This window comes from Diadema antillarum, unplaced genomic scaffold, assembly GCF_040938485.1.
Source record: "Diadema antillarum isolate AM-2024a unplaced genomic scaffold, OU_Dant_1.0 seq00002003_RagTag, whole genome shotgun sequence".
Taxonomy (NCBI): domain Eukaryota; kingdom Metazoa; phylum Echinodermata; class Echinoidea; order Diadematoida; family Diadematidae; genus Diadema; species Diadema antillarum.
The window spans coordinates 76,189-219,218 of NW_027272659.1; the positions used below are offsets into that span (position 1 = coordinate 76,189).

The window sequence follows — 143,030 nt, forward strand, 5'->3', positions numbered from 1 at the left end:
AGGACAGTACCACAGGAAAGTACCACAGGATAGTACCACAGGACAGTACCACATGACTCGTCCTGTGGTATTTTGGGACGTACCACAGGACAGTACCACAGGGCAGTACCACAGGAAAGTACCACAGGGCAGTACCACAGGAAAGTACCACAGGACAGTACCACACGACTTGTCCTGTGGTATTTTGGGACATACCACAGGACAGTACCACAGGACAGTACCACAGGATATTACCACAGGACAGTACCTCACGACTTGTCCTGTGGTATTTTGGGACGTACCACAGGACAGTACCACAGGGCAGTACCACAGGACAATACCACAGGGCAGTACCACAGGACAGTACCACAGGAAAGTACCACAGGATAGTACCACAGGACAGTAGCACACGACTTGTCCTGTGGTATTTTGGGACGTACCACAGGGCAGTACCACAGGACAGTACCACAGGATAGTACCACAGGACAGTACCACACGACTTGTCCTGTGGTATTTTGGGACGTACCACAGGACAGTACCACAGGATAGTACCACAGGACAGTACCACACGACTTGTCCTGTGGTATTTTGGGACGTACCACAGGACAGTACCACAGGGCAGTACCACAGGGCAGTACCACAGGACAATACCACAGGAAAGTACCACAGGACAGTACCACATGACTTGTCCTGTGGTATTTTGGTACGTACCACAGGACAGTACCACACGAATTGTCCTGTGGAATTTTGGGACGTACCACAGGACAGTACGACAGGAATTCCTGTGGTAATTTTCGATGTATACCACAGGAGAGTACCACAGGAACTGTCCAAAATCCCACATGAAAATCATAATATGGTGCTATTCCACACAGAAGTACCACACAGCAAATTAAATTCGTAAGTACCACAGAAAAATGCTACAGGATATTCTTTTTTTTTTCTTAACATTTTATACCAGAGGACTATCACATCAGGAGAATATCAAACAGCAGTACCACACAGGAGTACCACACAGGAAAATTGTAAGGCAGAATCAACTGAAATTTATAACAAAAATACAAACAAAAAAGCACATATTAATATTCCTCAATTAATTGATAGATGAGTTATGCTGTGAATTATAACGATTGATTTGCCATTACTTATCCTGTCCTATACTCCTACAGTATTACCTATTTAGTGAAAGTGCTGATGTAAAGCATGAGAAATTTCATAAGGACTTCTGTGGTACTCCTGTGGTACTCCTGTGGTACTCCTGTGGTACAAATTTTTACATAGCTCATGAATATTCATAAAAAGCACTCTAGATTTTAGAAAATACATATATGACTTAAAAAGTCAAAGTATTAATGATGGAACTTACTTTGAACTTTATGAAAGATTGTCTAATTATGTTATGTTATTCCCAATATCATAGATATTGTTATGAAAGTGTAATTTCATATCTTGATAATAAAGTATAATCGAGTTAGTAACCATGCCTTAATGCTTTACGGATAGACGGCCATATATATATGTACTGATAGGGTCGATGGCTACCTAGGAATAGAATATGACTATATAGATCTATTATAGGACTAGATTGGCACTTGGCCATTAGACTCTCGTTTGAGGTTATATGTTAGGAGTAGGACAGGTTATTAAGTAGGGCCATGTTTGTCCTAAAATCCATCACTCACCTATCAGGAATATTCCTTGAAATGTGGCTAAAAGTCTCCCAGATTTTTTTTTTCGATATATCCTGTGTGGTACTCTCCTGTGGTACCATGGAAATGCTGTGTGGTACTGCCCTGTGGTAATGCTGTGTGGTAATGATCGACCTGTGGTACTGTCCTGTGGTACTGTCCCAAAATACCACAGGACAGTTCCTGTGGTACTGTTCTGTGGTACTAGTCCTGTGGTACTGCCCTGTGGTACGTCCCAAAATACCACAGGAATTCCTGTGGTACTGTCCTGTGGTACTGTTCTGTGGTACCGGTCCTGTGGTACTTTCCTGTGGTACTGCCCTGTGGTACGTCCCAAAATACCACAGGAATTCCTGTGGTACTGTCCTGTGGTATGTCCCAAAATACCACAGGACAATTCCTGTGGTACTGTCCTGTGGTACTGTCCTGTGGTACTTTCCTGTGGTACTGTCCTGTGGTACTGTTCTGTGGTACCGGTCCTGTGGTACTTTCCTGTGGTACTGCCCTGTGGTACGTCCCAAAATACCACAGGAATTCCTGTGGTACTGTCCTGTGGTATGTCCCAAAATACCACAGGACAATTCCTGTGGTACTGTCCTGTGGTACTGTCCTGTGGTACTTTCCTGTGGTACTGTCCTGTGGTACCGTCCTGTGGTAATTACCACAGGAGTACCACAGGACTTTTTCGTAAGGGCAGTCCTTATATCATAAGTAATTTTTGTCTGCAAATGAATTCCTTACAGATAACTACATCGGAATGGAATTTCAAAATACGTCCCACTGCCTCGTTTGTGCGTTACTGCTCGTCTCTTTAGGTAACACCATTAATGTTAATAAAATTGAATCATTTTCTTTTATTGTTTGCATAGGATGTAAGTAACAAGTAGAGGGAATTGATAATTTTCATAAGAATATCAAATATAAATCCATTTTCAAATCCATTTTTATAAAAATTCAATTTGTGGAATGCTGTTTACATTTTTTTTTTCATAATTGTCCATAAGTGTTGTCATGAACTGTAGTACTCTAATAATGCAGGGATGGAGACGCGGATTTTATCATTTTTTATTCATCTTTTCTCTTTTTTGTCAATGGCTTGTCAGGTTTTCCTCAAACTTTGTTGATGTGTTCTCCTAAAATTTGAAGCATTCGGTCTTTCAAAACGTATATTTGCGTTTTACATCACTTTAAACTTTACTCACCCCCAATAGATGCGACACCAATGGACACTGACTGTTGACAATGACATTGAAGTACACTAATGATTGCATTTTTTATGATAATAAAGAGAAAAGCATTCAAAAATATAGAATCGGAGCCTGCATTTCTATCGCAAAATATTCAGGGACCTACTTTTGCATTTACAGCTCATAAGTAAGAAAACCAATGATGATCTCTTTTTTTTTTCAGAGCTGTTAATACACAATATCAGTGACAAATATCAACTTGGAAGATAATCTATACTTTGAAATAATAATAACAAACCCTAACTGGTTCTTGAGCAGCTTGGCTTGTGTGTTAGTTGTAGTGATGTGTAGGGAGATTATCGAACATACAGTTGTGTAGATCAAATCGGGTATATCGCCTAGTCGGGACAGTTCTGGAAAAGTCCCAAAGGGGAAATTTCCATTAATAATTTTAATGTCGAGTTACAGAGTTACAAACCTAAACAACATTTATATAGATTATTTTCTATCAAATCTTATACGTACTTAATTGTACACTTCTTATACAAACAAATACACGCATATACGAACGCACACAAATACACACACACACACACACACACATACACACACATATATATATATATATATATATATATATATATATATATATACATACATATGCCCTTACATGCATTGCTCAACGCGAATAAGGTTCACTGGCGGCTGCGGTGTCCACAAGAGCTTATGAAGGACCTGGATCGACGTGTTCTGATGGCTACAGCTTAAATTACACCCTTCCGATGGTCAGAAGGTGCAAGACGGGAACCATCCCGAAGGTGATACCATATTCCTTAGTGAAAGCCACACGCTGTAATCAGAGGATTAGCAGACTAGGCATTCCAGAGGGTCGTCGTGTCTGTAGAATACCTGGTAAGATGCGTGCCCACTAAAGGGCTTATAAAATTTTCTTTTCAAGATAATTCTTCGGTCATGACTCTTCCATGCATTTAAGCCCTAACCAGAAATATGTTTTAACCCGTTCCATACTGAATTCTTAAATGTCCATAGAATTGATACACAGGCCACCAGGTTCCCGTATGGAACGGGTTAACATTCTAGGATTTTTGCTGTTTAATTTTGGAAGTAGATATCAGTACACATTGGAATGTGGATGATATTGACGGAATGATGTCTTTCTAAGGTCTTAAGGGCTGATTTCACTGAGCACTTGATAGATTTGCGAAGGACGCGAATGGCAAAATCCAACATTCGGAAAAGTTTTTCTTCGAATCTGTGCCGACAATGAAGCCGAAAAATATTCTTGCGCAGTTTGTGCGAAGTTCTCACGACGTACAACACATGTGCGAATGCCGTACATACCATTGCTTAATTACATCCAGTTACGTACACGAAGAACACGCGACGGATATGCGAACAAAGCAAATTTTTCAATAATCATCCATGGGAGTTAATGTTTCCAAGGAGAGTTGATAGCAGCAGCTGTCTTGAGTTGAAGCTTTTCACTTTCCTGTATTTCTTCTTTCTCTTCATTTCATTCCTTTGTTGTTTGTGTGTGCCTACAGTTTTTGCTTTTTTTGTTATTAGTCAAGGCGCTAATTCCTGTAAGAGGCTTAATTAAGGAGTTCGTTCAACCCACCCCGCAGAAAAGGTTTGACCAGACAAGGTGGTAGATGGGACCTCTATGAACATCCCCAGGTAGTATGTGGTTCCAAATTGTGGTGTCAGTAGAATTTTACTGGCACTTTTCATCATGATTTGTTGGAACAAACGTAAAAGAGTCTGCGCACGCCAAGACTATTACACGCACCACTAGCACTGCTACAGGCGCCAGTGCTGCGTGTAGTAGTCTTAGCGCGCATATACTTTTTCTTCGATAAACAAGGGTTTTGCCTGCAAACTAACTTTTCACGCCAAGCTGGGTTCGGTGTAGTGTAGTTTCTAGCCGTTTTTATTTCGTCTTTATTTCAAGAGTTCAAGCAAGCCGAGTGAGAGCGCATACCCGGTGATTGTGACGACCGAATTGCAATCACTGGGTGTGTGCTCTCACTCCACTTAGCGCAGTATATACAGCGGGCTTCTGCATAATACACAAGCTGCATCTCAGAGAAATAAAGACGAAAAAACGGCTAGAAATTAAGACTAGGGTCGGTAAACGCTTGTCGCTATTTGGGGCACTGAAAACGACAAACTCACACAGTTTTTCCATTTATTTCATGAAGAATTCATCGAAACTGTATAAAACTATATATGTATATGTTGCTAGAGATGTCATCCATACAGTGGGATTCATTGTAAGTTATAATATTGTGCATGGTTACCATGGTAACCGGATGCCTAAAGGTGACTGGTAACCCCAAAAATGCCTCCTGCTGCTGCAAACATTGTTTTTTTTTTTTTAAATCTTATAGATGCAATACAAAAGAAACACACATTTTTTTTATTGATTTTCGTCAAAAAAGTTTTCCCTGTTGCCATGGCAACCAGTATTATCCAATCAGAATTTAGTTGTCAATAACTCGAAAACTAAAGCCCATAATTTCAAAAAGCTCAATAAGCATGTCCTTCCTTCTGCATAAAGTGTACGACATCAGGTATATGCGAAGAATATTTTGAAGCATTCTCAAGTTACAGCAAAATTTGTAAGCAAAGGCATAATAAACGGCCATTGAAAGAAAGATTTGTATCATTTTCGAATAGTAAAATGCATGAAAAAGTTGCATCCGTCGTACTTTCAACACAAATTTGACTTCAAAGCACAGGCAAATGTATATAGTTTTTAATAATGTATGGAAACAAATTTCCCTTAAAAATAAGATGAATACAGAAAGCAAAGCCAATATTCTATAGTAGCTCTTTCGAGTATTTACAGAGCGATGGTTATTCAAAACAATCCTGGAAAAGAGCACAGGAAAGCAATTGATTGTTCATGTTCTTAAAGGAAGTTTATTCAAGAATACCGATAAAATCTTTCTAAAGAAGGAATAAACACGTGCGCTGGATTATCCATCAAAGAATTAAGCGTACTTTTGTGTTCGTTAACTATTGTAAAAAAAAAAATATATATATATATATATATGTATATATATATATATATAGAATAAAATGAAATATCATATGTAAATTTTATTCAAAACGTGCAGTTATGAATTAATGCTGAGGAGAAAATGAGGGAAAAATCTTGGGCGTCTTTTCCCTTTTTATCCAGACTAATTTTACAGCGTAGAGCTCATCTACAATGAGTGATGTGCACGAAAGGCAAAAGAAACAAACCTGTCTAAATTCCAGATATTTTTGGGAGTTACCAATCACATGTAGGCATCCGGTTACCATGGATACCATGTACAATATTATACCTTACAATGCATGCCATTGTATTGCTGACATCTATAGCAACATGCATATATATAGTTTTAAGGCGTTTCGATGAATCCTTCGTGAAATAAATGCAAAAACTGTGATAATTTTGTCATTTTCAGTGCCGCAATAGCGACAAGCGTTACCGACCCTAGTCTTTATTTCTAGCTGTTTTTATTTCGCCTTTATTTCTCTGAGTTACAGCTTGTGTATTGTGCAGAAGCCCGCTGTATTGCGCTAAGCCGAGTGAGGGTGCATTCTCAATGATTGCCACAAAAAACGGTTCGGGCGTCACAATCGCTGGGTATGCACTCTCACTTGGCTTGCTTCAACTCGGAGAAATAAAGACGAAATAAAAACGTCTGGAAACTACACTACACCGACCCCAGCTTAGCGTGAAAAGTTAGTTTGCAGGCAAAAACCGATGTTTGTCGCGGAAAAAGTCTTTGTACGCTAAGACTATAACACGCACCACTGGCATTGGCGCCTGTAGCAGTGCTAGTGGTACGTGTAGTAGTCTTAGTGTGCGCAGACGCTTCCTCGAAGAATAATATGGTCATGTCGCAACTAAAATGGCCTGTAAAATTTCATTGATACCACCATTTGATATCACATACTACCTAGGGGTGTTCCAGAGGGTCCAACCGACCACCCTATGCAGTCAAACCTTTTCTGCGTGGTGGGTTGAACGAAGTCATTTTTTCTGGGTCGCTGCGCCGGGACTATATTTCAGGAGTCAACCTCACAAGCATTCGATTTATTCAAGGTTCCCCCACACATTATCTTAAAGTATTTATCACGCGAAAAATAGCTTGATATTCATAAATAAAGTGAATTATACATTTCTTGAAAGCTTAAGTCTCTGGAAATATCACTAATTAAGTTTCAGAACGTGAAAACATCTCTAGAACGATGGAGAGATGATTTTTTAGAAACTTTTCTTACCGCTAGAATCCGATCTGACGGCGACATTTTGGGGACCGAAATTATGACGTCACGCAAAGAACGAAGCAGCCCTGCGCTGATGCGCTGCATGTTGCTATACACAGCGCCGTGGTTCAAAGCGTGAATTCCGCACGGTCTGCCTAGGAGGCGAAGTCTCATCTTCACAGAATCAGGTACAAGTTTGTTATAATTTTTTGCAAATTTCTACCTAGGAAACCCATGTTCCTTAGAATTACTATAAGTATGCAGATGATATCTTTTCAGGCTTCTACTTTGCGCTTTTGCGCCTCAGTCTCGCCTCTCAAATGGTGTATGGGCCTAGGCGCTCTACTTGAACTAGAATCAGAAGCTAACTCTGCAGAATCCTAGCTACTCATAATCACGTAGGCCTACATGATCTAGATGTATATCGCCAACGGTTAAACGTGCTAGGTCAATATTCCATTGAGGTTTTACTTTATACCGTAATATACGAACTTAATCTGGTACATAATCATATTATGGACTCTTACACCTGCGTGTGCACGCCACTAATACAGGAGCTATTTAGCTGGAGTGAAGTAATTCGGTACAAAATCATTCAAAATGTTACTCTCCTGTCAAAATCAGGGGTAACAGCATCGTTAGTTGATTTTTTTCCCCACAAAACTATTTGCGGGGAAGTGATATTGTATAGCAGAATCAGACCTGGTTCCTTTTGGCGCACCGTAGCAAAACACATCAACACGGACGGCAATACTAACAGTCAGACAGTGGGCTCCGTCGCCCCACCCTAGTTTCTCCTACCACCCCGACTTTGCCACTGTCACTATCGGTGTCATTGTCACTGTTGATATCAAAATGAAAGTCTTATCTTACAATATGAAATAAAAACTGGATGTTTTAATTGCTCTGCCGAGAAAGTCGATGCGACGAAAGACAGGCCAGATATTACGTCCGCTCGCCCGAGAATTCTCGCCGAGGCAAAAACGACATCCGACATTTGACATTTGACGACGCTTCAGAACCCCCGCGTTCGTCTGGCAATCTTTTGCAGACTAAAATACGAATGTTGGATTTTGCATTTGCGTATTTTGGAAATCGTTCTCGTGCTCCGTGAAATCAGCCCTTTATTTTGTCATCTGAATGCTGTTCATGTAATGTAGTATTTGTAGAAGTATGTAGACAAAAGAAATATCCCGATATGGACAATAAACGACTGAAATAGAATTGAATGGAATTCAATCTAATAACTTTCAGGAGTGGAACAACGGTACTTATCTTTAAAAAAATGAAATAAATTCGGAGTTTCATCTATCCATTGTCGTAATCAGTTGATTAAGGTTTCTATCAACAGTATTTTGATGGAATGTAATTGGTTGAGACATTATACACTTTTTTATGCAGGCCTCAAAATGCTAATTCTCTTTTTCGGGAATAAAGGCATTCTGCTTTCGGTACATCTTCCTACGAGCTCTGGTGTCCATGATATAAGCACATTTTGTGACAAAATGTTATGTGTCATCGCATTATACCCTAACGTCAGGGATCATAAACACGAGAACGTGTAAAGCCGATTTCGCAATGAAACTTTTATACAGTTTTCAAACTTTTTTTCTTTTTGTTTGTCTTTTGTTTGTTTTTTATTGTTCCATATTCCACATTCCAACAAATACATAAAACATTAACATCACAATATAAAAGCATGGATGAATTGTCAAGTACAGCTTATAAGACAATAAAACATGTAAAATATGAGGAATCTACATAGAAGCAATGCTCGCTTGTAGAGTGTAGATTCCCAGACGCGGATGTGAGATTTAATTTCTTACTTGGTATAATTATGTAATTAAAGGAATGACAATTTGTAAATTGGAGAAATGTAAACACCGAAAAGTTAAAAAAGAAAAAGAAAAAACAAAGAAAACAATGTCCGCGGCACAAGACTTCTAGAGAGTTGCGTGATCAAACGAGCGAGCCGAGGTACTAGTTAGTCAGATGCAGTGTACAATAGCAGAGATACCAAATGTGTACAAAGGAAGTTCAGGAGATAATACAGAAATCACGAGCGCGGCACATGACGTATTGTTACATAATCGATAATGTCAGTGATGTGAAGTATGAACAGAGAATGTCGAGGAGGATTGAAGAATAGTTATAGATATGAATTAAAAAAAAAAACTAGTTTAAGTTTATGCTTAAATGAATAAAGAGACTTTCTATTCAACTTGTAATAAAGTATGGTCCAGTTATGAACACATTTCAGGATCAGGCCAGAATCAGGGTAATCATCTGTCAAAAACCGAAAAAAAAAAAATCATATCATTCTCCGATATTACACCGATGTCGATTTCGTATCTCTCCCTCCCTCACTTTCACTCTTTCTCTGTTCTCAAGATTGCAGCATAAACCCGTGTGAGAATGGATGGTGCGAAGAGACAATGACCAACTACACCTGTCACTGCCCTGATGGAACAGAGGGGATTAATTGCACAGGTACTATGTTTCTTGGTGCTTTATAATTTATGCAGAGAGAAAGTTGCGCCCCCAGAGCTGCTCGTCCATCCCAGACTGATATTCCTAAAATTTTCAGAATACCCCCCCCCCCCCGGCCCTTACTACTATAAGATTTTAGAAATCAAAGATTTGTATTTTTTTCAACTTGGTCAGTTTATGTTTAATTTCAACACAAGTGCACTTCCCTGTATATTCAATTCAATGTTTACACGAAATCAGTTTTTCCATAATGATCCCACTAGGCAATCTCATAAGTTTCATTTACCCCTTCTGAGAACTTTATTGGCTCAGAACACATTTACATACACAGGCCCTAGATTCTGGAATTCACTAAGTTGCGACATGAACAATTCTCAAACATTGTATTCTTTTAACCGGAAGTTAAAATCCTTTCTGTTAAACCCTCTCTGATGTTTCGTTTTCATTAGCCAAGTCTCACCAACCACAGGGTTCATCATCCAACCAGCAATCCATTAATCTCTGAATTCATTATAATGAAATAACCATCATAATCTCTGCACGGCTGTGTGCAGCCACCAGCTGTTTGAAGCACTTCTTCAATTCCCCCTTTCGTTTCTTTGATCAGCGTGTAGGCATTCTCTTTTTTCCTTTTTTCTTCCATTTTCCATCCCTTCTGTCTAGTCGTGTCATGTTGCTGTGTGTCTCCTGTTTTGTTCCGTCTTGTCTTAAAATATATTTGTGCTAAGCATATGCAAATAAGTATTTTCATTAGATTTTTCTTTGAGTGGTTCACAATCTACAAGCTTGCTTTTCAGTGGACCTCTCAATTCTTTTTTTTTTCTCAACTGAAACATAACCTTGTATTATTTTTGCAAGTATACATGCATATTATATGTAACTTTATCTCTATTATTTGATTTCATTTGCAAAGTTGTGTGTATACGTTTGTGATCTATTATAACTCCTAATTTATACTGTGTTATGTTCTGTTGGAAAAAACAGAAGAATGAGAATAATGAATTGAATTGAATTGAACTAAATTGAATTGAGTTTTTCGTCAAAGTGGGTCAGCCAGGAATGAGTGCCTCCTTTCGTACGAGGCAACATCGTCCGATGTCGTCCAACATCGTTCGATGAGAACCACGCTCAATATTATTGTCTAACACTGACTCGATAGTCGACCAACACAAATCGGTTCATCAGACTGCGATCCTGTACACTTCGCTTGGTGGCCGGAGGCAACAAACTTTGCTTCCGATGGGTAACCGATGAGAAAAAAAAAATCTCAGTGGAATGGGGGCATTACTGCTTGCCCTAGCCTCGTGTTTACGGTCCGGGTTCACGCTTGTCAATGAAATGCCGTGTAAACTGCACCCTAGTTTGCATAGTGTTTTTCCATAGCAGCTCCATGGGAAACATTTCATGGAAGAAAACATGCCAAGTAATAACCAGCATGCACAGTCGATGCACTGCACTGATTAACAGTTACGATAAATACAGCATGAAACGAAAGGTAATGCTAACAGTGAATACGAAAATCTTTCTTTGTTACAGACGAATTCTCTTCCGGTGCACTGAAATAGGCAAATTTACTAGTCTTTTATGTAATCTTTTGTGCAATATGACTGAGTTTCAATAGCTTTGTTATTCGGGGAGCAATATTATTGTACTATATTTTCTTTTGCACATTGGAACAGTGTTCATGATTTTTTGGTTCGTATTGAAGTCATACATGAACAATCTGAATAAAAAAAGAAAGTGTTTACTTCCTTTTTCTTCACTAGTACTTTTTATTTCTAAATTCCCCTAGTTATTATTTTTTTTACTGCTTCTCTGTTTTTAGCTGTTAATGGTGCAGGTATCGACGAGTGTGGCAGTAATCCGTGTCAGAACGAAGGAACGTGTCAGGACGCAGTCAACATGTATTCCTGCCTGTGTTCCCCTGGTTATAACGGGTCAAACTGCCAGATGGGTAGGTAGGCCCTAATTGTAATTCTATCTTGGAATCATTATACACTATCCATACTAAAGATCCGAGTTCTGAAGCCTCCTCGAGCAGTCCCGTACATGCTTTTTGGTAAAGTACACGTATATATACGAATCCGATCGGATGAAAGGCTCAGGCTCGCCAAATACCACCTTGATTTAAAAAAAAAAAGGGGGGGGGGATGAGAAAAGTGTTCACGGGGCATGGTATAGAAGTGAGATAGATCTGAGTCATTTGATTATATTATCATCACTTTTCCTTATATATTTTCGCCTTTCATTTGATGGATCTTTTCAGCAAGGGTATCCAATATGTAAGAGAAAGAAATTAAAGAGGCACTATAAGTATGAACCTACCGCTAACAAAATAATAAAAGATTCAAATCTTATAGTTTTTAATTCTAAGTTGGAAATTTGTTTTTGCACGCGTGTTTGTAGATGCATTATGTCATGTTTATGTATTTTTTCACAAATTGTTAATTCTCATAACTTTTCAAAAACAAAAAAAAACCCCAAAACCCAAGATGTTGGTAAAGGAAATCCCTGGAGTGCTAGTGTCGTGGAAAGGTGGTTAGGGGGCTGTGATGATGTGGTGATAGACCCCATGACTCAAATGAATGAGTGGACGCAGGATTGTAGTTCACTTGACTTTATTGGTGTCAGTAAATCGACACATACAAAAAAAAATGCAAGAAACAGGAAAACAATCATAAGTTTGTATTCAACATCTCATTTCTTAATAAGTTGATCCCCCCCTTTTTTTTTGCCATGCAAGAGCACTTCCCAAAATGTGAAACTATATGAATACAGGGTGTATATATTTTGCTAAATCCCAAAAATGTAATTACTTTCGATGCAGATCAAGATAGAAGCTATGATGCAAATTGCAATAACTTGTCTTCAAAACTCGTGATTACCAAGCACGTTCAACAAAGAGCGAGTTGTAAACAACTCCTGTTTCACAACAACTGTCTAATGAGCTGTAATAAACTCACAATAAAGCTAGTAGTCTTCAATAAGATATTTTCATCACTTTCTCAATTTCCATTTTCCGTCACTAGCGCGATGATGTACAGCGCATAGACAATTATATTTGGTTTAGTGATTAGTTCGCGTAATTTTATGCACCTACTGATGAAGCATTTCACATAGCAGCTAATAACTAAGTACATTATGTGGATCATAGGAGAAACTGCACAGGCAGGAGCATATCTAGCAAACCTGGTATTACTCCTGGGTCAAAGTGCGGTAGAGCATAATACGCATGGGCTTCGGATTGGATCACCATGCTGGACACAGGATTTGACATCTTTTGGAACAAAACAAAATTCTTGCAGCAACATTTTGGAACAAAACTCAGTCTTCGTTGCCTGATTTCTTCATATTCTCCCAAGAATTTCACTTTTTCTTGAAGACGGAATTTACTGCATGAAAGTACTAAAATGAATACGTTTCGGTCAAAGAGCGAAATCCGATATAAATGGATGTGGTATCTTATGAAAATGGAACTCTTCATATAAACGTATATGAAGGTAACTGATAGATAACTCGTAATGTAAACATAGATAACTCGTAATGTTTTTGAAGTTTGCATTGCGATTTAAATGAAGAGGGGTTTGAGGTAACATGTGAATGAAGTCCTTGAGTCGACTGTTGTTTGGGGGTATAGAAGACTCAAGAAAGAGGAAAGGGAAGACGGGAAGTGACATATAGAGAGTGTGTATGTCACTAATGAAGACGAGAGGATATCAAGAAGATATATCCATAGATGGAGAATTATTTAAGCGTTTGGGAGATGAACTATAGAAAGGTGAAAAGAAGGGGAGGACATAGTTTAAAATCATGGAGATAAAAAGACAAGTAATGTCTCCATACTAATGTTTGTAAAATTTAGCTGTGTACATTAAATCTGAGATCAGGCTTTCAAATCCGAATTTGAGCGTTCAATAGATATTAATGTACATTATTTTGTACAAGTTTACAGTATTTTCCTTTTTGTATATGATTTCCGTTTCACTTCCACGCCATTATTTTTTTTTCTCAAATTTGTCTTATTTCTTTGTACTTTTCAAAGATATCGATGAATGTGACAGCAATCCGTGTCTGAACGGAGGAACTTGTACGGACGAAGTCAACATGTACTCATGCCAGTGTCTGCCGGGTTATAACGGGTCAAACTGTCAGACAGGTTTAGTCAAGATTCGAAAAGTAATAAATAAACTATATAGTCTGTTAACAAGATTATGATACAAATATTACCTTCGAACTGTCCTTTAATCTCAAATCTAGGATCAGTGGGATATATACATTTAACACATATGTATGTAAAAAAAAAAAAAAAAAAAAAAAAAAATATATATATATATATATATATGTAAATGAATTATATACAGCAAATATGAACATAAATCTAAATTTCATTTAATATGCCTTGTCCGCCTTGTACTACTTAACATAACAATGTCGGAATTTCGGAGCTTGGGTATTTGTTCCATGTTCATCGTGTCACTGCCGGCAACCACGGACAGCCTGGTGTTAGTGTCGCTACCCGGAAAGCAGTAGATGACAGGTTCGAGGCCCACTGGTTCCTTTTTTACGACATGTTTGTTAATTTACAGATCAGCAGTTGCGATCTTATATGCAATTTGTAGAGGGAGACAAAGTGAAGAAACTCGCACCTAAAACCCATTTTCTTTGCTCAAAGTTTTCACTATTTATCACTTGTTTCTGGTCAGTTTCTCCCTTTCTTTGTTTCATATATATATATATATATATATATATATATATATATATATATATATATATATAGAGAGAGAGAGAGAGAGAGAGAGAGAGAGGGAGAGAGACGTACTCGGAGGGAAAATCCAGGTTGACAGGGTATTCATCGTTCTTTGAGATTCACTCCTCTCGGAGTAAGTTCACTTTAAATATCAGAGTTCAGTCTTCTTTCGGGTCCATTTGCATCCTGTTTCTTATTCTTATTCAACTTTTATTTCGACTCACTTCATTTTATTATCGCTGTACAGATATCAATGAGTGTGGCAGCGATCCATGTCAGAACGGAGGAACGTGTCTGGATGAAGTCAGCATGTTCTCATGTACGTGTTTACCTGGATACAACGGGACGAACTGCCAGGCTGGTGAGTAAAGATTCGTAAATCAGTTCAATCGACTTTCAATATTCATATATATATATATATATATATATATATATATATATACATATCTATATATATATATATATATATATATATATATATATATACATATCTATATATCTATATATATATATATATATATATATATATATATATATATATATATATATATATATATATATATATATACATATACGTGACATACAGTGAGAGAGATAGATTGATTGAATCAACCGGGCAGTCAAAGTGTGAATGGAATAATCAATCATCATAGATATTGAATTAAAAGGGAAAAATAGAAAAGAACCAATTCGTAGCAAATCGCAGACTGGAAGGAAAAATATCCTATACAATTAATGACAACCTCTTAAGTAAACGCAACAACCCAATGTGTAAATCATGGATCTCTGATCCTAAAAACCGAAATGGGTACATGCGGATTGCCAAAAAGCTACAACAAAACTTTTTTTTTTAAAGCAGGGTGATTTTGGAGCAAATCCTGTCTATTTAACCTGTGCAAGGGTTTTTAGTTGTTGTTGCTCCGGGCAACGCAATTAAGACGAGGTGAAGAGGTATCCTCGATCCTCGTGATTATCAACCGATGGAGCGTGTGTCTATTCTGCACTTCTAGATTCCGAGAATGTGGCGGGCCCTGACTGGTTGGGAATTCACCCTAAAGGCTGCAAAATTGTGCACAAAAAAGTCATAATGCAGGGCTCCGCACTAACCTTTTTTTTTTTTTTTTTTTTTGGGGGGGGGGGGGGGGTGGCCCGATGGGGCCACCAAAATCATCAATTTCAAATTGTTGGTGGCCCGAGAGAAAAATTTGGTGGCCCGAAAAAAAAATACAAAACATTAACTCACTGCATGCATTTATGCATTTCCGGCGCAAAAAGTTATGAATTTTATTGACATACTTAAAAAAAAAAATATGCCCTTTTTTAAAATTTGGTGGCCCGACTTTCATTTTTGGTGGCCCCGGGCCACCGGGCCACCGTTAGTGTCGAGCCCTGGCATAATGCCTCTATGCGCTTAAAAAAAATGAAAAGAATATACAAAAACATACAATTCCAATTACAGTGATGGTACCGAGTTTCATGTTTGCTTACAGTTGGTTTTTTTTTTTTTTTTTTCGTTATCTATTTACTTCAAAGTAACATCAGCCTTTAACTACAGCGAGGTTCTGCATAAGTCGATCCTTTTCTATGAAGCCCAGCGATCAGGGAAACTCCCCAATGACAACCGAATCCCCTATCGAGGCGATTCGGCTTTGGATGACATGGGGAATGACGGCGAGGATTTGACTGGAGGCTGGTATACCGGTACGAACCGTCTCAGCTTCATTTGGATTTCAAATCGATCTCATATGATTTCGTTTTGTTTTAGATTAATCGTATATCAGTTTTAACATAATGTTCATTTCAATCGTATATCACTGCCATTGCCATTCTCTTCGACTCTAGTCTGTTTTGATATATCACTTCAATTAGAACTTTATGTAATTTCCGTTTTCCTCTGTATAACCTCTTCTTTAGCGAATCTGACTGTCAGATTGAGAGGTAAAGTGATAGTTTGGACATGATATCCGTCGTTTTATTTGTTGTCTTTATCAGACCATATACATATACGTGTTATGTGTTTGTAAATCAATCAAAATTATCATACTATAGTATTAATAAATACTTATATCTGCGTCTCAAGTGTTTATGTTTACAGGTTACAACTCCCTTACCTCTGAATATAAATAAACGTATCGTATAGTATACAGTTTGTATGAATGTTTATATATATATATATATATATATATATAGAGAGAGAGAGAGAGAGAGAGAGAGAGAGAGATGTATGTTTATTATATTTGTAGCCCGCGTGTTGGTACCAGTATAGAAAAAAAGATGACGAATTATGGTAGTGATGCATTTTAGTCCAGCAGTGCTATTTATTAAGACCAAATTTTTGATGAATACATACGTCTTCCTCAAGGTCGACAGGACAATTATGAAAACAGACGAGATGACTCTATTCTCTAGGTAGTCATCGGAATGTTTATGGCAACGCGCGTGTGGTATCTAAGTAGAGGCATTGTGACGCTAACAAGACGCGCACAATGCCTTAGATACCACTTAGATACCACACGCGCGTTGCCATAAGCATCCCTATGACTACCACTTGTGTATTATTATAATAGAGAATAATTATAGAGTCATCTCGTTTATTTTCATAATTGTCAATTTGTCAACCCTGAGGAAGAAGTGTGTATTCGTCGATAATTTGGTCTAAATAAATAGCACTGTTGGACTGAAATGTCGTCATCTTTTCTATAATATATATATATATATATATATACACACCGCTATATGCCTATGTGTAGGTATATGAATGTATGTACACACACAACCTAAATGGGTCAATTCCTGGCCTGACTAGCATTAAACTAGTCGAGCACGGTTAGTAAAAATTGCTATACGAACATGATGATAGTAAAATGCGGCAATGCAGCTAGTAATGCTCTGCTGGATTAAATCAGGCCATGGTTTACTAATCCAAAGCTAGTCAATCAAGTCTGACTAGCATAAAATTGTATGCTGTACTAGTTTGCAGTGTATACGCCAAGAATTAGTCAAAGTGGAGGAACTAGTGTAAAGCTAGTCGAAGTGGAGAAACTATCATAAACTCGTTGATCTTACGAAAACAGCGCATGTTAGTAAAACTGAAGGAACTACCGTGAACTAGTAAGTCAAGCTGGCAGAACTAGGGTGAATTACAGTGAATACATATTTGAATGCATTTGGTTAGGCCAATAGAAATTGAGAATTCCCCTGTCATGTGTTTACTTTAAGCCAATCACCAGCCGCAATTTCCCCTGGTTTGGGCGCGGGAAGGTTTACCTGAGCGACGCGTCTGTCGCCTGTGCGTGGACGTACTGTGTGCATGTGTATACGATGTGCTGTGCGTGTATTATATGCATAGGATTTACGTGCGTGTGCAATCGTGAGAATCAGAGCCTGGATGTAATGGACGTGAGAAAATTTCTGTCTTCAAATGGAGTGGGGCGGAGATATTATTCACATTTTTGAAGGTAAGCAAACCATAGATCGATCTAATTATAACTTGTTGAGTTTTTCCAGTATTATGGGCTACTACCTCTCCGTAAACGACCATCTAAGTTACCTTACGAATAACCCCGGGCCCGGGACGCTCCTTGTAACGTTAGTGTAACAGTTACACAGTTAGCTATGGGGCTGGTCGCAGTTACCTTACCATAAACAACTAACAGCTAGAATCCGAGGCCGAAACTCAACTGTTAGGTGTTAGGATCTAATACTACAGTAATACTTTGAGTCTTTGTGCATGTTGGGATGGGGCTCGGCCTATTCGCGGACTATTTCATAAGTCTTTAACTTTTTAACGTTAGAAACGCATTTTTCAAACAAAATAGAGTCTAGACCAGGTTATGATTTCCAAAATTAACAAAAATGAGTGACGAATGTAACCGTCATTGACATTGTACATCTGACATTGTAACTGTGTGAGGGGGCTATTTGTACTTTTGTAGGCACCTATAGAGCGAAGTTGAAAAAAATGCCTCTCATGATACATCGATCATCAGGAGCTATCTTCTAATAGAGTTCTAAAAGTTCTAACGTTAACATTATGCGTTTCAGAAAATATTGGGACACACTAAACTCTGAGTCTACATTCTCCAGAACATTAGTCGTAGGCCTAACGTTAACTACTAACAGTGTAATGTTAGATCTTAGAGACTAATAGAACTAGACACGGTCTAGTCTACATGTACTTAAGTTGGGGTTCTACCGAGGTAGGGCTTACTCTAAGTCTAACTGTAAAAGTCTAACCGTTAGTCTAAACAAGTCTCACAACCGTTGGCGTTAATTGTAGGCCCTACTCATTTATTCTATTCCAACTAGAACAGCATTAACGCGAAATAGGCCTACTATTACTAACGGGTTAGGCCCAACTAGTATTAGTAGGTAGTCTAGAACTCCGGTTAGGTCCCCACTCACCCTTCACCGCTATAGCTGGGGACTTCTTTCAACCTCCATAGACTTTGCGCATTAGTGGAGACACACACGCAGAATGAGAGGGGACCGATATCACGATTTAGCCCTAGAACGTAGTAGAAGCAGAACCTAGACCACTGTTAAACATCTAGGGCCTACATTGAACGGTTTTCCAGGATAAGCTATATCCTAGGGCCTAGGTCCGGTTCTCATTGCGGTATTATAGACCTAACGTTAGGCCTACAGTGCAGTGGTATGAACTCTACATGGACTACAAGCATAGCATCATGCACACAGAGATGATCACTGTAAAGTATGTAGAGGGAGACGTCTGGTCGAGTTTAGACCACGGTTAGAGATCGACGTATATAAAGCTGTGCTATAATTAACCCTATTTTAACTGGGGGGTCAAATTGACCCCCTTCTCGACATTTCACGCCATGATTCCGCAACGCGCAAAGATTTTGCCGCGTCATTTCATGACTTTTTTTCATTGAAGTCTCCCGCATATTTTGAGACCAAATTTGCGACGTCCAGGTACACCGTTTTGAAGTTACGCAATGTTTTGCATATGCATGTCAACCTGAAAACAGCTCAAATTCATGATTTCTGTGCAAATCCTATGCAAATTGTGGTTTGTTTGGTTTTTTTTTTTTTTGGTTAATTGATATAAATTAGATTATTTCAACTTTTAACCATTGAAATTAATCAATTCTAATGTAGATAAGCTTGAAAAAGTGCCTGCAACAAATTTTGGAAAAAAAACAAACAAACAATGGAAAACAAAAGATCGAAAAAACAGTAAAATACATGAAAAATTAACAAAACAATAAAAAAACAACTGATTTTGACTGCGCTATTTTTTTAAAAGAAAATTGTTTGATGTGTCTTGAGGAACTCTGACACAAAAATTTAGCAATCCTTCAGTCTTTTTGTTGGAGTTATATGTAAAAATATAATGCCATGCATAAATTTGCATAATTAATTTATTCAAAAATATAAAATCAAGATTTTTTCTATTGTATGACCGTGTAATCTTGTAGTTGACATCCGGCTCTATTTTCAGGCAAAATTTTGCGGCGATCGCGCGATCGGCGGCCGAGATCTGAAGGGGGGGGGGGGGGGGGTCAAATTGACCCCCCCCCCCCGTAAAAACTTGGTCTCCAATAGCCCAGTTGAAATAGGGTTAATGCAATAGACTAGAAGCGTCTAGGAACTCTACATTGCTATTGAGTCGACAGCCGAATCACTGACACTGTGTTGCCAGAAGGTGATCTCGATTGATACGGTAATAATTAAAAAAAAAATGGTGAAATTAGGTGATTTATATGATTGTGATGACCTATGTAGTAAAAAGGACTTTTATTTGCCACCACATTCGAGCATCCACACAGCTGGGAGAATACCATAGTGCTATTGCACTCCCACGTCATGTGTGGCAATCATCTAAGTATTAAGAAATACGATGCATGCACTGTTAAGTGTTAGTCCACTGTGACATCACACTTCTAGCTGAAGATCAACGTGCTCACACATCATGGAGATCGATCCCCCTTTTTAGCAGACGACAACGGGTACTATATTTGAACATTGTTTTTTATGAAAGTTACAGGTGACCTTAGGCATTGAAATTTGGCAGAGATCATCTTTGCGTCTTTCTAAATATGCTGATCGATGTAGCTAAAAAGTAATTTCTAGCTTTTCTATTGATGCACACTTAGTATTTGTGTGAACAAAACGGAACTGCATATTGTCTTGTGGAGATGAGTTCTAAATCCATTTCTGAACATTGTGTTTTCATGCTTTCCTCCAGATAAAAAGACGTAACATGACAGTTCTTCGGGAGTGATGGTGATTTAAAGGAACTCGGTATAGGGGTCATCATTTTGAGAACGAAGACAGATTGATAGCTGTACAGTCTCTGTCACACCACGAGGGTGCAGATCACCAGATTGAAGAAGTACATGTAACAGATGTGGCCAACGACTAGCCATTGAATGCAGGGTTGACGAATGCTGGAAACACCGGGCCAACATCAGCGAAGGAGCCTCTGAGATATGGACTTCCATTGCACTAACCCTGCTGTAAGCTATTCTGTTGTTTTCCACGATGATTAATGAAGGGAGACTAGTTTGAAATTGATTCACATTTATTTTACATTCTAGAGTCTCAGTAATTACATAAGAGGCTACATTAAGAGACTGAAAGCTTTGTTGGTTTTGTTTTGTTTGAAGAAATGATTTTCAAGTATTAATTATTCTTCATGGAGCAGTTTTGGAGCTGTCCTTCTCTCTGAAAATGAAAGCCTTGAGAGGTTAGTACTCGTATTTAAGAAAAATGTGTACTTGCTGTATCGACAGAAGTGAAAACCATGTTATGGTCAGTCTTGAGTTGTGTAAGTAGAGCTGAACGTTGCTTATGGCAAATATGTATATTAAATGATTTTGCACTTCAAGTTTATAATGTAAACTGGAGGGACCTATTATCCTCATGCCATAATTTGTATGATTTGTAAAACCTTTAAATTTTACTTATTTGCCCAGGAATTCAACACACACATCACTCCAAGGGGGAGGAGATACTTCAATAGCTGATGGAAGGAGTTCTGACTGCTCCAAGGAGACACCTGCTTATCCAGATCATCGTAGCATATTTCTTGTTGATAATGGAAGCAGAAAACTGTACAGCGTAAGTTCAATTGTTTGAATACTGGTCTGGAAAACCAGTTTCCCATTGTCATGTCTTGTACTATACATTTCCATGCAATATAGCACCATCTAATTTGCCTGTTCACTTTTGTTTTTGTCTTCTCAAATATAGAGAATAACAGTCTAAAATGTGCCCCCCCCCCAAAAAAAAAAAAAAAAAATGAAGGGACCGGTAAGTATAACGTTGTAAATGAAGTGATGGTTATAGATTTAAAAATAAAGACTGATATACTTGTATGAAACATGTAAACAGAGTGTACCTACAAGACTCCGCGCTGACTTATTTTCTTGGTAGCCCCATTGGGCCACATGTAAATGATAATAGTCCTGATACTTATGATATAATTATAATAATGATGAATAAAAAAAATGGAAATTGATTTGCCATAAAGTTCGATGGATAATCACATCTTGTATTTTTCTACTAACTGTGCACATCCACACTTAACCCATCTGCATGAAATTTTCATTTGTATTAACTGATATTTGGTGTAAGAAGCACATGAATAAATGTACTTGAAACAGCGGTACTGAATAGCAATAGAAATTAATGCCAAGAAAAAAAAACCATGAAAATAGTTCAGCCCTTAAAAGATTGAAATGAGGGTCAATTTTTTGATGTTATATATTTGCTTCGTAGAATATGATTAACATTCTTCTTGCTTCCTTTTTAAATTCAGATACCCAAGTAGTGAGCAAAAGACGCGTTGAAGCCAAGGCAGTTGCGATGCAGTACCCCACTTTGTGAGACACCACACAAGGTGCACAAGGATATGTAAGTTTATACTCATAAGTTTATGTGATCTACAACTTTTTAGCCCTCTTTAGCAGAAAGCTTAAGTGACATACATGGTATCTTATTCATCTAGCTTTTAAAAACTTGAACATTTTCAACTTTTCTCCAGAGATAGTGGACAGAATTCAACCATACTAGGAGTTGATCATCCTTGTTTAGTTAGGGGGCAAGGACCCAAAGTTGTTCAGGATATGGTCATGAGCCCCCCCCCCCCCAAAAAAAAAATGGCCTTTACAGGGAAATTAATTGCATCTATGTCTTAATTAAATCATTGGGCAAATATACAGGCAATGTGGGGGCTTTTGATAATCTTTGATGTACATGTTCATAGATGTCTAATAAATTTTGTGTGCAGATTGGTCTGATTCCATGACTTAGGTTGGATGTACGTAAACTCCAACGTAACGTAATGTAACGTAAGCTCCAACATGCCAGTTGCGCCGTTCATTTATTATAAACCTATTCTCGTTTTCTTCCATAAGAATGCCACTACATGTATTTCTACTGCTATCAGATCTTCATCAGTTATAGTCAACTCTGTGCCAAAGTGAAATTTGTTGAGACTCGAGAAAAAGCTTTGACCTACAATGCATTCTTATATTTCAGGAGTACCTGTATGACAAGGATCTCGGGATTCATTGAGTATCGTTTGGAGACCTTGAGGAGCTATGACACCACTCATCAACTCAGGCAGAGTGAGAGTAGTTGCAGCTCCCACCAAGCCCCTGACTGAACACAATTCCAACGTTAGATTAGAAGCCAACGAGAAGAGACAGCTACCATCGGTGTATAGGCCTACGTACATATCCTTGCTTTTTCCTCTTTTGAGATACATTAAATGCTCCTCTGAAGTTGGAACTTACATTCTTGTTGAAGAGTCAGCCTCATCAGGCTCATCTGTAGTTGAACATGAAGCTGTTACCAGGACGTACTGCAGCACTTCAACACTAAAAGTAGAACAGGGCTCGTCGATGAAAAGAGTTTATTTTGAAACTTCAAGCTGCCCTGAAAACAACCTTATTATAGGGAAGATTTTATTTTCCCAAACAACTGGCAGTATTCACCAAATATTGTGATGACACAAAACGATCCAAATTCTGTATGTTCATCCATGCTTCCTTCCATGTGTCCATCTGTTACAGTTTCAGTAACTTTTTGAACTTCAATCGTAACCAAACTTGGATAATAGGTGCACTATGGTAACTTTCCCCTTATGACACACTTTGAAGTCACATGACATTGTCAAAGCCTCAAAAGTAAAAAAACAAGGTCATTTGAGGTATAATTGTTAGTTTATTTTGCTTAACTGTTTCAAATTTTGTCAATTAGTGCTAGTTGATATTTGATTTGAATATTAGATGATCAAATATCAGTAACACAATAAACTGCCTTTAGTCAGAAACTGGCTTTCTGGTGAAAAAAAAAATGATCTATTTTTAGGACAGTATGGTCGATCCATGTACTGTTTTCAAAATGTGGTCTTAACAACTGCTAGTGAAGTGGGTAATGTTCATTGTGTCTATTCTAAACTCAACTGAGCCAAAGGCTTGAGTGAGCTATTGCGATCGATCGCTTTTTGTTCGTCATGCGTCGTGCATAGACTTTTACATTTTCATCTTCTTCTCAAGAACTGGTGGGCGGATATCAACCAAACTTGGTGGGGATCATTCTTAGGGGGTAGGGACCAAAAGTTGTTCATGTGGAGCATGTGGCCCAGGGGGACAGCCCCAAGGGGAAAAAGGGGGTAATCTTTAAAAATCTTCTTCTCCAGACCCCAAAACAATGCAGTTAATATGTTATTTGTAGATCTATACATTTACCTATAAAGAATATAGTTTGTTCATGGAAAGACCCAAGTTTCGGTGGTGGGGGCCAAGGGGAAAAAACACATGTCCATCTTCTTCAAACCGGAGTCCAGATTTCAGTCAAACTTGGTTGGGATCATCCTTAGTGGGTAGGGTCCCAAGGTTGTTCATGTTGAGCATGTGGTCGAGGGGGGGGGGCAAGGGAAGATGGGAGAAACTTTTGTGCTCCAGATCCAAAAGCATTATAGGCAAGATATGGTGTATGTGGATATCTTTATAGGTGAAGAATATACGTTCATGACAATGCCTCAATACCTATGATAACCTCCTTGGAGCTCGGGGGGGGGGGGGGTGGCAGAGGCTAGGGCCCCCAAGAGAGGAAAAAAAAAATCTTGCTCTCCAGACCCGAAAGCATTACAGTCAAGATACGTTTTAAGTAGATACCTTAAAGATAAAGAATATTCATGAAATGTTGTTCATGACAATACCTCGGAAAACCCCTTTGGATAGACTGTTTTGTGTACCAACATCGGTCTTGTACTAGTCTGATTTCATACCTTGATACCACCTTCAGAAATGCATCCTTTCTGTACAAAATGGCATGATATAAAAAGAAAGTCAAAATCTGAAATTTTTAGAGAATTTTTTCCGTTTGTTGTATTTTTAGATCAGATTAATACATTACATGTACCTACATTTGTATTGGATGTTACATCACTGCAAGCCTCATTACATCTTATTCTTATGGACAGTAATGTGTTTGTGTGTGAAAGTTTATGAAATATACTCTGTAATAACGAAATTGTATAGGAACCACACACATTATCTCAATGAGTTATTACTATATGCCTATGTTATAATCATTTGTAAGAAAGCAACCAGAGTCAGATTTCTCTAATTAAATTCCAAAATACATGTACTGTACATTTAGTACACAATCCTTGGGAATGAATTTCTGCTTTAGTTTCAGACTTTGCCTTGCGGCTACTCCTTGACACAGATTTCGAGTTGTATAGCCACATATATTTATAGTTCTTAATACACTGTACAATAAAACATGCGTTATGAAGCTGAAATAATGAGAAGGATGAGAAAGACTCAAATCAAGTTTGTAGCCCATATTATACCAAAATTATGAATTATAATAAATTTGCTCTCATAGTGTTAAGTTGACTTGATCATATGATTAAAGCTTTTGTGACTTGATTTGAGATAATTATCATTGAGAAATTTATAATGCATTTGGAGTTGGATTATTATACCTGTCCTAGCTGTAAGAAAAAACCAAAATCAACTGCCTAGTTCCTAGTATAGCAAAGTTATTCACATAATTAAAAAAATCGCTCCCATAGACTTCATGTGTACCGTTTCTCTCCCCTCTCCCCCTCACCTCCCCCGCACCTTCATCGTTTTTTTTTTATTCTATCACTTGCCGTGTCACAAGTTCATGTGCTTAATGAGCTCATATAACAATGAATCATAACATAATTTTTTTTTTTTTTGGTCCACCCTTTTGGGTTGCAAGTTCACAACACATGGCCATTTACGGGTTCAATTTTATATAAATGTTGTATATAAGGAGATATGCAGTTGTAGAGCTCGACTCTTGATTTATTTCATGCTTCCCATTGTGCATTGAGTGTTTTTATGTAACCCTGTATATTCATATGTTTATTCAATGCTGCAATTCAATTTCTTTTCAATTATGTAAGATTCATTTGTGATATTCATGATGCCTACATTAATTTGCTTTATTCGTTGGATGAATAAAATTTGAGATTTTTAACCTGATATTATTGCTTTTGTTTTAATGTATTTTCGTCACAGTTACATTATCTGCATACATGTAATTTCATTTCAGATTCATCTCCGAGACCTTGACTAGCTTTCGCTTGTCACGCATGCTGCACTAGGTTTGGTGAAAGCTAGTCAAAAGGGCCAGACCAGCAATAAGCTAGTCTAGCTATTTGTACTAGCTCTATGTTAGTGTAACTTGACACCATCTACACTAGTTTAAAGCTAGTCGTTTTCTAGTCAAGCAGCAATGACTAGCCTTACTCAGCATAGTCCAGCATCCATTACAAGTCTCATGCTAGTCCAGCAGTCATGACTAGCATGGAAATCCAAAGCTAGTAACTTAGTTCAGCAGACATGACTAGCTTTGTGCTAGTCCAGCACTCTTTGACTATCTTTTGCCTAACTAGTCCAGCAATCACTACTAACATGATGAGTAGTTTTATGCTCATTACTAGCTTGATTTCCCTAGTCCAGCAGTGTTAACTAACATCATGACTAGCATTATGCAAGTCCAGAAGTCATTACTTGCCTTGGCTTACCAAGTCCAGTAGTCATTACTAACTTCACGGTAGTCCAATAAGCAAGTCAAGCTAGCATTACTAGAATAACACTAGTCCAGGGTGACACCATCTGGACTAGCTTCTTATTAGTCCTGCCTACCAATTTAGGTTGTGTGTGTATGTCCATGACAGATGGGGGTACCGTCAAATTCGGCTTTCCCATGGCATCGTCTGTCACGATATTGCCTGGGGCATCATTGACTTTGAGACGGCGTACAGACAGGCCGGGGAGTACTACAATGCACTGGACAGTATCAAGTGGGCCACTGACTATTTCATCAAATGCCACGTCGGCCACAACGAGTTCTACGGGCAGGTGGGAGACATTGATGCGGACCACGCGTGGTGGGGCAGGCCCGAGGAACTCACGATGGCAAGACCCGCGTGGAAGATCACCACGTCAAACCCTGGCTCTGACCTCGCAGGAGAAACAGCGGCGGCTTTGGCGGCAGCATCGATTGTCTTCAGAGACAGCGGTGTGTGGGCGCAGGCTTGGTGTAGTTGTTAATTTTTATTATTTCACGAGCTACCATTTATCATTGAAGGGGATAGCTAGTAACTGATCAGTGGGAATCAGTGGGAATGCTGGGGATGATTGTTCCAATCCTTGTGGGATTCATGTAAGAGTACATTATATAAATTATCTATTGTTGTGTGAAAATTATTTGCGTCAGAATGGTCTGTTAGTAGCCATCCCCTTTGAAAAGAAAAAAAAAAAAACTTTTCTTGATCTATCTCTCCGATGTTATGTTCCAGATGAATAAGAGGTTTATCTCGTCCCACGAATGCAGAGAGAGAGGGAGAAAAAAAAATCACCTTCAAAATGATTTTAAAAAAGTACGCTGGAATATCGACCAACAAAAAATGTTACACACTATATGACGACGTCGATGTCAAGTGCCGATGTCCACACACCTCTGCACGACTGTATCTATATTTATCTTAATAAATGTTATTTGTGTTGATAATATAGATTGATATTGTAAGGTTTGCCTTTTTAAATCATTAACACAACATTGTTTCCTTGTAATCTTTTCGTTGTTTGCAAACGTATTAAATGGTTGCAGTAAGAAATGCGTTCTTCTCAAAAACATGAAAGTGATTATGATCAAAGAATATATCTAAAAGAGTGACAAAATCTTTACTGTTCATCAGTTTATGCCTGAAGAGCATCAGTAATGTGTGATATATGAGTATTGACCGATTCGGGTTCGTTGAGGGCGGCAGACAATTTGTGGCAGAGCGGGTTGATAGATAGAGTTGCAACACTGGGGTACAAAGGTCATGTCAAATAGTTCCCCCTGGTCGTCGATATCGACTAATTATTTCTACAGGGTTTTTACATAGGCGCGCAGTACCATACGGACCCAACGGCAGTGTGAGAGACATTGTTGCTTGCGACGGGAGTGTGACTTGTTGAGAAAAATGTTGTGTTTTTACGGCAATCATGTAAATTTGATGAAGTAGAGAAAGGGGTACTTACTGTCGAAGTCAAGGTAACGGATGCAAACAACCAGAAAGGATGAAATATTTTCAGAGTTGTTTTAACGCTCCTGGCTGATGTTGATGGGAGCACATCAAATTGTAAGGACGGAGTTATCATGTAGTCCCACTCCTTTACAATTGTTGTTGTAATTCAAAATCCCGGGCTGTGGGTCTTTATTGTTGTTATGACGACGAGGGGAAGCTATTAATTTTGCACTCTCGCGCAAAACCCATGCGGGGAGCGCGTAACCCTACTTTGCGCGAGCCACGGAGCAAATAACAATAAATGCATTGTTTGCGTCATAATAGGATACGCGGTTTTCTAAAGTCTTATCGACATCATACGACCAGGGGGAACTATTTTTAGGGATTGACCAATCAGAACGAACTTCCGGTGTCGCAACTCTATCTATCAACCCGCTCTGATTTGTGGCACCGGGCGCAAATTGCGGTGTCCCAGCCTACCCCCCCCCCCCCCCTCCTCTCCCCCACCCCACGGGCAACATGTTTATCGTGCACTTGTAACAAAGGTTCGCGCACTAAGCAAGCATTCGCGCACTCAGTACGAGACGCCTATTGGTTAAAGCAACCATGCATCAGTTTTTCATTCCGTGCGCGTGCTAATGTAGGGAGAGGGGTGGGGGAGGGGGGGGGGGGGGTCGGCTGGGACACCGCAGTAATGGCACTGCCCATGCCGATAATACACAAAGCGCGTCACAGAATCGGTCAATACGAGAGAGAACATACCAGTATGCAGTCATCACATTTAGCTTAACTTACCTGACTGAACAGATTTCAATGTCGTTCCAGATCATGACTGTCGACTTGTTTTATTTTACATAATTACTATTCCCAGATTTAAGCTACTCCAATACCCTGTTGTGGCATGCAAGGGAACTGTACAACTTCGCTTACAACTACAGAGGAATCTATTCAGAATCTATGTCAAATCAAACAACTTCTTACAGGTATCTTATTATCATTATGATGTATGGTTAACTTTTACGGAAACTAACGTGTCATTCTTATTTGCTGTAATTTTTTTTTTCTGGAGGCGCACACAGTTATCAATTATTGTACCATTGTATCACATGTATTTTTCTTTTCTTTTTTTTTCTTTCTTCTTCTTTTGTTACTGTTAACGTTAATTTTGTTAATGTTATTGTGTTTTCTAGTCTATTTGTATGAGTAGCAAAGTGCGCTTAGAAACGTCAGTATGAAGCGCCATATAAATGCAATTATTATTATTATTATTATTATTATTATTTGATTGATTTGATTTGATTGATTTGATTGATTTGATTGATTTGAGTTATTGATTCTTGTATTATTATTTTATGTAGCCGTTCTTATGTTTCGCTTTAATTATTCTAAGTATCAAAAATGTGTAAAATTAAAAGGATATACAAGGATAACATTAGTGCGCAGCGGTTTTTTTTTTGGGGGGGGGGGGAGGGGGGTTGTAGGCCGCACTGACTGCGAAACGTGTTTATCTGAATTTAATACTAAATCATCTAAAATGAAGAATTTAATGTATTAGAATAAAACGTCGTATGTGAAAATGAAACTTCAACATAGTTTTAATTTTCCTGAATAAGCTTCAAATATTTTGCAGATTACGTGTCCGTATAAAACGTGTTAATGTTATTGAAATTTAGAGCCACTTTATACTTTTAGAAATGGACTCTCACGTCGTGTTGTAGTTGTGATATCAAGTTCCCATATTATCATCATCGGATGCTAGGACGCTATAGGCGCCTAGGCTCCCAAACAAGCACAATAAAACAAACAGACGAAAAACAAATAAACGATCAAAAGCAAGCAATTCAACATCCAGCCACAGTCCATCATACATCCAGTGAGCCCTTTTTTTTTTGTGGAAGATTTCGCTGCATAAACTTGCTCTCACGACTTCCTAAACATATTTTCCTATTCATTATTCAAAAGCATTATAGAGGAATGGTACAGTATTGGTGGAGGTTAAAATTGGGCTTTAACTTTTCTTCTTTTTTTTGCGAGATACCAAGAAAACCCTTATGAATAGTACAGAGCATACCATTTTAAGAGGAATTCAAAGTTCATATATATGATGAAAAACGGGTCTGGAATAGCTGAAACATCCAAAAACAAAGTTAAACAAAATGATCGTAATAAAATGTGGATCCCACACTTTATTAGGATCACTCTGGCTGTTTTGGATATCTCAGCCATTTAAAAATCAATTTTCATCAAACAAACGTTGATATCCTCATGGAATTCATGCCATTTCATATTTAATGAGAGGTTTCTCACTATCTCATCCCCGGCGCCCCCCCCCCCCCCCCAAAAAAAAAAAAATAGATAAATAAAATAAATAAATAAAAAATAAAAAGTCTCAACCAAAACTATACGATCCCTGAAATTATACCTACCCCACAACTCAGGTCCTCGGGCTACTGGGATGAGCTTGCCTTCGCCGCTGCCTGGCTGTACCGCGCTACCGGAGAAGAGAACTACTACAGCCAGGCTGAGGATTTCTACTACACACACCTGCCTTCATACCTGTCATGGGCATTCACGTGGGATGACAAGAAGGCCGGAGTTAAGGTACGTATAAACTACCACAGGATATATTCTTGTACAAACTGCATTTTAGGTATTGTATAGTTTTGGTTGAGACCTAATTTCAGGTTTCTAACTTCTTTTTTTGTGAGATAATGAGAAACCTCATATGAAGTATGAAAGAGCGTGTAATTTCATGAAGAACTCAACGTTAATTTGATGAAAATTGGTTTTGAAATGGCTGAGATATCCAAAACAGAGCGATTCTAATAAAGTTTGGGACCCACCTTTTTTTAACGATCGCTTCGTTCTATTTTGGGTTCGGATGTTTCAGTCATTCCAAACCATATTTTCATCAAAGAAAACTTTGAATTCCTCTTACAATGGTATGCTCTATACATAAAAGTGTTTTCTTGGTATCTCGCAAAAAGTTACAAGCCCATTTCTCATCTCCACCAATGCTGTACCATCCCTTATCCCGCGGCGATCTCACTCAGTTTTATAATATTATGGCGTACAAGGCTCGTACACTTCCTCTGAAAGTAACTTCGAAGAGCCAAAGTTTATGAAATCCATAATCACTCTTCTGGACTTTTCGCATGCTTTTCCTGCATTCGAGCACCTCTCCTAAATCGGGAACAGTGTTCAATGTTCATAGCACCCCCCCCCCTCCTCTCCTTTACTTTCGGGTAAGTATTCAATTCAACCCCATTCTGAAGCTGTCATTACAATGAATGGAGAGGCTTTAGTATGTGTATGTTTGTGTGTGTGTGTGTGTGTGTGCGTGCGTGTGCGTGTGTTTGTTCAAGTGGGATCTCGAAAATCATAAAGAGCCAAAAAGGGGCATTGATTCTTAATTGTTCATTTTTTCTCAGACTTTCAAGATAGCCTATGACCCCCTACTTACATTTTCACGAGTCCGAAGAAAAATGGAGAAAAAAATACTCCAAACAGTTAAAAGAAAAAAAGATTTGTATACGTAACATACTGTTTTCAGACGGGAACTGTGCATTTTATGATGTTACGACATTCGAACGATAGAAAGAAATAATAATTATGGAAATGTTTTGTACGAATTCCTTAACAAGAAATTAAACACTCAACAACATGATATAGAATTAGGAAACATGCCAAAATGTTTCCTAGCTAAGTCTTCGTGTCAACTGCCTGTTTCACTTTAGATGGGAAGAATATCCGTGCTCTTCTGTGGAAAGAGTTGCATTGCATGGATAACGAAAGTTGGTTTATCTGTACAGAGACATGATCAGCACATAATAGTCATAGGTATTCCTTATACTTCGGGGATTTCAAAACATTATTTTTTTTTCTTTTTGCTTATCCTGCTTGTCTCAAACGTGGGCGACATCTTTGCCGTGTCAGATGCTAATGTACCGGATGAGAAGTGAGGTGAACGACGGTGAGCCGTACAAATCGGCGATCAAGGCCTACCTCGACAACTGGTTGCCGGGTGGAGGAATCTCTTACACACCCAAGGGTTTGGCCTGGCGCTGGGAGTGGGGACCGCTACGATACGCCGGTGCGTCCATATAAACGTCTCTTTCTCATACCGCTTTGTCGTCCTGCATGCCAATATTTATGTATAAATATATTAATAATCAGCTCCCTGAATTGTTTAAAGATATGTATATTTTATATAATCATAGTATTCATTCATAGGCCCCTATCCTACACGTCATGCAACAGATTATCATTTGGAAAATTATAAACTCATTATAGCTCAAAATTCCATAAGATATCATGGTCCAGATGTATGGAACTCATTAAATGATGACCTTAAACGCAGTTCTTCTTTACAATGTTTGAAATCATCCTATAAAAACGTTCTTCTCGCAATGTACTACTCGAATTAGAAATTACGCTTTTGTTATAGTTCCCAACTCCTAAACCGTGTATCACATCGCTCTTCTTCTCTTCTCTCTTTCCTCTACTCTTCTTATTCGGGTACCTTATTCTCTGATTTTGGTTTGTTTCGTTTTAATTCTTTTCTCGTCCTTATACAATCCACCTTGTGTTGTCCTTTTCGGTCAAATGACATATAAAATACTTAAAGATTTACATTATTTGTTCTACGTGTGTATAATTGTTCCGTTCCTTCCTTTAGTTAAATAAAAACATTGTTACAAGGCATATTATATTCAGAGACCGTTGTCCAAGTCAAGCTTTTTGCTTATTGATAACCGTCTCCTCCACCTGTACACTTAAAGATCTGAAATTATGTTTATGTATTATTTCACATGATTATATATTTGTAATGCGAAATTTTGTTTATTGTTATTTTCATGACTTGTGAATAATATGTTCGATATTCCTATACTTATTTTCTGTTATGTACAAGTGGAAAAATAAAACTTACTGAAACTGGAATCATGATATTATGGTGTTGATGATTATAACAGTAAGCGTATAGTGATAATAATAATAATAGTTATAATAATAATAATAATAATAGTAATGATGATGATAATAATAATAGTAATGATAATAATAATGATAATAATAATGATAATAATAATAACAAAATCATAACAATAAAAATAATAACACTGAAAATAATCATAATGGTAATAAAATTAATTAGTGGAATCAGCAATACTCGTACTCGTGATAAACATTGTTTTTTTTTTTTCATGTAATGGTGACTTCAGCGAACACTGCATTCCTCGCTGGACTGGCATGCAAATACAATTTTGAAGCCAAGTACTGCAACTTCGCCCGCGACCAGATCCAGTACATGCTCGGCTCTAGTGGAAGAAGCTTCGTGGTGGGATTCGGCAACAACCCGCCAACTCAACCGACTCACCGTTCAAGGTAACTGATAGTGATAAATAAGATGCAGATTGGATAAGTTGTATAGATGCTGTTTCAGTAATGGCAGTGATATTAAGATATTGATCATATCATTTAATAGTACTTCTACTTACAGATAATTATGATATTGCACTATACATAAGTAAATGTATAAAGTTACATTATGTCTTAGATTGTAAACGTTATTCATGAATATGCATGTATCCTCGACTAATTGTGACCCTGCACCTCAAAACAAACAAAAAGTCGCTGGACAGGATTTTTTAGTGAAACCATATTCTCAAAGAACAGACTTTAAGCTTTAAAATGATGTATAACTCAAATCAAATGGACTCTCCTAACCTATCTAAATATTATTGGAAAGAAAGCACAAACTCAGGAAAAGTGTGAACTGAGAAAAGAGGCTCTGAAGTACAGTGTCTATTCAAGCGCTTAATCTTTACCAAACCGTGCTGGCTGTGCGATGAATGGGACAAAAAACAGGAAGTAAACCACCAGAGTAACAACAATGAAGGGATTATCAGCTTAAACTGAAATTTAGCATGCCTCATTAACTCATTCTGTCCATAATTAATGCAAACTTTCAAAGCAGTAGCACTATCCTTTCAAAAGTTATTAGAGTTGAAAGTGAAGAGTGTGGACAAGGTTTTTCAGAAATGAAAAAGGGATTCTAAAGACACACCTAATCACACTATTCTACCAAAAATGTTCGAGATAAACTGCTAAAAAAACACACTTTCCTGCCCGTTTTGTGATACCAAATTTTAGCATAATGTAAAAGAAGACTCGCTCTTTCAGAAAATATGAAAAAGTCAAGTTCGGCTAGGTTGACCCATTTCACTTATTTTCAGTCCTCACGCAAAATCAGTGTGTGCGACTTTATGTTCATTTTGAGGTGCACGGTCACAATTGTGAAATATCTCTGTATCATTAGAACATTGTATATGAATATGTTTTCGCACGTGAAAATCTTCTATCTACCTGATTATTCAAGTAACATCCTTCATTTGTATGGGTAAATTAGGTAGGCCTATATACATGCATATTGTAGGTCTACTTAATGTTTCATGTATTTCGTATGCTGGTAAAAGACGTAGTATACAGTAGTAAATAGCATTGGAGTACTTTCATTCTCGTTCAATGTTAACATTCAGCATTTCATTCTACGTAAAAAAAAATGTAGCACCTGCTTACCTTACCGACAAGGGACTACATCGTACCACTTTAATTGGAAGAAGATAACAAGAAATATGAAATACAGCGTGATAAATTTAGCAAAATTATTAAAAAGAATATTGAAAACTAGTTTCACTTGCAAGCAAGGTTATATCTAGGTTGATTACTTCAAAGCATGGTATATTATGAAACACTCTACGAAAGAAATGGTCTTGAGAGAAAAGAAAAATCATACAGCTTTAATAGCCTAGTGCGCATAAACAACTGCACACATCAAAAAACGAAGTTCCACACACATAGACATACCCGAAAAAGGGAAAAGATCACAAAAGAAAAAAGAAGAGTAAAGGAAGGTGAAGACGGGGGGGGGGGGGGAGGGGGGGAGGGGGGAGGGGGGGAGAGGGGGAGAAGCCCTCCAGGGAGATTTAGGCAGGTCCGAATCAACCCTTCTGTCTACTTATTTGGCAGCATTCATGATATACTGCTATATAGAGATAGAGGTGACGTGTAAACGGCGAATGATTCAATAAATCCTTTAAAAATAAAAAAGTGTCTGTCGATATGGGTCTAATGTTTGATTCAGTGTATCAGGGTACTCCCGCAGATTCAAGGCAAGGATTACTTACCATGGTTCTAATCCTGATACTGGCAGGGCTTTAGGTGTAAGAATATATTGACCTCGCCATATTGACTTTGTAATAAAATGATAACGGATATTCAGCTAGGAAGCATATAGAATATTGCAAACATCGAACATTGTGGTCAACCTATGAAAGTTAGAATCTGAGAATGAATACTAAAGAGATATGATGAAAAATACGTAAAACAAGGATGTTTGACGGTAGGTCCCAATATCAAAATCGAGTGTAAAGTTTAAGATGAGGGACACGGGTACAAGAAATGACCAGAATATAAAAAAAAAAAAAAATACTCGAGGATGTAGAAAATTCTTCTCAATTGCAGATTTTGAGATCGGATAGTAGACCACATGCTGTAAGCGGATAAACAGTTGAAATTATTGTATTGCTGACAGTATAACATGATTACACAACTTAGACATATTTGTGTCCCCAGAAGAGACTGGGGAAATATTGGAAGACAAAGCATACACCAACGATTTAAGAATGATCTAACAGCCAGTTGCAACGAAGTGAGCGTAAGAATATCAGTTTTTACCGAGCCCCGATGTCTTTAGAGAGGGAAGAATAACAGTCGGCTGGTAGGGAAATTTGCACGCGCAAAGAGCTACTAGGCTCAAGTGCGATTACCATGACAACACCGTACCGCGGGATGGAAAAATGTTCTGAAAAGTTATAAAAGAATGTCAGTGATCTTTCGTGAAGTAATAATGTAGCAAATAATTTCTTATAATTTGAATTCAAAGGATGATAACGATAACAAAACAAACTGCAAGTAATGCGGGGTGATCATTCCAGTATTTTCATTGATACACATACGCACACAATTTTCATATCGAGACACTCACGCAATAATTAACGCATGCATGCGTAATTGAAAGTCCGTTACCCAATTATTATGTCTCTAATAGTTCCCGCTCTATGATTGATTGTACCAGTTCATGCCCGGACCTCCCGGCTTCATGCGGTTGGGGGGGGGGGGGGGGGGGGGGGGGGGGGGGGGGGGTTCTATGCCGATGGTCCAAACCCGCAGACCCTGTATGGCGCCCTCGTCGGCGGTCCGGATCAGTGGGACAACTACGTCGATGATCGAGCTGCCTACGAACACAACAACGTCGCCTGCGATTACAATGCCGGTTTCCAGTCTGCGTTAGCGGCATTGAAGGAACTCGGCCTTTTAAGCGCTGGTAGCGCCATGTTGACTCTAAAAATAGTTCGAATCAATTGTGTTCAATGTTTGGTGTTCCACAAAGTAACTTTATGTTGAATTTTTGACGCAGATTTACATACACAACACACAAACACACACACACACATTCAATATAGAGAAGCACAGGTCAGTGCAGGTAGTTACAGAGGTTTATTCAAGTCATACAGTAGCAGGGACTGCGGAGCATCTTTTTTTTTTTTTTTTTTGTACAAGTGCGTGAGTGGGGAGGGGGTCAAGGTTTTTCGATTTTTCCCTTTTTTGACGAGTCAAAAGCCCAAAGCCAAAGTTGGTCAGACACTTCACGCATTGCCAAAGCGACAATGCATAACCTTATCTGACGTAAAGATTTAGGCAAAAATGTTGTGAGGTTTTTAAATATAAAGGCTTTTGTTGTTAATGTGTTTCTCCTCATTTGGATTAACGAACCTTATTTCATGTTCCAATTAACAAATATTTCGATTAACCTTCGGAGATTCTTGTCATTTACCGAATTGAAAAGCTTCATAATAACAAACCTTTATTAATTATCCGATCGAAATACCATATGTGACCCTGCACCTCAAAACAAACAAAAAGTCGCCAGACATGAATTTTTAGTTAAGACCATATTCTGAAAAAGCAGACTTTAAGCTTTAAAATGATGTATAACTCAAATCAAATGGACTCTCCTAACCTATATCAATATTGGAAAGAAAGCACAAACTCAGGAAAAGTGTGAAGTGAGAAAAGAGGCTCTGAAGTAGAGTGTCTATTCAAGCGTTTAATCTTTACCAAGCTGTGCTGGCTGTGCGATGAATGGGACAAAAACAGGAAGTAAACCATCAGAGTAACAACAATGAAGAGATTATCAGATTAAACTGAAATTAAGCATGCCTCATTAACACATTCTTTCCATTATCAATGCCAACTTTCAAAGCAGTAGCACTATCCTTTCAAAAGTTTTTAGAGTTGAAAGTGAAGAGTGTGGACAAGGTTTTTCAGAAATGAAAAAGGGATTCTAAAGACACACCTAATCACACTATTCTACCAAAAATGTTCGAGATGAACCGCTAAAAAACACACTTTCCTGCCCGTTTTATGATACCAAATTTTAGCATAATGTAAAAGAAGACCCGCTCTTTCAAAAAATGTGAAAAAGTCAAGTTCGACTAGGTTGACCCATTTCACTTATTTTCTGTCCTCACGCAAAATCAGTGTGTGCGACTTTATGTTCGTTTTGAGGTGCACGGTCACATATGCGTATACCAACGAGCCTTCGAAATAACGCGTTATAAAGTGTTTGTTTTACTGAACCGTATTCTATGATATTGGATTAAGTCACAAACACCAATTTAAGTTATCTGGACTTTGTGTCTGTCGTTAGTACTAAACCTCGGAGTAAAATACCTTGTATCATGTCTGATCAATATAATGGCACAAGTTCTCCTCGGTAATAGTGTGTAACACAAGGATCAAACGCAGATGAATTTCTGCTTAAAGGGACTGAAATGTGAAGCGTTTGCCCTCCGCAGCTTAACTTCATCGATAACAGAAGACAATTCTTTTGATTTTTTCTTAGTCAATTCTTTGTCATATTCAGCTGTGACTGTCTTTGCTGTTAGCAAATATTGCATTGTATACTTTAGATAACAAATTTGGGATCTTAATTTTTACTTCGTGATTACGTTTTTGGTATTAAACTAGATGTACATTCATTGTCAAGGACGTGCACTATATTGCGAATACATGTCAGCGTTACATTTTTGAAATCAGTCAACTCTCAATGCGATCTTGCTTCATGTGTCTTTTAATACGGACTTGGGTTAATAGCTGATCTCCAGTGAAGACATCTAGACTTATAATAGAACATGTTGTGAAAACATCGTCCAATTCATTTGTGTGATGGTACTGAAACCAATGTGTGTGGAAAATAGCTTTTTTCCCCATTTTCGGAGGTTACCGATGGCCTGCTTACAACCGACACGACATGACATTTCATTTGATTCTTTTAACGTGATGTGAAAATTTACAAAATGGTAGTCGTTATTGCCGAGTTACTGTAACTGATGTGCTTGATGGAACGTACTAGCGACGTGGCGTTATGTTTTATCAGATGGACGTCCTTCTATACGAGAGACGGAAAAAGTGTTTTCTTTAATTCCTCAGCATGAAAAGAGAAACAAGCTTTTACAATTTATTGAGAATTGGTAATAGTTATTAAAGATTTTGCAGAGGAGTTTTTTTCTCGACATGAAATCACTGTTTGTTGTGAATAGAATGTGTTTCCAACTTCACAGAACTGCATTGTTCAATATCTTGTTTGTTCCGAACGTCCGTGAGCTATATGCGAACCTCCGTGATGAAAACTATGCTATGTTTGTTTGGTTATAGAGACTGCATAGATCAGATACATCTTTAAAAAAAAACATCTTATTACTTGGGAGTAACGATTAAAGTGTGGGATAGTGAAATAAGGGGTCGAAATATTGAGTTTCTGAAAAATGCGCGTAATTTGGAGAAAGTGTTTAGCGAAAGAGTAATATTTCAACAGAAATAACACATTTGGTCAAATCTTCAGTCGTCTACCATTACGTATAGGTTGAGAGGACAAGCTCAATGTTCTACCAACACATACTTAACACATATCCCTTAAGATATTTCATTACCATTCTGAACTGAGTCAGATCGTTACAAACTATGTTAAATGGTCAGACCGGGTATTCAAATGTATGTGCAGTATAGTATTCCTCACGGACGTTCACTGCACTGTACATGCTAAGCTTCCGCGGTGAATAAAAACTTGTTCCTCTGGGAAGGTGCTGGTATAATTGGGTTTATGCTAAAGCTTGATTTATACTCTTTCAGGTAAGATAAACGATTTTGAGTAATTTCTACTTTTTAAATTTGGTGCTGTTTTGACTCAATTGTACATCCTTCAAAATTTTGACCTATATATATATATATATATATATATATATATACTATATATATATATATATATATATATATATATATATATATATGAATAACAGCAATAAATAGTTTCTGCTCGGAGTCCTAAGAAAGTATAGATTCACAACAGTAGGTCAATATAAACTCCGTTGGAGACGTAAATTTGACGAATTTTCGCCCATAGGGCTTTGTCAAGTCAATACATTTGACACTTTATTTTGAAGCAGATCAAAATAAAAGATGCGTCGTCACTGTGATGGTAGCGCGTCCATAACAAGATGCGCACAAACACAAAAAGGCAACAAGGGCGCACATAGACAAATAGCGCACAAGGTAGGACGTCACAAAGAAAACTAGGAAGGTAAGGAAAATACAAGAAGCGTACAAAATAGGACGTCACAAAGAACAAAGAGAAAGCACGTCACAAAGCAAGGAGGTAGAAAATTGCAGATGAGAGAGAGAGAAAGAGAGAGAGAGGGAGAAGGAAACGAAGATAAAAAAGAAGGATTATTCCCTAACGGAGAAAGAACGGAAAGAAACATTCAGTCCATTGGGGTGAAGGCAGCCGAGGCGATAGATTAGTTGCTCTTCTCGTAGTTTGCGGATTTCGTCTGGGCCATTATGACAGGTCGTCATTACACCGATCTTCAGGTGGTTAATGGTGTGCCCGGGCCGGTTGAAGTGCTGGGCCACTGGAAGTCCCGGTGTATTGAGCCTTACTGATCGGAGGTGTTCGGTTGCGCGGTCTGCTAGTCTCCGTTTCGTCTCACCTATGTAGATCTTGTGGCAGGCTGTACAAGTGATCGCGTAGACCACATTCTCAACGGTACAGGTGAACCGATCGCGAACAACCCAGGTGTATTTAGGACCTTTGATGTGTGCTGGCCTATCCACATGGCTACAAATGTAACAAATCGGTATTCTGAACACCGTTTTATCTCTGTTGTAACTTCTGTTGTAACTTCTGTTTTATCTTGCGCACTCTTTGCCTGCGCATACCATTGTCTTAGGGTATGCGCACGCGCGTAACAGTGGGCGCAAAACTGAACACCCATTAGATTACACGGTATTCTGAAAACTGTTTTATCTTCTGTTGTAAGTCACGCCCCGTGCAAATTTATGCTTCTGAGATAAAACAGGGTGGAAGGTGTTTTAACTCCGTTGTAACTTTCGTTTTAACTTATGTTAGATAGTGAGATAATTCATCAAGTCAATATTGAGGTATGAGAGTTCAAAATAAAAAGATATACAAAAAATAAAAGCAATGTATGTACAGAAAGGCAAAAGATATAGCAGTTTGACAAAATGTAAACTCATTCCACAATACAAAATTTGGTAACAGTAACACTGCAAGTATACATACGCGTTGCATAAATAATGCACATAGATAAAAACACAAACACATGAACAGAAAGGTTACCGGCACCGTCGGCAATTTGTTTTAAGCACTATTCATTTCAAAAATGTGTTTCAAAATATTAAACATTTTTTAAATATGATTTCACTATCTTCACCAATAAGAATTCATTATCAGTACCTTTGGGTGTTTCAAAAATATTTATTGCTGGGGATGGCGCGAATCCTGAGAAAAGTATTAGAAGTCCAAGGTTCCATGATGGAACTAGACGTGATATTGATCTCCAAGAGATATCTTGTGAAGATAGTGACAACAACAACAACAACAACAACGATGATAATGATAATAATAACATGGCATTGCAAGGGCTTAACTTAATTTAGAAGCGTCTAGTTCCCCATAAACCATGAAATTTGGGTTCCTCTTATGAACGCCAGATATCTTCTTATTTTTTTAGACAAAATTTCAAAGAAAAAGACTCAATCTGAGATAGCTTTGCGAATCCCCTACCGCACCAACTATACGTCAAAACCGGTAAGAAGGCATAATGATCAAGCTTCTGTTGTAACTTTATTCTATCTCTGGCTCTCTTTACCTGCGCATACCATTGTCCTATTTCTTCGCACGCCAGAGAATGAGCGCTTGTTAAAACGCGCAGAGTTAAGCAAGGCGCATTTGCCCAAGGGAGCAATCTTATTGGTTGAAATGTCTTAGATGCTACTTCTAACAATATTTCCTATTGGATATGATTATTGCGATGGGCGTGGTTATCATGACTTACAACACCGTTAAAACAGTTTTCAGAATACCGATTTACAACTGTTTTAGCGGTGTTGTAACTCACAGACTTACAACATAAGTTACAACACAAGTTACAACAGAGATAAAACGGTGTTCAGAATACCACCCCTGGGGTGGTATTCTGAACACCGTTTTATCTCTGTTGTAACTTGTGTTGTAACTTATGTTGTAAGTCTGTGAGTTACAACACCGCTAAAACAGTTGTAAATCGGTATTCTGAAAACTGTTTTAACGGTGTTGTAAGTCATGATAACCACGCCCATCGCAATAATCATATCCAATAGGAAATATTGTTAGAAGTAGCATCTAAGACATCTCAACCAATAAGATTGCTCTCTTGGGCAAATGCGCCTTGCTTAACTCTGCGCGTTTTAACAAGCGCTCATTCTCTGGCGTGCGCACAAATAGGACAATGGTATGCGCAGGTAAAGAGAGCCAGAGATAAAATAAAGTTACAACAGAAGCTTGATCATTATGCCTTCTTACCGGTTTTGACGTATACTCATTAGTTGGTGCAGTAGGGGATTCGCAAAGCTATCTCAGATTGAGTCTTTTTATTTGAAATTTTGTTTCAAAATAAGAAGATATCTGGCGTTCATAAGAGGAACCCAAATTTCATGGTTTATGGGGAACTAGACGCTTCTAGATTAAGTTAAGCCCTTGCAATGCCATGTTATTATTATCATTATTATTATTGTTGTTGTTGTTGTCACTATCTTCACAAGATATCTCTTGGAGATCATTATCACGTCAAGTTCCATCATGGAACCTTATAGACCTCTAATACTTTTCTCAGAATTCGCGCCACCCCCAGCAATAAATATTTTTGAAACACCCAAAGGTACTGATAATGAATTCTTATTGGTGAAGATAGTGAAATTATATTAAAAAATATTTAATGTTTTGAAAGATATTTTTGAAATGAATAGTGCTTAAAACAAGTTACTGCCGACAGTGCCGGTAACCTTTCTGTTCATGTGTTTGTGTTTTTATCTATGTGCATAATTATGCTACGCGTATGTACTTGCAATGTTACTGTTACCAAATTTTGTATTGTGGAATGAGTTTACATTTTGTCAAACTGCTATATCATTTGCCTTTCTGTACATACATTGTTTTTATTTTTTGTGTATCTTTTTTATTTCGAACTCGCATACCACAATATTGAGTTGATGAATAATCTCACCATCTAACATAAGTTAAAACGAAAGTTACAACGGAGTTATAACACCTTCCACCCTGTTTTATCTCAGAAGCATAAACTTGCACGGGGCATGACTTACAACAGAAGATAAAACAGTTTTCAGAATACCGTGTAATCCAATGGGTGTTCAGGTTTGCGCCCACTGTTACGCGCGTGCGCATACCCTAAGACAATGGTATGCGCAGGCAAAGAGTGCGCAAGATAAAACACAAGTTACAACAGAAGTTACAACAGAAGTTACAACAGAGATAAAACGGTGTTCAGAATACCGATTTGTTACAACAGACTTACAACAGAGATAAAACAGTCTCAGAATACCACCCCTGGTTTACACGAATAGCGCCCCCATGAGGTGACCTTGAGAAATTTCAACCATAGCAAATAATAAGATCCTAGTTGCTTATCATTAGTGACAAATATGAAAATGATTGGTCTATAATAAGACATATGTAATGGGGATAAAGAAATTATGCAGAAAAATCATGTTTTTAGCATATTTCCTATGTATTTCTTTATATTTTGGAAAATAGTGCCCTCCATAGGCAACCTTGAGAAAATTCAAATGTACGGTCGTGTAGAGTATGAGTTCTTCTACCCATGTGCTAAATATGACGATGATACATCATATAATTTAAAAAAAATTATAAAGGGGGGGGGGGCACAATGTGCCCTCCTTGGGCCTGCGAGGGGTCAAAATAGCTTGGGCTTAATAGGGTTAAGATGCTTGAAATCTTATTTTCTTCGTAAATAGAACTGGAGCACTTGCCTTGGTATTTTTCCTGCTTTGCATGTCTGCCACAGAAAATAAAGCAATGAAATTTGATGCTGTTTTCAAATTAAACAGAAAGCGAATTTGAATTCTGACAGCATTAGCGGACAAGGAATTTGAAAGTATTTAAATCTCGAATTGCACGCGCTTTCCAGAGACATGGGAAACGATGGCTTTGTTACAAATTGCACTCGTAAGTCGGATGATCAGACATCGTCACTGGGAGAGTTTCCAGATTGCTCTTTTTCACACAATTTCCGCCTTTCGTTTCCTTGTATGTTAGCTTTTTATATAAAGTCAGGTAGAGGAATAGATATTACAGGATGTTTGTTGCAGCGACCGGCATTTTTACCATAAAAGTGTGTGATGAAACGAAGCTAACCGTGCTATGATCATGCTTACATGCAAACTTTAATAGACGAGGAATTAGTGAAGGTTACTGTTATTGATATCGTTGTTTTGCTGAAACGCGAGACGTTTGTACTTTCATGACTTGTCTTATTCATTCGTTCATTCAGTCAGTCAGTCACTCAGCCAGTCAGTCAGTCAGTCAGTCATCCATAAGATACGAAATAAACTACAACAATAACATTTCGTAGATTAAGTTTGGCGGCCACCTTGAATATCTGAGAAACTTCAAGGATGCAAGAGTTGCATCGTCCAGATTCGGAATCAGCACCCTTGAAATACGGTAAAACTATCACTAACTTGTTTCTAATTTCTCACCATCTAGAAGAAAATATACGTGGGAATTTCAAGTTTTAATTGGCAGCCATTAATTAGGCTATATGATTCCCTCACCCAAGCTATGCCTCTAATATCATTAGTTTATCATATTTTCAATTTGCAATCTTGAAATTCCACTGTTATGCAAATATGAAATGTCATAACTGTACATGTACCCATCCCAAACATTTTATCTCAGGTCTCATAATGTATTATTATGTTTACACGAATAGCGCCCCCATGAGGTGACTTTGAGAAATTTCAACCATAGCAAATGATAAGATCCTAGTTGCTTATCATTAGTGACAAATATGAAAATGATTGGTCTATAATAAGACATATGTAATGGGGATAAAGAAATTATGCAGAAAAATCATGTTTTTAGCATATTTCCTATGTATTTCTTTATATTTTGGAAAATAGTGCCCTCCATAGGCAACCTTGAGAAAATTCAAATGTACGGTCGTGTAGAGTATGAGTTCTTCTACCCATGTGCTAAATATGACGATGATACATCATATAATTAAAAAAAAATATATAAAGGGGGGGGGGCACAATGTGCCCTCCTTGGGCCTGCGAGGGGTCAAAATAGCTTGGGCTTAATAGGGTTAAGATGCTTGAAATCTTATTTTCTTCGTAAATAGAACTGGAGCACTTGCCTTGGTATTTTTCCTGCATTGCATGTCTACCACAGAAAATAAAGCAATGAAATTTGATGCTGTTTTCAAATTAAACAGAAAGCGAATTTGAATTCTGACAGCATTAGCGGACAAGGAATTTGAAAGTACTTAAATATCGAATTGCACGCGCTTTCCAGAGACATGGTAAACGATGGCTTTGTCACAAATTGCACGCGCAAGTCGGATGATCAGAATATCGTCACTGGGAGAGTTTCCAGAATGCTCTTTTTCACACAACTTCCGTCTTTCGTTTCCTTGTATGTTATCACTTTATAGGAAGTCAAGTAGAGGAATGGATATTACAGGATATTTGTTGCAGCGACCGGCATTTCTACCATTAAAGTGTGTGATGATATGAAGCTAACCCTGCTATGATCATGCTTACATGCAACCTTAGACGAGGAATTAGTGAGGGTTGCTGTTATTGATATCGTTGTTTTGCTGAAACGCGAAACGGTTGTACTTTCATGACTTGTCTTATTCATTCGTTCATTCATTCATTCAGTCAGTCAGTCATCCATAAGATACAAAATAAACTACAACAATAACATTTCGTAGGTTAAATTTAGCGGCCACCTTGAATATCTCAGAAACTTCAAGGGTGCAAGAGTTGCATCATCCAGATTCGGAATCACCACCCTTGAAATACAATAAAACTATCACTTGTTTCTAATTTCTCACCATCTAGAAGGAAATACGTGGGAATTTCAAGTTTTAATTGGCAGCCATTTAGGCCGCCATCTAGAATATCTCAAAACTCTCAAGGATGCAAGAGTTGCATCATCCAGGTTAGGATTCAACACCCTCGAAATAGGGCAAAAAAATCACTTGTTTTTAATATCTCACCATTCAGACTATTGCGTACATTAACGTGACTGTTTACGCTTTGGCCGGATGCAGCAGCTGTCAGCTGCTGTTTCGTGTTTAACAATAGTCGTAACATTCAGACTTTGCAAAATGCAAAGGCAGTTTCGAGCACTATCTATCATAGAATAGTACGTAATAATACTTCCGAGATACCATTAGCTATAGGACTGTGTCATAAGTCTAATAAAAGATCTAGCACTGTTGGACGGTATGTCTATGAGAGGTTATTTTTGTGTGAACCTGTAAGAATATCATAATCGGATAGTCTATCAAATCAGTCATAATCAAAATACACTCAACAACAACAACAAAAAAAAAGAACGTAAACACTTTTTCAAGTTCATATTATTTCTCATAGAAATTTTCGCTGAATATTAATGTTTTATATACCATGTTAAAGGTAATTTAATTGGCTATCAACCTGGTAGGTCAGGAAAAAAAAAATTACACATGAGTGAACACATTAGTTTTTCTCTTTGAAAGCAGCAGCAGCACAATTGTAAAAATTGCAAAAATGGAAAAGTTGACATTCATGCGTATGTGCTCTTCTATGTAGCAATAACAACAAAAGACAACCCAAAACATAAAAAAAATACAAATTAAGTTTCGAAAATCATCATATGATCTGTACGATGACTTTGTAACCCGCAAAGATAAAGAAATGCCAAATATAAGAAAGAAAATGAATCTTCTGTCAAATCCAAATTCAAATGGCATGAAATAGGATAATATACTTTAAAAAATGGAAGAAATTTCAAATGTTATTTCAAATTCAGAAGTCTAAAAATTATATTTGCTTCTTGGAATTGTCTCATGAATCCTTAAATTCCTTCATCAAAAGAGTGAAATAAAGAAATACTGTCCATTTATCATTCATTTGCGGCTTACTCCCTGCGTATTTTCAACATAGATTTGACAGAAAACTCTTAATTTTCCCCTTTAGTTTCCCACTTTGTTCGTGTTTGAGGATATAGAGATACAAGGGACGAAAACTTATTTTTGCTATTTCATTTATGTCTCTCATTGTGTTAAATTGGTCTTTTGTCAATGTTTATCATTGCTATCTTGAAGGGCATTTGTAAATGAATGACAAAATGTCATTTTTTTGCAATTTTTACTTTTGTGTCTTGAAAGACAAAAATATATGTGTTCACTCATGCATGAAATCTCCCTTTCTATTACGTACCAGGGCCCTGTTTCATAAAGCTGTTCGTAAAGTTACGAACAACTTACGAGCGACTGGTGATCAGTTCTGATGTGCTATACTTTTTTTTTTTTTTTTTTTTTTTGCTGAGTGTTTAACACATTTTCCAAAGAACGATAATGTTAAAAGTAATTCTTTACAAAATGCACGGTGCCTGATTGAAACTTATTATATATAATTTTAAAGATATCCCCCTCTAATATGAATGGAACAATCTCTTACCTTTCCCTGCTGTTTTGGCGTTTTCATTGTTCGATGTGAATAATGCAAATAGCATAATATATCAATCATGCATGGGGCTCATTGTCAGTGTCGTGATATGTTGCTTTTGAAAAGGCGCTCGCTACCCCAATGTATTAACTCTCGCAGCTCGCCGGTCTGTGTGTGCGAGTCCAATGCTCTCTGCATGCAAGCGAGCTGCCTTTGCAAAAGGTAAAGTGTAATATAAAGTGCTAAAGGCCAAAGGCCGCGTCACACCTCTCCGGGCAAGTCTTGCTTGTGACTTGCGAAGAACAATTTTTGCTACCCGGAGGTTCCCGCAGATGGCCCGCACATGGCAGTACCTACCACGTATCTCACCCGGTAGTTGCCAGGAGTTGCGCACGCAATACATAATTCCCTTTACCCGCAGCCAAGTTTTGGCCCTGTCACATCTTTCCGGGCAAGATACGCGGGTTTGATGCGTGTGGGGATTTTCGAGCACGCAGGACAAATTTTGCAGGCGGACAAGGATTTGGACGAGTTTCGCATGCGTCTTACCTGCTGGACCCGAGCTACTTACGTTCTACTTACTTCCATTCCGTTTGACCTGCGTATAGGCGCATAGGTGAAGGAATTCTTCTGAAGGAATTTGATATGGCAGATGTCCCACAGAATGTCATGCAGATGACACGTGTTTCTGGCGCAAAAGCATAGATCCACGGGCAACTTACGGACTTCAAGCTTGTTAACTACCTGCGACCTGCAGCAGCTACGGGCCTCCTACCGGTGTTAGGCGTGAACCTCTGCGGGCAATCCCCTCGACTCACCCGGAAAAGTTTTGATCATGCTCAAAACTTGGCTGCAGGTAAATTGAACTTGCGTGCGCACCTCCAGGCAACTGCGGGCGAGATACACGCTGTGTACTGTCAGATGCGGGCGAACTGCTGGGAGGTCTGGGTAGCAATTTTTTTTCCCCTGTATATCAACCCGCAATGCTTTCCCAGACATGGTGTGAAAAGGCCTTGAGCATGTGCATGCTCAAAACTCGTTCCGGGTGAGTCGCGGGGGTTTGCTCGCATAGGTACACATAGAACGCCAGTAGGAGGCCCTTAGTGGCAGCACCTCGCAGGTAACTCATACGAGGGTACTTCGCAAATGTAACACAGGTACTTCGCAGACCCGTATGTCACTCGTAACTGAAAACGGATCGGTTTCGAAGCTCTCACGCAGATTACACGGAATACACGCAAGTAGCAGGTAACTAGCACGCGTCTAGCAGGTATAAAGACCAAAGACGCAATTACGGAACTCGCCAACATCCTTGTTCGCCCGCAGAACATTTTCCTGCGTGCTGGAAAACCCCTACTCGCAACAAGCCCGAACAAGCTTACACGGAAAGGTGTGCCAGGCCTTGACGGTTGCCGAATTATTATTATTATTATTATTATTTATTCGGCAGTTCAATATACAATGTACAATACAAGCTGATATAAAATACAAACAGAAAATCGTAAATACATGATATAAAAATTGTGGTGGTTCCAGGTGCATGCTGCTGGTTGCCAGGGGAGGAAAAGGCAAACTTAATCACCGAGGCTCGAGACCTGTTCGGTCTTCGAACATTCGAAATTCGATTCAATGGTACGAAATAAACGTTGCAACAATGACATGTTTAATGCGTCGACTTGTATTACAGTAAATGTTGTATATTTCCGTTGTTTGGCTATGTAGATGGATCGCACTGACGGATCGCAGAATGTGAAGATCAAATTCGTTTTTGTTTACACAATTTCATGAATTTTTTATGCGAATTAGCCAGATGTTGTCGATTCTTTATTTTGAGGGTGAACCAACTTTAGGCCTACATATTTTCACTTTCTCTCGTAAATTGTATCGTTAACATTGTTCCCTAACCATTTGCTTAGACAATACACACTTTGACATTAAACAGGCTACAATTATTCTACACTTGAAATTTTGTCTTTAATCGATATTATTTGTAATTCGTTGATTTTGTAACCTTTGTATGTGATGCAGGGCTCCCTTGCAAAGCAGGCCATTGAGGCTCTGAACGGGACAACCCTGCTTTTAAAGAAAACATGAATAAATAAAAAATAAAAAAATCATGTTTGCCTAGAAATCGTTTGTCAGTGTTTTCTTATGCGAGACGGTACGTCTGTTTGTATCAGTGTGTACTCGGATTGCTTGTGTGTGTGTCTGTATCTGTGGTTCTGTGTGTGTGTGGGGGGGGGGGGCACTTGTGTTGTGTGTATGTTAAAGCTCCTGAATGTAAAATGTGGACGGCTACAGAAAATAAATACATGAATGACTGGGAAATCACTCCAGATAGAGATATGAGACGAATATGAATGAAAATTTAACGAAAATGATTGACAAAAGACGAAATCGATCCTGTTGCTTTGAGTGCTGCGAGTGAGACTGACGAATTTGAACTGTAAATGACGAAAATGTATACCAAATGACTAAATTAAATGGACTTTATTTGAAAATGAACGACGAAAGACGAATTTGAAAGTAAGATTGGCCTATTCCCGACATCCAACGACGAAATTGAAATAAAAATTTGTGAAATTGAATGAAAAATGAAAAAATGAATGGGAAAACCTATATTAAGTGATGTTATGTAGGCATCAAGTTGCATGGTTATGATAATACGGTAATTGTTTACATAAAGACAATCATATGATAGAAATAAGATTAGTAATGATAGTATAAATTATAATGATTAATGATAATGGGAAATTATGATAATTGGATGTGAGAATACAGTAGTTTTAATTAACACGATAGAGTAGATTGTAACAGTATTATGTCAAGAAGGAATTCCAAGAAGCCAGCTAGGGAGTAATGTCGTGATTTTGAATGAATATGAGTGCATAATGTTCGAAGTAAAGATGATTATATACGCATGTGCCTCATTTTTATGCTGACAACGATGATGATTATGGTTTGAGAATTCAAAGGTTTAGGGTTGGGGGTCGGATGGGAATCCAGGAATCTGCTAGATTTATGTTGAATTTGTATTTTTTCCAATTTTTGATATTAGTTAATGTATGAATATATTTATAAATGAAGTCAATGGTTGGATGATTATACTGGAATTTTATTGTGTTTTTCATGTTTTGAGGTTTGATGTATAAGCCATGGCGTTAAGGGGTTGGGATCAGGGGTTTAGTGATATAAATATATATATATATATATATATATATATATATATATATATATATCTATATATATAATATATATATATATATATATATATATATATATATATATATATATATTGAAACAAGGAAGGAAAAACTTACCAGAAACAATTGTAATAATAAATAGCGAAAACTTTGAACAAAGAAAATGGGTTTTCATCGAGATTCGAACCCGAGACCTCCGGATTACTAGACCGGTGCTCTACCGACTGAGCTATTGAAAGCCCTAGATCGGTCTTCGTCCCAAACCCTTAGGGCTTTCAATAGCTCAGTCGGTAGAGCACCGGTCTAGAAATCCGGAGGTCTCGGGTTCGAATCCCGATGAAAACCCATTATCTTTGCTCAAAGTTTTCCCTATTTATTATTACAATAAGCCAGTTCGGAGATAGCTCATGTGCACATGGGTACAAATGACCTTTCATTTTTCTCAGTTGGTTAGGCACTTTACTCAATTCAAATCGACATAATGCAGCAGCTTGTCCAACATAGCAATTTATGGAACTCGTATTCTAACAAAGAATGAACCTGTGTAGATGAAGTCACCGGAATGGTTCGTCAATCAACACTTTGGGAAGCATCTATTTCATTATGCTGTTTTGAATACATTAACAAACTTTTTCTGTTAACAATGCCAAATACCAGGCTTGCTGTCAGGCGGATGTGCTGGCAGGCACCATTTATAAGGATTCCATGAATAATCAAAGCATTACAGATGCTTATCTCAGTGAAATCAAAATCCAACCTGTCTCTCGGTACAAATGACCTTTTTCTGCTCATGCTCAAACTGGAACCCCGAACTGGCTTATTGGGCCGGATGCATAAACGCTAGCAATTGCTTGTGCTAGCCTTTTACTCGAATCCGTATGCATAAAAACAAGCAATTGCTTGCGAGCAGAAGCTCTTGCTAGCAAGTACAAGCAATTGCTTGCTGTCCGCAAGCAATTGCTTAGAGACCTGGGGTGGTATTCTGAGACCGTTTTATCTCTGTTGTAAGTCTGTTATAGCAAATCGGTATTCTGAACACCGTTTTGTCTCTGTTGTAACTTTAACTTCTGTTGTAACTAGTGTTTTATCTTGCGCACTCTTTGCCTGCGCATACCATTGTCTTATAGGGTATGCGCACGCGCGTAACAGTGGGCGCAAACATGAACACCCATTAGATTACACGGTATTCTGAAAACTGTTTTATCTTCTGTTGTAAGTCACGCCCCGTGCAAATTTATGCTTCTGAGATAAAACAGGGTGGAAGGTGTTATAACTCCGTTGTAACTTTCGTTTTAACTTATGTTAGATGGTGAGATTATTCATCAACTCAATATTGTGGTATGCGAGTTAGAAATAAAAAAGATACACAAAAAATAAAAACAATGTATGTACAGAAAGGCAAATGATATAGTAGTCTGACAAAATGTAAACTCATTCCACAATACAAAATTTGGTAACAGGAACATTGCAAGTACATAGGGCCTACGCGTAGCATAATTATGCACATAGATAAAAACACAAACACATGAATAGAAAGGTTACCGGCACTGTCGGCAGTAACTTGTTTTAAGCACTATTCATTTCAAAAATATCTTTCAAAATATTGAATATTTTTTAATATGATTTCACTATCTTCACCAATAAGAATTCATTATCAGTACCTTTTGGGTGTTTCAAAAGTATTATTGCTGGGGATGGCGCGAATCCTGAGAAAAGTATTAGAAGTCTAAGGTTCCATGATGGAACTTGACGTATTGATCTCCACTGGATTTGAGATATCTTGTGAAGATAGTGACAACAACAACAACAACAATAATAATGATAATAACATGGCATTGCAAGGGCTTAACTTAATTTAGAAGCGTCTAGTTCCCATAAACCATGAAATTTGGGTTCCTCTTATGAATGCCAGATATCTTATTTTTTCAACAAAATTTCAAATAAAAAGACTCAATCTGAGAAAGCTTTGCGAATCCCCTACTGCACCAACTATACGTCAAAATCGGTAAGAAGGCATAATGATCAAGCTTCTGTTGTGACTTTATTCTATCTCTGGCTCTCTTTACCTGCGCATACCATTGTCCTATTTGTGCGCACGCCAGAGAATGAGCGCTTGTTAAAACGCGCAGAGTTAAGCAAGGCGCATTTGTCCAAGGGAGCAATCTTATTGGTTGAAATGTCTTAGATGCTACTTCTAACAATATTTCCTTTTGGATATGATTATTGCGATGGGCGTGGTTATCATGACTTACAATACCGTTAAAACAGTTTTCAGAATACCGATTTACAACTGTTTTAGCGGTGTTGTAACTCACAGACTTACAACACAAGTTACAACACAGGTTACAACAGAGATAAAACGGTGTTCAGAATACCACCCCAGGCATTTGCTTAAAAACGTATGCATAAAACATACCTTTTGCTAGTTCTTGCTAGCAATTGCTTACGATTTTCCAAGCTCTGTAAAATAAGCTTGAGCTTTTGCTTATCTGGGACGTTCCCTTTTAAGTATCATTTTCATATTCATGGAAGAAAGACAACAATTGTGAAGGAGTGGTATAAATCTACAAGAAATTACTCTTAAGTAGAGTAAGAAATTTTTCATTTCAACAACGGGAATGTCCAGTGGTTAGCACGCAAAATTTGATGAAAAACAGGTAGGATGTCTCACTTCGGTGGAGAGCAAGGAGACGTCTCTCCACGTGCGATCTGGCAGATGCGGGCTATTGTAAGCAGTGGTGGGAATCAGTCAGTAATACGAGTGTGTGTATAGTTGTGTGTGTGTGCGTCTGTGTGTGCATTTATGAGTGTCATTTCATAGCTCTTCTGCTATGTCAGGAAATGTTTCCGCACACACATGCCCTTTCAAATGCATGCTGCCACACTCGCCTTTGTTCTTGTGTTCGCACAGGCGTGACGCTATTGTTCGAACCCTAAGCAATTGCTTGCTGAATGCAAGCAAAAGGTATGTGCACAAGCAAAAGATTATGCATATGTATTTAAGCAATTGCTTGAGCTAGACCTTTTACTAGACGAGCTTGTGCTTTTGCTTGAAGCAATTGCTTACAAGCAATTGCTTGTTTTATGCATTCGGCCCATTGTTTCTGGTCTGATTTTCCTTCCTTGTTTCAAAATATATTACAAAAAGCTGCATCGCTTCGGCGATCCCTCACATTATTCCAAAGTTGATTGACATCATTTGGGTTTATGTCAGGTTAATGTGTGTGTGTGTGTGTGGCACACATACACACACTATAGCTTGTGACCACATGCACGAGCAAAGAGAGTTAAGGGTTTGGGACGAACACCGATCTTGGGCTTTCAATAGCTCAGTTGGTAGAGCACCGGTCTAGTAATCCGGAGGTCTCGGGTTCGAATTCCGATGAAAACCCATTTTCTTTGCTCAAAGTTTTCGCTATATATAATATATACTATATATATTTTTTTTTTTCAAGTTTTGAATGAGTGTTAAATGTTTCTTAGGGGCAACATGTGTGAGTTCATATGCCTACGGGCAATAGTAAATGTCTTCACTTTTGTGTGCCCTGACCCTCACTTAGTCTCCATTCATTTCATTTTCATTTTGTGTAACGTGTATAGTACAGTGTATCCTTTGTAATGTTCATTGTTCATGTTTGTAATGTTTATGATATGAATCCTATATTCTTTACCTAGTCGAATGAATAATAACATAGCTTTCCCCGGTCATATTCATACTTTTTTCATTCAAGTTGATATTCCGAGCATTCAATTTCAAGTATTCGGCGCTTGCAGCACTGATTCAGCAATCTAATTCAAAATATTCACTATTGGAGCATTCAAATTCACTGTCGGAGCATTCAAATTGTCCGTCGGAGCATTCAAATTCACTATCGGAGCATTTCACATTATTTCACGTATTTCACAAATGAGCATTCAAATTCATGTCAATCTGGCAACGGAATCTTGTCAGTCATTCAAATTCTTGAATAGGCAACCACGTTCCAAATAAGTGCATTCAATTTAAGCAGTCCTGGCTTTAGTTAGTTTGGGGCCGTGTATGTGTGTCTTTTTCATTTAGCGTTGAATATATTGGGATCTATGTTGAAGGTTATTAAACGAGTATAGAAGTCCACCCGATCACTGGAAAAAAAAATGAACTCGGGCTTCACGAAAAGGAATACACAGGCACACGTTCCTCGGATAGGACATAATATGGAGGCCCCATGTGTGAGAGCGTCACAACTCATGTACGTAAAAGATCCCACTTCATTTATTTATCCCCAAAAGCAGAGTGTTTAACCCGGTGAAGTGGCCCTACCTAATATCCAGCTGGACCCCATAGAAGACCAGGGGGGTGTTTCATAAAGCTGTTCGTAAGTGACCAACTTGATCGTAAATGCACCCAGTTGTTCGTAAGTGCACCCACTTGTTCGTAAAGTTCTTCGTAGAGTTGTTCGTAAAGTTACGATCAACTAGGGCCGTTTCATAAAAATTTGAGTTGTTCGTAAGTTCCACAAGTTGCTCGTAACTTTACGACAGGTTTGGGCTGCTCTTAAAAATCAAAGGTTGTTCACAAGTCAATCGTAAGTGCTTCATAGCAACAAAATGGCTGCTAGAGGCAGGAGGGTCTTCCTCCCTAGAGAAAATCCTTTCCTGGGAATGGATGACACCAAGATCAAGAAAGCATATAGATTCACACGCCAAGGAATTCACTTTCTGGTGAACCTACTTAGAGGCGACATTCAGCCTAGAACAAACAGGAACAAGTCGTTGGCAGTCATTGTGCAAGTGTGCATAGCACTGATGTACTTTGCAGGAGGCAGTCTGCTCAGTCAAGTGGCTAGAGCACACCGAGTAAGCATTGCCACCGTGTCACGATGCATCCGGAGAGTGACACTGGCATTGGTTCGACGGAGAAGTCAGGTAGGCGATTTCTCTTGCATCTTCTTTAATTTTGAGAACATTCTGTATAGAAGTGTAGAACTCTATTTCTCTTTAAAATAATATGTATGAAATTGTAGTTAACCTTAATGGGATACAGTAATTCACTGAATTGCACAAAATGTAATATGCACTCTAGTAACGCCTAACGGTTAATACTAGTAGAACTACAATGTATAATCATTCAGTCTTACTGAGTCACCAATTCTTTCTCTGAGTCTATTCTAACCACTAGCACTAGATGTGTATATAATATTAGTAATAACCTACTACTAGATTTTCTAGTCTGTTGACGTCCGTCCAAGGCAATAGGAGCACACATATGTGACTCTGCTGTGTCTAAATCACTAAAACTTAGGGGGGGGGGGGGTAGACCTCTAGTGCCATAGTAGTAGTGGATGTGGGCAGCCGATAAGAAAAAGGCACATTTTGTACAATAAAAATCGATGCCAAGTGCAGGAGCTGTCACTGGTTTAACACGTAGATGCATCATTTCCTCACGATTTAACCTCCCCCCCCCCCCCCCCCATGCCTACAACGCAACGATCACCTACCTACCCCTAGCCCTACGCCGCCGGCTATCACCGGCTCGCCGCTAGGCCTCGCTCGGGTTCTAGCTACAGTGGGTGGACCGGTACTACACTGTCCCACTCGTAAGAATTGAAGTTAGCAGTATAAGTTCATATAGCACATTGAGTCGAATGAAGATTGAAAAAAGCCCAAACTAAAGATAAACTTAACTTCAAATTATATTTCCAATGCAGTTCATCAAATTCCCAACTGGTGCCGATGCAGACAGAGTGAAGAACGAGTTCTTCGCAATCGCAGGATTCCCGAGTGTCTTGGGAGCTGTGGATTGCACTCATGTCGGTCTAAACTCGTCAGTCCTCGGTGTGAATGAACATGTGTACGTCAACCGAAAGTTTCGTCACACCATAAACGTCCAAATGGTGTGTGACGCAAAATACGTCATCACCAACGTCGTGGCCAGGTACAACTCGTAGAACACGTACAAAACTTGTAGGCTATTTTTCCCTTAATATTAGTGTCTCCATAGAGGGGGGAGGGGGGTGGGGTGTAATTTGCGAGAGGGAGCACTGGCATGCTCATTTGGAGGAGCCGGAAGCCGGGAGCCCCCACCCCCCCCCCCCCCAAAAAAAAAAAAAAACAACAACAACAACAACAAACAAACAAACAAACAAACAAACAAACAAACAAAAAATGTATTTTACATGTATATAATATAATCATATCATAAGGACACAACCAATTAAATGCGAGAAATAAAGTAATTTAAGAAAGTAATAAGAAATCAAGTTAAGATAATTTGGGGGGGGGGCGGGACGGTGGAGGGTGTACATCATCAACATGTCAAATATGACATAATGAGGAATTGTGAAATTTATATTTAATTGGAATTATTTTGATTCAATCCTTAATTTCTTTAGAATTGTTTGAGTTTGGATTGGATGCAAATGCAGCCTGTAAACCCCTATAATTTCCAAAATTTTCAAACCTTGTCTGTGCCTCTGCTTAGCTATGATCTACTTCATGTATGCAGACATTTTCATTTTTATTTTCTGCCTGCCTTTTCATCGTTTAATAATTCTTAACGAGAAGGGGTGTGGTGGGCCGATTTGGAATTTCACATTTCTATATAACAATGAAGTTGATTTGAATAATAACTTAAAATGAATCTTTGTGTATTTTGGATTTTTGTTTTATAATTTAGATGTAATTATCTAACATAGGCCAACTTATGCTTCAATTTTGTGGTTTGATTTGTTATGAAGCAATGTATATAATTATTCCCCCTTTTGAAACACACCATTCATTTGGAATAAATACTTTTACAAAGACAGAAAGGAATGTCTATACAAGATAGAGAAAAGAAAATGCATGCGAAAGTCTGACAGTCTGAAATTAACCAGGGTTTATCAAATGATTTAATTTTCAATGAAATACATCATCTTTAGGGTATATTTAAACAATTTGGATATTTAGAGAAAAATAATTGCTTGAAGTGTACCACTTTTCTTCTCAAAAGAATGCATATTTTGAAGAGGTCCTATAAATGTATAAGCAAAAAGGGAGTAGGGGAATAATTGAAAAAAAAAAGATATTACAGAGAATGTGTAGTTAATCAAATGCAACAATGCCTTTAGATTATCCTGAAATCCAAATTTCCTTTCTAATTCCTACAAACTTTTGATAAGGTTTACCAAAATATTTATAACTTCAACATCATTAACTAATTCTGACAATGCTATGTTGTAAGTATTTACATCTCAGTGAGAATATATAGATATATCCCACATAAAAATATCATTCTATCACATTACAATTCTGCTCGAAGCTGAAACTTTTAAATCTAACCTTCAAACCATTGCTTTCCTGAAACTTTGTACATTTATCTATTTTGAAACTTTTTAAAAACTGCATACTGTCAGGGTCACATTAAACAGATAATACAAGTTACCGATACATGTACTATGACCTTGCAGATGGCCCGGCTCTGTGCATGATGCACGCATCCTGCAAATGAGTCATCTGGGAAGATTCCTACAAAACAGAGGGGATAGTGGTTTCCTGTTAGGAGACAGCGGCTATCCCCTCAGACGATGGGTCCAAACTCCCTTTGGTGAAAACAAAGATGACACACCACCGAAAAGAGCATACAACAGGTATGTGCAATGTATCAAAAAACCCCAAGATATCCGCTACAACTTTCATAGTACATGTATGTATATATGAATGAATTTTTAAAGTCCTAAAAATGCATGTATGAGCTGGAACAAAGAAGGGCATCCACCCCCCCCTTTCATTTGTATTTGTAAATAATTGGCATTTCACTATTTCATTAAAAGTGTAAAATTATAAAACTGTCTCCCATCCAATTGATTTTTAATCAGTGGCATTTCTGAGCATATTGCTTTCTGTGCTCTATTTCAACAATAGACACATTAAACTCCCCAATGAGTAACTACATCATTGACACTTCCCACCTGACAACTCTTTGACTGACAACTACATGAGGATGTTCCCTTCCAAGAGAGCTCTCCCTTCATAGAACAACTCCCTTGATACCACAGGGTCATTGATCGTTTTCTTCCATGGTGGATTAAAATCATCCTCAGAGATGGAGGAGCTATCCTGTACGAGAGAAGAAATACAGTGTATTTAGCAATTTACATTTGACTGTCTTGTTTTCTAAGTGCTGGTGAAATTTCATTCCAGTGGTCTACATGTCTGATGAAAATGGGGAAGGACAGTCAACATCTTCTTTCTCTAAAAGCTTTACCTAAATCCACAATTAACATGCATTTTGTGACATATCATTTTAAATTTTTTCCAACTTATTTTAAATTCCTTTAAATGCAGAGCTCATGCAAGAACTCGATGTTTGATTGAGATGACCTTTGGACAGCTGAAGAACAAATTCCGTTGTTTGAAGGGTCAAGGCATGCAGATGGCTCCAAGAAGGGTCTGCGATGTTGTTGTCGCATGTGCTGTGCTACACAACATTTCTAAATTCCTCAACGAACCAGATGATGAAGTAGACGAGGAGGAGGTAGTCGCAGAAGACGATGAACAGGAAGTGGGCAATGTCGAAGAGGACAATGATGACCACGAGTACCAAGTTGGACAGATGGTCCAAATGGACATTGTCAATGACTTCTTCTCTTAATCTCACCTTATTCGTCAGGAGTGTTGTGAGATGTATGTGCTATGGTAATTAACGGAAATCTAAGTTGCATTCGGGGGGGGGGGGGTTGTTGTGGAAAAGTACACGTCTTCCAAACACATGTAGAAATAAACAATTTCATTATGCTCTCTCTTATCTTTTAGCAATACATGTACTGTACGGATGTGATTCTCAACATCACTAATTCTCCTGATTTACAAACATGTGTGATATTTCAAATGATTGCTGAAGTACTTTCAAGAGTCGTACATGATTAATGACATGACCAGAACCGCCACCTTAAATATTCACATTTAAGGGAGAATTTACAAAGACATCGTAATGGAGATCTTTCTCAAGCTTGCACGATCCATTTTGGGAAATCAATGTACGAATCAGGCGTATGTTGAAAATCTGTAATTTTTCCCTATCAAAATAAGTCTGTTTTCGGGAATTCTCCACGAGAAGCTTGGAGACTTGGCAGCTATTTCTTAACAAAGATCATCAATGTATATAACAATGTGAAGAACTTTATATACTTGCAGAATGATTTGAATGTAATTGAGAATCATCAAAGCTGTATATTTGAAATAATTATTTCTCAATCAAATGTATTGAATACATAGGAAACAATGCTAGTTAAATGTATTGTTTCTATCATAATGAAAAGTCATTTAGCTGCAATTTTGGAAGAAACTTATGAGCAATGTATTTTCACAATTGTTTATGAGCTTATCTTGTTGATAAGTCTGACGTGGAACTATTCAAATAAGGTAAAATATACATTCTACCATTCTAGAGGTACAAAATTGATATTTGTGGAAGAAGTATCTATTCATGATGCATAGCAAAAGTAAATGGCAACTCTTATGTTCTTGCTTCTCTTCAGAAACCTTGCTTGGTTATTTAAGTTCAACTGCCAAAAATGAAATAGAAGAGAATGTGATGTTTATGTTCAAGTGTCAAAGTTTTATTTCAATATTTCAGAAAATATTATAATTATATAAAATATAATAACATTCTGTCAAGTAATTACATATTTACATGCAATTCGAAAGCTGATTATATAAAATATAATAACATTCTGTCAAATACATATGTACATACAGGAATCAATATTTGAAATTCCAAAGTTGGCCCACGAATTAATGGCAATAAATATCAGATGAATTCAATTAATATTTAATAATAATGGTAAGAATTATCAATACTAAGAATAACTTACACATATTGCATATATTGGAATACGACTTTTTAAGCAGCATTTCATCTGAATGATACAAGTATCTAATATTGTTAAAATGGTAATCACATGTACATTTTGAGAAAAAAAAATAGTTTGTATATATACAAATACCATTAAATTAGATAAATATGTTAATGACAATTCATTCAAAGGTTTTCACTAGTTTCATTACAGATGTACTTAAGCAAGTAGTGTTTATGAATATTACCTCCAGGGAAATGTTAAGGTATGATAGTGCCTCTATTTCTACAATATTTCAATGCAGGTGTTTGTTTCACAAAAATATATGAAAGAAAAGAATACATGTATAATACAGTGGACTCACATTACAACAAAGTCCTGGGGACCAGCAGTTTTCTATCATTGTATAGAAATTTCGTTACAACTGCACAAATAAACAATGAAAGTACATTGAGCCGATGTTGCGGCCTGAAATTTTCATTCGTTTTAACCGGAATTTTGTAATAACTGTGTTCTTTATAAAGAGAGTGCACCGTAAATACTTCTTATTCTCTCATAAAGTACACTCTACATGACCCGTAACCTCGATGTCACCAAAATGTCAAACACATCAGAACTTATAAGACTAACATTAAAAGTTAATTTGAGTCTGAATTTTCCCAGTAATTCAGGTAAAGTATATCATGAACTATACTCAACTGGACTTACTTGCATTTTTTGTAACAGTGATGTTTCATGTCCTCTCTGAGACGCTTCATCAGGCCGACTGATTTTGGGCGTTAACACGTTGAAGAAGGACTGATTTTGCCATAACATGCATTTCCCACAGACACCTGCTCAAGTATACTTGGGACTCGTCCTCAACAGGTTATTTTGTTGTTGACCCGTAACAGGGTCAGGGTGTTTAAGATGATGGAACATCACGGAGAGTGCTTCAAATGTCACTACTCCAAAAGAAAAATTAATACAAGTACAAATGTATTAAAGTCCAGTAGAGTAGGTTTATAATATTGTTCATGATGTTACTACGGAAATGATATTATGTTGAAGGGGTTAAAATGACTACTCAATTTCTATTCATACAAGTTAAAAACCTTGAGAAATATCAAAGTGCTTCTACTAAGCCCTGTTATATCAGAGAAAATTCATGACGGAAATAATCAGACTTTTTTTAAGAAAATGAAAAGTAGGTCTTAATCCGAATATCCACCTAACTTCAGGCACTGATAATACCTTCATAGCATTTTTCCAAGAACTACTGGATACTCTCCCTTCGCTTCCTAACAAACAGAGCACAATGCTCCTGCACACTATTTGCTGTTCAGAACTGCTAGAGCACATGCAAAAAATGTGACATGATATCCAAGTTGAAACACTGAAGGGGCTGTAATCCCAATTTTCAGTGTGCTTCTTGAAGAATGACCACCCATACACTTTGTACACCTCCTTAGCATGTTAGAAAAATATATGTTTATTAAAGATAAAGTCTGATTAAAGAGATAAGCCAAGCATTTTGGCAAATTTTAACCTGAGAGCGACGTTTGACCCTATGAAAGGTGGAACAGTGGTTGCTACATTACCAATAGATATAGGCATCTAGATTTGTCTGAGACACATTTACATACCAAATTTAAAAATGAAAAATCGAGAAAAAAACATGGCAAGTTTTGCATACACACGAAAACACCGACAATCTTTTTTTTTCTGTGACAGTGTTTGTGAAGATGGAAGAAGGGCGCCATCTCCAAAATCTGTAGGTTTCCCGTTTTACGGTAATACACCTTCATTACAAATTTAAAGATTATTTGAAAAGAACTAAAGCCTGTAGAGAGCTCTCAAGAAAATCTCTGTGACTGACGCAGGGGTGCTGGCAGCTGCGTTATGAGACCATATTATCCATATTATCGCTCACACTTTTTGAGGAATATAATGAGTTGTAAAAAAAAAAAAAAAAGGATGTTAGCAACTTATTGGTTGTTAAGTGTTAGGAAGGCACATGTCAATTTCATGCATATGAAGTCTTGGCGATATGAAATATTGTACAGCCAAGCTATCTTATTTGTTTGAATAGCTTCAGTCTTTTTTTGTAAAACTAGTAAATATATAATTCAATTGATTAAAAAATCTCACTGAATGTCTTCAGATTTTAAACTAAAATAAATGTGAACACAAAGAAAATTCACTCCTCATATGTAAACGAATGGGTCAATCCATGTCAAATCATCCAATGCTTGCCATGCGACCTCCTCCGATTTTCTTTAAAATCGCACAAAATGTTCCCCAGTTTGTCTGACGGAAAATCTCAAAACATTTTTCCCAAGGTCAATTGGTTGCTAAGAAATAGCCTCACACAGCAACCAATGCGCATTCAACATAGTTAAAAGAAAATTAGGCATTTTTGATTGACTATTGTAGCCTGTAGTTTTAAGCAAAAGTGTTCATTATCTGGAAATTGAGAGAAATTTATAATCTTTGCAAGAAAAACTGACTGTGACGCAAAATTGACCTAAAGGTCAAGGGTATAACAATCATGATGTAATTGACACTACATCTGAAAGAAGAGCATAAACAGCTTAGAACCTGAATATGATAGGCTGTCAGTTTTCATAATTCTTGAAATATTGCTCTGTGAAAAGTATTTCAAACCATGTGTTTACATGCATTGCAATGAGGTAAATATACACTTTAGCAATTTATTGTTCTGGTCAAATTTTGGATCAAATCAAAAGGTCATCATTAGGTAACAAAAGTGTTTTGAAATGAAATACAGTGCACTCCCGTTATAACGAAATGCTCGGGACCGGCAGTTTTCTTTCGTTATAACGAAATTTCGTTAGAACCGAACAAATACAATCTATAATGAAAACAAGAAAACCACGTATATATATCATATTCTGTTTGCTGAATACTCATTATAAACTGGAAAGCTATGTGAAATGTGATGGGATCAATGTATCACAATAATAAACGCAAGTTCCCCTCAGAAACTGTGCTTGACACAAAGAGCGAACACACAGTGGTGTAAAGCGTTCACCCATGCAGAGAAGCTATACATGCTTTTTCCGCTACGAATTTTGGAAAGCAATTCGCATTTCGTCATAACGGAGCACATTTCTTTTGTTTTTCTTTGTCTGTGGTGCTTGGAAAAGACTTCGTTCTAACAGAAATTTCGCTATAACCGTGTTCGTTGTAAGTGAATTTTTTACCATAGACTATAAAGGACAAGTCCACCTTCGTAGACATGTGGGTTGAGTGAATGCAGCAATATTAGTAGAACACATCAGTGAGAGTTTGAGCAAAATCGGACAATCCGTTAAAAAGTTACGAATTTTTGAAGTTTCTGCTCAGTCACGGCTGGATGAAAAGACTACTGTAGCTTATGATGTCACATGACTACAACGATAAAAAAAAAGAATAAAGATAATTCAACATATTTCCATTTTTTCTCGCATAACAAAAGAGCACTCGACTTCTCTCTTTCAGAAGGCAGGGGGAATAATATTACCTTTAGCATACGTCAGTAGCAAGTCGAAAAAATGTGCACTTTATTAAAAAATGTAAAGTTTGGTGAAATTCTCTTTTTATATTCCTTATATAGTTGTACGCATGTGACATCATACACTGTAGTAGTCTTCTCTTCCAGCAGTGACTGCACAGATACTTAAAATATTCGTAACTTTTGAACGGATTGTCCAATTTTCCTCAAACTTTCACTGATGTGTTCTATTATATTGCTGCATTCTCTCAATTATTATGCATATGAAGGTGGACTTGTCCTTCAATGGTGATAATTTTGGGACCAGAAGATTTACTTCGTTACAACAAAAATTTCGTTATAACCGTGTTCGTTATAACGGGAGTGCACTGTATGTATAACAGACTATCCCTACTGCAAATATCTCAGGGCTAGGTCTTTTTATCTTGAAAGTGTGGACATTTAAAATTTAAAAATTGATGCCATTCCTAGGTGGGACGAAGGGTGATCCCTGACCTTGCATTGGATGATTTGATGTGGATTGACATATTAAGAATTTAGATGGTGAAAGCTGTATCACCCCTAAATGTAATATCAACGCTAAACGCTATCTGTCACACATTGACATGGCAGCAAATCACTGTCCGAAGTATTAGCCTCATGACATTGTTCACTACTCCTGGTAATCACTACTATACTTATAGTGACACAAAACTGGGACAAGTGGTCGTTGGGAGGGTGCACGAAATAAATTCAAAAATGCCAGTAAAGCAAAAAGAAGTAGATGTCTTTTTATCATCTTTGAGTCACCATTAATATATTGACTTTCCTATGATATGTGAATGTATGAGTAAGGCAAACTACCTTAACTTTTGCCCATTTTTTTTTCTTTTTCAACAAAACTCTAAGCAATAAAAAACACTGAATAAAGATTGGAATACAAAATGTTTATGTGATTGTATGATAAAGGTAATAGATTTAAGAACTATGTCACATGGACCTAATTAACTTTGCAGCAAACAATGGATGTAATAAGACTGTGTGATTTTTACATGGGTAAACAACAAAAACAGGTCTAAGCAACTGCTGTCGTTCTTTCAAGAGTGTGAGAGAAAGTTGCGTCATATCTCCTTTGTATACCCCCTGACCTTTTGCCCGATATTCTGCGTTGCTTACCCTCTATAATCAGGTGTATTACATTTAAGGTCGTGATTACATTAAGCGTTGAATATATTATATTTGATAGGCTTGACATGAATTACATTTAGGATTGTTATTACATTCAGCGTTAAAATGTATTACATTTAGGGTTGTTATTACATTTAGTGTTAAGATGTATTACATTTAGGGTCGATATTACATTTAGCGTTAAGATGTATTACATTTAGGGTCGATATTACATTTAGGGTTGAAATGTATTAAATTTTGGGTTTTATTACATTTAGGGTTGAGGTGTATTACATTTAGGGTCGATATTACATTTAGGGTTAAGATGTATTACATTCAGGGTCGATATTACATTTAGGGTTAAAAAGTACTACATTTAGGGTCGATATTACATTTAGGGTTGACATGTATTACATTTAGGGTTCTCTCCGGTTATTACATTTAGGGTTGACTCGATTATTACATTTAGCGTTAAAATGTATTACATTTAGGGTTGTTATTACATTTTGGGTTAAGGTGTATTACATTTAGGGTCAATATTACATTTAGCGTTGATATTACATTTAGGGGTGATACAAAAGATGCTACTCTTATTCTTCCTTGTGTCTTTTCAGGAGCTCAATGATTGTGCTGAGCTGCCCACTGATTTTGATTAAGTCATCGTGGATAAGGTGGGGTGAGCAGGAAACAATTTCTGTAATTGCATTTAGATTCTCAACAACCACTTCGTCTGGATTACCGGTATTCACATCCATTTCTTCATCGCCGAGGGTCATCATCTGCGGATCATCCTCTGAATTCTGGGAATTAGTGCACTCCTGAAGAGATGAGAAATTTTTGGAAAAAGAAATGAAAGACCCTTTAGCCAATGTAAGAAAGTAATTCCTCTTGAGAAATGTAACATTATGTCTATAGTAACTCCATGAAACCTACACCACAATGTGGTCAAAATTTATGCCTCTGCCAACAACCAAACAGTAACATTTACCATGTTCATGCTCATTTATATTCCATGCCCTTTTCTGAAAATAAAGTCATTTCTGTTTATTGTAGGCAACTGATGAGAAAAGCTTTGCATGAGGATGACCTTTCATAATAAAATGATTGTGGCATGTCCATTCATGCAGGTCAGCAACTATTACATTCTACAAATGAGATAAGAAATGCCATTCATGAAACATTTCTGATCTGCAATGTTGGTAAAAACAAGGTAAATGAAAAAAAGAAGAGTATATTTTCAGAAATGGGCATGGAATTGAAATTACTTCAACAAATTTAATGATATGGGTATCCTTTTCTTTGTTGGAAGATATATTTTACCTATTGAAGCATTCTGAGTCTGATCAAAATTTCAACCTAATAAGAACCAGATATGTTGATGTCTCCAACAGAAAACCAAATACCATTGTTATGTTGGATAAGGTTATTCATTGAAAATGCCAAAATAAGAAGGAAAAAAAAAAAAGATAAAGAGCTCTATCAACTAAGAACAGAATTTATATAAACATAACCAACCCCTAGTCCAGCTTCATTTTGTGAGCTGGAAAGCCCTTCCGTGACCTCTGGGGGCAATGTCTCGAGGATTTTCTCGCTCACAAAGTCGATGGGCGTGGGCGGTCCTCCTCCTACATTTGGAAGTAAGAAAACAGAATTAATACATATGGTTGTCAATACTGAAAGAAAGAAAAATAAACGTGAAGTAATACAGGCAATAGCACTGCAACTGATAACATTACATGTTCCTATCAATTAGTGCATTTGCAAACATGACTACTGTAAAACATGATATTTTTGCAAATTGTAGCCGACGGCCTTCTGCGCAGCATCACATTTTCGCGAATTGCCACTGGCACTGAATGCAATCAGTGTAGGCGAGATTTTTCGCGTGCATTTTAATTTCACGAATCTTGGCTTTCGCGAAATTTGTGAAATTAAAATGCACACAAGCATTCCTCAGTTTACAGTATGATTTTGAATGAAGCAGCACAGTACTGTAATCAACATGTATGGCAACATCATTGTGCTTCGTATAAAAAGGTAATACAGGTAAGCACATACCATGTTAGAAGTTCACATCATCAAAAAGTTTAAGACATGTTGATAATCACATCATATTACATCACTGACCTTTGACCCTACACCTATTACCTGAGAACATTGCAAACTTAAACGAGGGGGGTGGGGGGGGGGTGGGCCAGCTTTGAGGGCTTCACTGTGGACATAGTGTCCATGGCATATTCCATCACACTGGGTATTAATACCTGGAAAATATACTGTAGTTGAAATTTAGAACTTCAAAGTGCACTCAATATCTTATTTACTAGAGTACCGATTTCCACTTTTAAACAAACTTTTCTCTTTTGTGTAATTTTTGACATAGGGAGTTCTGTGGTCCTTAAAAAAACAAAAGAAATTGCCATCCTTGCCATAATGCATGCATAATATGCATTAATAATTCAAGATTATGGAAGCATGCCCACCTGTAAGATGTGCTTTCGCTTGCAATTTGACGGCCCTGCTCTTCATGTCTTGCCACTTCTTCTTAAGATCACGCCATTCCCTCACTTCTTTACCTCCACTGCTCCTCAGTTTCACGGACAACTCCTCCCACGCCTTCCTTTTTCTGTCCTCAACCTGACAATAGAATTTTAGTCCAAAATTACTTTAATATCATTACATGGATCTGGGACAACTATGAATCCCAACTGTCTGTCCTGAGAACTCCCCCTGGGGCACAACTTCTCTTGAGGACTACTCTCCTTCGGACAAGTCTCCATGGAGAACACCTTTCCCGACAGCTCCAAAGATTTCCTGAGGGCAGTTCTCCTGATATGCATTTTAGGACCTGATCTCCTGACAACTTCTCTAATGAAAATTTTTTATATCAAACACAGCACAAATCACATTGAGAATGAAATCATCATTTTGAACTGTAAACGACATCACATCCCGAAACTTAATTTTCAAAAAAAAAAAAATTAAGATTATGACAGATGCAATTATCATAGGAGTGAATGTCATGTTACCTAGAGAAATTAATATAGAAATTAATTTTTCATAAAAAAGTAAGGTCACAGATGCCACTGCAATACATCTTTGTTTAATTTACATTAAAACTATTCAAATATTATACTTTCTTAATGTATAATCAATATCTTCATTTAAAAATTCACGACCTGAGGCTTTCATCAATATATTTTTTCATGTGTTTTTTTTTTCCTTTCTGAGATAAAGATGATAAGAATTCATTTGCAAATTACTTCTAATGCCAGAAGTGCTTTGAACAACATCTAAAAATGTCTGATACACATACTCATTGGCAGTAACAGAAGAAGTACAAAAAAACAATCTAATACTGCACCTTCACACCGCAGTAGCCAGCTTTCCCAAATAGGTCCTCGCGTCGTCTTTTAACGAAATCGACGATTACCAGCTTCTCTTCCCGACTATAATTTTGTCGGCGTTTTCTTGATTCTTTCTGTTGATTAAAAATGAAAGAAGACTGTGTTCATTGCTTAAAAATTATGCATGTGCATAATCTGTATGCAATCTAGTCTATTTTTCACTAATTACCCCAAGGATTCACATGCATAGAAGCCATCTTTTGACCATGAATCCCATGAAACAAGTGAGCTTAATCAGGTTACATGTAGGTACACACGAGTAACAACTGTAATCTTGCATCAAGATTTCTAATGAACTAAAATTGTATGATATACTGTAAAACATGATATATTCGCGGAATGAAATTTTCGCGAATTGGAGCCGACAGCCTTTTTCGTGGTACTGTATGAAATTTTCGCGAATTGCTACTGGCATTCAATGCATGTAGTGTAGACAAAAGCTTTCGCGTGCATTTTAATTTCGGGAATTTTGGCGCTCGCGAAATTCGCAAAATTAAAATGCACACGAAAATTCCTCGTTTTACAGTACGCCTGTGATATTGCTCTTTTTAAATTTCTGTAACCTCATACAGACTTCATTTTATCGACTATATATTTGGGGAAATATCTTTCATAAATATGTTAACAGCCGCGAATCCAGGTAGGGTGCACCGAACGTGTGCCACCTTAGATTTTTGATGAAATAATTGAAATAAAAACATTTGGGGGCACATTCAACGCCACCCCCCCCCCCCCAAATTAATTTTGAAAAGGCACCCCCCCCCCTTTATGAAATTTCTGAATCCCCCCTTCTATTAAGTGAAGTGATCATGCAATTTCTCAGTCAATGCAAGCCTTGAAATAATACAGCACTTTTTAATTATTAGGCCTATATCATTCATGTTGGCTTTTTCAAAATTGATTCCAACTGGCAAACCCAGAGATTAGGTCACAGTGACTGACAAATCACCTGAGGGGTGGATCTACGAATCCATGTAGGGATGGAATATCTAGGCCATTGACTTTTTTTTTCTCATCTCAACTTGAAAACAAAGAAAATGACATTTTGTTAACCTTTATCTTCAATCACCCAAATTCATGGCATGATGGTATTTCTGGATATTAAAGTAACTTACCTTGTGAGCATGATTCTCACCATTTCTGGACATGGCGATCGATGATTGATGATCAGCTGACATGGAATGACAAGATAACAACAAAAACGTCAGCTTTAAGAATATTAGTGAGCCAATAGAAAGAAGCTTGTTTCTACACACAGATGCGTGCTTTCCCTGAAGTTATTCAATACTCATCACAAGGTAAATGTCAGAAGCTGTTTTTTTTGTTTTGTTTTTTTTTTTCCATTTTTCACCTAGCAAACATGTTATTGAGTCTTGGAACAATTTACCAGCATCTCTTGTCACTACTTCTAGCTTGAAACTTTGAAAACTGGAGTAAATACAGTTTGACACAACAGATATTTTTGATATATCGTGACATTCATGTATACTGCAAACCACTACATTTTAAACAGCAGTCAAGAAATCATTCAACCATTTGTTTTTCTGAAACGACGGGGAAACTACAGCAATGCAGGACTACCACACTCCCATATACCAGATGTTGCTGCTGATGATGTTATGTATCTAATTTTCAATTTTCACCCTATCAAAGACTGAGTCAGTGAGTGATAACAAAAAACATTGATTTCAAGCTTCTACATGAAGCAAAGGACAAGGACCTTGTGCTACGCAAAAAATTAAGATACATGATGTAAACAGGAAAAAAAAAAATGCAGCTAAAAAAGCCCTAAAGCCAAACGAAGGGGTATTTCAGCCTCACTAAATCAACCCTAAAGTGGAATATCTAGACATGCACTATACATGTACGTATGGCTGGTTTTCCCATTTTATTAATTAATATAAAAAATCTTGTTTTTTTACGCAAAAGGATAGATCTCGCAGATCTTCCAAAAAACACAGTGTCACAGCAACATATTTCAAAACAACAAGTACAAGTGCTTGCGAGCATCGTGCACCCTACACCCGGTCACGCTTACTCGCTGATCAGAACAGTGCTGCGTTTCGGACGAGAAGAAACAGTTTGCAACTGATTGACAAATTGCCCTACATCGACGTAAATAAGCACTGAATTGATCAGTGTTTTAGTAGTAGCCATGATAAAAAAATCATGGGCGTACATACTCGAGCAGGATTCAAACCTACGACCTCCTGATCACCGGACAGGTGTCATCTCCACTAGACCACCGAGCTATCGCCTGACAGCAAGAGTTGGTTCTAATCCTTATAGCATTCAGCGGGTACTGCTTTGTTATTCAAATTCATGAAATTCTTCCATCGAGATGTTTTCTTTGCAACTGATTGACAAATTGCCCTACATCGACGTAAATAAGCACTGAATTGATCAGTGTCTTAGTAGTCTAGTAGCCATGATAAAAAATCATGGGCGTACATACCCATGATTTTTTATCATGGCTACTACTAAAACACTAATCAATTCAGTGCTTATTTACGTCGACAGAAGAATTTCATGAATTTGAATAAGAAACAGTTTATATCATCAGTCGGGTGACTCAACATTAGTGACAGTACGACAGCTCAATTTACAAATATAATAAACATATGACTTCTAAACCACTACTGTTCTAGATCTACATTGTATGTTAGACTTTCGTTTTATAACAACAAGTTAGACTTGCCATGGCATGCCTATCTAGTACATGTAATGTTAGTACTAGCAGTACCCCCAGCGCCCAGGCTACCCCCAAACTCATTTATAAGCTTCTTAAAAAATTATCAAAACTGGGTTTTTATCTATTTTTAAATGGGACCGATGCATGGGATTCCCTTTAAATCCTGCCACACCACACTATCTACAGTAATGTCTAACTACACACAGCCGCTGTCGTGAAGCGTTCGCACAGCGGTCTGGTCAGGCTACAGTAATGTCATGACCAATGCCATAACCCTGCCACACCACACTATCTACAGTATGAAGTCAGTATTAAATGTCATGACTAATGACAAGCAATGTACTACGGCTACTAACAATAACATTGATCAATGAACATGACCGACCGTTAGGCGTTACTAGTAATTGTAGTATTATGTTCTAGTAGTAGCGAGGTATGGTCTAGGGGTAGGGGGTTTGCCGGTTTTTTATTTGCAGAGAGCAGAGAGGCGAGGTACGGTAAACTCGAGTCAAGGTAAATAAGTTAACCCCCGGGCCCGCCCGGGCGCTGGGTGGTGGTGAGGTTACTGATGTTGTCGTTTATAGATGTAACGTCATTTAGGGTAGGAGCCGGGCTGTACTAAACTACTAACGTTAGAGTACTGAAATGTAAATTTTATTGCTACTAAGGTACTACTAGGCCTACTAGCGAGTACGAACGTTAACTTAAGAATCTTACTTTCCTTAGGATAATAGGGGGTAGGCTTAGTTCTAACGTTCTCTTAGCGTTAGCACTTATGTCGTTACGTGTCTATCCCCCAGATCTCAATACTCAGTAGTCAGGACGTGACAGCGTTGCGGGGCTATATTTTCTACATCTTCTTCTCTTTCTTGCATCACATTTGAGAGTAAGATCTGCACAAAAAGCGACCGCGATAAACACGAGCACGATAAATTCATCTTTATAGAAAAACACAGCAATAACTTGGGCATGTGGGACTAACATTAACAACATGATCGGCTGCCAAAACAAACGCTGCCGCCCTGTGTGGTACACAGCTCACATCCGCACGCACGGTCAGTCAGTCAATCGCCTGAAACTCATTACAAAGCTGCAGATTTCATGATAACTTATCTCACTACGCAAGGTACATGTCATAATTCACACAAGGAAATGAAAATAAAGCTTCCTTACCTTCGAAGGAGCAAGTTGAATCGGAGCAGCCAGCAGCCAGCAGACGGTATCGTATCGACGTACAGCGAAATCAATCTCAATCAGAAAAAAAAAACAATTGATTATCTGATTTACATATCATTTGCATATAATTTGCTTAAGAGCAGGCTCGTTCATGAAAATTGATTACTTCTTTGTTAAATCAAGTCGCACTTAGCTTACGAGCAGCTTTATGAAACACAATTTGCAAGTCGCACGTAGCTTAACAGCGACTGCACCAACTTACGAGCGACTGCATGAACTTACGAGCAACTCTTTATGAAACACCCCCCAGGTATTGCAGCCATCTTCTTGATTGAAAATGAAAACAAATTTGTTGTTTATTGCTATCTTATTGGTTTGCTTTTTGCGGGACTATGTGATGTCATTGTGTGTCAGTTGTCTTCAAATTGATGCATTACCATTATGTGGTTAGTGTTTGGGCATTGTCAGCATACATGCATTTAAATTTGAATGCATGTTAAATGAATTTGAATGACAAAAGTATGAAATTGACCGGGAAAACCTATAATGATAATAATGATATTATGATCAACAGTTGATTGTTGCTTTGTGCTTTGAGATTTGAATCAGCATTGAGGAGAGTCACGCGTTCAGTAATACGTTTTGATGTTATTCTTGCCCCGTACTTCTTGTACATAGGCCCTACGCTGCGGTTGGCTAGCTGTTAACTTATGTTATTTTTGTGTTCTTTATTTACGTGTGGTTGGAAGTTGAAGTTTAGTAAACAAATGGTAGTTCGTCCGACGTCGATGTCACCGTAACTACTCCTCGTCTCTTGCATCCTGTTTTACAGTTATTCTCGTCTTCTTTTAGCAAAGACTGGTTACATTTATTATACATAATACACTCACATGGAAATATAATTAAGTATCATTATTCAATTGGAATGAGGTCAATCACTTGATTTGCATGTGACCTGGAGATTCTCTTTCTAATTCTATTTGCTGCTCTCAAAAATATTCATATCGGGACCTGCTTGAGTAAACAAAACAGGGTTTATGCTTGCAAATCATGAAGCTCTCTGCCACGACTTCAGTCACGGCTATTAATACCACAGCGAAATCCTTATGTATATGAAGGTGGACTTGTCCTTTAACATCTTAATATCTTCCTACCCGTTTCAAATGCTTAACGGTAAAGTCATATGTCAAGCTTTGTTTGTGAAAGTTAAACCTAGTTTTGCTTTATTTTTCAAACGACTTTAATATGCAGTATGAGAAGAAGGAAGTAAGCTTGAATTTGTAGGTTTAAAGAAAAGGCGCGCTCACGCTGGTAAGGAAGCGAAATTTTCTAATGAAGGAAAATCAAGAAACATGCACATGCAGTAGGCAAACAACAACAAAACACACACACTTTATAGATGGATAGATAGGTAGATAGATAGATAGATAGATAGATATTAGTTTATTTCATGAAAAGAAAAATACATAGCAGCCCCGCGGCTTAATTGCGTGTTCTTTATGTAGATATATACAAAGAAACAAAATAATACGATACAATAAACATTCTCATTAAACAGATGCAAAAAAAGGTGAGCCTTATTACTTGTAAATATACTCCATATTCAATTCTCTTTCAAAATACAATATTCCATTAACAACTAATTACAATTAAATGATTACAACAGAAAATAGAAACAATTGATTTAGAGTATCAAAAGATAAAATAGACCTGCAGTGGTATATACTCGTACATAATATACATAACATAATAATCATTCCTACCAAATTTCAAATCAAGTACTCAAACACTACATAGATTAACAATATACTTTTCTTGTTTTCATGAAATGCCATTTTATAACCTACTTGAAAATATTCGAAAATTATTTCGAAAATAGAGGTTGATTTTTTATTTGATATTTTCGGGGAGCTTGTGGATTTACTGTTTCAGTGAATCTGTCTATGAGACTGTGTATTTTTCAGTAATTATCAATTTTGTTAACTCTTCACATTTTCCTCCTAATTTGTACGAATATTACGCATACAGTACTTTAACAGCTAATAATAATGTAAAATGATGATCATCAACTTGGAAAACTTGCGCAATTGGGAGAGCAAGCCAGCCTGACCTTTCTCGTGGGTCAAAGTTCAAATTGCGGTCCTTCATATTTTATATATTTGATTGAAATATGTGATACAGAATGATGGTCGTAATATTTATCATTTTATACATTGCTTTCTTTTGTTCATCAATCCATTCACGGAACAACCATTCATGTGTCGACAAACGGGCTCTACTTTTTTATTTGTAATTGTCCTTGTCACTTTACGCTGACTCCCGGCCCTCCATCTTAGGTGATTGAAGCTAGAAATTAAGCTTTGGAACAAATGAAGCACGTAATAGTACCGGTATCATCTATTTTTAGATCGGAGTCATTGGCAAACAACGCAACGACCAACCAGTACTTTCCATTCCTACCACAACCGCGCCTTCTCTTCCTCACCCCATCCCCACATATAAATATCGCGCACGTCCTTTGTTAAACAGACCCTTGGAAAACATGACGATATAAAAGCAGCAATCCTCTTCGCAGAGAGTCCATATTACTGGTGTGTTCAGTGGTTGCTGTTCCTTCTACAGAGAACTTGAGTTATAGGTGAGTATTATCGTGAACATCTTGCTTTCTCTTCGTAAAGCCGTATCCACCGAATCAAATCCTTAAAACATGACATTGCGACGTAAAAGTGATAGAATGATAATTCCAAAGCGATTGATTACTGATTAAGTTTAGCGTAAACCCGGAGAATAAAAAGAAATTGCTGTTGAACTGTAGATATATAATATTTTAACCTTTTAGACACGAACTTACTTCATTTTATTTTCAGCTTCGAGCGACATTTGTCAATGAATTCATTATAGAATCAATAGTTTCATTGCTAACAGGAGGCATTTTCTTTTTAAAAGTAGTTAGGAAAAAAATATAATTAGGGTATTACTTACAGTTGGAATAGGAAAGGAAATAAGCCCTGTTGCGCAGGCCCTGCTATAAAAGCTAACTAACAAGAAAGTTGATAAAGAGAATTTGGTAGTTCGTGTGAAAATGACAATACAAGAATTACAAGTTCTCTGTCATTTCTTAGTAGTGTCGATAATGAATTATGATAGCAAGAAAATATCTATTTGGTTTGTAATAGAATATGCAAATGTATTTGCATCTTATATGACAAAATATTTTCCATAACATTTTGCCTATGATTTATCATGCCATTATATCAAGTCAACTGTGTGTGTTTAAGGGTGGGGTGGGATGGAGGTGCTGCATAATCATTTGGTTCATGATGTTACCTTAAGACTACTTCTAACAAATGACAGTAAACTTTAGCCTAAAATTGTCTATCAAATACTCTGAACTTTAAAACGTATGAAAATTCCTTATTGACGCGGACGTTCGTGTCGAAGAAAATTCGGAAAGGGTCAAAAGTGAAACGCTTCTCCTATAGAGGTTGGTTTCAACGTGAAAACCAGGGTATACAGACTTTTACATTGCTGCACCGTGGCATTGTACATTCTTTCATAGTTTTGCTGCACTATGGCATTGTACATGCTTGCATAGTTTTGAATGTTTTTGAAATTATATTATCTGCGCCTATATAATTTTTGCGTGTTGTGAATTTCCACTTTTTAATGTGTTCTATCTGTATCCTTCAGAGAAACAAATTATCAATGGTACATATAGGCCTATTTCAAGGAATTGTGTGCCATTTTTGTAAACGGTCACGTCTTGTCACCAACCCCACTACGTGATTAATGACATAGCTATAAGCATGGGGTCGAGACTCCGAATCTGCTGGCAAGTGATTCAATCCAGCAGCTATTATAGGAAGTGCAGCTACAGCTTAGCGAGGCAGAGGTGCGTGCGGCCCAACTGTCCGGGCGGCGCAAGTGGCCTCGAGCCAGGAAACGTATTGGCCGGTGAAACTGCATATTAGCCACAAGATCATTATCTAACATGTTCCAGCCTGCGCCATCCACTTTGCCATGACCAGTGTGAAATTTCTCCCGGCAATCATCACTGTGACTTGGGCTAATTTTTGCAAGCCCAGACAACATGTTTCAAGGAAGCCTAGGCCAATCCATCATTGATTTGGCGTTTGAGATAATTCAGATAAACATGTTGATTTACCTGATATCTATCAATTATTGGTTGAGATACACAAAAACAGACATTTGCCGTAAAAACACACATAAAATAACTTATTTGTACGACTCTGATAACAAACAATGCAGCCTCCCTAACGGATTCTTGGTGCATGAGCTTATAAGACAGCAGATACATTGTAGGTTTCATGGGGATGTTTCGCTTTATCCCGTGTTCCTCTTTGCCCTAGGGTCGCTATAAAGTAGGTCTCAAATCCGCCTGGTTCGGTCGTAAAATGTGCTTCATATAATATCAAACATTTGCAACGGTATTCTATCATAATATGTTTTCATTCCCAATGTAGGTATCGTCTTTACTCGTGCAGGAGAAAGGAACAGACATGAGGTGCCATTTTGTAGTTGCTGCCATCGTGTGCCTAGGTGAGTTGTGATTATGTTGTTTTCTCTTTGATAAAGTTACAAATAAACAGTCTAGTGTGCTCATGCCTGGAGATTGATGTACACTCATGTTCTTGAGCTTAGCTTGTCTATTATCTACGTGGTATTCGGGTGAAAGAAACGATATCATTAGCAGCTGATTAGAAACATTGAAACAGTTACTGTAGCTTCAATCTATTGATCAGTCCAGCATGTATTTGTGCAAAAAAAAAGAAAAGAAAAAGAATATGATCTCAGTCTTTTGTTAAAGTGAAGGTGTACATAAGTTTTTCAAATTAAATACAATATTTACAGCAACACTAAATTCTCAGAATGGTACAAGTTATATCAATGTTAGGCAAAAAAATGAAATGAATGGATTAGGACGTTACAGAATTGTATATTTCATATGCTTTCAAGAAACAGAAATATTGGTAACAAAGTCTTACAATATGCAAAATACCTGCGCGGTGATTACGTCATCACCTCTCTACTTCCCTTCGGTTTACGCTTTAAATCTCTCTCTCTCTCTCTCCCTCCCGCCTCCCCGCCCCTCTCTCTCTATCTATCAATATAAACTATGTCCACCCAACTCAGAACCCATAAAAAGCAGGCCATAATGAAGTTAAACTTTTCTACATAGTTAAAAAGGAGAGGTGTTCTTTATGAAGAACTTGAAAGCAAGAAATTATTAAGCAGAGGGGTGAAGATTGAGGCACGAGTCTTCTTAATATTTGTCTCCCTCTGTCGCAGGTGCTGATCTGCACTTGGTTTTTTCCGACATGTTTGTTAAAAATGTATATCAGCGGTTGCTATCTTACAGATTTTATTGATATAAGGAGAAACGAAGATTTAAAGATTATGATCACTCCGATTCACTATCAGTGAAAATGTAGACTGTTTCCCTGTGACAGCATCGTCTGCCCGGAAAATAAGTCCATTAAAAATGTTAAAATTTTGATTTCAGTTTTGTTTTAAGTCATCAAATCTGTAATTAGATTTCATAATATAAAACATAAATCCAAAGGTTTGTTCATCTCAAGACCAGTTTTAAAGTTTATATATATATGTATATATAGAAACGTAATAAGAAAATTGGTCTGCTCGGCATCTTGATGATAATAAGTTAACGAATCAGTAGAAGAAGAACGCCGTAAAAAAATAACAATGATCAGACGTGTCTTCATGTCTGTTTCAGAAACGGGTTTGATTAAGATCTTTTGTCACACCATGGGCACTGATGAAGAGTGTGACCTTGCCTTTCAGTATTTGAGAGCTATGCTCCGTTTTTTTAAAATCTGAAAGATCTAGGATTTATTATTTTTTACGGCGTTCTTCTACTGATTCGTTAACTATATATGAAGAGTTTGTTTGCAAAAACCGATAAGTCCATTTTTGAAGATTTTGAAGTACAGTCTCTGTCATAAAGTACAAAATAATACCTTTAAAATGATATATTGGTTACTACATATAAAGGTATATTTTTGAAGTTATGGTCAAAAGAAGCAAAAATTTTCTTATTATTTTCTTTATTTTTCTTGACCTTTAATCGGAAATATCTCCATTTGACAAATATGGACTTATGGGTTTTTGGAAACAAACTCTTCATATTATATATATATATATATATATATATATATATATATAAACAAAAAATTGAAAACTGACCAGAAACAGATACTATATATAGTATATATAGAGTATATATATATATATATAGTGTGTGTGCATTTGTGCCACACACACACACACACACACACACACACAAATTAACCTGACATAAACCCAAAGGATGAAAATCAACTTTGGAATGAATGCGAGGGATCACTGAAGCAATGCAGTTTTTTTTTTTTTTTGTAATATATTTTGAAACCAAGAATGGAATACTTACCAGAAACAAATTCATAATAAATAGTGGAAACTTTGAGCAAAGAAAATGGGTTTTCATCGGGATTCGAACCCTAGCCTCCGGATTACTAGACCGGTGCTCTACCGACTGAGCTATTGTTCACACTAACATGTGTGTGTGGCGCACATACACACACTATAGCTTCTGACCACACGAGCAAAGTGAGTTACGGGTTTGGGAAGAAACAACGAACTAGGGCTTTCAATAGCTCAGTCGGTAGAGCACCGGTCTAGTAATCCGGAGGTCTCGGTTTCGAATCCCGATGAAAACTCATTTTCTTCGCTCACGATATATGTATATATATATATATATATATATATATATATATACAATATATATATACTATATTACTAAATAATGATATTATTCCCATACAGTAACGAATATTTCCACAATGACCATATCTTTTCCGGTTCTGCTCATGTTAAAAAGCTATTCATTATGTGAACAACGACAGACGGTTGATTACTTGATTTAACTACATCTATGAAACCTTTTTTTTTTTTTAAATATAATAATCGATAATAAAATATACAACGGGATTTTTTTCTTCTAAAAGATTACAAAATGTTTGTAATCATACACAATGATTATGATATGAGCATTTTCATTTATTCATGTCGGTTGAAGAATATTGTAAAGTTTGCTCACCATAAATCAGTATCGCCTTATAAACGAATACGAGTATAAATCCATGATTAGAAAATAATCTACTAAACTTTTGTCATTAAAAAATGAATTAGAAGTACATATGATTTGCAATTTCCTAGTTTTAACTTCATGTCGAAAGGATACCGACAGCTATCTCGTAATCATTATGGAAACATAAAGCTATAAGAGATATCTTGACAGGAATGTCAAAGAAGTAAACAAAATTTAAGATCAATTTTTTGGCTAAAAAAGAGAAATAGATGAAAATTTATATTCCCTTTGACCTTAAGAAATCAACGTAACCAGCTACGATAATCTGTCAATTAACATTTTCTTAAACTGTATTTCAAACTGCAAGATTAATATGACGACATAGGGCCTAAACAATGAAAAAACAGTTTTCAGTTTCAGAAACAAATATAATTCATTTTAAAATTATCTAAAAACGCTAGACAACAAACTGAGTATTCAAATCCTATCAAACACAGAATGAATTAGTAACTATTTTTTTTTTTTTGGTATTGATGACATGAATATCAAGATAACAAAGTATGTCATTTCTCTGACTATGTGATCGTCCACTTCTTGGTGTGACTTCCAGAGCAAACTGAAATTTAATTGGAATTGCTTTTATTTTCTTTAACCGAGTGAATATAATGTTATGAAAACCAAGTATTAAATATCAAACATTTTTGTTTATCTTATAGTGCACGTCAGAACAGCGGTGAGTGAAGAGTGTTACAGCTGTTCGTGGGTTGGTGGAATAGGCAATCCTGGATGTGCAGACCCGTTCAATTCTACCGGAGTTAGCACGCCCGACACATGCACCGCTGGGTGTTTGGTAAAGTATCTACCACGGCTTCCCGACGTTTTATAGCAAATAGTTAGCATGAAACATTGCAAGGGAGATTTAAAGGAAACCAAAACCCAAAGAGCAGTAAGGATTGAGTGAAAGCAGCAACATTGATACATGTAGAACACATCAGTGAAAGTGCGAGGAAAATCGACAATCGATGCAAAAGTTATTATTTTCAAAGTTTTGGTGTTGTGATCACTGGATAAAGAGACTAATAGAGTTCATGACGTCATAATGTGGACAACAATGTAAAGAAAATACATGTATAAAGAGAATTCCACAAAACCTGACATTGACATAAAGGTAGTAATTGTTCACCCTGCTTTCTGAAAGCGGTCAGTCAAGTGCTCTTTCATTACGCTAGAAATGTGAAAGCATGTTGAATTTACTATAGTGTTCACAGTCGTAGAATGACTACTCTCTAATGTCCAACATGACTGTCATTGAGAAAGGTTCGCCCTTAAATCACTGGTTTGGAAAGAGAATAAATATCCTCCTCCATGCTGATTAACACAAAGGCCCGAAGTAGGGAAAAAAAGAAACGCACACTCACAAACACACAGAAATACAAACCAAAGGACACTTCCCATTCATCCTTCAAGTAACAACTTAATACAAATCTTCCATCGTGCACAGTAAATAATGTAGTTACTCTGAACTAAACGCCAGTGGTTTAGGAGCCCGCAGGGGCGGATTCAGGAATTCCGTAAAGGGGAGGCGTCTTTACAAAATTAAAGGGGGCGCACATGCCCCCCATGTTTTCTTTTTATTTCTTTTGTTGTAACAAAAAATCAGAGGGAGCGCGCGCCCAGTGCGCCCCCCCCCCCCCGATCCGCCACTAGCCCGTTTGGTGATTACACAGTATACTTAGTAATGCTTCTCATCGAGCGCTTTTTACTGATCAGAACGCTGTTACAACAAAAGCAATAAACGTATATTTTGATTGTGGAGGGAAAAGTTTGACTTTGAGTTTCTTATTAAAAGCCTCTTCTATTTAATATAACATAAAATGTTGGGGTAGAGTGTTCCAGATAAAGGTTTCAGCATACGGGAGTGTGCGTTCCGCTGCTTTAGTGTTTGCTCGTTGGATTTGTCGTTTTCTGAATGGAGATGATTTTTAGAGACTGTAGGAGTGATACAGCTGTAATACAGTGTAGTTTCTAAGTGGGAAAGAACCATAGTGGAGCAATATTTATCATGCATTAAATTATTATAAACCAAAAGGGCTAGTTTGTAGTCAATACGCTCTTATATCAATTTGAGTAAATTACTTTATTAAGAGAGATCTGTTGATATTGGCATTCGTTTTAATCGTAAAAAGCATAAGATGATCCGCTCAAGACTGAACTTTTTAGCATTACTATTATTTTTGCCAGCAGAAAATTTCCATAATCAAGCCTGCTCAAAGAGAGCGCACTGCATTGTGACATGCATCTTCTGTAGACACCTCACATGAGATATGTTTGTCACTTGGAGATTTGCCATCTTGCACAATCTACATGATCTTACTTTGACAACTATAGCATCTGGGCAAAATAAACATCCGTATCTTTATTTGTTAACTTTTTAAAGTGGTTAATCGATACATTAAAGGCTCAATTCTCTTGTTTGGACGTTATTGCTCGATTTTATTTACAACCTGTCTAATTCTCACTCCTTTTATCTCTCTCATTCTCTCCTCTCCTTTCTCTTTTCCATCATCCCGTATTACAGAAGACAATCATAACTAATACTGCGACTGACTCGGTGACCACCGCAACTCGCGGCTGTTGGAGTACCTTACTGCCGTGCAATAGCGAATGTGCTAGTGCGGGTAACTTAAGAACATGTACTTCCTGCTGCACGGGGAATCTGTGCAACGGAGGGAGTGCTCTTTCCGCAAGCTCTGTTGCCATTGCTATCGGCGCAATCGTGACTGCTGTGTTGATGCACTGCGAAAAGTGAGTGCGCAAATCACTATAAGCTGCAGCATGTAGGCCTATTTAATGCTTTTAATTACTTCAACAATTATAGGCCTATCATAACACTTTTATCTTTTTCCGATTACTTTGAGTTGTACTGTGTTTAGCTCTCTATACCATCACTTCAGTCATGATTAATTCACATGCAAAATCCGTGACGATTTCAGTTCAGAGTGTAGGTGTGACATAATTTTAGGGGCCTACTTAACAGTCTTTACATGCATGGTGAAGAGTTATTTTAGTTTTCACTGGTATAATAATACTATGTTGATCAAAACGTTTGATTTAATGATATATATAGATATAGATGAGCAAAGTGAGCATGCAGTGACCGTAAGCTGCAGCATGTAGATCTATATCAATGATTTTAATTACTTTTGAATTTAACATTTAAACCCATCATTACACTTTCGAATATTTTACTACCTTGCGTACTACTGTATTTAGCTCTCTACCTGTACTACAGTCATGACTGATTCACATGCGAAATCCGTGATAATTTCAGTCCGTGCACTTAAAGAATTTGTTCGCAAAAACCGATAAGTCCATATTTGCCAAATGGAGATATTTGCGATTAAAGGTCAAGAAAAATAGAGAGAATGATCAGAAAAATTTTGCTTCTTTTGACCATAACTAAGAAAATGTACCTTTATATGTAATGACCAATATTTTAAAAGGTATTATTTTGTACTTAATGACAGAGACCGTCACTCAAAATCTTCAAAAATGGACTTATCGGTTTTTGCAAACAAACTCTTCACTATTAACCAGAGCCAGTATAGGTGAGACATATAACTACATGGGCCTACATTCATTATGTAATGCATGGTGAAGAGTTGGTTTAGTTTTCACTCGTATAATGATACTATGTTGGGATAGACGTCGGATGTAAGAATAGATGCATCAGATTTTTTTTTTTTTTAATAAACGCATTGATATACTACAGCAAATATGTGAATCTAAAGATAGAATATGTAGTCACCTTATTTATGAAAGTTTGTGATAACTTCTATTCCTGCCCCGACGGCGGTGGTATTAATAGACATGTAAAGTATCTTTATATACGCTGGCAAACCTGTTTTGACCAGTTCTACGTACGGGCAATCTTCCAACATGCCCGATAACAAATCGAGAGTACGTCTGAATAAATTTGTTTCTATTGTGTGTGTCCGTGGGTTCATCAATCGACGAATCAAGATAATATGTTCCCCCTGAAATTATCATGTTATTGTACTTGAACTTACGCCCTCTATGTTACTCAAAGTAGATATTGCTTTACCGGCACGGCCATTCAGTATGTCCGCCATTACTTACACTCAATGTTCTGACCTCGTTCTCGTCATACAGATAAGTCGCTACAATACAATCGAAATGCAATGTGTATTTTGCTTATATTCCACATTGAAATGAAAAAAAAAAAACATGTAGAGGACAGGATGGTAAGGCTATAAAGAAAAAATCCCTAAAAATTAAATTATTTTTCATGATAAATGTATTGTAGTACGAACGCGTAGAAGATTTTCATGTCTGTCCTAAATACTCTCCTGGCAAATATTTGTTGATAGAACCATTAGTTGTTTGGAGTTTTTTGTGTGTTGTTTGTTTTTGCATACAGTGTACTTGTTTTTGAACAATGAAAATGAATTTGCATAACGCATACTAAGAAAGATAAGAGGCTAAGCATTGTAACAAAGATCTTCTGAAATAAATTTTCACTTTGTTATCCTTATACGGGTGGAGGTTTGTTTTGATTTTTGCTTGGTAACTTCATCGTCTTTCTATTACTTTATAATGTACAGTTTGTTTAGTATACTATTACCATTTGATGTCACATTGGAGATCAATCTGAAATGTCCGCTACACGCTAAATCAAATACCTCTTGTTGTGCTGTTCAGATAAATTTATACTATTCAGCTGACGGTCTAAAGGGATGGTATAGTGCTGGTGAAGGTGAGGATTCAGCTCTAACTTTTTGCAAGATACTGGATACCACCTTGTGAAATGTTAACAAACATACAATCTCAAGAGGAATTCAAAGTTTTGGTTTTTTTTTTAAGGAAATTGGTTTCAAAATGGGTGAGATGTTCAAAAACAAAGTGTAAAAAAAGCGATCTCCATAAGGTGGATCCCACTTATAAGATTGCTTTCTTTTGGATATCTCAGCGATTTCAAAACCAATTTTCATTATTTACGCTTGAATTCCTCTTAGAATTATATGCTCTTCCATATTTCATAAGAGGTTTCTCATTAATGAAAGAAGAATATTATTCATAGGGGTGATGGTTCAGGTGTGAGTTTCTTAAGTTTGTCTCCCTCAACAAATCAAATTTGTTAAGAAAAAATCATCATAAAAGACGGAAACCTGGGGGTATTTCATGAAACGCTTCTGGTCTGATATTTTTCTGACAAACTGTTACAAGCTACTAAAATCCTTGCATCTGACTGGCTGAGAGCAAATTTGTCCGACAAATTTGTCGGACAAAATACTTCATGAAATGCCCCCCCCCCCCCAGCTCCATCTCAAACTAAACTGTATCATCCCTTTAAACGCATAATCATAAAAAGAGAAATAACGAATACACACTGAAACACTCAAGGAAACACAGTGAGAAGAATTCACATGCAGACAATGGCAGAGGAGAGAAAAAAAATGTAATAAAATCATGCCAAGCATAGATGCCTAAATTAACTATTATGCTTGTTTTACGTTTTATAGTAACTATGAGATGAAGGCAACAAAGAGCTCCGGAGAAGGAAGACATCCATATAGGCAGAAATGAGACACACACATAACATCACATACACACTAACTCACAAGGTTAAATATTCTATAGTCACTTGACACCTTGTTATAATGAATTATCAATCAATCAATCAATCAATCAATCAATCAATCAATCAATCGATCGATCGATCAGTCGGTCGACCAATCAATCAATCAATCAATCAATCAATCAATCAATCAATCAATCAATCATGTGCAATTCAGTTGTGCTTTATTTGCATCCAACGAAAGGTAATACAGATGCAATGTGTACATTTTTCATACTTTTTTGGCAAAACAATGTTCATATTATTATTATCATCATTATTTTCTTAACATTTTATTAATCATATTGTAAACAATTTGTAAAAAATATAACACACACATTATCTATATATATATATATATATATATATGCATACATATCATATACATACACACATAAATTGTCTAGAGAGGGAATGAAACCCAAATAATCAAGTTAATAAAGTGGGGCCAAAGAACACCATAAAGTTCGCGTGAACACCGATAGTTTGTTCACTTCATGAGATAAGACAATGGCCGAATAGATATAAAGTATACAGATAAGATTTCTAGAATGATTTTGTCATAGATAACCTCTGCTTGACCTGAAAATATGGAAGCTAAAATTTAGAAAAGTATTGATTGCTCATTGCTCGCGTTGAACGTAGTGCAGTAAAAACAAACAAACAAACATACAAAAACAACTCCAACATTTAAAGGAAATAGCATGGTCCGACCTTGCCTTGCTCCATACGATGTAATGCAATCATTGAAATTATTTTACACCATGCAATTAGGTATGATGTACACGTAATAAAGAAAGTGTAATTTCGACGAATTTATTTCGACAAAATTTCGATTTCTGGCCACCATTGACAAGCAGTCAGCGACCAAATCCCCCAATTTTTGATCACCGAGCGGATGCCGAACGGTTGCCCGCCGGTTTCTCACCGCTTGCAATGAATTCGACGATGGTTTGCAAGCGGTAGAAGAGCGCTTTGCGAACGTTGTGCGAGAAAAAAAAAAATCCCCTGATGATGAATAGACAACTACTGGCAGAAAGGTTTGCAATTGGTCGGCAACTGATCCGTGACTTTATGAAGACCCTAGATATTGGGCGCCGATTAGTTGCTGATTTTTGTTTCGAGCTCGTCAAAAATTGCTCCAAGACTACAAATGCGTATAACTGCTCAGGATTTCTACTAGATGTCAATGAGCTAGGAGTCAACCTGGTTCTGCCCAGATAAGTCCAGATGACAGATTATTGTTTGTTCAGGAGGAAGAAAAGGTATGTTGCTCGCTTTATAGGGATTGCTTTACGTGGTCAGGAAATGGTACATGAATGAATGTGGACTCTATACAGTAGCGAACTTCATAGATTTGCGACACGAACGCTATTTAAAGACGACGCAGCCTCCCGGGTTAGACAATGGAAACAAGTGTCTCGCCGTACATGTGCAGAACACCATTTTTTGCCCAGTTAGCGTCGTCTTTGAATAACGCTAGCGTCACAGCTCTAAAGCTCGCTAGTACCTGGCACGTGGACGCGGCATTTGGACGTAGACACTCTACAGTTCTCTCGAAAAAAGTTTTTAGTAGTTATTGTTATACATATAATCTGGTCGGCGACAACTTGGTAGACGGTCGGCATCCAGTCTTTGATTGGCCGGCAATTGGTCGGCAACTGGCTGCCAACCAAAAACCTTCATGCCAAGGACCACAAATTACTGAAGACCAGTCCTAAAGAGGTTGGAACAAGTCGGTGACCGTTTGCCGACCTTTTCACAATTAATCAAAGACCAAGAGACCTTTTGCCAACCAACGGGTTTTCGATGCAGCATCAAAATCCTCCAGCCGACCAAAACCAGCCGCCGACCGGTTGCTGACCGCTAACTAACACTCTCCAACTTCCCAAAGACCTTTTTACGACCTGTCATGCCTATGACAACCAACTGCCGACCACTGATTTCAAATGGTGGGCAACCGGTTATCGTTTTAATATGTGAGACCAGGGCCTTATATCATTTTGGAGGAAAATGGAAAATCCATCGACGTATACCCTCCTGATGAGTTAGTCTGCAGCTTTTTCCAGTACGAGTTAACATATTTAATATATAATGTGGCCCTCGTTTCCAAGTTATTAAAGGAAACATGCAATATTGAGGACCCCGCGCTCTCCCATGTATAGATAATAGGAAATGTTTTTATTGGCGTGGTCCAGCCTTTTCGTGTTACAATATGGGGGTGTGAGGGTATCACAAACTGACTTGAATTGACTAAAACCCTAAACAGGCTTTTGGAAATCTTTGATCATGTTTGGTGGATTAAACTGCACTGTATCCCAGTCCATGACAATGCCCTGTTGGTAGCTCGAAACACTAACTTCGGACTAAAGACTTACTGAAGGCAGTGTCATAACACTTTCTTCTCATTGCCGGAGCTAGCGACTGAGAGAGCAATGCCAAGTTGTGCTGTGTAGTACGTGGACATTATGATAGGCTGTGCGACAGGCAAGGGCGCGTAGAACTTGTTGGCGGCCAAGACGAGGTCAGAGACAGCGAAGAGCAGCGCCCCGAAGAAGGCGGCCATTTTGGCCCACGTCCAGAGATTGTCGAAGAATTGCAACCGTGCTAGGGCGCGCCAGCCCATCACGGTGATCAGTACGGTGTACAAGGCGGCAAAATGCGCCAGATCTTGGGCCATGGCTCCCTCATGCACGAAATTCACGTATCCCGTACCAGCGAGGAATGCGCATGGGAGGAGCAGCGAAACTTTTAGCGGGGTGGCGCCAAATGCGAACGTGTACATCACATGCGCCAGGGCGAAGCAGGCCAGGCCTTGAATAAAGTACTGGTTGATGAATACTAGGAAGCCGTCGCCGACGCACGACAGAATCAAGCCAATCAGAACGGCCATGTGATAACGAGGAGCGACGGGAGGGCCACGCTGGTAGCGCAGACGGATTTCGCTGAGGACGAAGCCACAAAGACAGATGATGGGGAGGCATTTGCAGACGACACCCAAGAGAGATGGCTTGGGCCATACTACAAAATAGAGGGCGGTGCAGGCGAGAAAGGGAATCAGTCTGAGAAAGACAGCCATAACCTGTAAAAGAATCACAGAAATAAAAATTCGTTACCGAGAGAAGTCCAATTATAACTCGGAAGCCAGTTGCCTTGTCAAAATCATCTGCTCATTCATTCATTCATTCATTCACTGCTTCAGCAACAAATATTCTAACAATTTCACGTTCAAACAATGATGAAATTATGCATTTTCATAAGGATTATCGTGAACATTATCATTAGAAAAATAAAAGTTATCACAATACGATTTCTGAGTGCTGTGTATGGCAGAAGACAGTAAAAAAAAATGTAAGAATATATAATTAGGGGTTACTGCATATAATTAAAACACAAATCCGAATAGTGCGCACTGGTAAAGTAAAACACAACGGAAAATGAATACAGATGAAGTTTATCACTAACCTTGTGTGTAGACTTGAATAAAAAATTGTTAAAGAGTGGCATTTTTGTTGTACTATTGGGGAAGTGACTCCAATGTTCTGTGATTGTGTATTGAAAGGTTTGCAGATCGTATGATTGAAAGGAACTAGAAGCCCAAATATCAATACGGACTGAGTGAAAGCAGCTATATTAGTTGAAAAATACGGAAATCGGAAAAAGTTATGCATTTTTATATTTCTGAATAAGGAAACCTCATGTTTTCATTATGGATAACAACAACAACAACAAAATGTAAGAAAAACATAAAAAGAAGTCCACAAAATTTCGTCGACTTGTTACGGACCATGTTAAGGATAACAAAATCCAACCGTTTTTTTTTTTGTTTTTTTGTTGAAAGATATCAAATCCACCCGTTTTTTTTTTGTTTTTTTTTTTGTTGAAAGATATCAGTCAAGTGCTCTTTCACTATGCTAGAAAGGTGAAATTATGTTGAATTACCTTTGATTTCCTTTATATTGTCCACAATGTTGTCATGAAGTGTAGGTCTAATAGTCCCTTTATGCAGCGATGACGGAATCGAAATAAAAAAAAAACTTTTGAATCGATTCTCCGACTTTCCTCAAACTTTCACTGATCAGATTTTGTTCCACTAATATTGCTGTTTTCACTGAATGCACATGCACTATATTAGATATTGACTCTCGTTTTCCTTAAAGTTTCTGCACCAACAGAGGTTTTGCGGTATAAATAAAAGCTCTCTCAATGTTTTTAGGAAGTATGCTTTGATTGCTATTACATAGTTTGAGAACGAACGGTTGGCTTTGTGTGACTTTATGTCGTGATTATAAAACAAACTGCGTCATTACCTTCTTTCGATATCACTTGTGACGGCTGGGGGGGGGGGGGGCTAGACGAGTAATGCGAACTTATACGCCATTGATACTATGATTTTGCCACTTTCGGATTGCAATGAAATTTATGTCGTTCCTCTATTTGGCTAATTGCATTTAATCTATGCCTAACATACATTATACTGCTTTCAGCTTAGACTTTGGGTGTAGGCCTATATTCGCTTTTAAAGGACAACCAATTATGTCGATGTTGTGTATGTTGGTTTGTTTGATAGATACTTTATTTTCTGCAAATCAGTATACATAAGTTACATAATCATGAAAATGCAGGAAATATACAAAGTAAATTCAACGCAAAGTCATTTGACTTGCATAAACCACGATACATACTAAGTACATAATCATGAACATGTAGGACATATGTAAAGTAAATTTAACACAGTCTTTTGACTTGCATAAACAACGATATGAAAGAAAATTAATATACAGTATGCATGTCTATGCAGCAGTGATAAGAATAACATTTATAGTTAAGAAACGATTATGCAGAGGGCCGCCATTATAAGCATTGCTTGAAAAGATGGCCGGCCCGAGGAAAAGATAAGGACGTACTAAATTCGTAACAATATAAATTCTGCTGCGAAGGTAGCAGGGGAAAATAAACTCTGGTGTGTGATGGTGGTGGTGGTGAATGTGTGTGCAGGTGCTTGAGGGTGCACAATAGCAGATAGGCTGGAATTTAGAATAGTGAAATTGGTTTACTGAAAGAGGGGACGATATGCGCTGTTGCTATCAGGAGACCAACATTAGTTACAGGTGTATATAATTTATTTGTTTTAGTTCATATTTGAAATATACTGTAATAAAATGTACTTCTTTAAGTTTGCTTTAAATGAAAACAAGGAGGCACACTGTTTCAACTCCTCAGGAAGAGTGTTCCATGTATCCGGACCTTGATGTCTAATCGACTTTTGAGCAAGTAAAAGCTTCGGATTACTTAAGTGAAAATCATGGGAACGACGGGTAGGGTATGAGTGAATATGGTCATTGGTTACTAGGGTATTATGAAAAAATGGTAATGCATTTCGAGTGAGTATGACTGCGGTTGAGGTGAATATACATTGTATCTTCAAGCGACAAATTCAATATTTTTCTTTGAATGAATAATTCCAACAGTTTCATTTTCCGCATCCGGAAAGCTACACAACCCCCCCCCCAAAAAAAAAAAAAAAAAAAAAAAAAAATCTGTCATTAAAATCTGTCATTGCTGGTGTCATTAACATCAGCAATGACGTCAGCTGAAAGAAACGTTGCAATGCCTATATGTCCTACACGCATTTATATAGTAAAAAAAGATGTGCCAACTCACAACTGCGATCATATACCATACTATGCAATTTATATGGCCTGTAGTCCCTTTTTGACACCATAGTTTCAATCTTGGAGCAATATAGCTACCAGGTTATCGTACTACACGACTATGTAGGCCTATATGAGGTGCTGTTTCATGAAACGGTTACAGCTCGTTATTCCGAAGGTTCGTTATTCCGAAGGCTCTTCAGTCCGAAGATTCGTTATTTCGAAGGTTCGTTATTCCGAATTTCATTTTCGGATCAACAAATCTTCGGAATAACGAACCTTCGGAATAACGCCACAAATGTTCGGATTAACGGACCCTTTTTCATTTTCGGATTAACGAACCACTAGGTATAGGGAATTTGTGTGTTTCGGATTAACGAACCTTCGGAATAGCGAACCTTCGGAATAACGAACCTTCGGAATAACGAACCTTCGGAATAACGAACAGCACCCCATGAAACATATGTTGGTAATCATTGTGAGTTTGCGCATTAGTCAAGCCCTGCTTGAAAGAACACAGTGTCCCACAGTGTGTTCACTATGTGTTTACACTGTGTTTCACATAGTGTCTCATACTGTGGGACACTGTGTTCTTTCCAGCAGGTTAGATTTGGCGCATGAGAAGGCGTTTGCTGTGGTAATTACAGTTGACTCTAGTTTTTGAAGTACCACGAAAAACATCTTCTTTTGTTTTAGGCTAGGAGCTACTGGGTACATCAACGATGGTTACAAATTCGCGATTCGTATTTTGGTGATAGTCAGTGAGTATGAAAAAAAGTACTCCAACTTTAGAGCGTTGTACTGTTTCCTGGTTGTCAATTATGGAGCGTACAATGTTGGTTGTGATGAGGAATTGGTATCTCTTCTTTTTCCAATTGGTACCTAATTGTATTGACAAAAATAATGCCGTGAATGACTGCACAGATTAAAGGGATGGTACAGTTTTGGTGGAGGTGAGAATTGGGCTTTTAACTTTTTGCCAGATACCAAGAAAACACTTATGATATAGTACAGAGCATACCATTTTAAGAGGATTCCAAAGTTTATTTGATGAAAATCGGGTTTGGAATGACTGAAACATCCAAAACCAAGTAAAACAAAGCAATCGTAATAAGGTGTCGATCCCACACTTTATTAGAATTGCTCTTTTTTGGATATCTCAGCTATTTCAAAACCAATTTTCATCAAATAAATGTTGAATTCCTCTTTCATATTTTATAAGAGGTTTCTCATTATCTCACCAAAAAATGTTAGAAACCTGAAATTAGGTCTCAACCAAAACTGTACGATCCCTTTAACTTTAAAGATAACAATGACAGGTTTTAATTGACTTCTATTAGTTTTGAGTGTTATCGTGAATGAACATTGAATGTTACAATGAAACGGATGAGATTTTGGATGAGAAGACATGGTGTGTCGCTGCGAGCTATGTTTCGAATAGGAACAGGGCAAATTGGAGTGTGTGGAATGGCCTTTGTCCGAGTGACCAGGTTATTTAACAGGTGGTCATGTCTAGGGACCATTTGTTGAAACGCACTGTACAGTTAAAGGGAACCCAAACCCAAAGATCGATGTGGATTGAGTGAAAGCAGCATCATTAGTAGAACACATCAGTGAAAGTTTGAGGAAAATCGGACAATCGATGCAAAAGTTACGAATTTTTAAAGCTTTGGTGTTGGGACCGCTGGATGAGGAGACTACAAGAGGTTATGCCGTATGAGTGGACAGCAATGTAAAGAAAATATAAAGGAAATTCCACAAAAATTAATTGTTCATGAAAATTACATATATCAACTTGATATTGACATAATATTATGTTAAGGGTAGCAATTATTCCACCTGCTTTCTGAAAGCGGTTAGTCAAGTGCTCTTTCATAATGCTAGAAAAGATAATATTTGTGGAATTTTCTTTATATTTTTCTTTATATTGTTGTCCACTCATAACCTCTAGTAGTCTCCTCATCCAGCGGTTCGAACACCAAAACTTTAAAAATTCATAACTTTTGCATCGATTGTCTGATTTTCCTCAAACTTTCACTGATGTGTTCTACGAATGTTGTTGCTTTTATTAAATCCACATTGATCTTTGGGTTTGAGTTCCCTTTAAAGGATTTCTTATAAACCTACATCAGCTGAAGCCATAATAAGGTGGTTGTCATGTTGGACATAAGTGTAGGATTGTCCGAGTGCATTGGTGATATCTGCAGTACACACCTTGTGAAAGAAATCATGTTTTTTTTTAGCACTGCGGGTTTCTAAGACAAATCATGGGTGTGGAAAAAATTCCAGACAGCATTGAGTCGGCAGCTGTGTCTGTGTCTTGAATGCTGTGCTCAAAATAACAATGAGTTCAGCAACCAAACATAATTCTTATAAAACATGATTTTCATACAAACACACCAGCATGAACAATGCAGTCACACGAAGTATACACACACGCTGTAAAACGTACTTTTGGACAGAGTCATATAGCAAACAGTGGGGTCTTACGTGAAGTGCCCATTGTTGTCAAGGCAAACATTAAACCCATTTCTATAGAATTATTAACATTTAAGAGAAAAAGAAAAGGCGAAACGATAAAAAGCAATCATAATTCATATTATGACAGCAAATAGGGCCTACGTGCAATTGACATACCATGCTTGAAACCTCTGACAGAGTAGGGCTGTTCGAGATTGGTAAATACATCAAAGAGCGGTAGCAGCGCCAAAAAAAGGCAGTGTAGGCTACGCACTGTGCACGATATGATGGAAGGTATACTATGACTTCATTATATAGTGTAACAGACTTGGACGAAAAGATTGGACCTTGACCGTTCTATTATGTACATTGCAGTCAGAAGAACGTATCTAGCGCTACACTGAACGTGGGCCATGACACTATAATTAAAAGAATAGTATCTAATTGTAGATTCACCATTCAGTCGTGTACAAAGAGCACGATATTTAAGATGATGATATCAACAGTTAATGATCGTTGATCGTTTATTACTAGTGTACGATCAACGATCATTATGCTGCCGGTAAAATATGCTCGCCATACATATGCATAATGTACACAGCTGTACCTCGATACTGTACTTCATTCTGTTCCATGGCTCGGTTCCAGACCTGTTTTCGGTTTGCGATGGGTTTACCATTCAATATAGCTTTCGGTACCACGCTGATCGCAGGAAAGAGGAGCTTTAACCCTAAAAGGGCCGACGTTTCGAGCTATAATTCTGTAACGCAAGAAGGCCTCGTCGCGAGGCTTCTTGACTTTCTTCGTATTAAAGTCTCGCGCAACTTTTGAGACCAAATTTGCAACGTCCGCGCATTCTTCTGCGAAGCCACGCCTATTTCTGTAACGGAATGTCGCCCCAAAACGAGCACAATTTTGTGATTTTGTGTACATTTCCTGTGGAAAACAGTGGTCTGTCATGAAAGTCATGAAAACCTGATTATTTTTACAATTAATCACTTTCACTAATTAATTTTGTGCTAATTATGGTAGCAAAGTGGTCAGTGACAATTTCCAATGAAAAAGAAAGAAAAAAAGTTGAAAAACAAAGAAATAGATAACAAATTCTGAAAACAATAGAATACATAAGAATTGAAATGAGTTTTGGAAGTTTTTGGGATGTACAATTGTTGAATATGCTAAAACAGATTTACAGATCAAAAATTAGACTCTCAATGTTTTTAATTAGGATAATATATCATCTTGAGCAAATAATTTCATCGCGATCGCACCACCGATGCCGAGATCTCGGGGCGGCCGGAATCCATCCCCACCCCCCCCCCCCCCCCCCCCCCCCGGTCTGAGCATAGCCAAAAAAGCCCGGCCCCTTTAGGGTTAAGGAGGAGCTTTGAGAAGCTTTAAACAGTTTCAACAGTGTTGGACAAGTCATCTTCCTTCACGATTCCGGCAGGGTTGGCAATCGTTCGACTGGAAACTGTCATAAGTGTCCCGTTCACAGGAAGCTATCAGGGATCAGAAAGTTTTCATGTTTTTACTCCTACCATGGTCAGCCCCGAATTGTTGGTGTGAGAGGACACCTCCGGGATAACGAAATTAAAAAGAAAGACTCAGTTTACTCAAGACAGCTGGAGTGGTTCCTCCAAACAAGCATTTACCCAGCCAGGCTGATATATACTGGAAAAAAAATAATCGACAGATGGCGCTATGAATATCTTCCAGCACATCAGACCTTTCGTCAGACCAAGATGTCATCTGCCCTAGTCTACTTCTGGACCCTTTTTATCGATTCTTTTCTCGCCGACTCTACGCGTATAAGCCGAGTGATGGCGCGATCCCGGGAACTGCTGCTGCATTGAGAAAAAAAAAAGGTTCAGCAGTATAAGTATCATTTTTGATGGAGTTGATATCCAATAAGTTGAATGGGAAGATAGTAAAATGTTGCAAGTGCAATAGGTCTTTACTCCAACAAATTCCACATGACACATGTGCCTACAATTCTCTAGGTATTTTTTTTTTATTTTAATTTTGATATACTGAATTAGAACTATTTTGCGAATATGTGTGGTGTATTGCAGTTTTGTATGCAGGGTGGATGCAGTGTACGTCTTTGTTCACATGGGTGCATGCGTGTGTGTGTTTCTCACATGTATGTTCAAATGCCGGAGGACCTGTACAAACATGGCTGCATTCATTTCAAACCATGTCCCTGTTCGTAGCATCTGAAATCACACTGCAGCTAAACACTCATGCATGCAAGTTTTTAGGATATACAACTTGGTAATATACCTTTTAACATGCAGAGGAACACAATAATGGCTTTTACAGTCCAACGTATGCAAATATTATTTATCATTTACATGTGTATACATTTGACATGCAGGGCAAGCAATCAACACAGTCCCTTATCATCTTCTTACCTCACCACACATATACACTCAAACACAGGGAGACAGACACATAAACATACAATGCACATACACCAAGAGCACACAGAAGTACGCACATACATTATTATACACATCCACTTTTCACATGGGGGGAGGGGGCACAATGATGACCTAAATAGTACAATGCAACACAAACAAACATTATCTATACATGACTGTTGTCTGCATGACAAACAGCATGGCCCTTTATCCTATTCCTACCTCGATAGGCTCACATACACTCAAATAAACACAGACAGACAGACACATAAACATACAATGTACATACACGCAAATACACACATAAGTACACATACAGATACACAAATAAACTTCTACATCGGATACATTCTCTTGCTATAACCCACGACATGTTTATCTAATGCATGTTTTATAATGAAAGCCCAAATTCGTTCAGAATTTGAAATACAACTCCTTTCCTCTAGCTGTCATGGCAACGATGATTTCATAGAATGTATATCATCCTATCCCATAACAAGTTAGGGAAGACACCAACTGTGGTGATCAGCGGACCAAAACTTTGGGACTGCGAGTTGTTAAAGGGGCACACTGTTCCCCGTCCACGACTTACGCGCGCGCATGCATAAACGCGTCAAAAAATGACAAAATTTGGACAAACAATACTTTTTTTTTTTGAATTTCATATTTGGGGCACTTAAGAATAGGATTTCAGAAAACTTTTTGCATATCTAAATACGTCAGAATTCATTCTACAATATGACGGTAAAAAAATCTAATTTCGGTATTCTATGCCCTACGGGCCCTTTTCTCGAGTCACGGCTCAATTATATATATATACCTTGCCTTTCAGTATTATATATACCTTGCCTTTCAGTATTTGAGAGCTATGCTCCGTTTTTAAGATCTTCAAGATCTAGGATTTATTATTTTTTTTTTTATACGGCGTTCTTCTTCTACTGATTCGTTAACTTATATCATCAAGATGCCGAGCAGACCAATTTTCTTATTACGTTTCTGCACTGTGTACATTTTCTGCTACTCTTCCGACTGTTGGCGATGAGGCCCTTTTCAGATTCACTGTTTTGGAGCCGGAGATTTGCCATGTCATCTTGCAGTCATGACTACGCGTCATTGGATGCGTCACTATGGACACTGTGCGCTACCTCCATCTGTTTAGCGCGGTGACTTCTTTGAAAGGTGAGTTTCAAAATCCGTCTGCCCATGATCAGACGTGTTTTCATGTCTGTTTCAGAAACGGGTTTGATTAAGATCTTTTGTCACACCATGGGCACTGATGAAGAGTGTGACCTTGCCTTTCAGTATTTGAGAGCTATGCTCCGTTTTTAAGATCTTCAAGATCTAGGATTTATTATTATTTTTTACGGCGTTCTTTTTCTACTGATTCGTTTACTTATTATCATCAAGATGCCGAGCAGACCAATTTTCTTATTACGTTTCTGTACTGTGTACATTTTCTGCTACTCTTCCGACTGTTGGCGATGAGGCCCTTTTCAGATTCACTGTTTTGGAGCCGGAGATTTGCCATGTCATCTTGCAGTCATGACTACGCGTCATTGGATGCGTCACTATGGACACTGTGCGCTACCTCCATCTGTTTAGCGCAGTGACTTCTTTGAAAGGTGAGTTTCAAAATCCGTCTGCCCATGATCAGACGTGTTTTCATGTCTGTTTCAGAAACGGGTTTGATTAAGATCTTTTGTCACACCATGGGCACTGATGAAGAGTGTGACCTTGCCTTTCAGTATTTGAGAGCTATGCTCCGTTTTTAAGATCTTCAAGATCTAGGATTTATTATTATTTTTTACGGCGTTCTTTTTCTACTGATTCGTTTACTTATTATCATCAAGATGCCGAGCAGACCAATTTTCTTATTACGTTTCTGTACTGTGTACATTTTCTGCTACTCTTCCGACTGTTGGCGATGAGGCCCTTTTCAGATTCACTGTTTTGGAGCCGGAGATTTGCCATGTCATCTTGCAGTCATGACTACGCGTCATTGGATGCGTCACTATGGACACTGTGCGCTACCTCCATCTGTTTAGCGCAGTGACTTCTTTGAAAGGTGAGTTTCAAAATCCGTCTGCCCATGATCAGACGTGTTTTCATGTCTGTTTCAGAAACGGGTTTGATTAAGATCTTTTGTCACACCATGGGCACTGATGAAGAGTGTGACCTTGCCTTTCAGTATTTGAGAGCTATGCTCCGTTTTTAAGATCTTCAAGATCTAGGATTTATTATTATTTTTTACGGCGTTCTTTTTCTACTGATTCGTTTACTATATATATATATATATATATATATATATATATATACATATACATACTATGTACATTTACATATACATATGCATATACATATACACATAATATACATATATACATATACATATATGTACTATATACATAATATACATATGTACATATACAGATACATATATATAATAATTTATACATATACACATAATATACATATACATATCTTGTATACACCAAACAAGACAAAATGAAGTGCGGCTTCATCAGAATTTAGTAAAATGACCTCTGCCATCTCCTTCCACAAAGCCAACATAGCACCAAGGAATGATGTGATATCCACGATGGTGGTCGGGTACTGTACTTTCTACCCCTTTGAAGTTTGAAGTTTGAAGTTTGAAGTTTGAAGTTTTATTAGAAACAACATTTTGAACATGTACATATAGGAATCAGAACACAATTGTATCTACATACATATGTGAAATAAATATACTTACCTGTTACTCCTTTACAATAACATGATTAAATGATGATATTTGAGAGTTAAATATGATACATGTGGCATGATTCTACAAAGTTGTTGTTAACAAGGAAACCAAAAGTTAGCACAAGTGCTAGTCGATATTAATTGGTCACCTTGATATTTATACCAAAAGCTAAATACAAAAGAAACATTATTACATGGTTTAGTTGAAATGACTGTGAATATTTATACAATTTACATCATTCATTTTCTAGCATAGAAAACTAATAATACTTGATACTGTATAGTATCTACTAGAGTAGGAAATCTGCAAAGCATTTACGAAATGTAGGCCTTTTGCTTTGTTCACGCATTTCTCGTGGCAATGTGTTCCAAAGTTTTGGTCCTAAGTAAGAAATCGACAATTGTCCCTGCGTGGTTTTAAATTTTGGTAAGTACAACATTTTTTTTTTCATTTGTTCTTGTCCTATAAGTATGATGCACAATTTGGCAATAGTCATACAGAGGGTGCGGAATAGTTCCATTGCAGAGATCGTGCATAAATGTTAAAACTGAGAACTTTGCATGTTATATCCATATCGAAAATGTGTGGGAGTAACAATGCAGGTTGAACGAGGGACAGGGTGCCAGACTGCCAAGTATGGAATGCACGGTCGACTGATGAAAACTAATTAAAATTGTTTTTCATATATCCCTAGGGCATGAAGAAGAGAATAGAAAAATATGTCTTTGTCTGCTCCTTGGATCTCCCACCCACCTCCACCTTGGACATCCATTGTGATACAGAGCGAGATCTTCCCTCCCCATTATCACCCTTAACGTTTCCCATCAAGGGGAATTCTCTTTTCTTTTCTTTTTCTTCCCCACTAGAAATGAACAAAAGTTTAGCAGTAAACATTGGAACATTCGAGCATACTGTTTACATTTCTCGTCACGATGCTTTCAACATTGGAATGTTTACACGCATCCTTTGCATGCTAATGAATTACCAACGATTTTTCAATACAATGTTCAAAAGAAACCATTTGAATCATACGAATCTCACTCGGTAGAGTGATTATACAAGTCTATCACCTTTCTCGTACTTCAACACGTTTCGTTGAAAGCACAATTATGCTTACAAGACTCAAACAGTAAAGGATGATTTTCCCCTAATAAAGCAACTATGCAAATGGTAACACATGTTGTCCTTCACCCTAAATGAGGATGTGTTAAGTTAAATCTGGTCTTATATGATTGCTAGAATGAAATAAAATGGAATGATATCTAAATTCATCCAGCAGCCTCATCATATGAATGATCATTGAAATGGGACTTCTAAGTATAGCCTGAACCATTTAACTTCTCAAATTTCACATTTTCCCTGCTCTTGAAGGTGGGCAAGCCCACCCCCTCCGGCGCAGCGGAACTCATCAACGTTTGCGAAGAACCACAGCGTCCCACTCCCGTAACGGCAGTTACGACAGATAAAAAAGCTGACAAACCTAGAAAGAAATCCGCGAGAATTTCTATCAAACATTTTCACACGGTCAAAGAAAAATGAGGGTGTCCAACTTATTGATATGTTAGAAATGAACAAGTGTGTGAGCAGACAGCACTTTAAAATGGATAACATTCATGCAGCTGCTCTTTTGATCTCCCCGAGAGATTACCTAGCCTCAGTCGACCTTCAAGATGCTTACTACTCCTTCCCAATAGATCCTATAACTACAGAAAATTCTTGAAATTTCCATGGAAAGGGAAATATTACAGGTTTAAGGTCTTATCAAATTGGCTCAGCACACCACCTAGACTCTTCACCAAGCTCATGAAACCTGACTTAGCTACACTGAGAGAAATGGGGCACATAGTATTAGGCTACCTTGATGATACACTCATTATCAGAGAGTCAATAGAACAAGCAAAGAAGGCTGTACATGCAACCACAAATCTTCTCTCTGAGCTAGGATTCGTGGTACACGAGGAGAAATCAATGTTAGAAGAACTCAAATTCCTTGGTGATATGACAATCTTCCTGCGAGAAGATAAAGTGCAGGACATTAGTTAAGACAGTCTGTTCAGATTTGCTTAACAATACTGGACCCACATTTCAGTCATGTGTCACATGCCACCGGGAAGATAATACAACTTTCCCTGGAGTTCAACATGGCCGTTTTTTCTACAGATATCTAGAGCGATACAAAGTTGCTGCTCTTAAAACTAACAAAGGTTATTTTGACAGACTATAAAGCTGTCATTAGTGGGGAAAGAAGAGCTTCAATGGTGGATTAATCATGTCACCGAGGAGTGTGCACCTAATAGGTATAACAGTATTAAAAGCGTAACAGACCTACACTTGAGCTGCGCACTGACGCTAGCAGGTTTGGGAGCCACAAATCTGTCCGTGGAAACAGGAGGTGGATGGAATGATCTTGAAATGGAAAGAACTAGAAATAATGATATCAATTACCGAGAAACATTGACAGCCGGGTTTGGACTGAAGTCCTTTTGTTCTTCATTACGAGATGTTCATAATCCTACTTAGGTCAGATAACACAACAGCAGTTGCTTACTTGAATAACATGGGGGGGGGGATTAAGTCCAAAGACTGTGACAAATGCAGCTATAGAGACATCTGGACATGGTGGTTACTATTGGAGCGGTGTCATCAAGGAGTATATATATTTAAATCATCGTTGTGTTGTTTGGTGCACTGCTGATTGGACCGTATAATTTAAAATGTCTTGAAATTAAAAACCAAGAATACATGAACATAGAACAACACAACAGCATTAAACATGATTTGCGTAGAGTTGCGTAGAGTTGTGTGGCGACTACGCTGAAATCAGCTGCGTACTCACAAAAAATAATTATGATGATACGCGCAGGACATGCGTAGTCTCGGCGAAGGATTACGTATCGTTAGGTAAAGCGTGTTTCCACGGAGCGTATTTTGCGTACACCGGGCGTAGAGTTGCGTACAGATATTGCGTAAAGTTGCGTACCGCCGGTGTGTGCACAAATTAATGAAACTGCAGAGCTACTTCAGCACATAGCTTTCTACTTCTCAGTTCACTCTTGTCTGCTGTTCGAACACGTAGCAAAATACCATAGGGGAAGTTAAATCCTTGCTACTATATTTAATTCTTCCGCATTGGATGCCATATAGAGATTCGCAGAATGCGAACGTCTTCAAGAACGAGAAAAGAAATGAAAACGAGCTATTGTAAGAATGAGAAGGAATGTGTGGTTTAAACCTTGAACCCAGTGTCGACCCCTACAGGGGCAATATGAACAACTAAAAGAAGTAAACTAAAGAACGGAATGCCGATTTTTTTTCTTTTTTTTTAAATAAAACGATCGATATCATGCGGACGGCGCCACAGGCATTCAGCGAACTCCAGACACGAATTACCCTGAGAATTATAAAACAAGATGCCAATTTCTGAAACTCTTTGGAACCTGAAACTTGCTGTAACTTTGAGGTTTCTGGCCATTGGCAATAGAGGGGCCTAGGTACAAGAGCTACAATATGGATTTCGAGTTGCTCATAAACATGTTGTTATCAAGGAACCTACAAAGACCGGAAATTTGTATTATAACTTCAAAAGTTTCTTCTCCATTGTCCTGCTGGCAATTGTAGACGCTCACTACAGGTTCATGTAAGCGGACATTGGGCAAACTGGCTGTGTAGCTTCGATGCTGGGGTGTTCAACCGGAGCCGTTACAAGACAGCCATTAAGACCGGGAAGATGAACCTTCCTACAGCAGACCCTCTGCCCCATGATAACCATGCAGCCACTTGCTGAATAATTCCTTGTGGGAGGTGACGCTCTTGCGTATAGGACTCGGCTGATGAAGCCTCTGCCACTTCGTGACATTACTCACCAGTAGTGAGTGTACAAGTACAGGCTTTCACGAGCCAGACGGGTTGTAGAAAACGCGTTTGGGCCAACAAGTGCCGGGGGGAATTTTAGTGAAAACTAACGATACATCAACAGGGGCATTAGGGGGATTAGATACAAATACAGTAGCGATGCCGCTACAATTTGAATACCAAATCTGCACCTATAATAACAGACGCCGCAACTGCAAGCAACACTACGCAAATATACGCCAGGTCTACGCAAGTCTACGCAATTTTATGCCTACGTAACAGTATGCAACACTACGCCATGTTAGAGGGGGTTTCACACCGAGCTTTACGTACTGTTGCGTTGAGTTGCGTAGTGTTGCGTAGTGACTACGCAACACTACGCATCTGTATGCTGTGAGTACGCAACTCTACGGAAGAGTACGCCGAGGTACGCAAAATACGTACGCGAGATGTACGCAAAAAATTAAACATGTTTATTTTTTTTCGCGTACCCTCCGCGTAGAGCACTGGCACGCAGGTTTTACGCAAGTCTACGCAACCCTACGCAACTGTGCGCCATTTATACGCAACAGTACGCGATCAAACCGTGTTCACACGAAGGCACTTTTTCGGCTCGCGTATGACTTGGCGTAGTGTTGCGTACTGTCACGTAGACATTTGCGTAGACTTGCGTAGACCTGGCGTACATTTACGTAGTGTTGCTTACAACTGCGTAGGCAATTATTATTGGTGAAGATTTGGCATTCCAATGTGATCCATGTTTAAAAACTGCATGATATCATTCATCCCACTCGACTCTGAATGGCTGGTGAATGTATTTTCCTGTGCTCTTCGAGTCTTCATTATCTTTTGTAGGCCTAATGACTGCAAAAGGCCGAAAAGAAGAGCAAATTGCTGTGGTAGGTGCGAGAGTTCTTCTCCTGCTCATTTTTACATACTTCTACTGATCAAGATGCAGACAATTTGCCAGCACTGTTTGAACTAATCTGGCAATGAAGCTCCAGCGGGAAGTTCCCTATAATAATCACCGAAGTAGAGGAAACAGAACGTGCTTCCAGCCTTATTTTAACTGACCAAGAAAAGGTACACGTTCTAATGGAGTGGGTTCAATAGCACCCGATGCTCTATGATAAGGCTCGTGAAGACTATAAAAAGGAGGCTAAGAAGCTGCTGTATCAATCATCAAATAACCAAAAAATGGAGATTGGGGTAGAAGGTATGCTACAGTATAGTGATCAACCAGGCTAGCGCCCGCAGACATGGGTGAAAACTCAACGAGAAAAAGTTGGCAAGCTAGGGAGAATCAGGGAGAATCAGTATAAAGACATGTTGTCTCCTCATGTTATTGGTGGCTTGAATGCCCAATAAGGTAGAGGAAGCTACTGCAATTGTAAGTGTCATTTAATCACACTGATCTAAATGATGGGTATCTCATCTTCCCATGGCACCACGAGGTGTTCATTTTCTGCTCTGCTTGTGTTGCCACGCTATGTACAGTTGTTCCATGTCTGGCAGGTGGATGTTGTACGTATCTCCACGAACCTTAAGTTAATTCATGATAATGCTGCTGGTCATCTCGATCAAGTGAAGATTATTGCAAGTTTGAAGCTAGGTTCTAAAGATTTCCTGAAATTTGTATCTTATTGTGTAATTCTCGGTGCATATCGTGTCAGGAGTTTATTGAACGCCTGTGGCTTCATTCACATGAAATTGAATAAATGAAGAAACATTGTCGGCATGCAGTGTTTTTCATCAGTTGTTCGTATTGCCCCTTGGTCGCCGCTGGATCCGAGATTTGGCCCACACACTTCTTAATTCGGATTCTTGCAAAATCTTATTTTCGTCTCTTTTCTCATTTTTGCAAAACGTTCGTATTTATGGTAATGCGGTTTCTAGGACAGCTAAATGCTGGAGAACTGAAGGTACCAGCAATGGATTTAACCTCCCCACCACATCATGCTTGAACAGCAGGCAATTAGTGGAATAAAAAGCAGAAGGCTATGCAGAAGTAGCTTTGCAGTTACATTAATTTGTACGTACGCCCGCAGTACGCAACTTCCCGCAACTGTAAGCAAGTCTACGCGGCCTGTACGCCCGACCTACGTTTATGTACGCAACTCTACGCCCGCTACACGCCGAATATGCTACGTTGATACGCGCTTCCTACGCAACCATACGTAACCCTACGCTGAGACTACGCAAATCCTGCGCGGATCATCGCAATTATTTTTCATGAGTACGCAGCCGATTTCGGCGTAGTCGCTACGCAACTCTACGCAACTCTACGTAAAGCTTGGTGTGAAACCCCCAAGCTTTGCGTAGAGTTGCGTAGAGTTGCGTAGCGACTACGCCGAAATCGGCTGCGTACTCATGAAAAATAATTGTGATGATCCGCGCAGGATTTGCGTAGTCCCGGCGTAGGGTTACGTATGGTTGCGTAGGAAGCGCGTATCACCCTAGCTTATTCGTCGTGTAGCGGGCGTAGAGTTGTGTATATAAACGTAGGTCGAGCGTACAGTTGCGGGAAGTTGCGTACCGCGGGCGTATGCACAAATTAATGAAACTGCAGAGCTACTTCAGCATAACCTTCTGCTTTTTATTCCACTAATTGTCTGCTGTTCAAACATGATATGATGGGGAGGTTAAATCCTTTGCTGGTATCTTCAGTTCTCCAGCATTTAGCTGTCCTAGAAACAGCATTCGCATATAAGATACGAACGTTTTGCAAAAATACAAAATGAGAAAAGAAAAGCAAATAAGATGTTCCAAGAATCAGAATTAAGAAGTGTGTGAGTTAAATCTCGGATCCAGCGGCGACCGCACTATACAAACAACTGATGAAAAAAACTGCATGCCGACGATGTTTCTTCATTTACCAATTTCATGTGAATTAAGCCACAGGCGTTCAATAAAGTCCTGACACGACATGCACCGAGAATTACATAATAACACACAAATTTCAGGAAATCTTTAGAACCTAGCTTCAAACTTGCCATAACCTTCACTTGATGAAGATGACCAGCAGCATTATGATGAAGTAACATCAGGTTCGTGGAGACACGTACAATGCCCACCTGCCAGCCATGGAACAACTGTAGCGTGGCAACACAAGCAGAGCAGAAAATGAGCAAAGGAACTACCTCATGGTGCCATGGAAAGATTAGATACCCATCATTTAGATCAGTATGATTAAATGGCACTTGCAATTGCAGTAGCTTCCTCTACCTTATTGGGCATCCAAGCCACCAATAACATGAGGAGACAACATGTCTTTATATCGATTCTCCCCGATGCTCCTCCAGAATTCTTTATAGTAGCTTGCCAACTTTTTCTCGTTGTGTTTTCACTCATGTCTGCGTGCGCTAGCCTGGTTGATCACTATACTGTAGCATACCTTCTACCCAAATCTCCATTTTTTTATGACTGATACAGCAGCTTCTTAGCCTCCTTGTTATAGTCTTCACGAGCCTTATCATAGAGCATCGGGTCCTATTGAGCCCACTCCATTAGAACGTGTACCCTTTCCTGGTCAGTTAAAACTAAAAAGGCTGGAAGCAAGTTCTGTTTCCTCTACTTCGGTGATTTATTAGGGAACTTCCCGCTGGAGCTTCATTGCCAGATTAGTTCACAAAGTGCAGGCGAATTGTCTGCATCTTGATCAGTACAGGCATGTAAAATTGAGCAGGAGAAGAACTCTTGCCCCTACCACAGCAATTTGCTCTTTCTTTTCGGCGTTTTGCAGTCATTAGGGCCTACAAAGATATAATGAAGACTCGAAGAGCACAGGAAGATACATTCACCAGCCATTCAGAGTCCAGTGGGATAAATGATATCATGCAGTTTTCAAACATGGATCACATTGGAATGCCAAATCTTCACCAATAATGATAGCCTACGCAATTGTAAGCAACACTACGTAAATGTACGCCAGATCTGCGCAAGTCTACGCAAAGGTCTACGTAACAGTACGCAACACTACGCCATGTCATACGCAAGCCGAAAAAGTGCCTTCGTGTGAACACGGTTTGATCGCGTACTGTTACGTATAAATGGCGAACACTTGCGTACTGTTGCGTAGACTTGCGTAAAACCTGCGTATCTGAGCTCTACGCGGAGGGTACACGAAAAATTTAAACATGTTTAATTTTTTTGCGTGCATCTCGCGTACGTATTTTGCGTCCCTCGGCGTACTCTTCCGTAGAGTTGCGTACTCACAGCATACAGATGCGTAGTGTTGCGTAGTCACTACGCAACACTACGCAACTCTACGCGACAGTACGTAAAGCTCGGTGTGAAACCCCCTTTTAAAAGTGCTCTGGTGTGAACTTGGTATGATGGCGTATTGTTGCGTGTAAATGGTTCTCAGTTGCGTAGTATTGCGTATACTTGCGCGGAGGGTACACGATAATTCTCCACCCCCTATTTTTGCGTACATCTCGCGTACCTGTTTTGCGTCCCTCAGCGTACTCTTACGTAGAGTTGCGTTCACACAGCCTATAGCGGCGTAGTCTTGCGTAGTCGATCACTACGCAACGCTGCGCAACACTACGCAACTCTACGCAATGCTCGGTGTGAAACTCCCTTTAAGCCTTGGGTTGTGTATACATGTTTCTGCTCCATCCTTACCCCATTACCCCCATTATATATGTGCAATACATCACCTTTAAACATACACTGCAAAAAAAACAAAAAACAAAAACACCATGATTGTTAAATCTAACATTGATCAAGTGTCAATAGAGGACCACGTCCACAAGTGTAGACATTATGGTACTGACAAGAGTTTATACCTGGCACTTCGTGGTGTTAATTTGACACTGTAGCTGGTTAGATTTTTGACACTGCGTTGGTGTTAATTTAAGAATGACACTAAATGGTGTTGACTTAACATTACTTGTGTTTAGAACAATATCAATGGTGAAAAAAAATCCGCCCATGATAATAGGAGACAACATCAACTGGTGTTACTGTGGTGTACGTTTACAACTTTTTTCTTTGTGAAAAATCGAGTATTTCATCGGAAAGTTCTTGGCAATCCTGTTGAAGCTCATATCAATGAATTAATCAATGAATTTGAATGCACGGAAAGGAATTGCAGTGCTGGCATTTCGAAATTGAACGCACACGCGTGAATTTGATATCCGGAAACGAAATAGAGCTCCCATAAATGAAATTGATTGCTCGCATTCTAATTATGAATGCCCGAATATATTCACGTGCGTGCCCTGTGTGAATTTGAATGCACATTCATGAATTGGAATGACAAAAGTATAAAATTGACCAGGAAAACCTATAGTCTGGATGCCCAACAAAAATCGAAAGAGTATCATACAAGGGACCCGTGGGCTAAATCTGGTGTTTTTGGCAGAATTTGAACCAAACACCTCATTTTATGCCCTTGCGTCCCGTGCATGTATTGCAATTATGTATATCATTATTATATCTTTAACCTTTTTTAAAATCATTATGAAGCGTACATAATGCATTGACAATATTAGAAAGCCCATTCCCTCGTATTGCAGTGCCAATATGAATGAGCCGTTCGCCATCTTAATCCTGGCAAAAAGTGCTCGCGGGAGGTCGATCGGAGTCATACCACGAGAACGACAACCACGAATCATACAGCCCACAAGACATACAGCCTATGAATTCGACACTAGGCAAATAAGGCCCATCAGTTTGACACTGGGCAAATAAGGCCCATCAGTTCGACACTAGGTAAAAGAGTTCGACATTATAACACGGGGCTTAATGTTTCGGTCTCGTGGGCCTTGTTTCCTTAGTGTCAAACTCATGGCCGTATGACTCGTGAGCTGTATTTTATAACACTTGGGTGTCGGTCTCGTGAAGTGCACTCAACACTACCCACAAAAATAACCCTACAGCTGCGTTTACACCAAATCAAGCACGGCAATACGACGCGACTATCCTAACCCAAATCCTCATACCAAACTAGTTTCTAACCCTAAAACCTTATCAAATCTCCAACCTTAACCCTTTAAATCCTTGGAGAAAACAACACAGGAGCAACTGCCACATGAGCAAATGTCGTGTCACCGAGAGTATAATACACGTAATCAAAGGACTTATAGGGTTAGGGGTGGAGTTGTGATAGGGTTTTAGATTTAGTTTGATATGCGGATTATGATTAGGGTTGGGGTTATGTTTGTGGGTAGAATTATTGCTTGGCTTAGCATGCAGATATTTCATGGGAGCAATTGTGGCAGAGGAAAATGTAACTGAACCAATATTCACACACTGCATTTTAATTTCCTCTTGTTAGTAAGATTCCGCATGTGTCCATGGGTGACTGTGTGTGTGTGTGTGTGTGTGTGTGTGTATGAGAAAAAGAAAGAAAGAAGATATTCGTGTATAAATGACTATGTGTGTGTGTTTGAGGAAGTAATAAAGAAAACCTAAACGCCAGATTTACCTGCACCTCTTTAAACCAACTTCAGGGCCTGAAATAATCACCTGAGGAAAATACTTCCTGAAAATATGTCATCTGAACCCAGGCTTGAAAGTGATATACATGTACCATACTTGACTAAACTTGAGTTGATGAGTTGCATAATTTTGAATCGATACTGATACTCAACGTGTCTTTTGTTGTTTAATGTATGTTGTTAAGTGGCCTGTTCCTGACAACTTTGTAGCACTTCAAACAAACGAATAAAGCAAACAAGCAAACAAATAACAAACAAACGTCAATGTTTAAACGTTAAATGAAGATTGCTGAGACCTATCGTTAAATTGCTTGGTGAGGTTCAGAGCCGCTGAAAAGTTGGAAATAATTCGAATGTGTCCCTGTACAATCGTGTCATTGTCAGTACTCTATTGTGCCCTGTAAGCGTCGTCGCCAAAAAGGGAGCTGAAAGCACCTTGTAGGCGGGGGAGCACATACGCGTGATGAATCAATAAGAGATCGCAATGTGCACCATCGCTGACAAAAGACGAAACATTCCAATCTATTTTGAAGGCCTCTTAAAGGAGGGCATGTTAATGGGTGTGGAAACATTTTGAGTTCAAACGTACCGGCCAAATCCCAAGAAAATGGTCAGAACCAACCCCGGGCACAGAGAGACGTCCACACGGACAAATGGTTACAGATAACCGTCGATTTTCTCCTAACTTTTTGCACATGGTACTTTCGGTGGTGACATTTTTTTTCCGGCATGCAGTGGGCAAGAGCGCTGCCGGATTGCAGCCCACACGATCGACTGAAAGTTCTCAGACATTGGCGTGTTCATGATCACCATTCTATAATGTATATCTCTTGGGTACATTTTCTATAGGATTGACGAAAAGCCTTCGATGCTGTAAAGCAGATCATCATTGGCGCACCTGTGGTTGAGTGCCTTGTCTGTAACAGGGCGGTTTCACGCTGGGTCGATCTTCAGGTTCGGCTTGACGCAGACCAGCCAGGAAACCACCCTTAAAGCGTCAAGACGAACAGCCGTGTCACACAACACGACAAATAGGGGAGTTCATGGTTAGTGCTTGTCTCATTTGACCCCTACACCACAGATTTTGAAATAGCATGGACATGTGTTGTGATCAAGTATTCCTTCTTGAAGCATGTCATCTTGTATTAAATCAATGTTGAGAAAATGCATGGAGAGATTTTGCTAAACAGTGTTGATGAATGACTTACACCTGCACGTTCTAATTTAGTCTGAAACACATACATTATACTGACATGATTCAGATTCTCATAGTTGCTCGAGACTTCTTTGCATTGTAAAGTCAGTGGCAATTACACAGACATTCTCATGTGACCTTTGTTCTGCACATGCGCAAATCACAACCGTGAACTCCCTTATAAAAGTCAGTCTGCCTAAAGATCGTCCCAGAGTGAACCCGCCGGTAGCAGACAAGGCACTCAATCACAGGTACGCCTATTTATTCATTTCTTTCATGTGTGTGTGTGTGTGTGTGTGTGTTTCTGTGTGTTTGTGTGTGTGTGTTACGTTATACATGTTTTTGTATGTAAGTTTTCCCGCCCAATTTCATCACATTTGCATTCGAATTTAATGATAAGGCATTCAAATTCAAGGGATTTTGTCACTGCTCTACTCTCACGGTTCATTTTAATTCTTTCAGTATTGAATTCAATTTCATGTCATTCCTTTCAGATTTTATTTCATTCAATTTGGAGAGCAATTCATTAAATTTAACGGCTCAAAGTTGGCTTTCAATTTCGCGCCTGCTGGATAGACGTTCAAATTCGCACCAAATACTAATTCCAATTTCATTTATAAGAACACAACTTCGTACTTTTAACGTTCGAATTCAATCAACATACACAACTACTACTAGCTTTTTTTTTTCACTGTCATTCATTTGATGACAAAATTTCATTTTCATTTCAAAGTTTCATTTTGTTTCATTTTTTTTTAATTCAAACCCTAACAGCATAGATTTAACATTTAGGAAATAGCCATTTCCCAGAAGATCTTAGGGGTCCTATGGTCCAAATCAATGTTGATCCATTTTGATTCCTCGTGTCCATGCCATTAGTTGTTGCAATCGGATCAGCTGTATACAAACAAACCCTTTTCATCAAAGGGTTATATCTCCAGCTTCACTGGTTGTCAAGATCATCCTTCATCCACTAATTCTCACCGTATTCGAGATGATCACACATACTCTGTAATGTCGCAGCGGCTAATATCGTGTATGAATAAAATGTAAATGCATGTGTCTGAAAGTGGGGTTATAACGAGTTATTAGCTATAGGATGAATTGAAAATCACAGTTTAATGTAAATGAAGTTTGAATATTCAAACAGCTGAGTGACTACAATGAGTAAAATCAACAATGAAAAAAATAAAAACTGTCCATACTTTGTAATTGAAGACCTGAATATAAGAACGACCCAAGTCCAATTTTTGGCTAAATTCAGTTACACATGGGAAATTGTAGCTTATGCATGGACTCATCTTGTGTATAAATGATAAATCCTAATTACCCCCGGAAGTGCCTGAAATAAATGAGTTAAATCTTATATGAATGTAAGAATGAAGGACTTGGGTCATTCTTACATTCATATTATAGCGCTTTCTCTCGTCCTTCTCTCATCTCTATAGCAGAATGTCATGTATATGAATCAAAGAACGACCCAAGTCCATATGAATCAAAGAACGACCCAAGTCCATCACACAAAATTACCTCTCCACAATTAATGTACATGTTAATTGTCATGATAATATATGTTGTAATTTGTATATACAATGTTGCCTTCCTATCACAGTTGAATAGAATATTATTGGACAAATAAAAAAGATATGAAGCTTTTTTTTCAGTTTACTCGAAATGGTCTTCCATGGACTTGGGTCGTTCTTATATTCATATACTCAATTGTTTGCCTTATTCTGATAACGCTCTCCACGACGGTGCTGATGCGAGTTTGAATGCGTTGCACTTGCATTTTTAATTTGAACGCCCTTATTACACCCTTTTGTGAAAACTCGTGAAATCGCATGCTGATGAAATTAAATTGAATGAACTATGAGTACCTTTTTGAATGTCGATCTCGGTGATAATCTAAATTCATTCGAAATTGAATGCCCTCATCGTGAAATCGAGTGCGAATCTGATGAAATTGGGAGGGAAAACCTATTATATGGGTTTCAAAGAATTATTCTTAAGGTGTGGATTTGGATTTTGTTCCATTCTGATAATGTTAACCACAAAAATAAGGTACAAAAAAAAAGAGAAAATGAAATGTGGCTGCACCAGAGCTTTGTAAAATTACCTCTGACATCTTCTTTTACTTAGCAAAGCCCAAATAGCACTAAAGAATGATGATATATATTGATCGTGATTATGGTCGGGTACTTTCTACCCCTTTGCATGTTATATCCATATCGAGAGTCTGTGGTAGTGAAAATGTACGTTGAACGAGGTACAGGGTACCAGACTGCCAAGTACCGAATGCACGGTCGACTGATGAAAACTAATTAAATGCTTTTCACATTTCTCGATGGCATGAATAACAGAATAGAAAATATGTGTTGGTCTGCTCCTTGGAGTGCCAGCCTTTGTACCTCCCACCCATCTCCACCTTAGATATCTATCGTGAAACAGAGCGAGACCTTCCCCTCCCCATTGTAATCCTTACAGGCAAAATAAGTTAGCCTGCTAAGAAATTGAAATCCTACTAGTTCAAAGGTAAAAAAATTGACTTAAATCGGATGAAAAATTAGGAAGTTGCGAAATTTTGAAGTTCTGCTACTTTCTGCAAAAACAGTTTTTGTACAGTGGATATGAATATTACATCTACAAGGCGTTTTTTTTTTTTTGTGTGTGTATAAATAATATAGTTTTCCCGCCCAATTTCATCAGATTTGCATTCGAATTAATGATAAGGCGTTCAAATTCAAGGGATTTTTGTCACTGCTCTACTCTCACGGTTCATTTTAGTTCTTTGAGTTTTCAATTTCATTTCATGTCATTCCTTTTAGATCCTATTTCATCCAATTTAGAGAGCAATTCATTAAATTGAACTGCTCAAAGTTGGCATTCAATCTCGCGCCTGCTGGATAGACGTTTAAATTCACACCAAATACCAGTTTCATTTTCATTTATAGGAACATAACTTCGCACTTTTAACGTTCGTATTCAATCAACATGCATAACTACAGTACTACTGACCTTTTTTTCCACTGTCATTTATCGGATGTTAAAATTTCATTTTCATTTCAAAGTTTCATTTAATCATCTTAATTGTATTGTATGTATTTCTTTCCTATCGACCTTTCTTTCAATTCTTCATCTTCCTTAAAAAAATAGCTAAACTTCAAAATGGCATAACTTCCTTATTTTTCATCCGATTTCAATCAAAATTTTACCTTTAGACTCGTAATATTTTATTCTTTCTTATCAGACTAACATATATTTGGACTGGATTTTTCCCTCTAAGTTAAAGGGATGATACAGTTTTGGTGGAGATGAAAATTGGGCTTTTAACTTTTTGCGAGAAACCAAGAAAACACTTATGATAAAGTACAGAGCATACCATTTTAAGAGGAATTCAAAGTTTATTTGATGAAAATCGGGTTTATAATGACTGAAACATCCAAAAACAAAGTAAAACAAAGCGATCGTAATAAAGTGTGGGTCCCACACTTTCTTAGAATCGCTCTTTTTTGGATACCTCAGCCATTTCAAAACCAATTTCCATCAAATAAACATTGAATTCCTCATAGAATTACATGCTCTTTCTTATTTCATAAGAGGTTTCTCATTATCTCACCAAAAAGTGTTAGAAACCTGAAATTAAGTCTGAACCACAACTGTACAATCCCTTTAACGATTCCCATGAAGCCGGAATTTTCTTTTCTTTTTCTTCCCCACTAGAAATAAATAAGTTTAGCAATGAACATCAAAAGTATGTGTTTGCATTTCCCATCACTATGCTTTTAAAGTTGACATTTTTATATGGATCTTATGCCTGCGAATGACTAACAAACAACATTTCAAGACCATGCGTGTTCAAAAGAAACTATTTGGCTCATGCGAAAAAATTGTTTACATTTCTCGTGATTGGAGCGCGAGTCTTTGTGGCTCCCACCCACCTCCACCTAATACATCCATCGTGAAATAGATCGAGATCTTCCCTCCCCATTGTCACCCTTAACGTTTCCCACGAAGCCGGAATTCTTTTTTCTTTTCTTTTTTCTTCCCCGCTGAAAATTAGTAGGAGGAATCATCGGAGTATTCGAGCATACTGTTTACATTTTCCGTCACGTTGCTTTAAACGTTGTAATTTGTATATGGATCTTATGCCTGCGAATGAATCACAAACATTTCAACACAATGCCTGTTCAAAAGAAACCATGGCTCGTACGTTTTCTCACTCGGCAGAATGGTTATATCACCTTCCACATACTAGAGGAGCCTTCAATAAAAAAATTATGCTTACAAGACTCAAACAGTATAGACTGATTCGCCCCTAGAAGCAACTACGCAAAATGGAACACATGTTGTTCTTCATCCTGAATAAGGACGTGTCAATTTAATTCTGGTCTAATAATTATGATTGTTACAATGAAATAAAATTGAGTGATGTGTACATCATCTAGCAGTATCATCATACTGATGATCATTGAAATGTGACCTCAGAGAAGTGCCTGAGCCATTTTACTTCTCAATTTCACATTTTTCCTGCTCTGGAAGGTGGGCAAGCCCACCCCTCCAAGACTTTCCCCCCGCTTGGTCGCTTCGCTCCATCGCCTGGATTCTACCACTTTCTCAAATCAAACTGTTGACATGTATGCCGCCAGGTGAAATGACGTTGGGTCAACGTCACGTTTCTGACGTTAGATCAACTATAGCGTAACTTTAGACCAAAGTTGGGCCAACGGATCATTCAAATGTTTGATATAACAATGGTCTGACATTGTATCAACGTCGATCCAACGTCAAGTTTCTCTGTGGGCCAATGTTGGCCTTCTGGCAAATTTAACGTTGGGCCAATGTCGTGTTTGTGATGTTGGGTTAAACACTGAACCAACGTTGGTCTAACAACAAGCTTTCACTGTTTGGCTGCTTACGGTCAAAATGACGTTGGGCCAATGATGCGTTTTTTATGTTGGGCCAAAGCCCATGCATGACATTTGACCAATATTGGTCCAACAGATCGTCCAAGGTTGAAAAATAGTTTATATAACATTTGTCTGGCATTGTACCAACGTCGATAGAACATCAAGTTTCACCATGACCAATATTGGCCCGCCGGCCAAAATGACGTTGGGCCAATGTCATGTTTCTGACGTTGGGTTAAATGCTGCTTTAAACGTTGGTCTAACGTTGGAATAAGGTCACTATGTGGTGGAAAGTGGTCGGTATTACGTTGGCCCAAAGTTGGGATAATGGCATTACAGAGTCGGAAAGTGGTTGATTTAACTTTGTGATAATGGGATAAAGAACTCATGTCATTATTGAAATTTAGAAATAGTAAAAGAAGGTCAATTTTTGATTATTCGAAACTGCGGGAGGCTATACCGAAAATATGGTTGATTCAACTATCTACGGACAGAGAGTAGAATCTTTCATTAATATGTACCCCCACATTTAGAAACTGGAAAAAATGTAAAGAGATTATGTGATGTAACATTGAAGTATTTTTATAATCAATTGTTCAAGCAAGAAGGAGTATACACCAGGTGTTGTTTTTTTTTCTGGGAAAGCGTACTTGTACGTAATTTGGTTAAAGTAAGAGATGTAAGTTGAAAGAATTTAACTTTAAAGTGTTATACAATTTATTACCAGTGAAGATGAATTTGTTTAAGTAAAAAATAAGTAATAATTTCAAATGTGATGTTTGTCAGCTAGATAAGGCTATAACACATGCTTTTATTACATGCAAACTGAACAGAAGTTTTTGGAATTATATTTCTTGGTTACTTCAGCAAGTTTTTCATGTTTCTGTTGACATGAATATTACATTTCTGTTAAAGAGCAATGAAGAAGAGGAAGTAGATGATTTTATGAATATAGCTTTTTGGTGTATTCATAAATTTATAGTACTGCGTAATTACAAAGGTGTTGATAATAGAGAACGTAGACTGCGATATATGCTTCTATCAGAATTACAGAAAAGACTTGAAGTAAACAAAACACGTTGTGTTATGGCAGACCTTTGTTTAATCTTCCAAATGATTTATTTGATTATGTTTGAATTTCTTTCTAATGTATGCTTGTAAATGAAAATTTTGATGTTATCTTTGTTTTTTGAAATATGAATAAATGTTATTTGAAAGAAAAAAAAAAACTTTGTGATAATGTCATACCACAGCGAAAAAGTGGTTGATATAACGTTGGAATAACATCATAACAAGGCGGAAAAGTAGTTGACGTAATGTTTTTGCTCTAACGTCAAGCTTACAATGTTGGGCCAATGCAGTTAAGATGGGTTTCACGGGCATGCGAAGCGAGCCCAGCCTAGTGCGACAGCGCGAGGGCCTTTTGAGATCTGCTTCACAACAGTATTATTCGTAACTGAATTGTCATATTACCGGGTTCCGGTCGACCATGGAATATTGCGCTCCCCACATCCTCCGTCTGGGTGTTGTCTGGCCTATTCGCATACATGACTGACGGGCAGACAGACACGAAGATTGCTCGACTTTTGCTTCCAAATTGGGAGGGGGGGGGGGGGCAAAAATCGGTGAATCAAAGAACTGTATATATATATATATATATATATATATATATATATATATATATTGTAACGAAATTCGGTGGAACCGATTCGATTTAACCGTTCGATTATTATTTGTTATGATCGATAGTATCTGTAGTGTCTTTAAAACAAAATGCATAGAAAGGGGCGCATTATTGGAACGTTTGGCAAATGCTGTAATGTGGTAGTGCATTATTATGAGTTTTAACATTTATTATTAAATATGTGGTTACTTGTTTTACATGGGCAAGTTTGGATTATTTTAATACCAACTCCGGTTTAGACCGATGAAACATGCTGAATTATAGTAACCATGTACAAGAGATACTATTAAAACGTATAGTCATTGTACGAATTTTGTAACCACGCCAACATTGTAAATAATTTGAACGACTACTGCGGGTATTTTCCACGTTACTCACGGCCGTGCGGGATTGCCTCCTTACTCCGCGATAGGAGGAGAGGCACATAAAGTGGCCGTTGTGTGGCATAGTCCGCAACAAGTAGCCCGTGTATGACACATTTCAAATTTGTTGTTTATGTTCACTTCTATGTATAATAAACTGTACATGTGTTCCTGAATTGCCGTCTTCACTGTGACTTCTTGAGTAGTGTTCTACCACAATACTGTAGCTTGGAGAGTGGTGGTACATGTTCCTGAGGAGGAGCGCCGTTCCTGAGAAGACCAACTAGCAAGTCATTGGATTTCGGGTTAATGGTAATGTGACTTGTCGCATAGTCCGTGCCCAATCCAAGTTGCAGTCGTCGCCGTTGGATTCCGGGTATAATGGTAATGTGACTTGTCGCATAGTCCGTGCCCAATCCAAGTTCCAGTCGTCGCCGCCGTTGGATTTCGGGAATAGTGGTAATGTGACTTGTCGCATATGCCCTGTGCCCAATCCAAGTTCCAGTCGTCGCCTGAGGAAGTTGGTAACGGTGCGATACAGCACTTTACCCCGTGCCACCAACGATACCTGTGCCACCATATGGTTGTGAAAGGTGTTCCACGTTAGCGTGACTGAGTTGGTAGCAAAAATTGGTAACAAAACTTGGCAGCAGAACTTGGAAGCAAGAGTTGGCAGTAAAAGTTGGTAACAAAAATAAGTGTACCAATTTAACATCCTCTACAAGTGACGCTGAACTTGGTATGTGTGCCGCTTGTGTTGGTGAGCTGCTTCTGACACAACATAATACATGGTAGCGTACAGACTAGTAGTTTTAGTAATTTAAAGGGATCGTTGTAAACTGCAACAAAACGAACCCCGCCTACTCGGCCATCCTGACACGGCTCGCGGAGACATTTGTACAGTCAAATACACTCACGACGAGGAGGCGAGTTCGTCACACATGGTGTCAGGAGTGGGATCCCTATTTGTAACTTTTGTATGAATTAATGTAGTTAACTGTGTTTTCACTATGGCACGCGGAACGCCATTGTTGGAGTTGTCACTTTTGCTGGAGAGCAAGATTAGCGAAATCGACGACTTGATTGCTCAGGTGTCAGAGTCGGTGCGCAAGCAAACTGGAGTAGCACCAACTTCGGTTTCTAACTTACGCTGCTCACCGATGACACTTAAAGGGCGCCTTAACCAGTCGTCACGACCAAGCTCGCCAGTGGCCGTGACACCTCGGCTGTTTGGAGATGCAAATGGAGAGGTGGAGTTGTCAGCTCCGCCATCGGCAAAGCTACTACCTCAGCAGCATCAAACTCCAATGCAGCAGTTGCATTCATCTCGTACAAGTGACCAGCCTGTTACATTTGGAGGACAACCAGATGTAATGCCACACCAGTTTGGCCCGAACCAGCGACGTCGAACAGAGCTCTGGGACCAGAGACGTCACTATGATGTTCAAGGCAACCAAACCTACCAGCCGGCTGTCATACCAGATAGATATGATGGCAAAGGACCTGTGCTAGATTATCTTTGTCATTTCGAAGCTTGCGCTGGAGTTAACCGCTGGACGGAAGTGGAAGCTCTTCAATATTTGGCTGCCAGCTTGAAAGGAGCTGCTGTCAAAGTATTAGCACAGCAGACGGAACGTCAGTTGACGTACCAAGAACTCGTGAACCGCCTGAAGCACCGCTTTGGACCTGTTTCGCATTCAGAAGTATTCCTGGCAGAACTGTGTACCAGACGACGCAGACCGAAGGAAAGTTTGCAGGAGCTAGGACAGAACATTCGCGAGCTGACATCCATGGCATATCCTGAATTCGAGGAAGCGGGCCAAGATAAATTGGCTCGAGGTCATTTTCTCGATGCAATAGTTGACCGGGATATCCGAATCGGCCTCTTCCGGGCTCAGCCTCGTACGCTCGACGAGGCAATCCAAGCTGCTCTCAACACAGAAGCCTTCCTGCGGATGGAGAGTGACCGTCGGCAGTATAACCGAGTCTTGTTATCACAGGAGGAAAAACAAGACGTGGCTGTGACGGATGAAGACACTGCTGACAAATCCATGGGGGTGTCTGAAAATAGCACCACTCTCATGATCGAAGCAGTGAGCGATCTAATAAAGAAGAGGGAGAAGGAGCAACCAGCGCCAGTGCCGAGAAACGACTTGGCATCAAAGACTGAGACACTCCCTAAAAGCGAACAGAAGGAGGACAGTCAGCCTTCTGACAACAAGGAGGACACATCCAAGGAGGGTACGAATCCTCCAGACGATGGGTGCACACCAGCCAGAGAGGCACCCGAACCAGAGACATCTCACCCGCCACTACCTAGTTCCCCAGCTCCACTTCTGTCATCCACGTTCCAGAAAGGACTGTACGTGAAGTTGAATGTGAATGGGCAGGAGGTGATGTTTCTGATAGACAGTGGTGCATCGCAGTCATATGTCTCAGAAAGAATGTACCTGCGAATGAGACCAGAGCGAAAGCCACCACTTGAACCAGTGACAAGCATCGTTCGTCAAGCAGATGGATCTCGGTTGAAAACAAAGGGACATGCAACCATGGAACTTCAGCTTGGCTCCTGCTTGTGCCAAGTTGACTTGGTAGTAGCTGACATAAGAGCTGAGGGCATCCTCGGTCTGGATCTCTTGATTGGTCTGGACACCACGCTAGATTTCGAGAACATGCAGCTGCATACTCCATGGGTATCTCTCCCATGTATAAACAATGAGAGACAGATATGTGCAGCAACGACAGCACCGACGTTGGTAAAAGGGACAGCGCCAGCCAACCTTACCAGCCTTGCTGAGGACGACACAGAGACCACGCCTCTCGACGAAGGTATAACTCAGAATTGTGTGCCGCCACATCTGGTGGACTTCTGTCAATGCAGTTTGACAGAAACTCCCCCAGAAAGCAATTCATCGGCATACCAGCTTCTGAGAGACGACTCAGAGGTGTTCTCTACAGGCCGAGCAGGGACACGTGTCAGCGTCAGCGCGACAGCACCAGTGGTTGCGGGAAAGCTACCTAGTGGACATCGCCGGTGTGACGACTCTTCCTCACCTGCACGCTATTCTCGGTCACCGGGAAGACCACCTGATTATCTACCCCGATCGAGGAACCGCTCTCCGTTGGGGCACGCCCGTTCCTCTCGTCGTACATCCGATTCATTCTGGCAAACCATGCCAGGGTGAAATGTGACATCCCTCGTGTCGACCTGTCTGCTGCAAGGGAGCAGCCAGGTCAGGAAATCAAACGAAGAGACTGTTGAACTCTTAAAAGATGAGTTTGCGACGAACAATTGGTAGTCTATATGGCAGTTGGACAGCTTTGAACTAAAGACAGTAGTTGTCTCGTAACGTTGTTATTGACTGTACGTAGTTTTGTACAGAACAAGCGTACAGTAATTTTTGTAGTAGTACATTTTTGTCATGTTTGCTTCTTCTATGTGTTCGGCTCCAGGGACGAAGCCTGCATGGGGAGGGAAGCCATGTAACGAAATTCGGTGGAACCGATTCGATTTAACCGTTCGATTATTATTTGTTATGATCGATAGTATCTGTAGTGTCTTTAAAACAAAATGCATAGAAAGGGGCGCATTATTGGAACGTTTGGCAAATGCTGTAATGTGGTAGTGCATTATTATGAGTTTTAACATTTATTATTAAATATGTGGTTACTTGTTTGTCATGGGCAAGTTTGGATTATTTTAATACCAACTCCGGTTTAGACCGATGAAACATGCTGAATTATAGTAACCATGTACAAGAGATACTATTAAAACGTATAGTCATTGTACGAATTTTGTAACCACGCCAACATTGTAAATAATTTGAACGACTACTGCGGGTATTTTCCACGTTACTCACGGCCGTGCGGGATTGCCTCCTTACTCCGCGATAGGAGGAGAGGCACATAAAGTGGCCGTTGTGTGACATAGTCCGCAACAAGTAGCCCGTGTATGACACATTTCAAATTTGTTGTTTATGTTCACTTCTATGTATAATAAACTGTACATGTGTTCCTGAATTGCCGTCTTCACTGTGACTTCTTGAGTAGTGTTCTACCACAATACTATAGCTTGGAGAGTGGTGGTACATGTTCCTGAGGAGGAGCGCCGTTCCTGAGAAGACCAACTAGCAAGTCATTGGATTTCGGGTTAATGGTAATGTGACTTGTCGCATAGTCCGTGCCCAATCCAAGTTGCAGTCGTCGCCGTTGGATTCCGGGTATAATGGTAATGTGACTTGTCGCATAGTCCGTGCCCAATCCAAGTTCCAGTCGTCGCCGCCGTTGGATTTCGGGAATAGTGGTAATGTGACTTGTCGCATATGCCCTGTGCCCAATCCAAGTTCCAGTCGTCGCCTGAGGAAGTTGGTAACGGTGCGATACAGCACTTTACCCCGTGCCACCAACGATACCTGTGCCACCATATGGTTGTGAAAGGTGTTCCACGTTAGCGTGACTGAGTTGGTAGCAAAAGTTGGTAACAAAACTTGGCAGCAGAACTTGGAAGCAAGAGTTGGCAGTAAAAGTTGGTAACAAAAATAAGTGTACCAATTTAACATCCTCTACAAGTGACGCTGAACTTGGTATGTGTGCCGCTTGTGTTGGTGAGCTGCTTCTGACACAACATAATACATGGTAGCGTACAGACTAGTAGTTTTAGTAATTTAAAGGGATCGTTGTAAACTGCAACAAAACGAACCCCGCCTACTCGGCCATCCTGACACGGCTCGCGGAGACATTTGTACAGTCAAATACACTCACGACGAGGAGGCGAGTTCGTCACAATATATATATATATATATATATATATGAGATTAAAACCCAATATGGCATTAAAACGCTTTATCCTGGCGAGGAAAGCGCATGTTTTAGAAACAAGACACCAAACAGGTTAGTCATCGCATTCTTCATCAGCGACCAGGATGCGATGTGATGTTAGAATAAAATCCGTTTCTGAAGCAGAACATACACACAAGGGAATACGTCTGCTCCTGGTCGGACGGATTTCAAAACTAACCTGCTTGTGATGAAATGCGTCTAGTCTGGTAGTTGCTGCCACAGTGCATGGTAACCGCGCAGTGTGTATGTGCGCGTTTGGCGTAGCAACGACGCATCCATGGACTGGTTCCCTCCACGAACAGCCAAAGATGAAAGGATGAAATCAGTGTTAAAAAACATGACAAAAATGAATCCCTGATAGCTTTTCAATGGACTTACATTGCCAACGTCATGCTCCGATTTACTATCACGAAGATAAACGGTTCAGAGACCCACCTCATCTTGTCTTTCACTGACGCAAACTCACACCTCCGGCCCCCATAGAGACATCCCAGCCAGTAGTTGTGCCTTGTCCGTGATGGAATACTGTATCAGACTTTCCTGATAGTCAACGGTCTTTCCCGTAGTCAATCAGACTTTTCCTGATAGTCAATCAGACTTTACCTGATAGTCAACCAGCCTTTCCTGGTAGTCACTGATCAATAACGAACAGAAGTGAATGAGATTAAAACCCAATATGGCATTAAAACGCTTTATCCTGGCGAGGAAAGCGCATGTTTTAGAAACAAGACACCAAACAGGTTAGTCATCGCATTCTTCATCAGCGACCAGGATGCGATGTGATGTTAGAATAAAATCCGTTTCTGAAGCAGAACATACACACAAGGGAATACGTCTGCTCCTGGTCGGACGGATTTCAAAACTAACCTGCTTGTGATGAAATGCGTCTAGTCTGGTAGTTGCTGCCACAGTGCATGGTAACCGCGCAGTGTGTATGTGCGCGTTTGGCGTAGCAACGACGCATCCATGGACTGGTTCCCTCCACGAACAGCCAAAGATGAAAGGATGAAATCAGTGTTAAAAAACATGACAAAAATGAATCCCTGATAGCTTTTCAATGGACTTACATTGCCAACGTCATGCTCCGATTTACTATCACGAAGATAAACGGTTCAGAGACCCACCTCATCTTGTCTTTCACTGACGCAAACTCACACCTCCGGCCCCCATAGAGACATCCCAGCCAGTAGTTGTGCCTTGTCCGTGATGGAATACTGTATCAGACTTTCCTGATAGTCAACGGTCTTTCCCGTAGTCAATCAGACTTTTCCTGATAGTCAATCAGACTTTACCTGATAGTCAACCAGCCTTTCCTGGTAGTCACTGATCAATAACGAACAGAAGTGAATGAGATTAAAACCCAATATGGCATTAAAACGCTTTATCCTGGCGAGGAAAGCGCATGTTTTAGAAACAAGACACCAAACAGGTTAGTCATCGCATTCTTCATCAGCGACCAGGATGCGATGTGATGTTAGAATAAAATCCGTTTCTGAAGCAGAACATACACACAAGGGAATACGTCTGCTCCTGGTCGGACGGATTTCAAAACTAACCTGCTTGTGATGAAATGCGTCTAGTCTGGTAGTTGCTGCCACAGTGCATGGTAACCGCGCAGTGTGTATGTGCGCGTTTGGCGTAGCAACGACGCATCCATGGACTGGTTCCCTCCACGAACAGCCAAAGATGAAAGGATGAAATCAGTGTTAAAAAACATGACAAAAATGAATCCCTGATAGCTTTTCAATGGACTTACATTGCCAACGTCATGCTCCGATTTACTATCACGAAGATAAACGGTTCAGAGACCCACCTCATCTTGTCTTTCACTGACGCAAACTCACACCTCCGGCCCCCATAGAGACATCCCAGCCAGTAGTTGTGCCTTGTCCGTGATGGAATACTGTATCAGACTTTCCTGATAGTCAACGGTCTTTCCCGTAGTCAATCAGACTTTTCCTGATAGTCAATCAGACTTTACCTGATAGTCAACCAGCCTTTCCTGGTAGTCACTGATCAATAACGAACAGAAGTGAATGAGATTAAAACCCAATATGGCATTAAAACGCTTTATCCTGGCGAGGAAAGCGCTTTCCTCGCCAGGATAAAGCGTTTTAATGCCATATTGGGTTTTAATCTCATTCACTTCTGTTCGTTATTGATCAGTGACTACCAGGAAAGGCTGGTTGACTATCAGGTAAAGTCTGATTGACTATCAGGAAAAGTCTGATTGACTACGGGAAAGACCGTTGACTATCAGGAAAGTCTGATACAGTATTCCATCACGGACAAGGCACAACTACTGGCTGGGATGTCTCTATGGGGGCCGGAGGTGTGAGTTTGCGTCAGTGAAAGACAAGATGAGGTGGGTCTCTGAACCGTTTATCTTCGTGATAGTAAATCGGAGCATGACGTTGGCAATGTAAGTCCATTGAAAAGCTATCAGGGATTCATTTTTGTCATGTTTTTTAACACTGATTTCATCCTTTCATCTTTGGCTGTTCGTGGAGGGAACCAGTCCATGGATGCGTCGTTGCTACGCCAAACGCGCACATACACACTGCGCGGTTACCATGCACTGTGGCAGCAACTACCAGACTAGACGCATTTCATCACAAGCAGGTTAGTTTTGAAATCCGTCCGACCAGGAGCAGACGTATTCCCTTGTGTGTATGTTCTGCTTCAGAAACGGATTTTATTCTAACATCACATCGCATCCTGGTCGCTGATGAAGAATGCGATGACTAACCTGTTTGGTGTCTTGTTTCTAAAACATGCGCTTTCCTCGCCAGGATAAAGCGTTTTAATGCCATATTGGGTTTTAATCTCATTCACTTCTGTTCGTTATTGATCAGTGACTACCAGGAAAGGCTGGTTGACTATCAGGTAAAGTCTGATTGACTATCAGGAAAAGTCTGATTGACTACGGGAAAGACCGTTGACTATCAGGAAAGTCTGATACAGTATTCCATCACGGACAAGGCACAACTACTGGCTGGGATGTCTCTATGGGGGCCGGAGGTGTGAGTTTGCGTCAGTGAAAGACAAGATGAGGTGGGTCTCTGAACCGTTTATCTTCGTGATAGTAAATCGGAGCATGACGTTGGCAATGTAAGTCCATTGAAAAGCTATCAGGGATTCATTTTTGTCATGTTTTTTAACACTGATTTCATCCTTTCATCTTTGGCTGTTCGTGGAGGGAACCAGTCCATGGATGCGTCGTTGCTACGCCAAACGCGCACATACACACTGCGCGGTTACCATGCACTGTGGCAGCAACTACCAGACTAGACGCATTTCATCACAAGCAGGTTAGTTTTGAAATCCGTCCGACCAGGAGCAGACGTATTCCCTTGTGTGTATGTTCTGCTTCAGAAACGGATTTTATTCTAACATCACATCGCATCCTGGTCGCTGATGAAGAATGCGATGACTAACCTGTTTGGTGTCTTGTTTCTAAAACATGCGCTTTCCTCGCCAGGATAAAGCGTTTTAATGCCATATTGGGTTTTAATCTCATTCACTTCTGTTCGTTATTGATCAGTGACTACCAGGAAAGGCTGGTTGACTATCAGGTAAAGTCTGATTGACTATCAGGAAAAGTCTGATTGACTACGGGAAAGACCGTTGACTATCAGGAAAGTCTGATACAGTATTCCATCACGGACAAGGCACAACTACTGGCTGGGATGTCTCTATGGGGGCCGGAGGTGTGAGTTTGCGTCAGTGAAAGACAAGATGAGGTGGGTCTCTGAACCGTTTATCTTCGTGATAGTAAATCGGAGCATGACGTTGGCAATGTAAGTCCATTGAAAAGCTATCAGGGATTCATTTTTGTCATGTTTTTTTAACACTGATTTCATCCTTTCATCTTTGGCTGTTCGTGGAGGGAACCAGTCCATGGATGCGTCGTTGCTACGCCAAACGCGCACATACACACTGCGCGGTTACCATGCACTGTGGCAGCAACTACCAGACTAGACGCATTTCATCACAAGCAGGTTAGTTTTGAAATCCGTCCGACCAGGAGCAGACGTATTCCCTTGTGTGTATGTTCTGCTTCAGAAACGGATTTTATTCTAACATCACATCGCATCCTGGTCGCTGATGAAGAATGCGATGACTAACCTGTTTGGTGTCTTGTTTCTAAAACATGCGCTTTCCTCGCCAGGATAAAGCGTTTTAATGCCATATTGGGTTTTAATCTCATTCACTTCTGTTCGTTATTGATCAGTGACTACCAGGAAAGGCTGGTTGACTATCAGGTAAAGTCTGATTGACTATCAGGAAAAGTCTGATTGACTACGGGAAAGACCGTTGACTATCAGGAAAGTCTGATACAGTATTCCATCACGGACAAGGCACAACTACTGGCTGGGATGTCTCTATGGGGGCCGGAGGTGTGAGTTTGCGTCAGTGAAAGACAAGATGAGGTGGGTCTCTGAACCGTTTATCTTCGTGATAGTAAATCGGAGCATGACGTTGGCAATGTAAGTCCATTGAAAAGCTATCAGGGATTCATTTTTGTCATGTTTTTTAACACTGATTTCATCCTTTCATCTTTGGCTGTTCGTGGAGGGAACCAGTCCATGGATGCGTCGTTGCTACGCCAAACGCGCACATACACACTGCGCGGTTACCATGCACTGTGGCAGCAACTACCAGACTAGACGCATTTCATCACAAGCAGGTTAGTTTTGAAATCCGTCCGACCAGGAGCAGACGTATTCCCTTGTGTGTATGTTCTGCTTCAGAAACGGATTTTATTCTAACATCACATCGCATCCTGGTCGCTGATGAAGAATGCGATGACTAACCTGTTTGGTGTCTTGTTTCTAAAACATGCGCTTTCCTCGCCAGGATAAAGTGTTTTAATGCCATATTGGGTTTTAATCTCATTCACTTCTGTTCGTTATTGATCAGTGACTACCAGGAAAGGCTGGTTGACTATCAGGTAAAGTCTGATTGACTATCAGGAAAAGTCTGATTGACTACGGGAAAGACCGTTGACTATCAGGAAAGTCTGATACAGTATTCCATCACGGACAAGGCACAACTACTGGCTGGGATGTCTCTATGGGGGCCGGAGGTGTGAGTTTGCGTCAGTGAAAGACAAGATGAGGTGGGTCTCTGAACCGTTTATCTTCGTGATAGTAAATCGGAGCATGACGTTGGCAATGTAAGTCCATTGAAAAGCTATCAGGGATTCATTTTTGTCATGTTTTTTAACACTGATTTCATCCTTTCATCTTTGGCTGTTCGTGGAGGGAACCAGTCCATGGATGCGTCGTTGCTACGCCAAACGCGCACATACACACTGCGCGGTTACCATGCACTGTGGCAGCAACTACCAGACTAGACGCATTTCATCACAAGCAGGTTAGTTTTGAAATCCGTCCGACCAGGAGCAGACGTATTCCCTTGTGTGTATGTTCTGCTTCAGAAACGGATTTTATTCTAACATCACATCGCATCCTGGTCGCTGATGAAGAATGCGATGACTAACCTGTTTGGTGTCTTGTTTCTAAAACATGCGCTTTCCTCGCCAGGATAAAGCGTTTTAATGCCATATTGGGTTTTAATCTCATTCACTTCTGTTCGTTATTGATCAGTGACTACCAGGAAAGGCTGGTTGACTATCAGGTAAAGTCTGATTGACTATCAGGAAAAGTCTGATTGACTACGGGAAAGACCGTTGACTATCAGGAAAGTCTGATACAGTATTCCATCACGGACAAGGCACAACTACTGGCTGGGATGTCTCTATGGGGGCCGGAGGTGTGAGTTTGCGTCAGTGAAAGACAAGATGAGGTGGGTCTCTGAACCGTTTATCTTCGTGATAGTAAATCGGAGCATGACGTTGGCAATGTAAGTCCATTGAAAAGCTATCAGGGATTCATTTTTGTCATGTTTTTTAACACTGATTTCATCCTTTCATCTTTGGCTGTTCGTGGAGGGAACCAGTCCATGGATGCGTCGTTGCTACGCCAAACGCGCACATACACACTGCGCGGTTACCATGCACTGTGGCAGCAACTACCAGACTAGACGCATTTCATCACAAGCAGGTTAGTTTTGAAATCCGTCCGACCAGGAGCAGACGTATTCCCTTGTGTGTATGTTCTGCTTCAGAAACGGATTTTATTCTAACATCACATCGCATCCTGGTCGCTGATGAAGAATGCGATGACTAACCTGTTTGGTGTCTTGTTTCTAAAACATGCGCTTTCCTCGCCAGGATAAAGCGTTTTAATGCCATATTGGGTTTTAATCTCATTCACTTCTGTTCGTTATTGATCAGTGACTACCAGGAAAGGCTGGTTGACTATCAGGTAAAGTCTGATTGACTATCAGGAAAAGTCTGATTGACTACGGGAAAGACCGTTGACTATCAGGAAAGTCTGATACAGTATTCCATCACGGACAAGGCACAACTACTGGCTGGGATGTCTCTATGGGGGCCGGAGGTGTGAGTTTGCGTCAGTGAAAGACAAGATGAGGTGGGTCTCTGAACCGTTTATCTTCGTGATAGTAAATCGGAGCATGACGTTGGCAATGTAAGTCCATTGAAAAGCTATCAGGGATTCATTTTTGTCATGTTTTTTAACACTGATTTCATCCTTTCATCTTTGGCTGTTCGTGGAGGGAACCAGTCCATGGATGCGTCGTTGCTACGCCAAACGCGCACATACACACTGCGCGGTTACCATGCACTGTGGCAGCAACTACCAGACTAGACGCATTTCATCACAAGCAGGTTAGTTTTGAAATCCGTCCGACCAGGAGCAGACGTATTCCCTTGTGTGTATGTTCTGCTTCAGAAACGGATTTTATTCTAACATCACATCGCATCCTGGTCGCTGATGAAGAATGCGATGACTAACCTGTTTGGTGTCTTGTTTCTAAAACATGCGCTTTCCTCGCCAGGATAAAGCGTTTTAATGCCATATTGGGTTTTAATCTCATTCACTTCTGTTCGTTATTGATCAGTGACTACCAGGAAAGGCTGGTTGACTATCAGGTAAAGTCTGATTGACTATCAGGAAAAGTCTGATTGACTACGGGAAAGACCGTTGACTATCAGGAAAGTCTGATACAGTATTCCATCACGGACAAGGCACAACTACTGGCTGGGATGTCTCTATGGGGGCCGGAGGTGTGAGTTTGCGTCAGTGAAAGACAAGATGAGGTGGGTCTCTGAACCGTTTATCTTCGTGATAGTAAATCGGAGCATGACGTTGGCAATGTAAGTCCATTGAAAAGCTATCAGGGATTCATTTTTGTCATGTTTTTTAACACTGATTTCATCCTTTCATCTTTGGCTGTTCGTGGAGGGAACCAGTCCATGGATGCGTCGTTGCTACGCCAAACGCGCACATACACACTGCGCGGTTACCATGCACTGTGGCAGCAACTACCAGACTAGACGCATTTCATCACAAGCAGGTTAGTTTTGAAATCCGTCCGACCAGGAGCAGACGTATTCCCTTGTGTGTATGTTCTGCTTCAGAAACGGATTTTATTCTAACATCACATCGCATCCTGGTCGCTGATGAAGAATGCGATGACTAACCTGTTTGGTGTCTTGTTTCTAAAACATGCGCTTTCCTCGCCAGGATAAAGCGTTTTAATGCCATATTGGGTTTTAATCTCATTCACTTCTGTTCGTTATTGATCAGTGACTACCAGGAAAGGCTGGTTGACTATCAGGTAAAGTCTGATTGACTATCAGGAAAAGTCTGATTGACTACGGGAAAGACCGTTGACTATCAGGAAAGTCTGATACAGTATTCCATCACGGACAAGGCACAACTACTGGCTGGGATGTCTCTATGGGGGCCGGAGGTGTGAGTTTGCGTCAGTGAAAGACAAGATGAGGTGGGTCTCTGAACCGTTTATCTTCGTGATAGTAAATCGGAGCATGACGTTGGCAATGTAAGTCCATTGAAAAGCTATCAGGGATTCATTTTTGTCATGTTTTTTAACACTGATTTCATCCTTTCATCTTTGGCTGTTCGTGGAGGGAACCAGTCCATGGATGCGTCGTTGCTACGCCAAACGCGCACATACACACTGCGCGGTTACCATGCACTGTGGCAGCAACTACCAGACTAGACGCATTTCATCACAAGCAGGTTAGTTTTGAAATCCGTCCGACCAGGAGCAGACGTATTCCCTTGTGTGTATGTTCTGCTTCAGAAACGGATTTTATTCTAACATCACATCGCATCCTGGTCGCTGATGAAGAATGCGATGACTAACCTGTTTGGTGTCTTGTTTCTAAAACATGCGCTTTCCTCGCCAGGATAAAGCGTTTTAATGCCATATTGGGTTTTAATCTCATATATATATGTGTATATATATATATATTATATATATATATAAGAATGTGAAGCAGGTCTCAACAGACTGTCACCCAACCCCACTTGGCTGGGCTTCCTTCACCATACAGCGAGAGGGCCTTGACAAAATGCTAGGCCAATGTAAGCCGGACGGACAAAACGATGTTTGGCATAAGCCATGTTTCTGACGCAGGGCCAACGGAATATTCAAAGTGGAAGAATGTTTCATCTAAGGTTTGGGATAACACAAAATCACGGTTAAAAAGGGATGGGTTTAACGCTGGGATAATGTCATAGTATGACGGAAAAGTGGTCTATACAGCGTTGATTTAACGTTCGGAAACAATATTTAGTGATGGAATCGTGTCTGGTTTAATGTTAGTCCAACGATGATATAATGTCATAACCAGGTGAACAAGTGATCAATCTAATTGTGGGTTTAGGTACTTCCAAAGTCGAAAAGTAAATAAATAATGTAATATTACAGTGGGAAAGTGGTTGGTCTAACATTGGCATAACGTCATAAAATGGTTGACATAACGTAGCTCCAACTTGAAGCTTCCACTGTTAATGATGACGTTGGACCAACGTTATATTTTTGACGTTGTGCCAATGTACACGCATGATATCTGACAAACGGTGGGCTAACGCAGCGGTCAAAGTGGAAAAGTGGCTAATGTAACGATGGTCTGGCATTGTACCAACGTCGTTCCAACGTGAGGCTTTCACTGGCATTGGTCCAACAGGAATGACGCCGAAATGACGTTGGGCCAACGCAGCATTCAAAGTGGAAACATGGTTGGTATAACGTTGGAATAACGTCATGGCAAGGTGGAAAAGTGGTGGACATAACGTTGGTCTGACGTCAAGCTTCCACTGTTTGGCCAATGTTGGGTAGACGACAAAAATAACTTTGAGCCAACGTCATGTTTCTGACGCTGTACTAACGTACAAGCATAACGATGGACTAACATTGGGCCAACGCAGTATTCAAAAAGGGGAAAATGGTTTTTATTAAGTTTGTCTGACATTGTACCAATGTCGGTCCAACGTCAAGCTTTCACTGTTGGGCCAACGTTATCCCGACGACCAAAATGACGTTGGACAAAAAATGGACCAACGCAGCATTCAAAGTGAAAAAAAAAAATGGTTGATATAACGTTGGTCTGACATTGTATCAAGGTCGTTGGACCGACGCGTCGGTCCAACGTCAGGTTTTCACTTCTGGGCACATGTTGGCCCTAAGGCCGAAAAAGATGTTGGGCCAACGATATGTTTTTAACGTTTGACGAAAGTAATTAGGCCAACGCAGCATTCAAAGTGGAAAAATGATTGATACGCAGTTGGTCTAACATTGTACCATTCTTGGTCTGACGTCAAGCTTTCACTGTTGGGCCAATATTGGCCCGCCGGCCAAATTCATGTTTCTGACGTTGTGATAATATTGCAACAACGTTGATCTGACGCCAAGCGTGTTTTAATCTTTGTCAACGATCTTCCAGATGTAGTTAAGTCAAATGTCGTTATGCTTGCTGGGGTGACACAAATCAATAATGTTTGCTCAGATTCAAGAGACTGCGTTGTGCAACTTCAAAGAGATTTATTGATACTGGAGGAATGGGCTGTAAAGTGGCCCCAAGCCTTCGTTTTCATCCTGGGAAGGCAATATAGTGTACTGGGTTGAAGATTGGTAAACAAAGCATAGAAATGCATACTGAATAATGCCATAATGAATAGAGAACAGTGCATGTTAGCTCTCAAAGAGGTTCATGGTGAGAAAGACCTTGGAGTTTTGGTATATTCAAAATTGTGTTTTAAAGATCAAGTTTCCCAAGCTTGAAAGCTAGTAGAGTTTCAGAAATTGTTAGAACTTTTGTTAGGACTTTTGTGAATAACGGCGATGCAAATTTTATTAAATTTATTTACAATGCTCTTTCAGTTTAAGAGTCTCAGACCCATTTTAGAATACGGTTAGGCAACATGGTCGCCATAATAAACAAGGTGAGCAGAGGAAGTTGGATAGTGTTTCAGAGACGTGCAGCTAAATGATTCCGTGATTTTACGGGAATTTATCGCAAAACGACTGGTGCAACTCAAATTTCAACTGTCGCCCACAGCCGCAGGAGGGATGATATAACTGAGATTGTTTAATATTTGACCGGAATAAAATGATACTCAATATTATTTTTGTCATTTAGCTCACAGGAAGTCGAGAGGCTGCAGTAAGAAACTGCATTTTACCCACAAACCCTTTGTCTAACATGTTCCTCCTGAATGCCCATCCAATTTGTCCTGACCATGTTAAATTTCTTCCGGTATACATCACTGTGGCACGGGCTAATTTTTGCAAGCCTTGATATCACGTTTGAAAGAAGCTTAGTCAAATCCATCATTGATATGGTGTTCGAAATAATTCAGAAAAACAGGTTGATTTAGCGGATCATATCTTTATTAACTATTCGTTTAGATGTATGAAATCTACCATAAAAAACACATATACAATGACTTATTTGCACGACTCCGACAACAAACGAGTGGAGCCTCCCTAGGGGGTTCTTGGTGCATGACCTTAGATTTAAGACAGTAGATACATAGGATAACAGGGGCGTTTTGCTTTACCCCGTGTTCCTCTTTGTCCAGGGTTCTCTAAAGTAGGCCCCCACCTTGTTCGGTCGTGAAATGCGCTCCATAACTCTCAAATTTGCACCAACATTTTATCATCATGCGTTTTCATTCCCAATGTAGATATCGTCTTTGATCGTGAAGGAGAAAGGAACAAACATGAGGTTCCATTTTGTGATTGCTGCCATCGTGTGCCTAGGTGAGATGTGATCATGTTGTTTTATCTTTTAAATGAAGTTACAAAATGGGCAATCTAGTTCGCACATGCCCGGAGATTGATGTGCACTTATGTTCTTGATCTCAGGTTGTCTATTGTCTATGAGTTATTGCGGGTGAAAGAAACGGTATCATTAGAAATATTGAAACATGTAGCTTCAATCTATTCATATACAAGCATGTCTCAGTATGTATATTATTGCTAAAGTGAAGTTGCACACATTTTTTTTTTCAAATTAAATCTAATATTTACAGCAGCACTAAACTTACAAAATGGTACAAGTTTTATCACCGTTGATACTGTGGTGCCCAATCGCATTATGGTTCCCAATTGCATTGTGGTGCCGAATCGTTCTCCCATGTTTGCTACAATTTGCAAAATAATAATAATAATAATAATAATAATAATTATAATAATAATAATAATAATAATAATAATAATAATAATAATAATAATGACTCAACTTCTATGCTCCCAAATAATCTGTGGGTATAAATCGCCAAAACAAAACAAAACAAAAACACCAAAAAAACCTCTTGACAACTTTTAGTGTCAATTCCATACAAAAATTGGCACACAAACTAACCAACTAACCAAAAAGAGGTAGGCAAAAAAGCACTGCATTCTTATATTATGCTGTTGCCATCGAACCAGGTTTACTTATAGAGGTACTCATACGGCAGATTTGCCTAATCCCTGAGTTAGTAGATGACAGCTACACTATTAGGCTCTTTCAGTGTTATACAATTAATTAATAAAATTGTAAAAAAAAAGAAAATAAATCGCAACCTGCTATTGATTTCTATAAGACGGAGAACCGCTATCGATCACAGGTTACTATTGATTGCAGTTTTCAAGGGATTTGTGATTGATATCTATCACAAGTTTTATAAGACGGGGCCCTGTTTCCAAGTGACAGCATCGTCTGTCCGGCAAAAAAAAAGTCCATACAAACTGCTGATATCGCGATTTCAGTTTTGTTTTAAAGTCATCAAATTTTGACAGTAGGTACATGTAGAGACAAGGTTACTGTACCATGTTAAACAAACCTTAGATATTTGAGTTGGTCAAATAAAAGTGACAAAATAATTTTGGTCAATTACAGAGAGAGTCTTAATCTGCACCTTTTGGTGGATTTTGAGCTGGGCGGTCATTTTATAGGCCTTACATGTTTGTGTGTGTGTGTGTGTGTGTGTGTGTACTGTACGCAACCGTTTTATTACGGGTGATCTCTATTTATATTTAATAAAATGAATTATAAATCCGAAGGTTTATTCGTCTCAAGTCGCGTTTCAATTTTTTTTATGATTATCTACAAGTAGTTCTTGATTTTCCTACAGTGTAACTCGTTCATCTGCCTGCCTACTAGACAAATCATCCCTATACAGTCAGGAATATTTCTAAATGACAGTATCGTATCAGGTTCTACTAATGTTAGAAGCTATTCCGTATGTGCACAAACAGAGACACTTGATTACTTGAATTAATTTAATCTATAGCCCCCCTTTTTTAAGATAGATCATCAAATACATTGTATACATGTACAATGAGATTTTTTTTTCTTACTTAAGATTACAAAAACTGTATAAGCATACACATATCTAACCATAAGTAACGTATATATCTATATCGCTTATTAATGAAGAATTTTATGAAGATTACTTTCTATATATTCATTTTGCCCCAAGAATACGATTATAAACAAATGATTAAAAGCTTAAGAAACATTTGTCACAAAAATATGAAGTTATAGAAAGATACATGATATGCAATGTCCTAGTTCCAGCTTCATATCGGATAGAAACCAACTGCAAATATCTTAATAATTATGAAAACTTAAACCTAAAAGAGAATATTTTGATTGAGAATTCGATGAAGTCAATAAAATATCAAATCTATTTGGAAATGACTTTTGATCGATTGACTTTTTGCTGGAAATGACTAATATATTAAAATCTGTATTCCCTTTGACTTTAAAAAATAAACGTAAGAAACAGTTAAGCCACCTTCTCAATTTAACCTTCCTTAATTATATATATATATATATATATATATATATATATATATATACATGTTGCAAACATTGAACAAAGAAAAGGGGTTTTCATCGGGATTCCAACCCGAGTCCTCCGGATTACTAGACCGGTGCTCTACCGACGGAACTATTGAACTATTGTGTGTGGCACACATACACAGGCCGCTGAAAATTTGAGTCGAATAAACTCATTCTTTATTGGCAAGAAATGCATTACCAGTTTTTTTTTTTTTTATTTCTTCGTGGAGCCGATACGTGAATTCTCAACATGTTCTCAACATATATATATATATATATATATATATATATATATATATATATATATATATCACAGACCTCCACGCCAAATATATATATATATGAGTATATAAATATAAGAACGACCCAAGTCCAATTTTTGGCCAAATTCAGTTTGACATGGGAAATTGTAGCTTATGCATGGACTCATCTTGTGTGTAAATGATAAGTCCTAATTACCCCCGGAAGTGCCTGAAATAAATGAGTTAAATCTTATATGAATGTAAGAATGAAGGACTTGGGTCATTCTTACATTCATATTATAGCGCCCTCTCTCGTCCTTCTCTCATCTCTATAGCAGAATATCATGTATATGAATCAATGAATGACCCAAGTCCATATGAATCAAAGAACGACCCAAGTCCATCACACAAAATGGCGTCTCCACAATTAATGTTAATGTTAAAGGGATAGTACAGTATTGGTGGAGATGAGAATTGAGCTTTTAACTTTTTTGCGAGATACCAAGAAAACACTTATTATATAGTACAGAGCATACCATTTTAAGAGGAATTCAAAGTTTATTTGACGAAAATCGGGTTTGGAATGACTGAAACATCCAAAAACAAAGTAAAACAAAGCGATCGTGATAAAGTGTGGGTCCCACACTTTAGTAGAATCGCTCTTTTTTGATATCTCTGCCATTTCAAAACCAATTTTCATCAAATAAACGTTGAATTCCTCATAGAATTGCATGCTCTTTCATATTTCATAAGAGGTTTCTGATTATCTCACCAAAAAATGTTAGAAACCTGAAATTAGGTCTCAACCAAAACTATACGATCCCTTTAATTGTCATAATAATCAGAGACTCCAACCCTAAGCACCTTCTTATCTGGAGATTCTCCCGCCTGAAACCCCTAGCAAACGGGAGACTCCAACTTGATGTGCGCAAAGCGCACATCACGAGCATGCACGAAGTTCCTTGCGGTCTAGGGTTCTAGATGCTCTCTAGTGCTATCTAAGGCTTATTTTTCAGCATAAAATGAAATTAAGTAAGAAATAATTTCAAACGGGAGAAATTAACTCTCAAGCGGGAGAACGGGAAATTGTGCAAAAATGGGCTTTCGGCGGGAGATCTCCCGTCGAAAGCGGGAAAGTTGGAGTCTCTGAATAATATATGTTCTGATTTGTATATACAATGTTGCCTTCCCATCACAGTTAAATAGAATATTATTGGACAAACAAAACAGATACAACAATACAAAACAAAACCGGGCAACCGTTCGTGTCGAGCCCTGCATACTGTATATATATATATATATATATATATATATATATATATATATGTATATAATTATATATGTAACGTATCTTTGTTTTGCGAAAGATGTCACCGATTCATTTTTTTTTTCTTTTCCTATAATAATTACGTGAGATATGAGGAAGGAAGGAGAAAACGGTGCGTAGTATTACAATCCAATAACACATAATGAATTAATAACTACAGTTTGCTTTGATTTTAACGATGTGAAAATCAAGATAGTAAATACCTGATTTCATTGACTATGTGATCATCCATAGATTACTTTGATATTTTTTACTTCTTGGTATAACTTCCAGAAGAAAGTGAAAATTAATCTAAATTGTTTTTTTTTTCTTTAATCAAGTCAACACAATGTTTTCAGAACATGTCTTTGACATTAAAAACTTTTCGTTCATCTTATAGTGCATGTCAGAACAGCGGTGAGTGAAGAGTGTTACAGCTGTGCGTTGATCGGTGGAATAGGCGATCCTGGATGTGCAGACCCGTTCAATTCTGACGGAATTATCACGGACGACACATGCACCGCTGGGTGTGGGGTAAAGTATCTACCACGGCTTCCAACTTTTTATTGCAAATGAATAGCGCGAGACTTTACAACGGAGATTTAGTAGCGAGTAATGAGGGTATTGAAAGGCAAATGTGATTCATGGATCGTCTCCATTATTTTTGTTTTCTGAAATGGTGCAACCAAGTACATTGTCATACAAGTAGCCCTACTTCGGCAAAAACTGTAGACCCTACTTCAAGACTTACTCCTATATCTTATGTGCACGGTATTCAATCTATCTGTTGAAAAGTATAACGCAAGGATTTAAAATCAAAACACATTCCCTTTGTCATGTTTGTAAGCGCAGAAAGATCCAAGTTTTTGGCAGGAATTAACAGTGCAAAGCAAAAGCACACACACACACACACACACACACACACACACACACACACACAAATCCTTCCCATTCTTCAGTGGAAGCTTATGGGTCCCACGAATGATACAAAACAGCAAACACGGTAACCATATAAGTATTCACAGTTGTAGAATGAATTCCGAAGAAAAGAAGTTCTTCCCGTTCTTCATTGCAAGCTTACGACAGCGATGATAAAAAAGATATCAAAGACGGTAACCACATCATTGTTTACAGTTGTAAAATAAATTCTCTTCAATCTCTCACATGATCGTCATTTAGATGGATTCGCCATTATACCACTGGTTTTGAAAAAGAATAAAAATCCTCTTTCTCTTCACATGCAGTAATAATGACTAACACAAAAACCTAACTAAACAAAACAAAACAAAACAAAACAAAACAAAACAAAACACACAAACAAAAACAGAAACATGCAAAACAAAGAATGTTTTCCGCCCATTTATCCATCTAGCAACTTAATGGTATCTTCCTTCGCGCAAAGTGAAAATGTTATTCTGGACTAAACACTAGCAGTTATTGTGGAGCCCGATAAGTTTCTTATCATGCGCTTTTTACTGATCAGAACGCTGTTACAACAAAAGAAATAAACATACTATTTATTAACCCTGTAGCAACTGAAGATTCCGTACATAGAGTAATGGCCCTTTGTTCCGTAGAAGTTACAGCAATATTACTCTCATTTCGACCACTGTCAATATTGTGTGTCAAAGAATTAATTTCGACATACTTTTGTTTACCCTTGACCTCTTTGAAATTATGTAATTATACATTCTATTTGAAAACAATTAAAATAGTAAAACATAAAACATAAAAAAAAAGCGGAAGGGTGGTTTCGGGCGGTTCACTAACTAATGGTTTAATAATGACGGGATAGTTTGACTTTGAGTTTTATTGAAACCTTCTCGATTTGTAAAAAGGATTTGTTGTGGAATGTGCAAGATAACAGATTCATCATATGACAAAGTGCGTTCGACTGCTTTAGTGTTTTGGGACTTGAAGTAAGCCAAATTTTTTTTGTCGTTTTCTGAACGAAGATGATTTATAGAGGGGCTCGGATATTGGACTTTTTTTAGCCTTTTCACATCGCTGGCATTGCTAGTTATTTTGCCAGCAGATAATTTCTTTAATCAAACCTTCTAAGAACAAGAAGGCCGGTTACATGGTTACATGCAACCCCCGATAGATGTTTTGCGATATGTTGCTCACTTGGAGATTGTCTCTATCTTTCACAGTCTTCTGACGTAACCTGATTTTGACAACTGCAGCATCTATGAAAAATGAACACTTTTTTTTCTTTACTCTACATGTATACCCTTTATACAGTACATGACCCTGACGGCAGTATCGACCTGAAAGCTCGAATCTCCTATTTGCACATCATTGCTTGATTTTACTTAGAGCCTGTCTCTCCTTCCCTTCTTTTATCCCGCTCGTGCTCTCTTTTTTTCCCTCATTATCCCGTATTAACCTACAGAAGAGCACCATAACTGATACTGCGAGTGGATCGGTGACTGTTGCTCGTGCCTGCTGGAGTTCCTCATTGCCGTGCGCTAGTGATTGTGTTACTTTAGGTGGCACAAGAACATGCGCATTCTGCTGCACGGGGAATCTGTGCAACGGAGGAAGCGCTCTTTCCGCAAGTTTCGTCGCCATTGCTATCGGAGCAGTCTTGGCTGCTGTGTACCTCGCAAAGTGAGCAGGCACTGACCGTAAGCTGCAGCATGTAGATCTATAACATTGATTTTAATCACTTTTGAATTTAACACTTAGATGTATCATTCCACTTTTGATTTGTTTTTCAAATAACATTTAGGCCTATTATTACACTTTTGAATTGCGCACTACTGTATTTAGCACTCTATCGGCACTACAGTCATGATTGCTTCACATGCGAAATCCGTGACAATTTCAGTTCATGTACTTATTAACCAGAACGAACTATATGGTGTGACATAATTACAGGGGCCTACATTCTGATTTTGTAATGCACTGTGGAGAGTTGGTTTAGTTTTCACTCATACATGATGCTATATTGAGCAAATCGTTGGATGTAAGAACAGATGCATTAGTTGTTGTTTTGTTAATAAACACATTGATATACTACAGCAATATCTTTTCATTCTAATCAAATATGTGAATCTAAAGCTACAATATGTCGGCACCCTACTTGTGAAAGTTTGTTATAACTTCTATTCCTGCCCCGATTAACAGACATAATTATTAAGTATCTTTATACACGCTGGCAAACCTGTTTTGACTCCAGTTCTACGTACGGGCAATTTACATTCGTAATATAAAATTGAGAGTACGTCTGAATAAATTCGTTTCTATTGTGTGTTATGTTCTCCTGAAATTATCTTATTGTACTTGAACTTCCGCCCTCTACTCAAAGTAGACATTGCTTTACTTACATGGTCATTAATTCTGCCCGCCATTACTTACACTTAATATTCGGATCTCGTTCTCGTCATACTTACAAATAATTCGCTACAATACAATCGAAATACATTTTGTACTTTTCTGTTCTTCCTAAATGAAAAAAAAAAACCTAGATGATAAGATGGTAAGGCTATAAAGAAGAATTCCCTAAAGAATGAATCATTTTTCATGGTAAATGTAACAGTAGAAACGTGTAGAAGATTTCCATGTCTTTCTTGAATACTCTCCTGGAGGAGATTTGGTACAACCATTCGTTTTTTTTTGTGAGTGTGTGTTATTTTTTTTTTTTTTTTGCATACAGTGTACTGTTTTTGAACATTCAATATGAATTTGCATCACGCATACTAATAAAGGATAATAGGCTAAGTATTGTAACAAAGATCTTCTGAAATAAATTTCACTTTGATATTCTTATTGGTTGAACTTTGTTTTAATTTTTGCCTGGTAACTTTATTGTCTTTCTATTTTAAAATGTACTTCATAACTGTTTGTTATGTATAGTATTACCATTTGATGTCACATTGAAGATCCAACTGAAATGTCCGCTACCCACTAAATCAAATACCTCTTGTTGTGCTGTTCAAATAGACTATTTAGCTGACGATCTAAAGGGATGTATAGAACTTGTTGAGGTAAGGATTCAGCTTTAAATGTTTGCAAGATACTTATAGATAACCCCTTGTGAAATGTTAAAAAATATACAATTACAATATTAGGAATTCAAACTTTATTCGATGAAAATTGGGTAAGAAATGGCTGAGATATTCAAAAACAAAGTGTAACAAAGCGATCTTGTCAAAAGTTGGGTCCCATGTACTGTAGGATTCCTTTGTTTTGGATATCACAGCCATTTCAAAACCAATTTTCATTATTTAAACTTGAATTTCTCTTAGAATTATATGCTCTTCCGTATTTCATAAGAGATTTCTCATTATCTGAAAACTCGTCATCAAACAAGGTTGGAAGCCTGAATCCCATCTCAAACGAAAATGTATCATCCCTTTAAACGCGTACTCTCTAAAAAAGAAAATCGAGTGAAAATATTCACTCTTAATGGAGTGAATACAAAAAAGGAGTGAATTTAGAGCGAAATTGGAGTGAATTTCGAGTGAAAATGTTCATTAATTTTTCACTTTTTGTCCCCGCCGAACGAGTTCGAGCAGGGGACTATGAAACGGGCTCCGTACGTGTGTATGTCCGTGTGTCCGTCCGTCCGTCCGTCCGTCCGTCCGTGTGTCCGTGTGTGCGTCCGTGTGTGCGTCCGTGTGTGATCAAAATCTTCAATTTGCTACTTCTCTGTCATTTATGAGCCAATTTTGATTCTGTTTGCTTTATATGATAGCACTACATGGGAGCTTTGAAACTTCTACACAGAATTTCAGTCGTGACCTTTGACCTTGACCTTTGACCTATATTGTACATTTTGCTACAAAATGCTACTCATTCGCCATTTCTAACCCGATTTCGATTCCGTTTGCTTTATGTGATGGCACTCGGTGAGGGCTTCAAATCTTCTACACAGAATTTTGACTTTTGACTTCTTTGACCTTTGACCTTGATTTTTGACCTGTATTGTACATTTTGCTACAAAATGCTACTCATTCGCCATTTCTAACCCGATTTCGATTCCGTTTGCTTTATGTGATGGCACTAGGTGAGGGCTTCAAAACTTCTACACAGAATTTTGACCTTTGACTTCTTTGACCTTTGACCTTGATTTTTTTGACCTGTATCGTACATTTTGCTACAAAATGCTACTCCTTCGCCATTTCTAACCCGATTTCGATTCCGTTTGCTTTATGTGATGGCACTAGGTGAGGGCTTCAACACTTCTACACAGAATTTTGACCTTTGACTTCTTTGACCTTTGACCTTGATTTTTTGACCTGTATTGTACATTTTGCTACAAAATGCTACCCCTTCGCCATTTCTAACCCGATTTCGATTCCGTTTGCTTTATGTGATGGCACTAGGTAAGGGCTTCAACACTTCTACACAGAATTTTGACCTTTGACTTCTTTGACCTTTGACCTTAATTTTTTTACCTATATTGCACATTTTGTTACAAAATGCTACTTCCGGCGGGGACATATATTACGCACCGCGTCATTTCTACTTTTCCTTGTTTAGAGCGACCTTGGGGATCATTCCAAAATCTTCGAGTGATCCTTTAAAAATGAATGAAAATGAACATTTTCACTCAAAATTCATTCCAATTACACTCTAAATTCACTGTTTTTTTGTATTCACTCCTTTAAGAGTGAATAATTATTATTTTCACTCATTTTATTTAAAGAGTAATCATAAAAAGAGAAATAGGGAATACACATTGGAAGACTCACGTACGGAAACACAGTGAGAAGAATTTACAATCAGACAATGGCAAATGTTATAAAATCATGCCGAGCATAATTATAGATGTCTAAATTAAGTGTTATGCTTGTTTGACTTTTTATAGTTATTTTTTAGTTTTAAAGTTATAGTAACTAAGAGATGAGGGCAACAAAGAGTTCTGGAGGAAGAAGACATCCCTGTAGACAGGAATGAGACACACACACACACAAACAAACACACACACATACACACTAACTCACGAGGCACCTTGCTATGAACCAATCAATCGATCAATCAATCAATGAATTGGCAATTGTGCTTTATTTCTACCCAACAAAAGGTAATAACGATCATGGACCTACTACACATATGGACCATGAACGGAGGTCTTTATTTGATCCAATGTTCACCATCGCCACCTGTTTTTGTGCATCTTAATGAGTACATTCAGACGTTTGGACAATGACGATTGTGTAATCGTGCATCATCACTGACAAAAAAAAAAACCCGATTTCCCTCATTTCAGTCATATTTGGCTGAGGTGCCTTTTCAGACTCAACTGCCTTTGAGTAAACACCAATGATGGGGAGCACCAAACCTGAAACAAGGACAAATTTTGCGTCACAAAATTGGTAATTACTGAAGCGGCCACTTGCGGCCATGCATGTAACATCCCTGAATGGCAAGACAAGCATGTCGTCTACTGTCACTGCTTGCTGTTAACAGGTGAGTCGATGGAAAGAAGAACCTCGGCAATTACACACAAAATAGAGTGTTAAGATGCTACCATATTGCATTGTTACTATTGGTAGCTGTTTTGATAAGTTTTAAGGATCGTGCTGGTATATCATATGGAGAGGAGTAGTTTGCCATTACCGAAATTAAGCCGGTTTATTATTTTGTCTCTGGTTGACAGTGGTTTTGTTCAATGACACTGAAAGCACTGTAACCTATGTACCCGGTACGTGCCTACCTTTTTTTTTTATTATTATCTTTTTTATTAACGTATATACAGTGTACAGTGCACTCCCGTTATAACGAAATGCTCGGGACCGGCCGTTTTCTTTCGTTATAACCGAACTATATAACAAAAACAAGGAAACTACGCATATTTCATATTCTGTTTGTTGAATACTCATCATACACTGGAAAGCTTTGTGAAATGGAATGGCACCTTTTTAATTTCGTTTGGATATCACATTTATAACAGAGAGCATAAAGTTGTTTGTTGTCAC

General features: G+C 38.6%; 2 protein-coding genes, 2 long non-coding RNA genes, 1 other non-coding gene and 2 pseudogenes across 5 annotated transcripts; 5 read left to right on the top strand and 2 right to left on the bottom strand.

Annotated features, from left to right (window-relative positions):
• The first annotated feature begins 14,076 nt into the window (after positions 1–14,076).
• LOC139713562 (endoglucanase 1-like) lies at positions 14,077–39,978 on the top strand (annotated as a pseudogene).
• Positions 17,537–23,247, top strand: LOC139713567 (uncharacterized). Its single transcript, XR_011709645.1, has 5 exons — positions 17,537–17,836; positions 20,593–20,863; positions 21,323–21,467; positions 22,168–22,262; positions 22,890–23,247. It is a non-coding gene; the product is annotated as an uncharacterized lncRNA (long non-coding RNA).
• Positions 39,979–50,547: 10,569 nt separating the features above from the next.
• On the top strand, positions 50,548–50,621 carry Trnas-aga (transfer RNA serine (anticodon AGA)). Its single transcript has one exon. It is a non-coding gene; the product is annotated as a tRNA-Ser (tRNA).
• A 4,242-nt stretch (positions 50,622–54,863) lies between these two features.
• Positions 54,864–58,887, top strand: LOC139713559 (putative nuclease HARBI1). Its single transcript, XM_071625280.1, has 4 exons — positions 54,864–55,181; positions 55,964–56,190; positions 57,704–57,883; positions 58,581–58,887. The coding sequence occupies exons 1-4, from the start codon at positions 54,864–54,866 to the stop codon at positions 58,885–58,887; spliced, it is 1,032 nt and encodes a 343-aa protein (XP_071481381.1).
• A 6,436-nt stretch (positions 58,888–65,323) lies between these two features.
• Positions 65,324–69,285, bottom strand: LOC139713563 (uncharacterized). The gene is made up of 5 exons (XM_071625283.1): positions 69,253–69,285; positions 68,095–68,211; positions 67,214–67,367; positions 66,249–66,358; positions 65,324–65,551 (listed from the first exon to the last, which is right to left on the bottom strand). The coding sequence occupies exons 1-5, from the start codon at positions 69,283–69,285 to the stop codon at positions 65,324–65,326; spliced, it is 642 nt and encodes a 213-aa protein (XP_071481384.1).
• A 5,233-nt stretch (positions 69,286–74,518) lies between these two features.
• Positions 74,519–79,941, top strand: LOC139713569 (uncharacterized). Its single transcript, XR_011709646.1, has 3 exons — positions 74,519–74,643; positions 76,490–76,565; positions 79,830–79,941. It is a non-coding gene; the product is annotated as an uncharacterized lncRNA (long non-coding RNA).
• Positions 79,942–86,975: 7,034 nt separating this feature from the next.
• LOC139713564 (lysoplasmalogenase TMEM86A pseudogene) lies at positions 86,976–119,642 on the bottom strand (annotated as a pseudogene).
• Positions 119,643–143,030: the final 23,388 nt, after the last annotated feature.

Coding starts and splice junctions, on each gene's coding strand:
- LOC139713563 (XM_071625283.1), bottom strand. CDS start 69,285: ATGTCCAGAAATGGTGAGAATCATGCTCACAAG. Junction 67,368..68,094: donor CTGGCTACTGCGGTGTGAAG/GTGCAGTATTAG, acceptor TTCTATTGTCAG/GTTGAGGACAGAAAAAGGAA. Junction 66,359..67,213: donor AGCGAAAGCACATCTTACAG/GTGGGCATGCTT, acceptor TTCCAAATGTAG/GAGGAGGACCGCCCACGCCC.
- LOC139713559 (XM_071625280.1), top strand. CDS start 54,864: ATGGCTGCTAGAGGCAGGAGGGTCTTCCTCCCTAGAGAAAATCCTTTC. Junction 55,182..55,963: donor TGGTTCGACGGAGAAGTCAG/GTAGGCGATTTC, acceptor TTTCCAATGCAG/TTCATCAAATTCCCAACTGG. Junction 57,884..58,580: donor CCGAAAAGAGCATACAACAG/GTATGTGCAATG, acceptor CTTTAAATGCAG/AGCTCATGCAAGAACTCGAT.